At 38.8% G+C, this 144,179-nt stretch overlaps 1 protein-coding gene across 4 annotated transcripts; it reads right to left on the reverse strand.

Moving 5' to 3' along the window:
- Positions 1-2,994: 2,994 nt before the first annotated feature.
- Positions 2,995-118,138, reverse strand: Abi (tyrosine kinase Abl). 4 transcript variants are annotated; one of them, XM_067158772.2, is made up of 8 exons: positions 118,072-118,138; positions 117,526-117,692; positions 84,604-84,771; positions 81,888-82,035; positions 56,363-56,613; positions 25,659-25,944; positions 20,393-20,665; positions 2,995-4,610 (listed from the first exon to the last, which is right to left on the reverse strand). In XM_067158772.2, the coding sequence occupies exons 1-8, from the start codon at positions 118,094-118,096 to the stop codon at positions 4,447-4,449; spliced, it is 1,482 nt and encodes a 493-aa protein (XP_067014873.1). In that variant the 5' UTR covers positions 118,097-118,138; the 3' UTR covers positions 2,995-4,446. The 4 variants fall into 4 exon arrangements, with proteins under 4 accessions (XP_067014873.1, XP_067014887.1, XP_067014880.1 ...); XM_067158786.2 differs by lacking the exon at positions 118,072-118,138 and adding an exon at positions 118,000-118,052; XM_067158779.2 differs by lacking the exon at positions 118,072-118,138 and adding an exon at positions 117,947-118,042.
- Positions 118,139-144,179: the final 26,041 nt, after the last annotated feature.

The raw sequence follows: 144,179 nt of genomic DNA on the forward strand, positions 1-144,179 counted from the left end.
TAACCCAGGATAAAAATATGACAAAAATTTGAGCCCTATTAATAATAATAGTAATGATGAGCGTCAAAGATGAGGCCAAACACATCAGCCTATTAGTAGGCCGAAAATTGTCATAGCATTCAACAGCAGTGTCACATGACATGGTGAGACAGAAAAACACGATGAAATGACTTTTCGAAGACAAAAACAAACCTTGTGGTTTTCCAGTAATGTTGATATTGTGATCATAGCAATGGGACATTATCAGTTTTATGCAGAAACTGAACCAAAGGAATAAACGTGACATACCATTTCAAAAATTCCACATGTTCAGTACACATCGACGACAGAATTAGAGAGATTCTGATGTTGTCACTCTGATGGATGAAGAATCAGGACAAATGGAAATCCTATAAAGCAATGATGGAAGTGAAGTAGAGATTCAATAATATGAAATTCAGCCTAAGGGTATTGTTAATTATAAGTATGACTCCTTTGTTGAATGGTCAGCATAGCAGCCTTCAGTTCAGAAGGGCCCGGTTTAACTGGATACGGTTAAGTCCTCTTGCTTGCAGACTGGGTGTTTGTGAAAATATCCCTTCTCTTCATCTACACACATCAAAAACACACTACCCAACAACCACAGAAACACACTACAGTGAATGCATCTTTCCACATAGAGTTAGTATCAGAAAGGGCATCCAACCATAAAACGGGGCCAAATCTACATTGACTGCCGACCACTATAAATTGGGAAGGGGAAGAAGAATTGTTAGTTATGAATACATGCACTGTTTTGACAATACCAATCAATATTTAGCATTTTATTCATTGTTACTGAAAACAGTTGGGTGGCCCAAAATGAATTTCTTCTACAATACTTCAATCAGCATTATGTACCAATTTTTTCCTCTAAACAATAATGGTATTTTTGGCACGAATTTAAATTTCCTCACTACCATATCATTCAGGAAGTAGCAAAGGTTCTGACTGAAAAGGGGGTAAAAACAGTAAGCATCAATAATCATCACAGATATATATATACAGTACTTCACAATAACAAACAGTCTTTCAGATCAGATGCAAGAGGAAAGGCAGGACCTAACTGGAAAGTCCAATATTCAAGCAAGAGAAAATCTTGGAAGTCTAGGCTCAGAAGACTTATTTAACATTCACAACATTGTTCTCACATATGAATACCACCCAGGAATATCATAGAAGTGGCTTATTGGTAAGGGACAATGGTTTGACGAGATAGAAAGAACAGTACCAACTCAACCCACGTCATATAGCAAGGAAGTGAACTTATAGTGGAATATATCTCAATTCAAACAAGATGGAGAAGTAAGGGGAGGGGCTAGGCAGACTGTTTATCAAGCACAAAAATTCTAAGAACAGGAGTAAGAACTTAACTTGTCGGAACTTGCAATAGACACATCATTCCCATTAACTGATTTTCATAAAATTAACAGAAGAGTATTTTTAAGCTTCACTTTATCATGTAATTATATGCATTCAGTACTGAAAAAAAAGGATCATATGGAAAAGACGAGATCTATACAAGGAAAAAAAGGTTAAACACAATCATGAGCATTCGCAAGGGAGGAGGGCCTTCCCCCTGCAGGAAATTTTCCTTGATACAGAAATCTCTACACCAAGAGGCTTAAGTTTCCACATACCGAAAATGGTGTTGTATGGAAAGTAAATACAACTTGCACGGTGGAGAGGTCCTTCAGTTCCCTACACCATGTGTAAATGTGGTTGTGTGTAACAATGACCAATGAAATAGTCAACAGCCTCTTTATGACGAGCTTGCATTAAAATTTCATCTACGAAAAGAATGGATTTATTCAATAAGTTATTTCAACACTTGCCAGGGAGTTGTCAAGAAGGCTGCAGTTCCTCTTTGAAGTCTAATGTACAATTTCCTAGCAAGGCTGAGTTAAATTTTACATAGTAATTAAAGATTCTGTACTTCCTATTCTTGTACAAGTAATTCTATACCTTTGCTGGTTAATATTACAGGTACTGAAGATGTTAAATAATTCTGTAATTTTGAAATCTGGAAGGTATGTAATGAATTTTATCTATCCATAATCCTAGGTCCATGACAGCTACAGTAAATCAAATAGTATGGGCGATGATGATTATAATAGTAAAAGTGCTGGTGGTGACGGTAGTAGTCACTTGTACATTTGCCTCCCCCATCCCTTTGAGAAAATTCCTGCAGACACCCATGAACACAAGCATATATTTTCTTACCCTTTTTCTATAAATAAATAGTATCTTCAAAATGAGAAACATCCCCACAACAAACAAGTACCATTACTCTGCAACTTCATCAAGAAGGAAACAAAATATCCTCTGCTTGAGACTTTTAAGACATCATAATGATGTATTTAGGATATTATATTGTATGATATCCTAAAATAAGACACCAAGATATAAATACCTGTATCTCTGTGTTTATCTATTAAATACAGTGAAACCTCGTTAGTGCGTTCCTCATTAACACATTCTCCCGCTTAGCACGTCGTAAATTCGAAGTCCCGATTCTCATCATATTAAATCTACAAGAAAGTACCTCACTTATCACGTAATGAATTTTTGCTATTACCGCTTACTACAATCACATTTTTCCTAGCTCTGAAAATGTTATTTGTCATCCCCTGTGTAAGAAATGTGATTTCCAATTTGGGTGAGAGCTGTTGCGTGATTAAGGAAAAAGGCCTTAAATTCCTGAACTTCACAGGATAAGTTGCAGCTTCAGGGAGCAAATCGTTAGCCTCTCAGGGTTGCTTGTCGGTTAGCTGTGAGATTGCTGAATAACACAGTGAGCTTATTTGTGCTTGTATTTCGCATTCCATTCAGAAGTTAGAAATTTATTTTGTGTTGGCTGGTACAGTGAAGTTTTGTCGTGTGATACGGTAGCCTATATCTGGATCAGGAACATAATTGTGTGAAACTGACTAGCGTGGTGCTTATTTGTCTTAAGATAGCCTAGTTATGGATATGGAAAAATTTGTGAAATTCCTTACTTATTAAGACAAAATTAAAATCTGTAGAAAGTGGACTGGTGTTCGCATCTTAAAGCATGCAGAGCTTGCGAATGCTAAACTTGCACCTTCGAGTTTTGACTTGATCACTCGAGTTGGCCCAAGTTTATTCAAAATAGTGGCCAAAGTCATTCCTCCCGGTCGCACATGGTTGAGTGTAACCTCCAATTCATTGTCTTGAGAGTGTGACCAGAAAATAATGTTTAATAACCCACTGCTCTGAAATAAACATCTATTTTAGGAAGTGTGATCTGCAATAATACTTTGATATTTTTATTGGCCCCTGTGCACATTTTCATATTTATTGTTTGGTGTTTTTCCCCACCTTTCAATACACTTGTTATTTTATAAGCCCCATCGGAAAAGGTTTCCATATTTGTTCTCTCATGTTTTTCACACCTTTTAATACTTTCGTCTCATGTTTAGAAATGATATAGTTTTCACTGTACCCATGGGTACACGATGCAAAATGCCCTCATGTCAGAAAAAGCAGCACCTAGTGTTTCCATATCCCTTTTGGAGAGTTTTTATTCATATACTCAGTAGTACGTTTTCTCACATAACACATTCTGTTTTGTTGTCCCCTGCAGAAACCTCTTAACGAAGTTTAACTATACTCCTTTTTCCAAACATTTTCTTACATTAAAATTATTCCTATGCATCATAGCTCATTGCAGCTGGTTGCTCTTTCATTTTATTATAACAACACTCAACTGATATAAAAATTGCAACTCTCAAAGCAACATATCTGAAAAGGACAAACTGGCATTTATGTACATGAACTACAGGCAACTGACAATCACTTGCAAAACCTCATTCAGTTCAGACCTTCACACTTCCCATCGTCCAGGAAAGTAGAGTAAGGTATTAAAAAAAAATTGTAACAAGGCTGATTACAAAATGAATTGTTAATGGATATTAAATTCAGCTCTGTAAGCAGTCCAATGCTACAATAAGCCAGATATCAGACACCTATCATACCACTTACATAAAAAAAGAATAACATTTGTATTTTTAAAGGCAACATTTAGTTTTAGAACATATTCTTCAGCTTATCACAATTGCACACTAAATCCGTGTTCCCTTTCCTCTAGGACAACTCTACATTAATAAGTGGCAAGAATGTTCTCGGACAAATCAAAATAGAAATATTATTGGCATGCAATAGATCTAGTTACTATAAAAATGGTACCAATAATCCTAGTTTCATATAGTATTTGGTATAAATAACTTCCTATTCATAGTTTTACAGTATTTCATTCAGTATTCATCAGGCTACCTTGATTTTTCAGGCTTTGAGCAGCTTTATAACATAGCTTAGGAATTACTAATGAATTGGAAGCATATTGGGTACATAATACATGGAATGCCCAGAGTGAATGTTTAACATAAGCAAACAAAGCAGAATTACTCATACACATGGTTCAACATAATTGCCTGGAAACAACCCTGTGATGCCATCCATGACACCTTCCCACCAGCCATCATCGTTCTTCTTTAGAACATAAATTACAGAGCTTTCCTGGAAACTCAGTTCGTCTTCTTTGTCCGCATAGTAATCATATATTGCAACCACTGAAATGAAAGCACTTCATTAGCATGTAACGTACTTTTTAAAATGTAATTTTAGCATGAAAAATTACAAGTGACCATGGAACAGAGAACAATTAACAGACAGAAAGCTACGAGTCCTTTAAGAACACTAAGATACATTAGAAACACCCATAAAAAAAATAAAAAATAGGTCAGGACAAAAAAGACCACAAACTTGTTTTGTTAACCCAATCGCATCATTTGACGACCCTATCTCGCAAAAGTTATTCATGGTATATGAATCCAATGACGAGCTCAGCTCGCGACGATGCATTGCTGTATATCAATACATGTAGTTCAGTTACTAACTCACAGATGCCACTTGTATGCATTCTGAGCTGAAGCTTAGACATGTGGCTTCGGTTATTTCCCGCATTCCAGGTTATCACATACTTCTGGAACAAGAGATAAAAGAATCTTTTTTCATATTATTTCATTCACGTCAGTTGCAATCATGGCATCAAGCAGATGTGTTGGTGTTGATGAAGATGGACTATGAAAGCTAATAGTGTTTTAGAGAGCGATTATGAAGACAGTGATGTTTGTGACTACAAAATAGACCCTGAAGGTCTTAGTTTGAGTGATGCGTGTAGTAGTGCAGATGACACGGAAAGTGATACAAATGATGACGGTGTGCAAGTGTAAGGCGAGACCACGTGACCTCCCGAGGGGCCGTAGTTTTGTATAGGCTGTGGATATGTCATTGAAGTTCTACGTGCTTTTAAATCCTAAAAGTATAAGACCCCTCAGTGTGTTTTTGTGGTGCCGACTTCACCGTGGCCCACGTCCTCACAGTGTGTGCCGTAGTACGGGATATAAATCGGTTTTCTCAGTGAACTGCTAAGGTAATTAAATACGATGCGAATGGGTTAAGGTATTAGGATCAACACTATATTTGTGAATGTAAAATCTGCTCCCTTAAAAAGAAAATAGTGTAAATGCATTTTGTTAGGAAAATGAACAGAGTTTTTACCTGTTGAGAATATTCATCTACACCAATGAGACATTGCATTACGACCACAGCAACCTGGAAATATTTAGCATGCCAGGGGTGGGGAGAGTAACACGTGACATGTTGGTAACATGGTGTATTTTTTTTTTTTTTTTTTTGCTAGGGGCTTTACGTCGCACCGACACAGATAGGTCTTATGGCGACGATGGGATAGGAAAGGCCTAGGAGTTGGAAGGAAGCGGCCGTGGCCTTAATTAAGGTACAGCCCCAGCATTTGCCTGGTGTGAAAATGGGAAACCACGGAAAACCATCTTCAGGGCTGCCGATAGTGGGATTCGAACCTACTATCTCCCGGATGCAAGCTCACAGCCGCGCGCCTCTACGCGCACGGCCAACTCGCCCGGTGGTAACATGGTGTATATAGAGCAGGTCTACAGGCTTGTTTTTAGTAGTGTCTCCAGCATCAGAATGGGAAAAGTGGCTGCTCTCTCTGTGTCTGATAGAGGGAAAATGGTGATGGCATCGTGTCTTGTTACCAACATCTCTGAACAACTTGTGGGCTGTTCTCATGCTGCTAATGTGAGCGTGTATTGAAAGTGGTGCAACGATGGGCAAACAACAGCACGTCACCCAACCATGTGTGGCTCATTGATGTCAGAGGCAAGTGGAGGCTGTTTTGCATTATTCGGAGCGACTATGGAGCACAGTTCAATAAATTCCAAACAGGTACAATGGTGATGACCGGGCCAATATTTCTCAACATACATTTCATCAAACACTGCTGCACATGGGGCTGCGGAGTCGACGACCCAGTCACATCCCAAGGCTGACCCTCCACTGAAAGCAGCGCATGAGGTGGACACAAAATCATCGCTACCGTGCACCCCTTGGCATTGGAAAGACATCAAACTTTTTGACCTTTTCTCTGTTTTGTCGAAATATCCCCTAAACAGCTGGTCTAACAAAACAAATCCTTCATTCTACAGTTTGAGCCCAATTCAGCTCTGTAGTTTATTGTAGTAATAGAGATACAGGCTTTCAAACAATCATGTTTTTATCAAAAAGTTGTTAAAAGTTGTTATTTTTTTGTCAAATTTTCTTAAATACCTACTAAACTAAAGTGATTAGAGCAAACATCATATGGATCAACTTTAAAGGTGAGTAAATTTGCTGCACATGTAGCATAAAAATGCATTTCTATGACCAATATTTCAAGATATGCAGTTCTTTAATTAAGGCTATTAAAAATTATCCACGCAAACACAATTTTCATACTTACATGCCTCACTTCCATACAATGCCATGCTCCAGATGAAAGTCTTCAAAAAAATCTTTCTAATTCCTATATCAATGTTCGAGGTGAACACATTTCTTAAGAAAGGCCTTCCTTGCTTGTGCTAATCTGCATTTTATGTCCTCCTTACTTCTGCCACCATTAGTTATTTTGCTACCCAAGTAACAATAGTCATCTACTTCCTTTAAGACTTCATTTCCTAATCTCACTATGTTAAAACTAGGGCATTAGTAGCGAGACATAGATCAGAACATGTTGTTTACAGTTTTACCATTTTAAGGGGCTAGGTCAGACCTCTTCATGCTCCTCATCCTTATCATTCAGCTCAGTATCAACATTTTCCATATTATTGTTCATACATTCATTTATGGATGTTGGAGGGTCATCTTCATCTTCAATTCTGTCTTCAAATAGGGAGATGTCTGGCACATTTTCACAAGCTTCTTCCAGGGAACAGGTGCACAGGGAAGACACACCTGCTATCTGGCATTCACAAACATTCTTACATCCTTTCTTGCAGTCACATGAAGATATTCAAGAGCCGCATCTTTTTCCATTTTTCTTGGGAAGAGGCCAAATCAGATAGGTATGCAGTCCCACTCAAGAGGACTTATCATAACCACTTCTGTATCTGAGGGTAACGTCTCAAGGCATGAAATCATGCTGCATCCACAGTTGGGAGAAATGTGCTGGACTGGATTGTGCTCTTGTTGCTGACTGGGTAAACAGATGGTAGCATAATTCATTGAGATTTGATACAGAGTTTCTGAGGTTACCCCGTTATAAACGAATCAGAAAAGCTTCACCTACCTTAACCACTTGTTCAATGGTTGCTTCAGGGCTGAAAAATACATGCACATTTTTCCAGGTGTCAGTTTTTTCCTATAAGAGTGCAAAATTTAGTCTTCCCATGACCAAAGAGTGCACTTGTCGTGTCACACTCAGAACTGACAATTACATCAACTGTCACTGGACTTTTCCATTTCAAGAATCGCGCTTGAGAATTTGACGTCCGCTGTCATTATGAGAGAGTTCCCCACCACGTTTGTATTGAACATTTTTGAAGTTAACACCAACAATTCTGGGGATTCCATCCAAACCATTTCGTAAGACAAGTGGCAATTAATATCCACTGTTCCTACGATGCCACTACTTATTGATATCAGAACATCATTTGCAGAGAATGGTATGTGTTGAGAAAACCACTGCACAGACTTCTCAAAATCTTCATTATCTCAAGCAATGTGAGCCTCCGTGGCTCAGACGGCAGGGCGTCGGCCTCTCACCGCTATACCGTGGTTCAAATCCCGGTCGTTCCATGTGAGATTTGTGCTGGACAAAGAGGAGGCAGGACAGGTTTTTCTCCAGGTACTCCGGTTTTCCCTGTCATCTTTTATTCCAGCAACACTCTTCATTCTCATTTCATAGCATCTATCAGTCATTAATAAATCACTCTGGGAGTGGCGACCCCATCGTACTAAAAGCCTATATCTGCTTCATTCATTCCATCCCTGACCCGGTCAATGACTGGAAAACAGGTTGTAGGTTTTCATTTCATCTCAAGCAATGTGAGGAGGGCACATGTTCACATGTTGCCAATTTTGTATTATGAAAGAAAGGTAACTGTAAATGTATTTGTTACATAAAATTGATTTCAAATTTGATTCTGTATTGACGTCAACTATTCAAATAATCAATAGATGTAATAGTCCACCTTCTCAATACATAGAATCAGTGAAATTAAATCACTAAGACATAACGAGTAATACTGTACAAGTTTCATCCCATAATTTGGGACATCTTCAGCTACTTGATGTAGAATAATTTATACATAATTGAAACATTAATCTTAAACTATTAGCTGACAACGGGAATGTTTTTTAAATACTCTATGTTTTGACATGCAGAAAATACAGTGAATTAACGTTACTAAGTAAAGTGGTATCAACACACAACATTCCCTAAAGAAATTAAAATACCCAGGTAAACATTAATACTTGGGACATAAAGTGCATATATGTGAACAAATCATATTTAAAAAGCCCATAGGTTAAATGATGTGGTGATCCTTGAAGAAATGTTCAGCAAATCACTAATGTTACTCTATGTCATAAAAAGCTTTATAGCAGTTTCAATTAAAATAAGGGTCCCAATGTTCATCTAAAATGTCTTGAAGAAGTCAGTTGTTGAACAGGCTTGAGTGAAACAATTATAGCGATGTAAATTTCTGGTGGTGGGGAACTCGCTCATAATGACAGCAGACGTCAAATTCTCAAATGCGATTCTTGAAATTGAGAAGTCCAGTGACAGTTGATGTAATTGTCAGTTCTGAGTGAGGAGTCTAAAAGAAAGGAAACGTTAGAAAATTCCTTTTTAAGCCTCGAAAGTTAAAGAAGGAAAAAGATTAGAGAGACGCAAATGAACTACTTATTTCCTGCTCGCCCCGTTGGAAGGACTGTGGCCTGATGCTGTGCTTGTGTATGACTGCTCGGCAGAACGCCGTGTGAATTTGAAGGCCAAGAAGCAGCCTTGTTGAGGCGGATCGGAGGGGAAATAGAAGGAGGGACTGGAGTAGGCGGGGCAAGATTGGAGCTTGGAGAAGTAGGAGTGATGATGTTTCTTACATTATGGGAGGCATCTTGTTTCTTAATAATTCATCAAAAAGAATACAGTAAAACCTCGATGCATCATTTTCCAAGGGGGAGGGGAAAATGACGATGGATACGGAAAAATAATAAATGCAGGCGACATAAAATATAGGGCGGAAATAAAATACGGGTACCGTATTTGGACATTTTTCATCATGTAAAAATTATAATAATAAAACAAGAACAATAATAATGCCATGTGGACTCTGGAGATGGGTGCAGATTAGCCCCCGAACCATTGGAATTAACCAAGGAAAGTTAAAATCCCCGACCCGATCCCTTGAACAGAAGGCCAACATGTGCTAACCATTTAGCCACATAATGGTATCAAAATATTGCAACCATGATATACGCGATGAAAATAAAATTTATATGAAACATTTTTCCGCCTTGTCAATACCTTACATTTTATTATAATTATCTACCGTACATGTTACGAGAGCTACCACTCTCTTCTTCAGCGGTGCCAAAACATCAAACTAAATCCTTGGACTTGATATATTTGTCCAATACAGTCATCAACAAAACAAATTATACGTAACTCTTGAAAGCCTTAAAATATTTCTTTTTTTCTAAACTGTTCACTTACACTTACTATGCCATTTAGTAAAAACTTTAAAATTAGAATAATTTTCAAATCATAAAATGAGTAAAACCTATTTAGTCACTATACACAAATTTATAATCTGCTCTACTAAAATTACAAGAAGAAATATTTTATTTTATTTTTTAAGTATAAATAAGCACTTAAAGAAAGTAGAAGTTTCAAGAGCACAGCAATCTCATCCATACAAAATCATCGCTTTGAAGCTTGGCCTTCAAAACTATGTACTGTACATAAATCGGTGAACCAAGGAGGCGATTCATGTATATTAATGTAATGGAATGATGCGAGGGGTCAGCCCAACCTGTGTAAATAAATATTGGAAGCCGGGAGGACTTACGAAGTCAGTCTGAAGAGGAAGTGTTTGTGTAATTAAGGTTAGGGTTGACCCCAGCAAATAAGGGGCATCCACGTTGTCACATCCTTACTAGATAAAGAGGAATTTTAGTAGCATCAGGCAGTGGCAACCGGACTATTACCTTGAGATAATAGGAAAGCAACGGGAAACTACCTCACTCCTCATTTCCCTAGTACGTCTCTTCACTGACATCTGGGCCACCTATGACGGCTGATGGTGGAACTGTTGAGGTCCAAACCAGCTTCCAGGCTGAGCACTCAACATACATGCAATAAGTGTAAATACCATATGTAAAACAAGACTGAGTGCATCCAAATTATTGGTATACTGCACATCTGTGGTTTGTCAATTTTGGCAACATAATTTATGATGACTGTGGGTGTGGTTTTGTTCTGTTTTGTTTTGGGAATAATTCACATAGTTGAACTTATACTATATCTTCTTACTGATGGAGTGAAAACCTGGCATGCAACCCATATTCATTTTCAGGGGTTAAAAAGAAACAGGTAAGGTAATGAAGCAAATTTGGAGCCTTGTCAGACTGACTGTCGCGTTGGCAGAGGAGTTCTTTCATGCTCAACCGAGTTATTTATTTCTGCAAGTATTTTGCAGATGATGGCCATTTTGTCACCAATTTCGTTATTTATATTTTATTTAAATTATATGTTTAATGCAAGAGATTTTATTTTTTAAAACACTCTTAAAAAAGCAAATGAAGTCATTATGACAATTTTAAGTGCAGATTAAATTAACAGGAGGTCTAGCATAAGATCAGCCTGCATAAAACTGAAGGTGGAGCAGCTGATAGTTTATTATTAGATGAAACTTCCCCCATTATTGTCCATTATTTGTGAGCAAGTGGAGTCCATTCTTAACAAGTGCAACTGTGACGCTTTCTACAGAAATCGAACACATAACACAGGTTATGAACGGCGCGGTTTAGATAAAGCAAGTACGACACATAATATCTCTGAAATGTTGAAAATCGCACCTCACGAAGAATTAATGATGTCAGCTATTTCTCAGACTTCTGTTGCTAACTGAGCAAGTACTGATGTTGCAACCGAAACCAGTATCAACTACTTCTAAGAATCCACGAATGCAAGGAAAGGCCCAAATTAAATAAAGTGAAAAAGACTGAAGCAAAACTTGCCAAAGTATTTTAAAAAAGTAGTTATTTATTAATAAAATAAATACTGATAGTCTTTAAACATTGCTTTAATTTTCCTCTCGTCCCATACAAGGAGTCATTCTAAGTGCTAGAGAACAATTTGCTTCTTTGCATTATGTGGCAAAAGACATTTTTTTAAAAATATATCAGAAAACATCTCTTTTCAGTTTCAACTCAGTTGATTTGTAACAGGTTTTTCAGTCTGCTGAAACTAATTCTGAATAAATAAGTTTGTGAACTATCTCGAAAAGAAAACATGTTAACAGAATTATACCTGAAAAAGAGAATTTCATTAAAACAGAACTAGAGGTCAGATAACGTGTTTTGATATAACAATGCTCCATGTGCTGCTTTTTTGAATGTTCACTTTTAGGATGCATATTAACTGTTAATTATGTGTCCAGTGAATATTTGTAGATTTCTTTATTGTGAAGTTGATTGATATTTTACGAACTATTTTGTAGTTTTAGAGTTATTGTTGTGTGTTTAATTTAACCCTTAAAAGCACAATTTATTACTTCTTTTAAATATGATGGTTTTTCATTCCAAAAGTAATATACAGTAATTAGAAAAATAATTTTTAAAATTATTTATCAAAATATATATTTTCTATTTATTTGCATCATTGGTTCATGGTGTGGGTTACTGTAGTCACCTCCCAGTTCGTGAACCATGGGCAATGACTGAGTGGCCTAGTAAGTGGTCCTGAGAATTGGGATACCAGTTGCTATGGAATGGGAGTGGGCATCTCGAACATATTCTGAGTCATGACCCTCTTTGTGCTCAGGCGGGAAGGACTATAAAATCCACCGGTGGTCCATAACCCATTAGAGGAGAGATCCTCACTTGGACTATGTGTAAGTAGGGTAGCATCCTGCTTCATGAATTTACCGAGCTCAGAACATTTTAAGCAAGCCTCGGACCTATAGGAGTAACGGAGTCCCACTCCCATTTGACAGGCAAGGGACTCCTTGGAAACAACTTAGCAAACGAAATGGAATTTGATGGGGAGCTATCAATATTAACGGGGCTTATGGAAAAAAGAAAGTAGAACTGTCTGAATCAGCTAAGAGGATGCATCTGGATGGGCTAGGAGTAAGTGATATTCGGGTAAGGGGAGATAACTACGAAGAGATACAAGATTATAAAGTGTACTTGACGGGTGTTACAAGGGGAAGGGCAGAGTGTGGGGTAGGGCTGTTCATCAGGAATACCACTGTACACAACATAACTTCCGTCAGGCATATAAATGAGCGAATGATGCGGGTAGATTTGTCAGTTAGCGGAATTAGGAGAGAATTGAAGGGTTGGATGCAAGAACCAGGCAGCTCCATTTTTTCTAACTTTTCAGGAGCAAGAAAAAACTGTATAAAATAGGTATGAATGATGGTATAAATACTTATTTCTGTCAGTATGTTAATTATGACCTCCTTGATACATTTAGTCTGTATTGTAGCAGAATTTTCATTTTTTTGTCTTTTATAGCAATAAATTAATTTTGGAGCCACCTGGCTCTTGCATACAAAATGTTTAATTCAGTGATTTCTGTGGTTTTACTTACCAAAAACTGTATTTTTGCAAAATAAATTACAGTATTTCAATATGTAAACACTTCATAATAAGTCACAGAAATTTTAAGAACCTTAAATATTAAGTGTATCCACTATTACAGTATGACAGTTGATGTTATTCACTTCCAGATGAGGTGTTCACATTATTTTCTCTTGATTGGCTGGTTATGTTGTAATACCACTTGTCAGTGGGAAATACATGGCGTTTGGCCAGTACCATTACATCCTGAAATTTTGCTTCCTTGATATGCAGGGCTTCTGGATACAGTTTCTGACTCACGTGAGGAAACTTTAGAGTACTGTTCTTTTTCAAGAGAGGAAACTCTTGTAGAGAAAAACCTGATGCATTCATTGAACATTTAACAGTTCCAAAAAATTCTTCACTGTGAATAAACAACCGATATTTTGAAATGGAGAACTTCTCTTTACCTACACCACTAACATTCTTCTTGAAGGATTCTTCAAAAGTACTTTTATAGTCTAGAAAGCTGTCTCTCTCAATTTGTTTGACAACAAATTTTGAGCTTAACCCTCTTATGAGGTTCACATAATCATTAGGAACATACAGTCTTTCTCTCTTCCGTTTTTCTTTTTCTACTATTCCGAAGCTTCGGCACCAGTGACAATGCACTGAACTAAAATCGATAGAAGAACCAGGTGGCTCCTGGAGCTGCCTTGTTCTTGCATTAAAATTATGATGAATGCTATCTACATGTGGCTCCTTTTCCTCTGTATCGCCAATGGAAGTCATTGGAGTTGCATGGTTCTTGCATAGAAATGTGCGCCTATTTGTTTACATTCAATATATATGAAAATGTCCATTTTGACGAAAAGTGGAGCTGCATGGTTCTTGCATCCAACCCTTCAATTGTCTCCGTGTATTCATCATGTGAGGGTGCAGACGAGGATGAAGTTGACAAGTTTTATGAAGCATTGAGTGACATCATGGTCAGGGTCAACAGCAAGGATAGAATAGTGCTAATGGGCGATTTCAATTCGAGAGTTGGAAATAGAACTGAAGGATACGAAAGGGTGATTGGTAAATGTGGGAAAGATATGGAAGCTAATGGGAATGGGAAGCGTTTGCTGGACTTCTGTGCTAGTATGGGTTTAGAGTTATGAATACATTCTTCAAGCATAAGGCTATTCACCACTACACGTGGGATGCTAGGGGTACCAGATCCATACTAGACTACAGTATTACCCCGCATTTACGTTCTCGGCTTTTATGTTTTCCTGTCTTTAACAACATATTTTGTTGGTCCCCTGAGATTTCCTACGCTCACAATGTGTTAAAATCCTCAAATTTATGTTTGCGACATTTTACGAATGGCGTTACAAGTAACCTAAAACGCTTTGAGTAACCATGGCATGACGACCAAATCAAACAACCATGGTCTAATAATAACTCTTAGAACTCTCAGTATTGAACTTCTGCGTAACCAATGCAGCGCATTCTTTCATATCATGTGTTTTCCACTACATCCTAAACCTTATTTTCAAATCCGACAACGATAAAGTGCCCATTAATCTTTCAAGAAGAAGAAGAAATCCGACAATGAGTTGAATTTAAAAAAACGCAAAGGAGAAGGAGCAGAAGGAGAATTCAGACGTTTGCTCTATTGCTAAGTACAGTATAAGCCACAAGTAGGAGAGACTATCAAGTGATTCAGTGTTTGTCTTGCCCGAGTTCGTTATTTCACGGTTATTGTTTTACATTTGCATTTGTTGTTGGAGTTGTTAAAAAGTTATTGTCGCCGATTCGTCACATTTACTATAATTTTTTTTCTGTTACGTATTTTGTACTTGTTATACGAGTCAAGCGGTCAGAGTGAATTGCCGCAATCTTACTTTCCCGTCATGTGTATTTGTTAATCCTTCTTTGTTATCGCCTTATTGTTTTCCTGCTAATAATTGAAAAAAAGGAAAGAAAAACTTTCACTATGGATGAGAAAGTCTGAATATTAGAAAAGGTTGATTTGTACCGCGGAATACGTATTTCATTGGCACGCGAATTGCAGCTTCCTGTATCCACACTGAATACAATTGTGAAAAACAGAGGAAGTATTACATCAAGTGCTTCAGAATGCGGACTAAATTCCAAGAAAAGGAAGTGTGCGTCATACTGCAAATACGAGAAAATGGAAAAAATTGTAAAAAGTTGGTTTGAAGCTTCAAGAGCCGCAGGCATTCCAATTGATGGTGTATTCTTAAGGGAAAAGGCACTTAAAGTGGCAAACATTCTTGGCATTGAAAATTTCAGCGCATTGAATGGCTGGATCAACCTATAGAACTATTTGTGTGGAATGTAATGCAGTTAGTGATGAAACTGTGCAAGAATGGATCGACAGAAGATTGCAGGAGCTGACCAAGGATTACGAACCCCAGAACATTTTTAACCTAGATGAAACTGGACTGTTTTTCAGTGTGTTGCCCAGCAAGACTTTGGCATTCAAAGGAGATAAATGCCATGGTGGGAAACACAGCAAGATGAGGCTCACAGTGATTTTGGGAGCCAATGCTGATGGCTCTGAGAAGCCCCACCCCTATGTGATAGGGAAATCTAAAAAGCCTCGTTACTTCAAGGATGTTTAAACCTAGGAATTTCATTTTTGTCCGTATTGAACTGAGAAAGGATGATAGGAAAAACTTAAAACGGTCCACCTTTTCAATACAAAAATGTTATAGTTTATTTATAACATGTATTTGTACTTGGAACTAGTTTCAACGCTATTCTGCGTCATCATCAGCCAAAATGTGGGAATAGGCAAGCATGTAGGCATTTATATTACACAAGGCGTTACATTAAACAATATATATCTTACAAGGAGATAAAAACAGGGATGAATATAGAAACAAATGAATCGTTGAGAAAACAAAAGTTATACATATTAAAAATAACCTTAACCACACATCTTGCAGTGCGAAAGTGTTCTTCTTGAATGATTCCTGAATATAAGACACACGCGCACACATTTCTGAAGAGCCAGCAGGCAGGACAAAGTAAAGTGAAACCTTAAGAGTTCTCCTGAGAAGAGTTCATCATTTTTTCTATGTTCCGACTAACTAATGAAGTCTCCCTTGAGTTCCTGATAAACATACACAGCAGGAAATTCTCCTTCACTCTCAACAATAGCTATAAAGACCAACGGTAAAATTTCATTTTAAATATTGTGCAGAGACGTGAAAGCATGATTTTGAACATGATATCACTCCTTCATATAACCCAGTTTTTTACACAAGGTGTTACATTAAATAATACACATCTTACGAGGAGATAAAAACAGGGACGAATGTAGAAACACATGCATCGTTGAGAAAGCAAAGTTACACATATTAAAAATAAGCTTAACCACACAACTTGCAGTGCGAAAATATTTGCCTTGAATGATTCCTGAATACAAAACGCACGCGCACACACTTCTAAAGAGCCAGCAGGCAGGAAAAAGTAAGGTGAAACCTTAAGAGTTCTTCTGAGAAGAGTTCATCATTCTTTCTATGATTTGACTAACTAATGAAGTCTCCCTTGAGTTCCTGATAAACATACACAACAGGAAAGTAAACAATACACATCTTACAAGGAGATAAAAACAGGGAAAGTTATACATATTAAAAATAACCTTAACCACATATCTTGTAGTGCGAAAATATTCGTCTTGAATGATTCCTGAATACAAAACACACGCGCACACATTTCTGAAGAGCCAGCAGCAGGAAAAAGTAAAGTGAAACCTTAAGAGTTCTTCTGAGAAGAGTTCATAATTTTTTCTATGTTCCGACTAACTAATGAAGTCCCTTGAGTTCCTGATAAACATACACAACAGGAAATTCTCCTTCACTCTCACATTAAATAATACACATCTTACGAGGAGATAAAAACAGGGACGAATGTAGAAACACATGCATCGTTGAGAAAGCAAAGTTATACATATTAAAAATAAGCTTAACCACACAACTTGCAGTGCGAAAATATTTGCCTTGAATGATTCCTGTGATGTGTGGTTAAGGTTATTTTTAATATGTATAACTTTTGTTTTCTCAGCGATTCATTTGTTTCTATATTCGTCCCTGTTTTTATCTCCTTGTAAGATGTGTATTGTTTAATGTAACGCCTTGTGTAATATAAATGCCTACATGCTTGCCTATTCCCACATTTTGGCTGATGATGACGCAGAACAGCGTTGAAACTAGTTCCAAGTACAAATACATGTTATAAATAAACTATAACATTTTTGTATTGAAAAGGTGGACCGTTTTAAGTTTTTCCTATCATACTTCAAGGATGTACGATCATTACCTACTGCCTACGATGCCAACCATAAAGCTTGGATGACCTGAGATCTTTTCCGAAAGCAGTTAATTAATCTGGATTCAAAAATAGGTGCGCAAAATAGGAAGATCCTTCTTTTCAACGACCGTTGTCCTGCACATCCCATGGATGTTAATTTGAGGAATGTGCAGTTAGAATTTCTGCCCGCTAACTGCACAAGCAAGCTACAACCTATGGATTTAGGAGTTATTAAGTCACTTTATAGGAAGAACCTGGTGCAGCGAATTTTATTCCTTGTGGAAGGGAGGGTGCGATCAGTCGTTGAGAGGAAGTTGGATGAAAACCAGTGTGGTTTCAGACCACAGAGGGGCTGTGAGGATCAGATTTTCAGTATGTGCCAGGTTACTGAAGAATGCTACAAGAGGAATAAGCAGTTGTGTTTATGTTTTGTAGATCTAGAGAAAGCATATGACAGGGTACTGAGGGAAAAGATGTTCGCCATACTGGGAGACCATGGAATTAAATTAAACACAGATTATTAAAATCAATCAAAGGCATTTATGTTGACAACTGGGCTTCAGTGAGAATTGATGGTAGAATGAGTTCTTGGTTCAGGGTACTTACAGGGGTTAGAGAAGGCTGTAATCTTTCACCTTTGCTGTTCGTAGTTTACAAGGATCACCTGCTGAAAGGTATAAAATGGCAGGGAGGGATTCAGTTAGGTGGAAATGTAGTAAGCAGTCTGGCCTATGCTGACGACTTGGTCTTAATGGCAGATTATGCCGAAAGCCTGCAGTCTAATATCTTGGAACTTGAAAATAGGTGCAATGAGTATGGTATGAAATTTAGCCTTTTGAAGACTAAACTGATGTCAGTAGGTAAGAAATTCAACAGAATTGAATGTCAGATTGGTGATACAAAGCTAGAACAGGTAGATAATTTCAAGTACTTAGGTTGTGTGTTCTCCCAGGATGGTAATATAGTAAGTGAGATTGAATCAAGGTGTAGTAAAGCTAATGCAGTGAGCTCGTAGTTGCGATCAACAGTATTCTGTAAGAAGGAAGTTAGCTCCCAGACGAAACTATCTTTACATAGGTCTTTTCAGACCAACTTTGCTTTACGGGAGCGAAAGCTGGTTGGACTCAGGATATCTTATTCATAAGTTAGAAGTAACAGACATGAAAGTAGCGAGAATGATTGCTAGTACAAACAGGTGGGAACAATGGTAGGAGGATACTTGGAATGAGGAGAAAAAGGCTAATTTAGGAATGAACTCGATGGATGAAGATGTACGCATAAACCGGCTTTGGTGGTGGGGTCATGTGAAGCGAATGGAGGAGGATAGGTTACCTAGGAGAATAATGGACTCTGTTATGGAGGGTAAGAGAAGTAGAGGTAGACCAAGATGACGATGGCTAGACCCAGTTTCTAACAACTTAAAGACAAGAGGTATAGAACTAAATGAGGCCACAGCACTAGTTGCAAATAGAGGATTGTGGCAACATTTAGTAAATTCACAGAGGTTTGCAGACTGAACGCTAAAAGGCATAACAGTCTATAATGATGATGTATGTATGTATGTATGTATGTACGTATGTATGTATGTATGTATGTATGTATGTATGTATGTATGTATGTATGTATGTATGTACGTATGTATGTATATTTGGATCAGTCAATTATTAAGTTTTGAATATTTTACATACTGGCATATACAAAGCTGTACGTACGATTACTGTAGCTACTGCCGCAGTTCAATCTTAGGGATGTCCTTGCTCACGAATTCTCTGAGGCAAATATTTTACTTGCTTTACCTTGACAGTTTAAAGTTTACACTTCACTCCAGCTGAGTGGCAAGAAAAATCATTAAATAAAAGATTGTTCACTTTTTAATACACTAGCAATCCATAGCAATTTTCTCTGCAAGGAAGAAGTAAATGCACTTGTAAAATCATAAAGCAGATAGAATAAGGAAGTAAATTCTTCTCTGCACATATGCAATGCTGTGCATTTAAGGGTTAAAGTTTTAGTTTTAGATGATTTTCTTTTGCGTGGAATTTTGCCCTTGGGATATGATATGATGTACACAAATCCTACTGTTACTGGGACTATAATAATAATAATAATAATAATAATAATAATAATAATAATAATAATAATAATAGCACTAAAAATGAAACACCTTAAGTAAACTACAGCATGTCCAGCATTGCCAAATTGATGGAATTTCCATCAAAAGTGACGGGGAAAATATGGCTTTGACAGACGACGGATTTTCTGACTGAAATTTTTACGAATTACATCGCCTTCAGTATGCTCAATAGTAAGACAACCTCCCTCAGAAACAAGCTTAAAACTAAGAAAATTAATTCACTTGTCCTGTGCATGCCACTTTTAAGTGTATGAAAATATGCTATCATTATTATACATGACCATGAAATCTTTTCAACCAAATTTGCACGTTGGCAGCATAATCCACCATCTCAACTGCAGAACTAGATGCAGATGATCATCATAATGTGGATAGATTACAGTTTTAAACGATGTCTGTAAGATGTTTATATTTTCTTTTTATTTTGGCCTAGAAATACTGGGTAGGTAACCTTATTCTTAGTATTTTGAATGATTTTCGGGTGTTGGTATGAGGGAAACAAATTACTAATTGGCAACACTTAGCATGTCATTGACCTAGCCAGGGAGAGGTGGGCGTGGCATGGCAGGTCAACGAATTAGTATAGGTCAGTTAATTAGTCACTACAGGGTACAGTTTACAAATAAGGATATCATAGGTTCAATTTGCCAGTGAGATTAATGAAAACTCTTACGAGATATTTCAGAAGAGTAATAATAATATGAGTCATATAAAAATAATAATAATCCTCGAAATATAACCAACCTTTCTCAATGTAGTTCTTTGGAACCCATCCAGGAAGGTCTTCTTCATCTGGGACAATAGGCATCATATGGCTAGCCCGAGGACGACCAAAACCAGCATTTTCATCCTCAGGAGGAGGCGGAGGTGGCAATGGAGGTGATACATTACCTGGGCGGTGTTGTAAGTGGAGTGCTTGTCCACTCATGTGGTGATGAGGCAGTGTGTGTGAATGGTGTGAATGATGCATCGCATGATCACTCATTTCACTTGCACCACCTATACTCATCGGAGGAGCTGCAACAAATTTCAGAGGATTTTATACAAAATAGCCTGTAAAATTTTCCTATTGACAGAGATTTTATTATCTACAGAGAATAACACAAAAAAGAAAACCACACATTCACCACACAGATATTAATTGCTTAGACAACTGCTGTATGAAAATTCTGTGGAAAGAGGAAATGTATTTGGCATCAATGTTAACTCTTAGCAGGTAGAAACATGTGTGTATATATATATATATAATATACATGCTTAACGCTTTCTTCACTAAGGTGGAAATGTATCTATCTATCTGAATTCCAATGCTAAACTGGCCGAATATGTACACAAACATATTCATACAGTAGATGGCATGCATTGTTCCTTTTAACTCACCTGGTGAGGGAAATCCCCACACTACTTTGATATACTTTTTTCCTCCTGTTAGTGGGATTTTACATAATGCACATGTTGCATGACATATTTTTTCAAGTATTTTCACAGTTCTCTGGTAAAATGGCATCATGGAAAAAGGTTACTGATATCGATAGTGTCAATAATGGATAATGTAGATGAAGTATTAGCGATTTGGTAAACAAAAATTCTTCCTCCAATTTATCTGAATGCAACAACCACACACACAACACTGATGACGAGAGAGCAGATGACTAGGCAGACAAAAGGAATGATCATGAACCCATGACTATTTCCTATGGAAAATATTGATCAAATGCCAATATTGCTGTCAACCAGTAGAATATTTTTATTTTTTGATAATGAAATATTTGAAGATAATTTTAGTGAAATTAAACTATGGGGTGACAAAAGTAAAATCCAGTCAAAAAAATGGCAGAATTAGAAACTGGCATTATATCAAATTTCCTGACATCATCATCATTTGGAGCCGTTTCCAACCACAGGCTGGGCCTGCTTTGAACATAAGCCTCTCCATCATTTTCTGTCCATCCAACGCTTGTCTCCCGTCACTGTCGTCCAGTTCCCTCCCCTTGCCTCGATGATCTTTACTCCTTTCAGCCATCTGTCTCTCAGTCATCCTCTACGTCTCCTTCCCTTTAACTCCATTTCTAACATCTTTCTTGGTATCATCTCTTCTCCCATTCTCTTAACATGTCCATACTACTGTGGCCTTGATTTTTCTATCTTTTCCTGTAGGGGTACCTCATTTACCATTTCCCAAACTCTCTCATTTCTTATTACTCTGTCCATTCTTGTTAAACCTACTCAACACCTCTGAAACTTCATTACCACTGCTTGTACTTTACTTTCCCCCTCCTTCATCACCCACATTTCTGATCCATACATCAAAATTGGCACAAAATAAGTCTTGTAGGTAATTCCTTTACATCTCTGTGGTACATTCCTGTTCCATATCAATCCTCCCACACTCTTAAAGAATCCATTTGCACACCTTCCTCTTTCATTGATTTCCACCTAGACATCAAAGTGTTTATTGGTGTCATCAACACTTATGTGTGTGTGTCCCCCCTTTTTTTAAGGGGAGTTTGAAAGGCAAAAATGTGAATTTTTTGACATTTTTCAAAATAAGTCCTACACTATTATTTAGTGTTTCATGATTAAAATGGTATATTATTTATCTCTATGTGAGCACTAGAAGTATTTTATTTTTAATTTTATTACATTGCTTGCATATCCGTCAGGCTGGTTGATTTTGGACATCCATCTTTTTATTTACGAATATCTCTGAAACTACTGCACGTAGAAGGCTGTGGTATTCGCCTATCGATAGAGAATACTCGGCGCTCAATTTTTGTTACTCTTCTGTTTCAAATATATCTGCAGCTATGCTTGCTTTTGTGCAATGAATGTTGAATTTCGTGTAAATTAGTGTCACTGGAAGTGCTTCCATGTAGTTTGATTGCACTTATTTTGGTAAACAAAGTATAAATATGCCTAGAAGTGCTAGTCTATTTGGGAAACATAAGTTTTGTGACAACCAGCATACTAAAAACAGAAGACATATGGTTCACATGAGGTAGAATCCGCCGACAGTGTAGAAACAGATGGTCAAAATATGACACCAAACTATTATAGCAACAATGAATGGTAGAACAAAATGGAAGGTGAAGAATCGAGTGAGGGTAGCATTATCAACTGTGAACCCCCCTCAAACTCATTGCACTAAATCAATACCTAAATAAGGAACAGCTGACAGAAGATTTGTAATTACAGTTGCTCCTCAAAAAGATATTTGACCTCAAGGGAGAACATATCCTATAAAAGCTGTTCCTATAACTAAAAATAAGATTACGACACCTGTAGATCAAGTGTGTATATAATTGTATGAACCATAGTATATTCCACGTCCCACATGAAGGTAAAGACAGATGAAGAAAGAAGCACCATTAGCATGTAAGGTGCGTAATAGTCAACCGTAGTTGACATCACGACAGATGTGGGCTACACTAGAAAAAGCTAAATCTACATTAGCAGTGTAATGTATAGCTAAAAAAAGACCTGTGGCAATTTGGATTATTAAACAAAGACCGAGAAGTGACCCGAAGTTTCATCAAGCGGAGATATTTGAGGGGGCAGGCAGATCTACTAAAGCGTTATTAGCAATTTTAAAAAGAGGATGCGATACTACCAATGCAAGTGAATCTAAATTAGGTAAACATTTTGAAGAACTGGGATCTGGAAGGCTGAAGTTTCAGGAGAGTATTTTGAGCACAATAATTCTATACCTGTAGCAGTTACGGAAGCTATCAAGCCAATCTACAGAGACCTAGCTCATCCAGACCTTCACACTCAGAATCCCAACGAGTCGTTCAAGAATATTATCTGGACTCGAGTGCCCAAAAATGTATTAATTTGTGGGGTTAAGAACTTTGAAATGGTGAGTGAGTGATGCTGTATTAACATCAATGGTGGGAACATGGGAAGAGTAAGAGTGTTATTGCATCTCAACATCAACCCTGGCCGTCGTACTATGAAGAAACTGCAATATTTAGACAAATTAAGAATTGCCAAGGCACAGCGTGCAGCAGAGTTCAACACCAAAGCATCATGGTCAGCGCGAAGTAAAAGGTTTTTGGAGAAGGAGGGGTACCAGGAAGAGGATACTGACAATGCTGCGGGATGCTTTTGAGCCTTAATTTAAACATCTGAGCGAGTTCTTATAATTTCAAGTTTTAAACCTGATTTTCTCAAAATGACTTTTTTTTACAATTTTTTACATCTCTAAAAATGGCATTTTGTCAACCCAAGCTGTTGAAAAATGTCAACATCTGGCAGTGGGTGAAATGTATGCTCTTCAACCAACCAGGCCCTACAGTTTCTGTGGAAGACAGTAACCTACGTTCCAAATAAAGGGTTTCCTTCAAAATTTATAACCCACATACGCCTACAAAATTCAGTTTGAAAAATTTTGCCCTTTCTGATGGTTCCAATGGACATCTTTATAATTTTATGACTTATATGGGGAAAATTGATCATGTTGGCACATGTCTTCTGAAGACAACATAGGTCGTGAAAAGTCTGTGCTCATCCCATATAAGAAATGTAAGAAATGTAAGAAATATCAATATACCACCTTCAGATTATCATGTCTATACTGACTGTTCCTATACCTTACTAGAGCTAGTCAAAGAACTACAAGGAAAGGGTACAGTCACAACTGGTACTGTTATGCCCTCCCAAAAGGGGCATATCACATAACCTAAATTTTGGTGATGTAAAGAAAATGAAAAAAAGGCAGATATAATCAGCTACCAAAAGAAATGAAAGAATGGCCCTTAGATGAAAAGATAAAAGGATGGTGACCATGCTGAGTATCTATCACAAGAGTGACAAAACAGGAATCACAGATATTGCCTCAAAATATCCCAACCAGTCAACTGTACACAAGCCTGATATAGTACTAGACAGCACTAAAAACATGGATGGGGCAGATAGAACTGTTTATTATAGGGCACCCTAAAAATCTGAAACGTTTCTTTGTAGCTATTTGAAGTATGTATAATCAATTCAATTTTATTCTAGATGATGGTAAAACACAATGTTGGAAAAAAAGTTCATGAATTATAAGTTCGAAAAGGGTTTACTAGACACCCTGGTAGAAAAGAGGGCGAGTTCATGTAAGTCAGTTTCAGCAAGCATGAAGCATACTTCAGGTGGATCCTTTAATAAGACTAAATCTGATGCACATACCGTATCTTTCAACCACAGAAATGTCAAATTCCTCACTTGTGTTGTGTGTAGGGCTCAAGGTTCAAGAGCAGTTCACAATCGCAAGCCTTGTTGAATTCTGTGCATCACTCTAAATGACTCCCTTCTGATGAATATCACGGACTTAGAACTGTCTCTTACAGTTTACTTTCACTCACTTGAGACTAACTCCAGACTGATTAACTTTGTGCTCCCACAGTTTTGCTCTAATACAGGTGTACAGGAGGTTCTAGTACCTTCTACTTCCAGATCATTCTGGGCATCTGGTTATGAATACAAAAATACCCTTCACAAAATTAATTAAAAAGACTTTCGAATAGCAAACACACTTGTGAATCAATCTAAACTGTAAGGAACATCCAGTCAGGCAGTGGAAAATGTGGAACATTCTACGGGAGAAAAATCCACCCCCATCCCTCAATTTGGAGACAAATCAGGACAGGAAACACATGCTGTCTCAAAGGAATGCCAAATCCTTTTAAGCAAACTCATGATCCAATGCGTAACTAAACAATACTTTGGTAGTGCCTTTATTGAAGTCTACTCTAAAAGAAAGTTCAGAAGATGTTCTTTCTTTTTTCTGATTGCCCTGACTACCAATTTCATCACACTTTGACACTAAAATATAAGCCCTTTTTCTGAGGAAAGAGATGTTCATAACAAACAAGGCTACACAGAGATTAAACATTGCTTATGACAGCAAACAATTATAAGATGCAAAATACGATCACATTTTAATTTTATTTTTCAATCCAATGCATACCATAAAAATACTTCAATAATATAATTTTATAGGCAATACATCAATATGCTAACTTACGAGGCATGCTGGAATGGTGATCCACAGCATATGTCGTCGGTGGAGGAGGTGGAGGAGGAGTCTGGGGATGTGATGACTGTACACTACTTGGAACAGAATGCGGAATAGGATGAACCATTCCTACCTGAGGTGGTGACATAGGGGGAGAAGGATGAGGATGCTGATGAGGTAATGTGTGAGTATGGAGATGAGAGGAAGGGGGCATAGGAAGTGTGCTGTATCCTGCACCGCGCTCTCCACGCCGAGGATGACCCAGAGGATAGTTGGGAGCATAATGACTTGGGACCTAGAAAAACAGAGAAACAAGAATATGACAGAGATATGTTTATAACCTGCTAAGTATCCAACAGTCCAGGAACATGCACTTAATGAGCTGCAGTGGAATTTCCCTATAATGAACACCAATGGGGAACATAAAAATGTCCACTCTTCAAAAATTATTAGAATGCTATAAATAGTAGTTTAGCACAACAAAATGTTTTTACACGTTTTACAATAGCAATGACACACACTTACAGTACAATATTCACAAAACATATGGCTTAGCACTTTACGTTTATGAACATAAAAGTTTTTAATTTTTTCTATCTGTAACGAATATCATTTTACCACAGAACTTCATAATGTAAAATTTTATGAAATATTCTCTTATTTATTCTTGAATATATCCAGATGGTTTGAAAGAATAATGTTTCCCTTTGTCATACACATTGAAGATTCCAGCTTTATCAATATGTCAACAGATTGCATTTCTGTGCCATTTCAATACATTTCACAAACAATGAGCTGCGACACTTGGGCACCCTAGGATTGCAATAAATACATCTCACTGCCACCAAATCATAACTACTCTGCAACAATATCATCAGTACCCATCACAGCAGTATTGTTACATCTGAATTCCAAGAATTATGTTTCCTTTCACGTTGTCCATTATTTAGAAGTTTTAAATTAAAGCTGGGTTATAGCTTGTCGGTGTCCGTTTCTGTTATTTAGAAGTAGCAGTATTATTTAAAACCAGGTATTTCTGTTGGGGAATTAAAAAGTGTCCATTATGTAGAGGTATCTGCTACAAAAAGTTTCACTGTAATAAATATGAACTAGAAAATATAAATACAGTTGAACCTGACTTATACGTATATCAAGGGGAAGAGAAAAAACTACTTGTAACTCAGAATTACTTAGAAATCAGACTTACGCTTTACATCACATATTTACCGAAAAACCAATGGAATAGACCTACATGTGTAAATCCTTGCAAATAATAAATGCATTAAGACAGAAAATAGTATTTTGAACTTGGCCCGGCCTCAAAGAAATCAGATAGTTTGGCTTGTTTCACTTTTCTTGCATTAAGAATATAAACCTCCTTTAGCAAACTTGGTAATGCATTCAAGGCATTTTCACTACAACTTTTCGCACCGATGTAACGCCTACACACTTCGATTGCACTTAACACTTCACTCAGTTCAGGTGTCAAGATTCAAGTCGTTATCTCCATCTCCAATGTCACTATCGCTTGTAGCTGGTCCACCACCGCCGCGTTGTTGGCATACATCAGCAATAATCTCTTCATCCGGTAGTTCTCCACATACAGCCAGATTGTCATCGAAATGCACAAGAGTATCGAATTCTATTTTTTATACACCCACCAGTAGCGTTAGCTCATTACCAGACAAAACTTCGTCCCCATAATCATAATTAGAGGCAGCTTCTTCTCGTAAGACACCAGTTTTGCAGGAACAGTTGCTGATTGTGGAGGATGACACCTGCTTCCAGGCAGCCGAAATAAAGTTCATGGCTTGTAGCAAATTAATGGAGAGAGGTTCATTTCCTGCATCACTCAGTGTTATTAAATGTTGAACCAGCATTTTTCTATAATGCACTTTAAAATTTGCAATGATGCCCAAATCAAGTGGTTGTAGAACATTGGTACAGTTAGGAGGGAAAAATTCCATTCGGACATTCTCCAGAACGATTTGAGGTGGATTTACTGCACATCGATCCATACGATGAAGGATCTTCTTCTGTTTCTTTTTCATTTTAATGTCCAGTTTTTCAACCACTGTTCCATTGGATTCATCTTCCTTAGGTTTTGTTTTCGCACCCTTAAAACACCTCGGATTCTTCGATTTTCTTATCACAAGTGGAGGAAGTTTGTCAGATCCACCTGCATTGGTGGCGAGACACGAATTTTACTTTTCTTCCCTCCGTGGCATGAGTCACCTTTTTCAGCTAATGTCTTATTAGGAAGGAGATTGTAGAATAGGCCGGTCTCATCACAGTTGTAGATGTTTGGAGGCTGATAATCGCTTACGATACCCGACAGAACCTCCTCTTTCCAGTGTTGCACCGTGACGTCGTCTGCAGATTTTGAGTCACTGCAAATTGTTCTCCCTGTAATTCCATGACGATATTTAAATCCTTGCAACCATCCCGATGAAGCCTTGAAAGCAGCAGTGATACTCTTCACTTCAGCTAAATCTATCGCCTTTGCCTTCAGCATGTCTGCACTAATTGGTAGAGCTTCAGCCCGCTTTTGCTGGAACCATGTGAAAAGTGCTTTCTCCAAATCTACGTACCATCCTTCTTGCTGACGGCTGCGCTTTGCTGATTTCGAACCCAGTTTTAAGAACTCATCCAAAATAGCGTTTCTTTTACTGGTGACTGTACACAGCGTGGTATAAGCAATGCCTAAGTCTGAAGTGATTTCAGTTTTTGTTTTGTGTGGATTAGCGTCCACTTCTTGTATAACTTTTCCCTTTTCTGTTCTCCATGGCTAATCAAAAGCAACTGAATGACAAAACTACTGTTCAACAGTAAACATCAGATACCGGTATCGTGGACATTTTATTCTCCGTTGTTCCCACGAAAGAAATTCTCATATTCACACAAAATTTACTGTATTTTCTTTTGTTTACGCACCGAAACCGTCCATTTTGCTTACGATGTACCTTAATCTTTGGCAGCGTGTTAAAAACGACGAAGGTAGAGGAGGAGCGAAGGCGGCTCGTCTTTGTTAAGCCGCCAGTAAGAAAGGGTCAACAATGTCACTCGGCGAAACTCTCTGTTTCAGCACCGAAATCGGATCGCTCTATTTTCGCCTACGCCGACAAAGAGAAAACTTCGTAAATACAGTAGTTTATTTTTAAAAAGCACATTCTTATTACAATTACGCAAAATTCAGTTATATTTCACTGGCACTTAATACGTATAACAGCGAATTACGTATAAACGGATTACGTATAAATAAGATTTAATTAACACGCTTTTAAATTATATTTTGCCGGGACCTAAAGGAAATTATGTACAAATACGAATTACGTAGAACAGAGTTACGTATAAAGCAGGTTTAACTGTATATATATGGGTGAGAACAGTTCAGGGACCGTCCTGCTGAGTTTTCATACGAGGGTAATCCCAAAAATAAGGTCTCCTATTTTTTTTTATAGATAGAGAACTCTGTTCGTGTGGATGTTGGTCACAATTATGTGAAGAGAGTTTCCCTCGCACGCCGCACTGAGGCACTCAGTCTTGGTGGCTTGGCAGCCGTTGAGAATGGAGCTCCCGTTGCATGTTACCGCCAATTTTCAATTTTCCATGCCTTACACAGTTCCTACCCACGTTTTCTACCTCCAATAACCCACCGTCCTAACCCACCCTAAACTACCCCTCCTTTATTTCCCTATCTTATCCTTTCCCATCCTCTTTTAACTTCCAATCCTTTTAATCTTCTCTTATCTACTAATCCTCTTCCTTTATTAACTTATCCTATCTTTTCTTTTCACCTCTCCTCTCGAGAAAAAAAACCCCCTACTTTCCGATTTGAACTGTATACTAGTATACTATAGTGCCACCTGCATTTTGGGTCTTTACATTCACCTACCTCAATTACGACCTAAATTCTTATCTTCAAGAAGTAGCGCACTGTGTACATATGTTTTTCATTTGTTTCCGGTATTCCGCTTTTTACTACTTTTCTCTTCACAATAGTTTTTTTTTGTCAACTGTTCTAAAGAATCTACAAGATCCTAGCTACATACTTCAATTATATTAAATTTTATTATAATATACATTTTTGCAACCGAAACAATTACATACTGGATCATTAAGTTATTCACCGAGTTCCGTTGGCATTTGAATGCACAGTACCGGACATTGAGTATGTTGCGCTGATATTCAGGAGCTAGCAATTTGCTTCAATCAAGCGACTCATCTTCGACTTCTACACAATTTTGGGACTTCATATTTAGTAAATTGTGTTGTGACTTCGCGCCTGATAGTATATGCAGGATGGCTCACTTAACTGTTCACCTCTTCTCGTAAACATTTTGAGACACAGTGCTGAACTCTGAGTGTGTTGTGATACTATTCAGAAGATTGCACCTTACTTCACATAAATGACTGACCTACTTCTTCTAGATTTTACGTTTTAAAATCGCACAGTGCCATCCCCATTATCTTGTATTGCTTCTTCAACATTTTTTGTGATAGACTCATTCTTTAATTTCTTATTTACCTATGCATTGTTTTTTGCATTGTATTCAGCTGATGATGACCCAGATTGGGGTCGAAACCGGTACCGCTTCCGCATATAATTAAATAGGAATGTAACACTACATTTCTTATTTATTTTTATTGAATAGGTTGAACTACGTTACCTGTTATTTCAATTTAATTGTGATACAGTTCAATACGGAACATTATAAAAAAATTATCTTTAAGTGCGAAGTGCGCGCAGTTATTTGGTTTTTGAACGCAAAAGATACTGAACTGATTGAAATTCATCGCCAACTGACAGAAGTGTATGGCGAGTCGTGCATGGATGTCAAAAATTTTCGTAAGTGGTGTAGAGAGTTTGCAGCCTGCAGCCGATCGGACTGAAATTCGGAACGAGCAAAGGAGCGCGAGACTGTCAATTTCCGTCAAGACAGTCATGAAGGTTGAGCAAATCATGCGTGAAGATCGGCAGATCACCCTGGATGATCTCTGCACTTCGGTTCCTGAGGTTTCCCGAAGTGCCACTCAAAGAATTTTAATGGAAAAGTTGAAATACAGGAAGGTGTGCACAAGATGGGTGCCACGCATGCTGACTGAATACCACATGCGGCAACGAGTTGATTCTTCCCGCGCATTTCTTCAACGCTTTGCAGACGAACAGGACAACTTCTTGGACTCAACTGTCAAGGGTGAGGAAACCTGGGCGCTCCACTTTACACCTGAGACCAAGCAACAATCACGCCAGTGGCGGCATCCCTCTTCGCCAAAGCCGCGGAAATTCAAGCAAACACAGTCTGCCGGTAAAGTCATGACAACTGTGTTTTGGGATCGAATCTGCCGGTAAAGTCATGACAACTGTGTTTTGGGATCGAAAAGGGGTATTGTTGATCAACTTTATGCCGGCTGGGACTACAATTAATGCTGACAGGTACTGTGAGACCCTGAAAAAACTCAGACGGGCAATTCAGAACTGGAGAAGAGGAATGGTGAGCAAGGGCGTAAACATTCTTCATGACAACACTTGCATGTCGCCCGGCAAACCATTGCTCTCCTGCAACAGTTTCAGTGGAACATCATCACCCACCCACCCTATAGTCCCGACTTGGCGCCCAGTGACTATCACTTGTTTCCTAAGTTGAAAGAACATTTGGCTGGAAAGCGATTCAGCACCGGCAACGAGGTGTAAGATGAGGTTCACAACTTCTTGAACAGCATGGCGGCGAGCTGGTACGACATAGGCATACAAAAACTGTTACAGCATCTACAAAAATGTATCGACCAAAATGGTGATTAGCTAAACGTTCAAGCTGTAAAATGATGTACACCATTGTAGAAATAAACAGGTCTATTGTATTTATAAAAAATAGGAGACCTTATTTTTGGGATTACCTTTGTAGCAATGTAAGTTGGCTATGGAGGAAATGAGAACATGTTAGTCAAATCAGTGCAATCTGTACAAACTTATTCAGACAAACACTTTTCCATGAGGACAAAGTTTTTTTTTTTTTGCTAGTTGCTTTACGTCGCACCGACACAGATAGGTCTTATGGAGACGATGGGACAGGAAAGGCCTAGGAATGGGAAGGAAGCGGCCGTGGCCTTGATTAAGGATTAGCCCCAGCATTTGCCTGGTGTGAAAATGGGATACCACTGAAAACCATCTTCAGGGCTGCCGACAGGACAAAGTATACCGATTACATTAATTACTGAATAGACGATGCCTCATATCAACAGCAAACCTTTCAAGACTTTGAGTAACACATTCTGAGTCAACAATACTGGTAAGTTGAATCTTAAGTGGAATTTTTCAAACAACAACAACTTGGGTATCGTTTCTCTTGCAGAGATCATGAGGCCTATCACTTCGATGTTATCCAGTCCATATTCACATCGGTAGAAGGAAATAATTGACTCGTAAATTCTCAATTATATCACATGTCTTTACTGTAGATGCCTCTAACTACATTGTACGAATGCACAGTGGGATGGGAATTGAACTATTATGTCAATAACACGTCCTGTTTGATAACAGAGGGCTTCACTGTCATCCAGATGTTTGGGAGGTATCAGTGTTGGTTAAAAGGTACTAATGCCTCAATTAAAAGTGTGTGTCAAGTTCGGTCTGTGTGGACTGTAATGTATACAAGTCATGGTTGATAGTGCAGATTGAGGTAAGCAACAGGGGAAGCAGCTGACGCTGAATAAAGCCACTTATGCACTTATACGGCTTCAAGTAGGCTACACGCAGAGGTACATTTCCAGAATGCTATGGGTTGCTCAGAACATGACTTGGTATCCATAGAAATGTTTCCCGGAGAGTGGAAGTCATATCAGGCACCCTGGCATGGATGACCAAGTTCTTGCTTGCTTGCTTGCTTGCTTGCTCGCTGTTTGAAGGGGCCTAACATCGAAGGCCATCAGCCCGGATGACCAAATTCAGCACGACTCCCCTTCTCTATACGATTTTTCTTAATCCAGGGCAGGATAGTTTCTTTGCAACTACAAGCTTACCAAAATTACTTAATTACAGCATGAGCATACAGGTAGACCTACAGCAGGCTTCTGAAGTATGAGTCAGTGACCCAGTCAGAAACAGGCTTTGAGAAGACAATTTAAGATACCGATGACCCACTCAAGTACATGCACTGGACAGACTACATCGTAGCAGGAGACAGCAGTTTGCTAGATATCATCTGCACTGACAGTTGAGACACTGGCATCCTGCGCTGTTCTTGAATGAAACCATTTTGTGTTATATCATTTAGATACCGGTAGTTGTCTGTGAGCCATTTTATTTACAAAACATTGTGTAATGATGTGTACTGAGTGTCCAACAAACTCTTTTCATTTCAATTTTTAACTGTTGTAAAAGAAGGAGGTTTAATCTCATTGCATGTCAGTTTTCAATTTAATACGTATGCAAATCGTGGAAGTATGAACATTACAAAAGTGGCCAAATTTCCTTTTTTTTATTTCTTTTTTTTTTTCTTGAACAGTGTATAAAAGCAAAAATCCATTGACTGATAAACCCTTAATATAGGAAGTTCAAATCTCATCAATCATTTCCCTTATGTGTTAGGTCCTCATCAAGGAAGGCTTTTAAAAAAATCCACTCATAAGAGGATGAATAAACATATGTAAAAATAATTCACCGTACAACATTGATAGTTCTTTTATGTCCTCGATGTCAAATAACACAAGGCTTGAAAATATGTTATTCTTCAGGATTTTAAAGGGTGGGGTATTAAAACCCAAAAACAAAAATACAATTGAAATTTCACATGATGGTCACTTTTATATCCTAGATGTTAAATACGAAAGGGTAATAAAACACTCCAGTTCTATGGGGTTCAAACGAGGATTAGGTCCAGACACAAAAATAATCATTCCTCCAAAACTGTTGTACGTAGGAACAGAGAGTGTATTCTACAAGCTTCACTAACAGTCGGATCTTCAAAATTTAAAACTTTTTTGAAGGAGAATGTTCAGTTTAAAGCCACAGCATAGCATAGCCTAACAGAGCATGGGTATCTCGCTAATAAATAAAATGAAATATATAAAAACCAACTGAACAGCCATTTGTTAGAAGGGCCCAAGTACAAAATGCAATATTTTACAGGAAATGCAAACACTTTTCTGTTCACTCTATGGAGTATACTTACTTTCTCTTGCTTCGAATATTAAGATCTGTACTCAACTTATATTCTGGAAATTGGCAGTTGAAAATGCAATCAGTCATACTGGTGACAGGGGTACTTAAATGTCCTGAACATATGCCCATCTAACAAATAATTCATTTTTTCATAATTCAATAAATGATTTTTGTTTTAAACATAGTCAACATTTTTGTGTGAGTAAGTAAAACAGGGTCAGTTAATATACATTAACCCTATGTCGGACCTAGTCCGACACAACTTTGAGGTTATAAATTTCGTATGCTGGAGCAGAAATGGCGCCGAGCTTTACGCAGTATACAGCCTTGGCATTTATCTCTTGTCTACTGCCATCTGCTGTTCATTCCTTTAAGCTGAATTGTGTTTTCTTTGGAGATAATTCCTCACTGTCACTGCTGAGTTTACTTTCGTTATCAACATGGCGTCCACCAGCCGCGGCATGGAGCTTAATGATATTTACGAACAGTTATGTGACAGTGGCGATATTGACGATGATTTGTTGACAGATTCTGATGGTGACAACCGGAATGGGCAAGGAGAAGAAAGAATTTTGAAGCCTGGTGCCATTATAGATTACACAGGCAAAATGGGAGGGGTCAATCGTGCTGATCACTACTGCTCATCTTATGGTATTGTAGTGAAAAGCCTGAAGTGGTGGAGGAAATTGTACTGCTGGGTGTTGGAGGTAGCTTTGGTGAACAGTTTTCACCTATATAATTTGCAACAAAAGGCAGAAAATAAGCTCGAGGTGAATCACAAAACATTCAGGGACCGAGTTATTATGGGGCTTGTTGGGGACGTTAGGAACAAAAATGTCCGTAAGCGCGGCCGACGGAGCAGCTGTATCGAAGAATTTCGACTGAACTGGAAGCTACACATCATAGATGCTCGCCAGGATTTAAAAAAACCAAGGACTGTGCCATGTGTTCCGACAGGAAAGTGAAAGGAGGCAGAAAGGAGACATCATTTTTTGTGAGACCTGTCCAGGGAACCCAGGACTACACCCGAACAAATGCTTCCGGAAGTACCATACTTTGAAAAAATATCGCTGATAATGTGGTTAACTTGACTGATAATAAATAAATTTGCAGTTCGTATTATTAATGTAAAAATTCAGCTTTTTACTTATATAGTACTTCCTTCCCATATTTGCCTAATGTCAAATTGGACCTGTGCAGGATGCAGGTGGAAAATCAATTGGACCCCAAAGGGTTAATACACTGCCCTCTAAAAGAACCATAACACTTCGTATTTTGGCAGAAAGTTCAGTTAAATTCTACACTGAATACAATTACCATATTTTTTTCAATATTTATTGACTGGCTAGTTTTCTATGAACATTACTGAATAAGAAGCAGCAACAAATAACAACACAAAACTTTTTAATGCAATATTATAACTAGAGAAGAGAACAAGCTCAGCTCAAGCCGGGGAAATTGTCTGTATCTCCAGATGCCAGCCTGAACACGGTGTAATAGTGTTGCCTGATGGCCGGCGCAAGCTTCCTAATGTTCATGCTGGAAAGTCAACAAGCCCAGCAGTTCACAAGGTCAAGTCATGACAATCTCAAAGTACTTGGGCCAGATTAGCGACAAATCCAGCAAACCTGTCTTCAGTTCAATGTGGTTAGATGCTCGTTGAACATACATACTCTATCTGAAGTCGAGATGAAGATAAAAAAATAATTTGAATGCATTACAAGAAAGCTCAGTTAAATTATACACTGAATACGAAGGGTGAAGTACGGGAACGATCTTATGTTGTTATTGATGACGACAGACAGAAAACAGAATTTGTGCAATGCAAAATAGGACAGTACCTCTTACAAAGCTTAAATACCAGAACATTAGCCAGGCATAATTGCGCCCGTTCTCCTTAGTCAGATGAGTGTTTCATGCAGTCGAGTTATTCCTATCTCTATAGGATATAAAATAACAGCGGCTTGTGTTAAGTCATGCACAGGGCTTTAAATAGTAGAACAAGAACTGATCTAGGAAAAGACTTTGGTAAAATAAATGGGTATGAGGTGCTACCGCACTGGGCGATTGTTTCCCGGTGAAGTCATGAAATGGCCAATGACATTCGTTGCTCTACACTATTAGATGCTCGTGACACAATAAAGTGTTATTCTTGTGCTGCAACTACAAACATGTGGATGGATGATTGGATGATTACAAAAAAATCCCTTAAGGTTCACTACATTAATGAGTGGGCAATAAAAAACATTTCTTTTAACCTGCTTCTTCCCCAATATTCCCGAGTCTGGTGAAAACATCATGAAAGAATTTACCACTCATTGTACTGCGTTAGGAATTCAGCTGCCAGATTTACAAAGGGTTACGCTTGTAACAGATCAAGGTACGAATGGTATGAATGCCTTAACAGTTCATGAAGACTTTACGTTAATACCTTGTGTAGGGCATTGTTTAAATACAGTTTTGCTGCACACATTCCAAAATTATTTTCTTAATTTTCAGGGCCAGAACGTAGAATACATAATTAAGGAAACACAGAAAGCTGAGACCTATTTCAAACGTACAGGTTTAGTCAAGTGTGTCGAGCATACTCTATATCAGGATGTAGAAACAAGATGGAATAATAAACTGATCATGATAAAATCTGTACATAACCAGTACGATAAAATGATTGAGGTCCTATCAGCTTCAACAGCAGGCAAAGGAGAATAGAAAAAATTGTAAATAAATGGAAGCAATCAATAAAGAACTTTTGAGTGACTTGATTTATATCCTAGAACCTTTCAAAGCAGCTACGAACGGTTTAGAAGGAGACAGCAGTCAAACAATACAAAACGTGCTGCTTTGATTCAATCATCTAGTACAGGGAATCGCACCTGGACGCGGATGAAGAGCTAGAACGCTAACCTGGGGTTGCGGCAGTGGTCAATCTTTACTTATTACAACTACATTACTTGCAAAACAATACCAAATGTTTCTTTCATTTAACTCAGAAGGGAAAAGTGCAAACTGTCAGTGAACGCAGTGCGCTAGTAATCGCCGCTCAGCCAGCCTGGCTGGTATGCCAGCCCTAGCAAGTCCAGCATGCAAAGAAAACCAAGCCCTGTTAGCCAAGCTTCCTTGATGTGGCCCTCATGATGTAACAAGCCCAGCTTAACTCTCCAGTGTTGTCGCACGATCCAAGCCTAGCTTAGCTGGCAGACACATGTACAAGCCCAGCCGAGCCTGAGCCGTTTATTGCTTATCTCTAATTGTAACTTATTCAACCAATGGTGAGTGCTCCCACATATTTTATTCATTTCATGCCAATTATAAAAACCATTATTTCAGCATTATAGCTGTTCTTGTATCTTTGACGCTGATTGATTTGTGTCTGAGCATTACCTGAGGGGATTCTGAGCCATATAAAACTCATCAACATGCCTCTAAGTCCCATGAAATTGGTGGAAAGCAGTTGCATTGGTGAAAGATGGCTGGACACCTCCTACAAACAGTCACTGGGCTGTGGAAAGTTTTCAAAATAATCATACCTACCACAGAAAACCTGGTTCAGACTGTCCTAGGTTTATTTCAGCCTCGGTATACTGCTTTTCAAGGCTACAGGTGTTGAGGAACCAACATCTTACAGCGGTTGAGGCTCGAAGTAGTCTGATGGAGGTCTACAACATATCTCCAAGGGGGAACACAGTCAGAGGGAGGCTCCATGATGCAAATTTAGCCACTAGAAAATCAGAGGACCAGCACTTCTGTAACAACAGTGGAAAGACCATCTTCTTTTTGCGCAAGTACACGAACATTGAATTGAGCATCAATGGTGACACGTACTCTTCAGTGACAAGTCCAGATTCAACCTGAGGTGACCTAACAAAAGAGTTACGGTGTGAAGAAGGGCAGGAGAATGTCTTGCCCCCGTACCTTTGCCAAGATTACACTATTTGGAGGTGGTTCTGTGATGGTGTGGGGTGGCGTAACTTAAGATAACCGTACTGATCTTGTACTCAATGATAACGGCTCCTTCATGACACACAGAGAGATTGAGGAGATTCTCATTTTTCATGTAATGCCATTTGGATTCGCTTTCGGCAAAAACTTCGTGCTTGTACACAATAATGCAAGAACCCATGCAACTCAGCATCATGGAGTTTCTTCGGGTCGTCAATATTCCTTCTCTAGACTGGACTGTTGAGCATAATATTTCATTATAGGTGTACTATTAGAATATTTTAACTCTGTATATATCTTGCCTACAATGGTACCTTGATTCCAATTTTATCAATGACTGAACTTAAAGCTGATGATGTTCATTACAAAGAATGAAACATGTACTTGTAATATATAAAAAAAATATTGTGAACTTGTATTGTAATTTAACAAGCACAATAAAAGGAAATGTAAGAAATTGGTAAAAGAAAAGTTGGGAAGAATTTACACAAAAGATGGAAACGGATGGAGCTGGCAGTAAAAGAATGCTGTATGGAATTATACAAAGTAATAGGAAAGAAAGAGTTTATACAAAGCTGATGAAAGAGGAAGATACAGAGTTGATAACACATCCAGAAGAAATAAAGAGAAGATGGAAGGAGTACAGTAAAACCTTGTTAATTCGAAGTCGTTGGGACGCAAAATCAGACTTTGAATTAGATGATTTTGAATTACTTAGTTTTACAATATTTAAAATTCTTCCACCGTTTTGATACTTTTTTTGCCTTTTGGCAAATTTTTATTTGTCAACAGTACATGTTTCGTTCCTTATTTAGGAACATCCTCAGCTGTTATTGTAGCTTAGGTGAATTGCTAAGATTTTAAACACGTTAATTTGCAGGTACATTGATTCACTTAAAAACTACTAAAAATACCAATTAAATTAAATGATATTAAAAAACAATGTAGGGGTTAGTGTGTTAATGATGTGAGAACGGATGATTACATAATTGGTCAGCTTAAAAACTATGTCTATTCATTTGAATAGTTGTTAAAAATTTCATTTTGTTACATTAAAATGTCTGTTTGCGGTTAAAAGTTTTAAAAAATGTTTGACTTCGTAACCCTGTTCAAATTATTGAATGTTTTATCTTCTGTTCCTTCCAGGTAAGTTGTTATACATTATGAGTTTGCTTATGGTGCCTTTGATTGAGTCTAATGTGGAACTTTGAAGCTGATTGCTGATCAATTTTTGTGAAGGGAGCTTCGTTTCAATTTCTGAAATGAAATAAAATAAGGAAATGGGAATTTGTTTAATAAACATGTGTCTTTACGTAATAACTAAATGAATAAAAAAAGTTCTTTACCTTGCTGTTCTTAGACTCCAATTCTACTGTGACCCTGGAGGGACGTTTGTTGCTACTTTGCGTCTTGTATAGTAATGGTGTGTGCGTTCCGTTGTATGCTCCTCCTTACGGGGAGGCAAGGTTGCGGAGAGGGGAGGGGGCGTGTCGCTTACTGTCACAGCATCAACTTTAGAAGGGCTAGGGAGAGGGGATGTACAAAATGGCGGAGTTTCGGTCTTATTTATCCTTTTACTATTTGTATTGCGTCTTTTGCCTAAAATTTCAAGATTTGATAGTGTCCCTTCAAATATAGGGTTTCTAATGTCAATAGTTTCATTTAGGTTATTGTCCTGATTGCTTTTTTGTTCTAAATAAATGTATAGATTTTCTAATGTATTAAGGAGAGCTCCTTTGTTTATTTTATGTAATATAGTTAAATCCTGCTCTATGGTCGTGAATTGATGTCCGGTTGAACTCATGTGTTGGCCCATCGCGGAAAATTTTTTATGTCTTTCAGCGCTGACATGCTCCTGGTATCTTACAGTAAAACTGCACCCTGTTTGTCCGACATAACTTTTTTTACATTGGTGACACTTCAATTTATAAACTCCTGATTCAGAACGTTTGTTTTTTCCTAGGGAATTAACACTATTGTAATTAAATAATTTATGCTTTGTGTTATTGTTGGTTCGAGGGAAAGAGAGTGAGAGGGAGACCTAGAAAAAGGTGGATCAATTCAAAGAAAGAGGAGTGCAAGAAGAAACCTAGACTGAGACAAAACGATGGAAGAGGAATGGTGAAAGGAGAAAGGAAGGTGGAGATATGCCATAAATGCCCCAACCTGGCAGGAGCTGGATAAGGAGAGAGGAGGATGATTATGATTAAGGAATATCCATGGCCACAGTGAAAGTATCCATTTTCAAACTCCCTTCAATTAACACATTAAAAAGAGATGGGCATGATATTATACATGGGCTCACTTCTAAACTAAAGTCAATAAAGAAACACTTCAAACATTACTCAACCAAGTGACCTGTACAAGAAAAGAAGTCAGATCCCTCGGTAACAGTTTCATGTCTCCATGTGCAGTAACACAGATCTATCTTTGTCTTGAAACAAACCTGCTTGCCCGGAATTCCCTTAATCCCATCACTGTAACAACATGCATGACTGGCAGGATCAGGATTGGGATTGAACATGCATGGTGTAGAGGTGAGCAGGATGGGAAGGACAGCCTGTATTTTACAATGGGGTGGGATAAGAAGCCTGCAGAGCTAGAAGTAGCCAGGATGGGGCAGGAAAATGGGACGGATTTGCAGAGCTCCACCAGGAACAGGGCAAAATATGTAACTGGAAATTCTTTAGGTATGTAATTCAGATAAAGCACCTGTCCAACCATACCACCACGATGTGCTTGAATGAGTCCAACAAAGTTTCAGGGCAGGCGAATCACTTAAGAGATATTTACATAACCTGTCTGGGCACTATATCAAAGGCCTTTTCCAGATCGTAAAACACTAAAAGCATTTGGTCTCTGCACTTCTCCTGCAGTTGTCTGGCACAGATCATATCAATGTTGCCTCTGGAGGTGCAAAATCAACACCAAGATTCTGGAAGTATCTTCTCAGAGACTACTAAATGACAATTCAACAGAATTCTAGCAAAAACTTTTTCTGCTTATGGAGAGCAAAGAAATACCACGATAATTACCACTGATACTTTAATCACCTTTCTTTAAAGATAGTTACATCGAATTCCTCATGCCACCTGGTACCCTTTGGGTTTCCCATGTAAGAAGGATCAGAGAAAAGAGCCTGCCTCCCAGAGGTAGCTACCACTCTGAATGAGTTCTAAGGAAATTATGTCAGGAACGGGAGCCTTTCTTCCTTCCAGACTGTAAACAGCTTAACTGTATTCTTAACAAGTTAGCAGGGCAGCCATCGAAGGTTGTGAAGGATGTTGTTATACATGCCAAAGCAGTAAAGCTGTGATTTAAAAATAATGTCTTGACTGTCAATAAAAGATGGTGATACTGTTTTTAGCTTTCAGGGTGCCCGATGAGAAACAGAGAGGTCAAGGGAACTCTTTCGTACCAGCATCATTTTCTGATGAAATTGTGATTAAGAAAAAGGATAAGAGAAAATTCCAACAACAGCTTGGTGGAAGAACGCATGGGAAGAACAAAGAATGGCATGTGAATCAAAGTACAGAAAAGACAGACAATGGTGATATAAAGAAAAAGAAAATTGATCTACAGTAAAATAAAGAATCAATGAATCCGCAAAGAAAACACTCAGACAGGCTAGGAGGAAAAGAGAAATATGGTGGAATGAAGAGTGCGAGGAAGCTCTCAGGGAGAGGTCCGAGAAAAGCGCCAAGTTTGAGCTTCAGAAACGAACAGGGTAAAATCGGACTGAACAACCAAGAAAACTGTGAGATACTAGCCAGATATTTCCACACTCTCTTGGATTGTCCTTCCCCAACCTCCAAACTAGAATTTCCAGACATATCAGAGAACTCAGAACATGACGAACCACCAACAAAGGAAGAAGTCAAGGAAGCTCTTGAAAACTTCAAAAACAACAGGGCAAGTGGAGAGGACTCAATAACGGCAGAAATGTTGAAATGGGCAGAACCGGAAATCTTAGATGATCTTCACCAAATCATCAAGGAAATCTGGGAGAAGGAGACAATCCCAGAAGAATTCAAAACAGCACTTATCCATCCGCTGCATAAGAATGGGGACAAGCAGGATGTCAACAACTATAGGGGTGTGTCCCTCCTCCCGATCGCTTATAAAAATTCTCTCAAAACTTCTTCTTAATAGAATAGAAGCGAATCTGGACCAACAACTAGGGGAATACCAAGCAGGGTTTAGGAAAGGCCGCTCATGTATCGAACAAATATTCAACCTGAAGTCAATACTCCGCCACGGAATGTTGAGTGGTAAGAAAATTGTGGTGCCATTTATGGACTTCAAAAAAGCCTTCAATTCGGTGGACAGAGAGACTTTGGATAAGATCATTAGGGAATTTGGAACCAAAACCAAACTGGCAAATATAATCTAAGAGACCCTAACAGGCACAACCTCCAAGGTAAAATTCTTCGGGCATCTCTCGCAATCATTTGAAATCAAGACAGGCGTGAGGCACGGGGATGGCTATCCTCACTCTTATTCAATTGTGTGCTAGAAAAGATAGTGAGAATATGGAACTCAGAACTTGAACATCAAGGGATAATCCTGATCTGTCTAGGGAGAAAATCAGGTGGGGTTAAAGTCAACTGCTTGGCTTTTGCTGATGACTTTGGTATACTATCAGAAAGTCCAGAGGTCGCAACCATCCAGATTAACCTCCTGGAAAGAATCGCCAGCCGAACAGGACTGAGGATCTCAGAAAAAAAGACCAAATTCATGACGAACATCAAAGATGGACCAAAATTCCTGGAAAAAGAGATAGGATGGAAAGAAAGGGTCAAGAAGTTCAAGTACCTTGGTGAGACGATACAGGAGAATGGACTAGAAAAAGCTGCAGTGGAAGATCGGATCTCAAAAATGGAGAGAGCATACGGCTTGACAAAAAACATCTATAATAAGAAGTGCTTATCCTGGAATTCCAAATTAAAACATTGCAACACCGTGGTCAAAACAGAATGCCTGTATGCCAGTTAATGCCTGTCCATGAACTACAAGCTGGAGAAGCTAGAGGTCCTGGAAAAAAGAATCCTCAGAAAAATTATGGGAGCTGTCCAAACTGAAAGCGGATGGAAACTTCGGAGCAATAAAGAAATTTACCAGAAGGTGGAAAGAAACTCAGAGACCATGAAGAAAAGGAGGCTGGCGTTTCTTGGACATCTACACAGAATGAACGCAAACAGACTTACCAAACAGATATTAGATTACTTCTGGAGAAAAAAGACCACTATAGCATGGATTAAGGAAACAAAGAAGGATATGGAAAGGTTAAGCATCTTGGAAGACCATCTGTTAGAAAGGAATACGTTTAGGAACACACTGAAGAATTTGGAAGGTGTTCAAGCTGCAGGAAGAACTAGGAAGACCGGAAGAGCCTGGACAGATGAACAACAGAAGCAGCCAGCGAATGCATGGAGTATTGGACACAGAGAAAACTCCGCACAAAGAGAAAGAAATGATGTAGCATGATCCTTAGTGGTCCATTCGCTTGTAGGAATCAACATCTATATCATCTGATGGCCAAGCAGGCATCAATTTTTGGTAGTGAGACAAAGTCTCTCATATTGCATTGGCACTGCCGGTGGCTACAATTAGCCTACGCAGTGGCCTTCACGGTATGCACTAGCCATGCGTCCTGGTAGGTGTGCTAGGTACCAACTGATAAGCCCAGCCTAGCACACGGGGGTGAAACGCTGGCAACCAGCAATGAATTAGCTGGAAAATTTATAATGTCCAATAATGGACCATTTATATTGGTATTTAGGTCCCTTTCCGCGCAATGTTTCACATATGCTGCTGAGGTGTGACCAGTGACAAAGAAGAATGAAAATCTAAATGTTGGCAGCTGTTATTCATGCCCAAATATACAATCTTATCTAACTAACATTCCAGTTCATACATACAAAGTATTTTATGTACTAACTTCTAGTGACTAAACAGGCCAATACCTGCATAAAACATATGTCCACACAAATTGCATTTAATGGATAGAACAAAGCATGGTTGTATTTGATAAATCTTGCATGCTAGTAATTTTATAACATGTATCCAATAAAAGCAGCAGGAATGAAATGTTTAAGAAGTATGTCATAGAAAACAAGGAAAGATGGAATAAATATTTGGAAAAAATTAAAAAATTGATAAAGCTGAGTGATTAAACTGGATAAAGATAGACCGAGAATGAATGTGATGTACGTAGAACATCCATCTGTTCTGGCAGATGACTTCTCCGTGACATGTCATGCATGTCAGAGAATGAATGAATGACTAAATGAATGACTTAATTGATTAATGAGAGAAAGAATCAAATAATGCAAAAACAAATTGTAGAATTGCAAACCAAAGAAAAGACAGGTCCAGACAGACCTGTATTACAACGTTGCAAACAGCTTAAAACAAGCAGACTTAGACCAGAGTACAATGATGGATGACGAGGGATAGAAAATGGAGATGAACCATATTTGCCCCAAACTTGACTGCATCTGGATAAGAGAAAATGATGAGTGATCACTTTGAAAGACAGACCAGATTAGAATTTCTCAAAACCTTTCAATGGAGTGTAATGATATACAAATGTGAGAGAAAAATAAAGGAAGCTGAACTTCAGGCTGCAGTAATATTTGAGGGAAGAATGACAAGGTGTATAAAAGTCTTAAGAGGCCTAATGGAGAAAGAATGCTTAATAAAGACAATTAAGAAAAGGAAAATAAGTTCCTTGGACCCATGATCTCTTTGACATAATTATTATAAAGGTTTAAGGTAAATGAATTAGAAAATGACCAAGAATACCCTGAGTACTAAATTAGGTTAATGAAATGACATGCAGTTCATACATTGGCATGAAGAGGACTCCTGAAGATTGTTGGTTGTAGCTGCAGTGACAAGGTCTGGCCTTTAGGAGCTGCTCCTGCTGCTGCTGACCATTTCTGGTGAAATAATTATAACTTTGACACATTTCAACAAGCACTCTTAGAACTGGTAGGTAGGACAAGGGAAGTTGCCCAGACAGCACAGAATGACATGCATGACATGTCACAGAGAAGTCATCTGCTTGAACAGATGGATGTTCTATGCACATCACACGCTCAGCCCCCCTTCCAGAACTTCCATAATATTGAAAGAACATAAAAAATCTTTTCTCAGTAAGTTATATGAGATTTCTTTCTTTCTTTCATTTTGTGTGTTGACTGACATATGTTAATAACTTTGCATTGTTACCCTTATTCTGTGGGTACATATTGATAAACAGTGTCTGTGAATAACATGTTATGAAGTGATACTAAACATCCATAATTAAATTGGTGGAGGGCCTATGAGCAGAAGTTGTGTCCAGAGTAGAAAGAAGGGTTCCAGGAACATGTTCTTCAGATACATTATGCCACGGTCTGACAGGATGAGACTTCATGGAATGGAGCACTCTCAACAGAGAAGGCAAGGTCATGAAGTAGCGTATAATGTATGCACAAACAAGTGGTGCCAGCCAGCCCTTTGTCTGGAGGAATGTTTTGAAGTGTACAACAAATATTTAGTTTTTAGAAACTATGTAATGTTACTGGCTGCAGTCATGATTTGTTTATACAGGTGCTTTTTTTCTTTCTTTTTTGTACAAATGAGTAAAAGTACAACTATGAAAATAAGATAACCAGGCGAGTTGGCCATGCGGTTAGGGGCGCACAGCTGTGAGCTTGCATCCGGGAGATAGTGGGTTTGAGCCCACCTGTCTGCAGCCCAGAAGATGGTTTTCTGTGATTTCCCATGTTCAAGTACCTTACTTAAGGCCACGGCCACTTCCTTCCCAGTCCTAGCCATTTCCTGTCCCATTCTCACCATAAGACCTATCTGTGTCAGTGCAATGTAAAGCAAATTGTAAAAAACTTTTAAAAATAAGATAACAAGAACCATAGTAACTTAAAAAGCTGCACAGCATATCAAATTAACTGTAATTCCGATTTATACTAATGTATTTCATTGCATGTTAATCTGGTTATACAAAATTCCATCATCAGGAGGGCAGACACTGACATTCATTGACATGCCATTTTGGGATCTTCAGTCTTGATGTAGGAAGTGTGAGGAAGACAACAGCCAGTTACAAACAGGAAAAGGACAGAGACAAAAAAGAAAATGGGAAGGAACAAACAAATCACAAATCAAATATATGTAGAAAGATAGGAACATGAATACGACTATACCACAGGATCAATACAATGTCAAGTCACTGATTGATGATTGATTGATGTTTGTTGTTTAAAGGGGCCTAACATTGAGGTCATCGGCCCCTAATGGTACGAAATGAAATTACAATTTAAAAGTAGAAAATCCTCCAATGACCAGAATTCAAAGCGTGAGGACGAAGAACGAAGGAATGAATGAATGAATGGACGGATATGAATTTAAAACGATCAGTGGATCCGACTCACAGTGCCTCACATGCACAGAAGCTGGCACAAAACAATAGTATTACTGACCAAGGGACTGCTTCTATAGCAAGATGGCGAATCGATTATGCTTATAGCCTAAACGGGTCCAAAATCCAGGTCATCGGCCCCTCATAATGGTATTTATCGCTAGGAAAGTAGAACCATGCTATGTGTAATGTTGCGGTACTAATCAAAAGTAGCGGAGACTCACGGTACTCCACACATTATGGTACTATTCACAGGCAGTGCAATGCGCACATGTAACACAGACCTATGGTGTTTCGCTCAATGCGGCACTATTTGCAGGCAACGCAAACCTATAAAGGCAGCGCAATCCTATGGCGTTCCTCAAATAAGTGGACTAACCACAGGGACTCTTACTATCCCATGGAATTCCTCACACAGTGGGAACTGTGCATAGTTAAGGCAGAATCATGGTGTCGCTATACAGGGGTACGAATCACAGGTACTGTAGGACCCACCTCCTGATTCACATGCAGTCGCTACTAATCACAAACCTATTGCGTTCCTAACATAGTGGTACTACGCGCAAGTAAATGCAACCAATAGTGTTCCCTGCATGATGGTACTAATTACAAGTAGTCTCGTGGTTCTAACTGGATCATCCCTTGGTCGCCCCTTTTAGTCGCCTCTTATGACAGGCAGGGGATACTGTGGGTGAATTCTTCATCTGCGCCCCCCACCTACAGGGGTGTGTGTGTTAGGTCCGCGAGAGGTATTTTATTTCCCTCAAGTCCGCCGGCAAGCTGGTTAGGACCCCCCTATCCACCACCTGGGATGCGCCACGTGGGAGTATCACCTCTCCCCCTGCTACGCCAGCGTAGTAGGTTCGTGGTGTCAAGTCACTGTGGGAAAAGATGTCCTTATGGTTATCCTGGTATGTACATGTATGTATGTTGAGGACTCAGCCTGAAGGCTGCCATCAGCTGTCGCAGATGGTTTAGGCATCACAGAAAAGGTGTATACAGGAAGTGAGGAGTGAGGATGTTTACTGTTGCTTTCCTCACTCAGCCACTGTTGCTATACATCTGTCCGCCAAGCCTTCTGAAATGCACACACTAACCAACCCTATGTGCGACATTTTCACATCATTCATAATCAGGACTGGCTGCATAAAGAATGGTGTTGCTGGCATTGCTCATAAACTATGTGGCCAAAAGTCGCCAGACACCCTTTGCCGTTTGTTCTGAAGTCGCAAGCCATTTAACTAAACAGTGTACATGCTATTTGCTACTATTACAGCATTTAATCTTCACAAAGGTTTTCCATTAAGTTTTGATACACTAAAGATGGAGTTTATTTGCATTCTTCCTGAAGCAGGGTGAATAGTTGTTGCCAGGTTGTTTGGTTAATTAATGCAATGCAACTGATGCTCTACAGTTCAGATTGTATAACTTTGTGCGTTCCCCGTGATTAGGTTTAAACTACCAGCATGCTGCACTGCTAGCTTGGCCGACTGTAAGAGAGAATGAGCGAATATGGTAAAGAGAAAGAGAGAGAGAGAGAGAGCATGATTATATTTCAGTATAACATAGCATAATTATATAGAATGATAAAACAATTCAACGAACCACTCCTATTTCAACAATGCAAGGTACGTTAACATATATCACGGGTCAATAAAAGGTTAAATGCACAACACTGAATGTACCTTGTTATTCTAGCACCCTAATTCCATCTAGTTCATCTTCTTCTGATGAAGAGCACAATGGTTCATTTAGGCCTATGTCTTCACTTTCATCAGATTCTGATATCTTATTATAAAATCTTTGATAATATCGTCCATTAACCACTTAAATGGGTATATCGTCTGAAGAAGTTTTCATGCAGAGCTTCTATGCTGGGTATGATGGCATAAGTTGATTGCAAAATTGATTGCGTATTTCTGAAAAGAGAACGAGATATAGAACCACACACATTAGAGTTTGCTGATAAAGCAGCCATCTGGTGAGAGACAGAGGTAGAGGTACAAACTAGGCTGGATGAATGCATAGCAAAGTTAAAACAGTATCATATGAAAGCACAACAAAACCTGTTGCAATGAAAATGAGTAGGAAAGATACTGGCTGCCACATAAAGCTTGAAGGTGAAAATATGCAATGTGTACAGGTATTCAAATACCGCTGAAATATGATTTCCAGCAGGGATACTGCAGATAAAGAAATAGTACAGAATGGCTAGCAGTTCCAACTTTTACAACCTCGTAAGGCATCTGCTTTGGGATAACAAAGTGCCCACGAGAAACTTCATGACTTTCTATAAGTCATACTTTGTGCCTATCCTCACACATGAGAGAGAGAGGGGGGGGGGGGGGGGGGGGGGGCGATAAATTGAAAGCAAGTGAAATAAGTTTCTACAAACTACCCTCCAAAAAACACTGTAAGGAACGATGACATCAGAATGGACTGGAAGTGGACTTGACTGAAGAGAAGCTAAGGACTTGGGGACTAACAGGGTATGGACATGTAAAGTGAATATCTGGCACAAGAACACCACGTGCATGCCTAGAAAGAAGGGTTGAATGAAGAAGGTCAGTGGGAAAACCAAGGAGAGACAGCTGCACCAGCTGAGAAAGGATGTGGAGAGAAGAGGAGGGAATTGGGAGTCAGTGGTGATAGAGAAGTTATTTCTGGACTGAAGACAGCAAAGACTCGTTCAAACCACACTCTCGGCACACTGAAGGGGTTCTATGATGATGATGATTTCTTTATCTTTTTTTCTTTTTTTTTACTAGTCTAACGCCACACTAACACCTTACAGGTTTTCAGTGACACATGGATGGGAAAGGACTAGAATTGGGAAGGAAGTGGCCATACCCTTAATTAAGGTACAGCTCCAGCATTTACCTGGTGTGAAAATGGGAAGTCACAGAAAACGATCTTCAGGGACTGCCAACGTGGGGACTGGAACCCACCATCTACCAATTGCAAGCTCACAGCTATATGACCCTAATCGCATGGCCAACTCGTTCGGTGATCGCGTATTTCTCTCGGCGGTAACAGCCCACGATGTCACCATGTCTGATATTTTCCCCAAGAGATAACGCTGTGTATTATTTTGTACAGCTGTTACAGCTGCTCAAAATGTATTTATTTTGGCACCTTGCATGAAGGTCTAGCGCCGTTTATGTCAAGGGGTATGGACTCCTAACAAAGTAGATCAGCTTAACTGTGCACGTATTTCGACAGTTATAGAAGTGGAGAGTGTGACGAGTCATTTTCTTTATCAGATGACCATGATGAGTGGATACCCATTGAAGAATAGATAGTGAAAGCAATCCTGAAAGTGAAATGGTTTCAGTCCCACTAAGTGACGAGGACGATGTTCAGAATGTGACTCAGCCACCTCAGTACGTTGTGAATGGTGCCCCAAACCATGATTTGCTTTTACAGGGGTAAATACAAATAATGTAGACTTTAATGGTGTATATAGTGTCGTAGATGACCTTGTTTCTGCCTATATCACACAGATAACAATCTAAAAAACTAATCATGTGGATACAATACAATGTAAATAATGTTAGTAACCCATTAATGAAGTTCAATAATCATTAACATATTGCATTACACTAATTGTGTACTCATTATTGGAGGGAATATTTAAATATAAAAAATTGGAAAAATGTACCCAGGGCAGGTTACACATGTCCAGAATTTAGTACCCAGTTAAGGGATTAATGCACCACTTTTCCAATAGATTCCTTCCACTTCAAAGGCACGACGACAAGCATTTCTCCAGTTTTCTATTTGTAACTAGCTTTGCAGCTTTGTTTAGTTCCATACCTCTTAGCTTTAAATCATTAGAAACTGAGTCTAACCACTGTCATCTTTGTCTCCTTCTACTTCTTTTACCTTCCATGACTAAGTCATTATTCTTGTAGGTAACGTATTCTCCTCACGCAATGTCACCACTGAAGCTGGTTTATGCATACCAATTCATCCATCAAGTTCATTCCTAACGTATCCTATATCTCCTCATTCTGAGTACCCTCCTGTTCTCACCTGTTTGTGTCTGATCATTCTTGCCACTTTCACCCCCATATCGTTGGGCCAGAAAATAGACCAGTTTAAAGATAATTTTCTTCCAAGAGCTGACTTCTTTCTTACCGAACACTGCTGATCACAACTGTGGGCTCACAGCATTAGTTTTGCTGCATCTTGATTCAATTTAACGTTAAGAATTTCATATTTAGGTTCCGTATTGAAACAAGATTTACATCAAAGAAAGGACAATAAGGTGGAACTTATTGTCCTTTCTTTGATGTAAATCTTGATTCAATCTCACTTACTATGCTACCATCCTGGGAGAATACACATCCTAGATAATTGAAACACCTTTTCCAGTTTTGCATTCCCATCGCAGAGTGGGCAGAAGAAAATAAAATGGACCTTAATGTGAACAAAACCGAATTGGTTGTTTTCAGGAGGGGAGGAAAATTATTGAAGGATGATTAGATTACAACAGATACATCAGAGTTACATGTTAGCAACCTTTACTGTCCTTCAATGTAGTCACCAGCATTGTGTATAACCCACTGCCAGCGATGTGGAAGTCGTAGTATACCGTTAGCAGAGCCTGTTCTGTTGATGGTGCGAATGGAGCGGTCTACTGCCTGTCGAATCTCTGCAACAGTTCTGAAGCAAATCGGAGTCGCAAGGACTTAAGTCCGGGAAGTATGGTGGATGGTACAGTATTTCCCAGTCCGATCAACCGAACAAAACAGCCACAGCTTGCGCTGTATGCGCCTGAGCACTGTCGTACAAAATGATGTGTGGATTCTGCAGAAAGTGTTGCCGCTTCTTTCTCAAAGCTGGTTGCAGCTGGTGCTCCAAAAACAAACAGTAACACTGTGCATTGTGTAGTGCGTTAGGATAAAACCATCACAGTCGTACACGAGGATCACCATAACTTTCACCGTACAGGGGCTTTGACGAACTTTCGACTTTCATTGTGACCGATAATGACACCATTCGTTCGATTGTCGTGCTGTACGACCTCTGGCACATTCAATCTTGATCCAACTCGGTTGTTCCTGTTTGGAAAACATAGTGACGTTACATTACGTTAGACCGCTAGCTCACAAGTGACTGTTTCTCTCGCTTGTGCGCACGCAGCTGATGTGGGAAGGGCAAGTCCATTTGCTCTGAGGTAAGGTAGGTATGTAACCAACGTGTAATATCAGCGACAATATTAGATTCCATTGCATAGTGTTTTCACAGCAGTGTTGCCACTATTTAAGTTCCAACCCTCGTATATCCTATGTAAAGGACAAAAGTTACGAATTAATAACCAATACAAATATCTGGGGATTACAATACAGGTAACAGGAACATTCACAATACACCTAAAGGAGAGAGTCATCGCAACTATACAAAGCATTAGTGATATGAAACACCTTCCACAGCTATCTTTGGGGACAGCCATGGCTCTGTTTAAAACAAAAGTTGGTCAAACAGCCATATATGGTCTAGAGCTAATATGGGAACATCTCTCAACAAGACAACTACAAGAGCTGGAAAGGCTGAAGGCTAGATTCTTGAAGAGAGAGCTATGTGTTTCTAAACATACATCATGGCCCCGGGTTTGATTCCCAGCCGGGTCAGGGGTTTTAAATTGTAATTGATTAATATCCCTGGCCTGGGGACTGGATATTTGTGTCATCCTTAACATTCCTTGCCTCACATTCAACATTCTACACTTCCGCAATTCCACTTACACACAGGTTCCTCTCAAATAGTGAAAGTAGTGGCAAAAGATCTTCATAGGTCGACGCCATGAACAAATATCATTTAAAAAATATAAATATACACATCATCAAGACTAGTACACATTCTTGCAAAGGAGGCGTACTTCATTGAAGACATAAGATTTAGACTGTTACTTTCAACGATAAGGAGTTACAGGGAGTTGCTACAAGAACTCCAGTCAAAGAGGGCTATGATATGGGATGAGTTTTACTCAACTGATGCCATGATAAACAGGGATTGGACACGCGGTGGATATGATCTGAGGCATACAGTGACCAGGTTTGCCGTACACGGGTTCCACCATAAGGTATGCAGAACCTGGAATTTCACAACCCAGGACCAGGCTGCGTATGTGTCTTCTGCGACCAACAATGTGATATATAGTGTAATGGTTACCGTGTCCGCCATGTTGGAATTTGAGAGAGAGTGGCGACGTCACCATCTGGTCCGCCCGTTTACTCTTAGACTCTGATCAGAAAAACAGAGAGAAGAAAAAAAAGAACAGGAAAAAGTGTCGCGTAGTCGGGAATCCTGACTGTGTACCAAGGTGTAAGTGATTTATTAGCATTAGTTAATAAATTTTAGTATAGAAGCTACCAGTCTAGTGTTAATTTATCTTACTACCCCGCCAACTCATCACAATACCATGCCATCGAATATGTCCATAGAAAAGGAAGCTTGACACAACTGTGTCAATACTGCACGCATTGATTGTATATTATTATTATTGATGTATATCTCAGTGTATTTATGACCATTTGGTTGCAATTTATTATATTATTATTATTCCCACCAAATATTTCCTTCCTCCCTCATTCTTAGCTTTTACAACCATCATAAAAGCCCACAGAGATCCCTGGAAATTTATAATGGGTTTCACCTTATGGTACATATCTTTCATGTTTGGTATACAGCCAGACTTATACATACCCAGAACTGTCCTGTGAATTAATTCCCTGTCAAAACTACCAACATTTGTTTTTGTAACAGGATTCTTTCTTATTTTACTACGTGTTTTTAATTGGCAAACCACGTTAGACATTTTAATTGGCAAATCATGTTCATCTGATAACTTCTTCAGCTTCAGAATATTCAAAACACTTTGCTTTGAAAGATCAGTAACTGCACATATTCTAGCCATTACATGAAAAGTTTTGTTAAAATAATTGTTAAATCTTCCCGATAATTAGCCCCACATTGGAATGTAAGTGTCGTGTCCCCCCCAATCCACCTACTCCAGCAAAAATATTAATGCTTACTAAACATAAAATAATCAATACAACAAGAAATTCCATGTCAAACACTGTACCTAGACTACTCACAACTCCTATATGCTCTATTCTATGCAACCTTAAGTCTGTAAAATTTCACTTTTAGTTGCACTTCATGACAACACATGGAACATAACGGAGTAAGGTAAGGAAGTGGGAAAATGTTGAGAGTGTGCAGGATCTGCAGCTGTGATTGGAAGCCTTAAGGCCTTACGTTCAAACCAGTGTAACGATGGTAAGTGCTCAAAGTTACACCTTTTCACTACAGTTGATCCGAAAGATGTTCGATGGGGTTTAGGTCATAATGTCCAATAACAGACCATTTATAATGGTATTATAAATTTACTCATTTGGAACAAATGTTTCAGGTTCCCTATGGGAATAAACATCTATATCATCTGATGGCCAAGCAGGCATCAATCTTTGGTAATGAGACAAAGTCTGTCATAGTGCATTGGCACTGCCGGTGGCTACAATTAGCCTACGCAGTGGCCTCCACGGTATGAACTAGCCATGCGTCTTGGTAGGTGTGCTAGGTACCAACTGATGAGCCCAGCCTAGCACACGGGGGCGAAACGCTGGCAACCAGGAATGAGTTAGCTGGAAAATTTATAATGTCCAATAATGGACCATTTATACTGGTATTGTAAAATTTTGATCAGTCTACAACAAACCCTCATGAAAAAAAAGAAAGGAAAAAAAAAATAGTAGACCAATAGCCACATGACCCTATTAGTCACCTACGACAGGCAGGATTTACCTGTGGATGTATTCACACCCTCTCATCCACAAAGGTACAATTCATGGGATCAAAGCTGCAATCCATTTCTGCACCAAGATTGCCCCTTTTAGTCACCTCTTATGACAAGCAGGGGTACCGTGGGTATATTCTTCGTCTACATTCCCCATCCACAGGAGGTGGATACACACATGATGGCAGACTACTGTTGGAGAATCCATCGAGAATGTCCAGAAAAATCACAGTGCAGAAAAGCACAGAAATGTGGATTCAGTAATATGTCAATTTGAAGGTGCCCGCCCATATGCGTGTTGTTCTCTTTCTGCTAGGCACTAACTATGCCATAGTGAACAATAATTTGATAAAAAATAATTAAGAAACTTTGTCCCAATAATACTTATCTTAATGAAGTACTGGTGTTTCTTAGTCTAATTTAATAATAAATAAACTTAAGATGCCATTCGTTACATGAGAAGGAGAGCTGATATGCAACAACTAATACCATTTTCAGAATCTAAGATACAAGAACACCCCAAAAGGGAGTAATATCTTAGACACCAAGAATTGCATTCTCCAGTAAGTTTCACAGTACAATTCCAGATAATTTGATCAAGTCCTTCTATCGCCTTGCCCCAAAGAATTTAAACGTTAGAATTAAGCAACTTCCCCATTAGTGTCCAAGTAAACAACAATCTGAAGAGCCTCTCCATTTCACTCTAAAAAGCAGAGACATTTTTGAACTATATGATGTAATTCTTTTGTGTGTGGTATTAACCATATTCCTACCTACTAAGACACTATTTTCCATTTGTTAACTAATCTACTTTGTACGAGCCTTATGTCGTCTAATTATTCATGCTTCTATACATTTTCTAATTCATATATTTATTAATTAACAATTAAACATTTATGATAAACTAATCTGACACATCAAATCAGTGTGACCACTTGCTACTTGCAAGTCTGATTCCTTTGTTACAGACTGAGTGTATCTCTTACACACAACCGTGAATGTTTACCAAAAATATGCAAATAATCCTGCATCCTAATTTTAGGAAGGGAAATTTTGAAAGAAGTTTCTTGAATTTGTATAGATTTGTTAAATATTTGTATTGAAATCTGATTATTACAGTATAAATTATAAAATAATGAAACAAGTCATCGTGTCATAACCTTCAAAATGTACTGACGTCTAGACTGCACTATCAAATCGCGAGAGTCAGTATGAATATCTCTGGTGCAAATTTGCAGAACTTCACTACCTTTTCTTCAAAAGTGGCTCGGAGCCATTGAGTAATGCTAGTTTTCCTTAAAAAAAAAACTGAAGCAATTTAGTTCAAAAATGTGTGAGTAATCCACAGCTAGCCTTAAAACCTGTGATTTTTAACTCTCCTGCTATTGCTATAGCTTTCAACCAGTGCATTTTGCTTGTGACCACACATCAAAACTCTCTCTTTTCAGGCACAAATTCTGTTTTCAATTTCTGGAAAATTGCTTTTTGTCTGTGAAATGCCAATCGGTTACAGTTTGTGTTTAAATATTTTTCCCCCCTCTAATTATGTACCTCAAATGTACCTCTACAGCACGATTACCAGCTTCCTTTGCCTCTTCAATAGTGTGAAGCTTTTCTTTAGCTGTGAAGGACTTGTAATGAGATTTCACACCAGCCATCCTGAGCACTTGCTACTACTTAAAAATGACACAACATGCACACAGCAAGCTTCTCGCCTGTGACAGGAACAGAGTTGCCAACAGAGTGGATGGAAAAATACCAACTTCCAGATTTTTGTCAACCAGGAGCACTGTACCAACCCTGATCCAAATAACACACACTCTCCATCTTTTCACTGCCAATTTTGAAAAAATACCTGTGGGTATTATCTGCGAATATATGGTAATCACCTGAATAAGAAAATACAGAGGAACCATGGCCTGCTAGATTAGAATGCAAAAAACCTGTACTGATTAGATTTGGTAACAGGTGCAAAACAGAGACTTTCTATGTAAAAAATGTGACTATTGATTTAGCATCTCACTTTTATAGTTTTGCAGACGCCAACGTGCCAGAATTATGTCCTGCAGGAGTTTCTTTGTATGCTGGTAAATCTACCAATAAAAGACTGATGTATCTGAGCACCTTCAAATACCAGCAGACTGAGCCTGGCATTTCGATGGGGTCCGCTCTGTCTGAACATCGGTAGTGGACTGAAGTTGTGGCTGTAAACTCCCAATTATACATGGCAGTTGTGTGCTGTTTCCAGCGACACGTACGGAGATACAAACTCAAATGGACTATGGCCAACAGACCACAAAAATTTCTTCTATATTCATAGAGATGTCGGCCGTGAAAGCTTAAGCTGATATGTTAGGAAATGTTTCATTACTAACAGTCCTTACCTGAGGGGGTGCAACAGCAGGTGGAGTACGGTATTCACGTGAACCTTTACTTAAGCTTCCTCCAGTTCGAACAGCCTGTGGAGGGGTGGGTGGTTTTGTAGTTGGTGCTGGGCCTACTGTAGTACCAACAATGCCTGCCGTAGAAGCAGAACCTAATGACTGGATGCTGCCCTGGCTAGAACCACGCTGTTTAGTGCGTGGGGTACCTCCAGTTGATGTGGTTCGAACTCCATGGCCAATATCATCCAAAGCTATCGATCAAATCAATGTATAATTAACAGAGATCGAAGAGAATATTTTTCAAATGATATTAGTCTTAATCAAAGCTTACCTGAAATTATTCATTAGAGAGAAAATTCATAAAACAAGACCTAAAATCCTCTGAGATTCACACACAATTATCTGTTCATTTTGCAGGATTGGGATACCTCAGTCATCAGCACATTATACTTCTTGACCATGATCATCCTTGACAATGCAAATTACTGGAGTGTTTTAAGTATTGCGAGCCTTGGAGCTAAAATTCAGAATTATTATTATATGCTCATTAAAACAACTTTTTAAAAAATGTGGCGATGGAGATCAAGTCCTGTTGGTCGAAAAAAAGCTTCACCATCAGAATGTTGGTCGGCAAGCCATGGGAGGTGGTGGTATACAATTTGTAATCACTAGTGTGCCATTACACTATTCCAGAAGTGAAAATTCAATCGAAACATGATTACCCACAGCGAAATTAAGCAGAATGATTAACTTCATAGTATATCATAGAAGTTCAGATTGACGCAATATCGAAATGTATATAATAATGATGGCAGTGAAAAAGACAAAAACAGGGGATTCGTATTGTTAAAAGACCCAACACTGTAGAAAAACGACAAAATGACTGACATGCTTAGCGAGCTGAAGTGTCGCAGATAAGAAGCGAATTTAATCATAAAAAATATAAACAAAAGAAGAGAATTTGATAAGCACATAATTATTAGCTACAATAATACAATGATATAACGCAATATATAGCATTATATAATCATAAAACGCATTATTTCCATCCTAAATGCTTAAGAAGACTTGGAAACCAGCCAGCCTACAGACGCCAAGAAAATTGTATCAATCAAAGAAGCAATAAGCTGAAATAACGCAACATCATCCCTAGAAATTTTATAAAACAAACCCATACAACATATAATTTGAGATTATTGCAGACATTTTGGAGGTGTGATAAGAAAGAGAGATCAAGCAAAGAAGTTTTAAAGAAAAAAAGGAAAAAAATTGTTAAATTAGAAGACTTTGCTATTATCCACATGTATCAGCTGGTCTCATATATGTTCTTAATTTCTGTAACTGAGCAAGACAAGATGATGGCTCTCTAAGAAGATGGGCAACAAACTACCTCCTTGATCGGAAATCCATCTCAGAAAGACCGATGACAGCTCGATTCAAGACCCGGGTTCGCAATGTGACCATGATCCAGTGTTATGCTCCCACAGAAATGTCAGAGATTGAAAAAAAAAAAAGGAAGAATTCTTCTGCCAGCTAAATGAGACTATTAAGAGAGTGGGAAAGAGGGATATTATGATGGGGGATTTAAATGCAAAGGTTGGTTCTAACAATGAGGGGCTGGAACAAATTACAGGAGTGCATGGAGTTGGTGACTGTAACGAAAATGGGGAGCTATTCATTGATTGATTTGGTAGTGGGTGGCACTTTATTCCCTCATAAACGATGCCATAAGATTACGTGGGTGTCGCTAGATCAGGTTACAGAAAACCAGATAGACCATATCGCCATAAGTAGAAAGTTTAGAAGATCAATGACTGATGTTAGAAATAAAAGAGAGGCAGATATTGGAAATGATCATCACCTGGTAGTCGCAGAGTTTAGAATTAAAATTGTGGCAAGTGGAAGGAAATTTGAAAGGTGAAACAAATTTGATTTAGGTAAACTGCATGATGAAAGTAAAAGGAAAGAATTCCAGATAAATTAAGAAACCACTTTGAAGCTCTTGCTGTTAAACCAGAACTTATGATGGATGTTGAACTATCATGGAAGAAAGTCAAGGACACATATTTAGAAGTTAGTGAGAAGGTGCTTGGATTTCACAATTATCTCAGAAGGAATGGATGTCTGATGATACTTGGAAAAAAATACAGGCTAGGAAGCTAGTTAGGGCAAAGATTAATATGTGTAAAACAAGACAACAGAAAGCCACAGTACAAAAGGAATATGTGTGTGAAGAAAAGCGTAAGAAAAGATCATATACAGTGGGTAGATGAACAAGCACGAATGGCAGAAGAGGCATCAGCAAGGGGAGATGCTAGGAATTGTATCGTATCACAAAGAAAGTGTCAAGGAGAGGATTTATCAGGAATAAACCAGTTAAAACAAGAGAAGTGAACTACTGACCACCCGGGAAGAACAGCTACAGAGATGGAAGGAACATTTCTCAGAGTTGCTCAATAGAGATACAGAACAGAATGGTAACCAACAAACAGAACCAGTATATAGTGACCCAAGAATAAATTTACATCCTCCAACCTGTTCAGAAATAGAGAAGGCCTTGAAACAGATAAGAACTGGAAAAGCACCAGGTATGGATAATATCGCGTCAGAAATACTTAAAGCAGACATTGAGACCTCGGCAAAATTATTGCACCCCCTGTTGGAAAGGATCTGGAATGAAGAAAAGCTACCAGCTGAATGGAAGAAAGGCCTGATTGTTAAGATACCAAAGAAAGGGGATATTGCTAGGCGTGATAACTGGAGGGGAGTTACATTGTTGTCGGTACCAAGTAAGGTGCTTTCAAGGATCATTTTAGAGCGGGTGAAGGATGTTGTGGAATTGCGCCTTAAAAGGCTGGTTTTCGTAAACACCGTAGCTGTGTCAATCGCATAAACACTCTGAGAATCATCTTGGAACAAAGGCCTTCGATTCTGTAAATAGAAGAGTTATGTGGTAAACACTTGAAGAATATGGTATACCACAAAAGATTCTGAATATTATGAAGGATATGTACGAGGGTTATAAATGTCAGGTTCTGCATATGGGAGATTTTACTGAACCAATAGATGTGACCTCAGGAGTTCGACAGGGCTGTATTCTTTCTCCGACGTTTTTTCTACTTGTGTTGGATAGTGTGCTGAGGAGAGTGTATCGAGGTCGGAAAACGGGGATCCAGTGGGGCTTGTTTTTTCAGATGACATCTGCCTACTGGCTCAATGGTTCAGAGATATGGAAGAAAAGATTAAGCGGTTGAAGGTGGAGGCAGAGGATGCTGGACTTAAAATAAATACATTAATAAGACCAAGGAGATGAGGGTCATTCCAAGATTGATGATAAATTGTCTATAAATGATAAAGAGATTGAACAGATACACTCCTTCATATATCTTGGGAGTATGGTAACTACGACTGGAGAAGCAGAAGAAGACATTAAGAGTCTTATCAGGAAAGCTAATGGTGCTTTTGTTCAATTGTATCCTATATGGAGAATCAAGAACATTTCTAGAAAAACTAAGCTACGACTTTTTAACACAAATCTATTTACTAATTTATTTATTTGGGAAAACAAAACTGCGAGAAGCCGAATTACAGAGTTCCGCAAATTGAAAAATATATTTACAGTGGAGTAGCATAAGGCAAACATTAAAAAAATAAGTGGAAGAACAATGAGGAAAAAACATCTAATGATAAAAATAGAGGGGAAAATTAAAAACTAACAAAATGACAAAATAACTGTAGACACACAACAATTAACAACAAAACATAAAGGCAAAAGAAACAAAGAAAATTGAAGATTGAACGTAAAACGAAGAGAAGAACTTATAGCTAGGCACAGTAAGATAAATACAGATATAACACATAAGTAATGGTATAGTACAGTAAAAAATAAATAAATTAATATTACATTATATACAAAAGAGAGGACAGCAATGAGTCCGTTCTGCTTTACAGCTGTGAAACGTGGAAAGTTACCGAGAAGATGACTAAACAACTGCAAGTCTTCGTGAATCGCTGTCTAAGACAAAAGATGGCCGGATGTTATTTCAAATGAAGATCTATGGGAAGAAACTAATCAGCAACCAATTGAAATGCAGATAAGGGGGAGAAAATGGCGTTGGATAGGACATACTTTAAGGAAGCCCGCTGGAGCCATTGAAAAGACAGCGCTCAACTGGAACCCCCAAGGCGCTAGAAAGCGCAGACGTCTGAAGAAGACCTGGAAAAAGACAATTGAAGAGGAATGTCTAGCAGTGGGGAAAACTTGGAACGAAGTGAAGAGGTTAGCCAACAATAGGAACAGATGAAAGTATTTCACGGAAACCCTATGCTCCAGGAGGAGCAAAAGGAAATAAGTCAAGTCAAAATCGTCACTTGCCACATACGGGAATCGCTTTCGACAAAAAAGGTCCATATTACTGTCTAAATCATCTGATAATTCAAGGAAACTGAATCATTCGCCTTGAACATGGTCCAGCCATTACGACAAAAATATGATCTTGATTTACTAGTTCCATTTCCGAATTGATAGTTCACGTATGTATAGGCAAGAAAAGGTTCCACCTTATCAATACAATTTTATTATTGTAAGAATTAACTTACAGGACCGGTTTCGACTTTTAAATAGTGATCATCAGCTGTACATGAATACCTTTACATTTGTGTCAAGCATTAGTTAACATGCCCTTTCCTAAAGGGAGATGCCATAGGGGAGCATTATGTCTAAGTGTCCAAATTGGGCATGTTGAATGTAAAATGGTTATATATTATAATTCAGGTACTTAGGTATAGAGCTATCTTTTTCGGGACTAGAATTTGTTTGTAAAACCTAACTTAAGCTTAAATCTAAATTACAAATACATTAAACACATTAAAATACACAGTACATGTTAAAATTCTTTAAAATAATGAATATAAAACATTTCATAGAAATTAATGTATGCATCTTGCATATCTATCTTCTCGTTTGAGTTCAATGTTGTAAATAATTCCGTGCTTGCATTCATAGGCAATGCTGTAGCTCTCTTAGGAAGTCTTATTGTATATTTAAATGTCTACATTTGTGTGTATGGTGAAAAGCTTCTACTGTTAACAAAATCCAGTTATATAGACGGAGGTAGGTATATGCAGCTGTGAGTGGAATATTGTCTTTAACACATTAATGACGGCTACGTTAATTAACGTAGTTTCGTATTGGTGCGCGGGCAACCGGCTACGTAAATTAACGTTTTCTCACATTGCTTCATTGTTGTGTGATTTTTTCCTCTCCGCTATTTATTAATCAAATTATTTTGTGTTGTTTACAAACTGAAGTCTTTGTTGATCGGAATTTACATATATTCTTTCCTTGGCAATGCTTTTGGCACAGGAAGTGTAGTTTCATAACACTCAGTACTGCGTGACCGAGTGTTTTGTCAGGTGTCAGCATGCGCGCCGTAGCAAAGACACCTTGAACGATGATGAAATGTTTCTAGAATTGCATGCTGATAGTTTATCTGATGTCCCCAGTGATTGTGAAAGTGTAAATACTAGTGATTTTGAAGATGTGTGTCCGTCAACATCAAAATATACGCACGGAAGCGACAGTACGACATTCAGTTCAGACGAGTCTGTTGCCGGCGACAATAATATGAGTGAAGATACCAGTGATAGTAGTGATAGCGAGGTTGATGGATGGACAAATAAGGATGAAAACAGAGTCCTAGAATCATTTATATATTTTACAGGCCTCACTTATACGGCCAGTAATTCCGCGAGTATCCCGAAGGTAGTAGATCGTTCCCTAGGCGATGACTTGCTTCAGCTTCTTGTGGAACAATGAAATCTCTATTATGAACAAAATTCCGGGAGGTATAAAACCTCCCCAAAATCCCAGAAATGGAAAAATATAAATGTGATGGAAGGAAAAAGTACTCTCAGAAGCCCTACAGAGTATGCACTGCACACAAGAAACGCAAGGACACAAGGTACATCTGTTCGGCTTGTCAAGTTCCCTTGCACAAGGGCAGCTGCTTCAGGCAATACCACACTAAAATCAAGTACTAGAATCACTGGTGAGTGCTCTCACCAGGTTTCAATAATTTATTCCATGTCATTTAAAAGTTACATGTATTTATATTTCATCCTTTCTTAAGCTAGGTGTGCTTTGGTTGCCGGTCCACAGGAAAGAATGGAGTAATGCATGCCCGAACAACGTGTTAAGTATTGGAGGAAGTTGTGGTCTAGGTTGTGCGTAAGTATTTCTTGATGCAGAGTGGTGGCTCCTTCCTCGTCTATAACTGTATGCTGATAAATGTTATCTGTGGAAGACGAAAATGAAGTATAAGTAGGGTTATAAGCTGAAGGAATGCCTATATGTGTGTGTGTGTGTTAAGTGGATGTGTACTTACTATAGCTGTCGTAGTTAGGTTGCATTGGAATTGAGAGCTTGGCGTGTACTGTATCGCGTTCTCCTTAGGTTTTCGTCTGCTGCTGCGAGGGGAGCGGATAGAGGGGTAGGCATAGTTGCTGTTATGGGGGTAGGGGTGGAGCTGGGCGTGTCGTTCGACGGTACTATGGCGCGTGTTATGTTCTGTTTTTTTATTGCTCTGAGATAGTCATTTTTTAACAATAATAGCCATCAGTTGTGGAGAGCTTGACCGTATAGAATAGGACTTGCCGTCCCATATACACAACTGTAGGCAGCCATATGTGGTGGGGGACAGAGGAGAACTGAAGGAGTGGAGAGGGAAGGCGAGGCAAGACAGCCGCTGGCTGTGAGCGCTGAAGTGTGCCAGCATGTACTGTACAATTTAGGGCACGCACCGCCAACTTTAAGCTCCTAAATGCCCCCTTAGAAAGGACCAGCGAAAAATTAGACTTCAACGACCTGTTTCAGCTTATAAAGACCTTAACAAATATGTAACAATCATATCAAAATTTGCCATCCGACTTCGTACCGTTCCCTCGTAAGTGATAAACGCTGTAACTTTTCTGTGGAAAACCTAGAAAAAGTGTTTGACATTAATTGTGAAGTAAACTACAGGAAAAATGATTAATAAAACCACTACAAAGAAAACAAAGTATTCAATTTTAATTTGTGTATGTACACGTTCAAAGTGTGAAAAATATGTTACTTTCCTTTTAATGTTCATTAAAGAGATGTGGTATCTTGTTATATCAGTGTCATTCTTTTGAAAATTATATTTGCCCGATTTACATTTTATAGAACTTAAATAGAGCTGAATAATAACCTATTTTAGGAACCTAAAATAAAACATTTTAGATCCGTAAGTTCTGCTGTATAGCCATAATAATTGCTTTGTAAAGACCTCTGGAGGAACACTGTAGCCTGACCTCAAAAAAATTAAGCCCTGGAAGGCATGATAGATGAGTGGCATTCGATTTGTGCATTTTATGTTTCAACTTGACGTGTGCTTGTTCCAGACTTGTGGAGAAAATGCAAATTAACAGCTGGCCAATCAGAGATAGCCATTCGCGTGTGCAGGGGAGTTTCTCTACCCAGTGTTGCCATCAATCAATCAATCAATCAATCAATCAATCAATCAATCAATCAATCAATCAATCAATCAATCACTCCTGATCTGCACTTATGGCAGTCGCCCATGTGGCAGATTGCCTAGCTGTTATCAACTGTTATTTTCCGTCACCATGTGCTACTAGCTGTGTTTATTGTCCTCTGTTCTTTTGGTGGTCTTTGTGGTATGTTTTGTTTTTATTGTTTAGTGATAATTAAGGTTCCATTATTAAGGAAAAGTCATTTCATTCCTGAGGTCATTTTACCCGAAACTTGAAAAATAACTGAACAATCGGTTCCTGACCCCATTTAAAGCAATTTTATTTTGAATATAAATGCACATATTAGTCATTTTTATTGCTTTGGTCATATTTGGTTATATGTTGAGCATTTTTGTTTAAATTGAGGTGTCATTTATAACAAGGCACATTATCCACGTTGATATTCAAACACGGGATTTCATAATACTGTAGTAGATGTATTTTTCTTTATTTTCCCAAAACAGATAGGTAGCAGGTTTACAAGACATGATTCTGAGAAAGGAAACGCTGTATGAACGTACACCGACAATTATGAAAAAACATGCAAAAATAGAATAAGAAATGTGCCTCAGGGCTATGATACTGAATGACTGTTTTAAGTTTTAATGTAGACCTACCTATTGTAGCTCTGTCAGTTTACATGATTAAATGTGTCTGCTGTGTTATCGCTTATCACTTTTTGACACATTTAATATTTAATATTCCTACCTATTCCTATAATGTATGTTGTCATATTTTACCTTTTTTTCAGGTCATATTTAGCTAGTTCTTAGAGCATATTTGCTTGCATATTTTGTACTTGTTTAGGTCATAAACTTCCAAACCCTAGTGATAATATACAATATATATCATTTTAGTGTAACGTAATATATATTAGTGCTCAATTTAAATATGTAATACATAGCTTTAAATGAGTAATTATTTCATTGTCTTAAGGCTATCTTTAGGGCTCATCATGTATAAATATTTTATCATGTACACACCCGATGCTAAGAGTGTATTTTCCAAGAAACGAATGTAATTTCAGGTATTCATATGTTAGGTTAATGCATTAGCTTAGCATCGTTTAGAATATGAATAACACAACACTGACATAACGAAACATGTAAGTAAATATGACATGAAATAGATACATTTTATCTAACAAATAGCTGGTTTCACTTAATATACTAATAAAGGATGATACCGTTCCTTGGTTGTGGCATCATACACAACCATTAATCTGGCTCAAGGGAGATAGGGTCACCTCCCCTATCCTTCACTTGAGTAATTCTTGTCTGCGCACGCATGTTGTGCGGGGGGTTATCCTCCACATCAGTAGGCCGGTGTGAAGGAAAGCTAAGTTCAGGCAGGGACCCAGTCTCATGGGGTATAACGTGGAACCCATGCCCAGGGTTACAGGTGAAGACCTTAACAGCATCTTAGACAGAGAAGGAGACCTTCGGAATGGCGAAGATGGTGGATGAAGCAACCCATCCTCGCTGGGGAAAATTAGGAGAGGAAACCACTGCCTTGTGGAGAAGAGGGATCTTTAAAGGATACAGGAGTAAACCCTGAATGAAAATCCTCCTCAGATGCGCATGGCTTAGCAGGTCAGCAGATGAGTAAATTTGTACTTACTTTCAACTATAATATAAGCCTCGGACGGATGTTTAAAAACAGAAATGGAACTGACAAGTCTCTGACTACAGTTGCGCAGTATGATGGTAATGCTGATGTTTGTGCACATGTTAGATCAGAGAACAAAACCTGATTTGGAACAATAAATATTTTAACAATGAATGGGAAGGAAAATGAATTGATGAAGCTAATGGCGAGATGAAAACTCGACATCCTGGGATTAAGTGAAGTAAAATGGAAAGGGAAAGGAATGTAGAAAGGGGTACACCTTGTTCTGGATGGGTAACAATAAAGAGAAAAAAAATGGAGTGGGATTTATAGTGAATCAGAATGTTGAACCAATAGATGAAGTTGAGTATGTAAATGAAAGAATTATAATAATGCACATACATGTAAACAAGGAACTATTGAAGATAGTACAGGTGTATGCTCCACAGACAGGATGTAGCATGGAAGAAAAAGATGATTTCCTCAATGAACTGGAAACACATATTGTTGGAGATAGGATCATGATAATGGGAGATCTGAATGCTCATGAGGGAACTGATAGAATGGGACATGAAAATGTTCTGGGCCCACATGGGTATAGCGATAGAAATGAAGATGGAGAGAAACTGTTGGACTTTTGTATCAGAAATAACCTGATAATAAAGAAAAGATGGTTTATGAAGAGGAATAGCCATAAGATCAGCCGATATAGTTGGGATGGACAGTATGGAACACTCATCGATTTTATAACAACAGACCGAGAATTGGGAAGATACGTCATGAATGTGAAAATAATCCCCAGTGAAAGTATGGAAGGTGATCATAGATTATTCACTGTGGAATTACAACAAGTAAAAATCCCTAAAATTGTACTGAAGAAGAAACCAAAGTTCAGGATTTGTGAACTGGAGGAGGAGGAGGATGATAAAAGAATGGCACTCCAAGATTGGATGAAAAGGAAGTAGCCTAACACGGAAATAGAAAGTGGAGAAGAAGAGTGGGACAATTTAAGATAGACATTTGTGGAAGCAGCAACTGAGGTATGCGGAAAAACAAAAGCAAAGGTTAAGGGAAAGGAGACACGGTGGTGGACAGACAAAATAAAAAAAAAGGAATAAAAGAAAGGAACAAGATGAAGAAAGAAATGGATAAGGAAAAGCATAAAACGTATCTGCTTGTTGTTTTAAGGGGCCTAACATCGAAGGTCATCAGCCCATAAAACGTATCAGAGGGATAAGAATAAGATAGAAATGTTACATGTGGAATACAAAAGATTGAAACTACAAGTAAAGAGGAGTATCAAGGAAGAAAAGGAGAAATGTTGGGAGAGTTTACCAACAAAATTGAGCAAGATAGTCAAGGAAATCAGAAACTATTATACAGAGTAATAAAATCGAAAAGAATAAATCAAGTAAAAATTAAGGCATTAGAGAGAGAAGATGGATCCGTAGTACATGACGAAAAGGGTCTTCAGGGAAGGTGATGGCAAAGTACTTGGAAAAAATTTATAATGAGGATGACTACTCGGATGAAGAAGGAGATACGAAAATGGAAATAACAGATGGTGAAAGAGAAGAGAACCCAATAATATGGTTGGAACTTGAAAGGGCAGTGAAAGCAATGACCAAAGGTAAAGCAAGTGGAAAAGACAAATTCAATGCTGATATGATTAAGACAGCAGGAATCATTGGACTACAGTGACTATACTGAGTCCTCAATGCCATATGGAAGGATGAAAGGATAGAATTCAGAAGAAGAGAGTCAAAATGTATGACATCCGAATATTGAAAGAACCTTCCATAAGAGAAAATGCAGGAGTCCATCTCAATAATAAACTTAAGTCTCTGTGAACTGAAGAGAAAATTTAAAAAATAATCTCTATAGTGGAATCAGTTAAAGAGGAACATTTGAAACCCAACGTCACCAAAAAGAAGTCGTGGATGACTGAAGAAATACAGTAGAACCTCGATTATACGTTCCAGGAAACTACGTTTTCCCATATAATCCGTTCAAATTATGTGGTCCCGCGAGCATCCTAAATAAATCACATTGTAAAAATCCTGCATTATCCGTTCCTCGATGAAACTATTTCCCGTATCAACCGTTCAGAAATTTCAGTCCCATCAACGCTAAATCCTCGATCACACGTTTTTCAAGAAACTGTATCTCACGAAAGGACGGCTACGGCATACTTGCGGATCTCGGTGTTACGGTCCAGTCATTGCGGTAATTTGAGGAAGCGGAAAAGCGATCGGCGGTGAACTTGCATAAGGGACCAGCTTAGCATCGCATTCGGGTGGTATTGTTTAGAGAATCAAAATCACAAAGCAGCGAGTGTCCACAACAATTGGAGGGAGACAGAGCACATTTCGAAAGCTCTACTTGAAGACTGAACGAGTTTCGTCAAATATTCATACTTGCAAAGCGTCTACATTATGTCCAGGGTTAGATTTTTTTTTGCATTTTCCGAGTGTATCGCCAAACAGGTTTTCGGCACTTCCCTCAGGGCACTGTATAGTCACTGAGCTTTCAGGCAGGAATCTAAACTGCTCCTTCTTAAGTAACACAAATTTAGTATTTTAATATTATCGTATACGATTACGTTATCGAGACCAGACCAGATGTTGCACCTTACATACATAAAGCCAATAGAGGTTTTGGGATTGCCTATTACTGTTTTGGTCCTAATGTAAGACTAGGAATTTCGCGTTATTGTGTTAAAATGTTAAAACCGCAGTCATTTTTTTTGCGCACGTTACATTTAAAAACCTTTGCATCATTTCGCACTCGTACTGACTAGGACAGCGAGCACGTTTTTCAGCTGAGCCCAAGGTCGCGAATAAACTTAAATTCGGAAGTTTTTTCTCTTTCTAATTTAATCGTGATTAGTGACGGACATAATTGAATATAATGCATCGAAAACTTGAGAATCGATACTTACATTCAAAACAATATTCTCGAGATTATCGTTCTGCGATGCGATTTTATTTCAATAATAATATAAGAGAATTTATTGGACTCCAACCTATTCAATACATTACAGGATGTTAACATTTTTAGTTAAACATCGTTAAAATGGAGACATGTTTCGCCCTCCATGTGGGGCATCATCAGTTATATCAAAGCACCTCAAAATTAAACCAGACGTCTGGTTGGAAATTATGAACATAATATGTAAGAAAGAATACATTAAAAAACACGTACAAAGTCCTATCCTAAACGAAATAACAATAGACTAGTTACACATAGTAAAATACGCTAGTGGTTTCTTAATATTAAAATGAGGTCATCATATGCACAGTATAAAAATGAAAGTAATCAAAGCCTATATGATATTGAGTTCGATGGTAGTTCTACGTAGTATATACAAATGTTGGCAAAATAAAACACAATTTATAATTACTGTACACTTATTTATAATTGTTAAAATTGATGAGGTAAAACATTCCAATTTGTCTATTTGTAATTTGGCTCCAACCAAAATAATTCGCCCTAGGATTCATGAGGTAGTCAACTCCGTTGGTCACTCTCTATTTGAATGGAGTGCACAGTGCAAGTGAACAGCTTTTGTTGATTATAAAATGAGGCTGTGCTAAGACAGAGTTAAAACAACACCGGCTTCAAATGAAGATAGTTAAAAACATCATTAGGTTCTTCCTAGTTGACTAAAGGTTTGCGTATATATTGTTGTTGAAGTGTGGGAAAGTCAGTTGTTGGTTGAATGGGCAACGGTCGAAAATGTTGTGCAGTGCAATCGGTGTTTGAGCTGTCCTACATGTGAGGGAAATCTGAAAATGGAGGATTTGTCTTAATTAGTTAAGTGAAATGACGGAAAAAGAGAAGAAAAGGGGAAATCATTGAGAAATGAAAGATGTGAAAGTTAAAACTTACCTTGAAAGCTGTTGAGCTGTTACCTAATTGTTAGGAGTTTTGTGGAGCACTGGCTGTCGCTAATGTCCTGCTCCTCATGTTGTACGTGTGACGTCTTAGAGGAGGGGAGTGGATTTGAGAAGGCGGGGCTGCGGGTATGTGATTGGCGCTTGGGGAGGAGTTGTGTGTATTGGAGGGAGAATAGGGGCGTGATGAGTTGAGCCGCTTAGTGAGGGTGCTTGGAGAGCTTGTTTTGAGGACGTTAACAAGTCTTTTGTCTTTCAGATTTAAACTATTGAGCGAAAATATCAATTGTTCGTAAAGAGGGCTTCGGTTGTCTATTGGATCATTTAAATTTTTGTTCTTATTATATTTTTGGTCCAAAAAATGTACAAATTTTCGAACTCTGTCATGAGCCTGCCTTTATCTAGTCTTTTTAAAATTTGGAGATCCTGTTCGATTGTGGTAAAGCTATGTCCGGTGTCTTTCATATGGATGCTCATGGCTGAGTGTTTATTGTGCTTTTGGGCATTGAAATGTTCTGCATATCTAATTGCAAAGCTTCTACCAGTTTGACCGATATATGAACTGTTACATTCAGCACATTTCAGTCTATAAATGCCAGTGCCCGAAAATTTATTATTGTCCGAGTTTATCTTATTGTGGTTGAAAAATAGCTTTTGATTAGAATTATGGGTCTTATAGGCTACCCTAATATCATGTTTTTTTTAAAGGGGTAGCGATTTGTTGTATAATGGGGTTAATGTAGGTGAATGATGCATATTTAGGCTTATTAATTTTTATTGGGGAGAGGTTTGTGGCCAATTTCAATTTCACTTTATTGATTATTTTCTGTATGATTGAGGGATTGTATCCATTGAAAACAGCTATCTCTTTTATGGTACTTATTTCTTTTCTTAAATTGACGGTTGACATGGGAATTTTTAACGCTCTGTACACTAAACTGTAAAATGAGGCTTGTTTGTGCGATTGTGGGTGAAGAGAATTTTGTTTTATGGTTGTGGGAGTGAATGAAGGTTTTCTGTGAATCTGGAAATCGAAATTGTTTAAGGTCCTGGTGATTGTAATGTCTAAAAAATTGATGAAATTATTGTCCTCATCTTCTTTAGTAAACTTGATGCAATTATCAAGGCTGTTTAAGTAAGTTAGTATGTCTTCACTATTGTTGCAGCTTTTGTCTATTATTGCTAGTGTGTCATCAACATAGCGTAGCCAAAGACACAAACCATTAATGCTGTTTGTTATTTTACTATTTTCGAGGTTGTCCATATAAATTTCAGCGAGTATTCCCAAAATGGGATCACCCATGGCTAGACCTTCTTATTTGTATATCTTATTATTGAACGTAAAATAATTGTTATGAAGGACGAAAGTTAGTAATTGTAAGCATTCTTCTATTTCTAACTGACTTAAGGTGCTGTGTTTAGAAAGATTAGTTCGTATGATTTCCATAGTTTTTTTAGCGGGAATGTTCGAGAACATATTGGTAATGTCAAATGAGCACATTATGTGGTTAGGCTGCAAATTAAATTTATTTAAAGTTTTGCATAATTCTATTGAGTTTTTAATAGGGTGTTTATTGTGAAATGTGAAGTGTTTCTTAAGGAATTTTTGGAGGAACTGAGAAGTTTTGTACGTTGGGCTATTTCGGCTATTTATGATGGGTCGAATGGGAACGTCATTTTAATGTATTTTTGGCAGATTTCCCTCACATGTAGGACAGCTCAAACACTGATTGCACTGCACAACATTTTCGACCGTTGCCCATTCAACCAACAACTGACTTTCCCACACTTCAACAACAATATATACGCAAACCTTTAGTCAACTAGGAAGAGCCTAATGATGTTTTTAACTATCTTCATCTGAAGCCGGTGTTGTTTTAACTCTGTCTTAGCACAGCCTCATTTTATAATCAACAAAAGCTGTTCACTTGCACTGTGCACTCCATTCAAATAGAGAGTGACCAACGGAGTTGACTACCTCATGAATCCTAGGGCGAATTATTTTGGTTGGAGCCAAATTACAAATAGACAAATTGGAATGTTTTACCTCATCAATTTTAACAATTATAAATAAGTGTACAGTAATTATAAATTGTGTTTTATTTTGTCAACATTTGTATATACTACGTAGAACTACCATCGAACTCAATATCATATAGGCTTTTATTACTTTCATTTTTATACTGTGCATATGATGACCTCATTTTAATATTAAGAAACCACTAGCGTATTTTACTATGTGTAACTAGTCTATTGTTATTTTGTTTAGGATAGGACTTTGTACGTGTTTTTTAATGTATTCTTTCTTACATATCATGTTCGTAATTTCCAAACAGACGTCTGGTTTAATTTTGAGGTGCTTTGATATGACTGATGATGCCCCACATGGAGGGCGAAACATGTCTCCATTTTAACGATGTTTAACTAAAAATGTTAACATCCTGTAATGTATTGAATAGGTTGGAGTCCAATAAATTCTCTTATATTATTATTGAGATTCTTTCAATACGGAAAATAAAATGATTTTCATTACTTGTAATAATAGCGATTTTATTTGGCGTAAATAAATATCACACGAGAACACGTTCACTTCCTTGCATAAATTACTTTATTACACTGTACGTCACAACACACAACTATACACAGTAGCAAATGACACTATATACAACACTCAATAGTGGAGTACCATGAAGTCGATTCTGACAAGTACAGATATCAACAACACTGACACGCGCACTATAACATACACTCTCTTGAATTCCCCGCCTCACTCACTCACTCACTCACTCACTCACTCGAGTCCAATGATCTGACTGGCTCACTGACTTGACAGCTCGATATTTATACTATTCGATTAACCATCTAGAATGATCGACTTCTGGAAGAGTTCTTACAACACTCTAATGAAACACACTCAAAACATCGATGGACCAGCTAGTCGAATGGGTACTCGAATGTTCTTTCGATATTTAAAAATGTACATGGATATATCTACAACATTTGTAATGTCTCTACATGTATCTGGATAATAAAACCTTACAGTAATTTCCAGAACCCTTCATATGCACCAAATATAGTACAATAAGTCTAACGAACATTATGGACTTTTCTACCGCTATCGACTCTATAGATTTTGAGGTTAAACAATACGTATTTGAGGTTATACAATTTTATACTACATATTTACAGGAAAATCATATATTAATCATATTTAACATTTAATTGATTAATAAAAGATAATTTAGCCTTCTATAAACTATAATTAAAATATATTAAACATAAAAATTGAAGGTTTTACACCAATTACGATGTCGTACCTACGACAAGATAACCTTTAAAAGTTGATGTTGGCCGTACGCCTAATTTGCACTGTACAAGATTTCCACAAACTGACTATGAATAGTATACCGGTGACCAAATTACAATGGAAGATTTAAAGAAAAAGGGATTTCGCCATCACGTTGGGCGCTTTAGTATCCAATGTGCTTTATTTTATTAGATGAGAGAATAAAAAAATACTTGTGGTCGATTGTTTGGCTTGATGTTATTAGGTTTTCGAACAATTTGACCGATCAAAGTTGCTGCACTGAAAGAAGTTTTCAGAGGAAACCGACAAAGTTTCCCCGGTAAAACAGAATGTAAAATTTCGAGACGTTAAAGTTGCGTACCGGTAATTAAACACTAAGAAACTAACAGATACTAACGAGACTGCCAGACTAACAAACACGCGTGGCAAGCGGTTGAATCATAGGCCCACCTGTGTCCATGTCCTTGGGAAAAAATTATACCCCTGCTACCCTTCCTCACAGCACATGCAAAGTGTCAACTACTTGCTGCAGCACTATACAAATCATTTAATTGCAATAATTTTGTTAATATTTAAAGAAAATAAAGGAAAGAATTAGCTGAGAAGACAACAGGGCTAGTACAAATTGCTTTCTTTTAAATAATTCCTATAATTCCTAGTTTCAGACGGCTAAAATGAAATAAAAATGTAATGTTTTCTCCACAAAGTGAGGGGGCGACTGCCCCCCCCTCGCTCCCCCTAAACGCCGCTACTGCCTGCATTTTTACTGGTTGTCATGGCAACGGGCATAGTTTCTGGTGGTTTCGCAAGTACCGGATGGACAAGCCGGCACTAAGTTTATTTTCCTGCTTTAATCGTCTTTGTGCTATAGGTAATGAAGAAAAGAAACGCAGGTTCGAAGTTGCAGAAATGAGTGGATGGGAAAGTATTGGGGTATTACGTGCGAGTGATAAATGCGCAGTAGCAACACTAGCACATCTAAACATAAACAGTTTATTTCCCTGGGAGAATTTTATTTCATGTGTCCTTGTCCCTGTGCTACATTCTAATAATGCGATGTAATAATTACGAGTGACATGATAATACAATGTTTAGCTTGTATAAAGGTAAAAATACGAATAACTTTCAATTTTATGCCAATACGTGGTATTGCAATGCCTCTGTGTGTGCGTCAGGCAACATTCGTTCAACTTCGTAGACGATCGGGATCTTTCAGCCAGCTTTTTGGCAGCATAATATGTATCAGCTGGCAAGTCGGCTGTTTCCTGCATAGAGTCGGGAAGTTTCTTTGCTTCGTAATAGTTTATTCACCTAATAATGGACATGGAAAATCTTATCAGTTTAGTTCCAAAACTAATTTCCTCTACAACAAGACCCATAAGTATTATTGCAACAACAACGCAAGAGAGAATGCCTGGAAGGAAATAAGCAAGGGAATGAAAACAGGTTAGAATATTCAATTTTGTGGTACACTAGGCCTATACAGTACTTAGTTTATTTCACAATTATTGTTGACCTTATTTCAGAATCATATTATCATGTTGGAGTCCATATACAGTATGGTATGTCAGTACGGTAATTGACATGGCTTGGAATGTACAGTATTTACCGTGAACAATTTTATAAGTGGCAATCCCTACGGTTGTCGCACATGTTTTCCTAACAAACAGTACGGTAATGCATAAGAAGCTGCTGTGTTGTGGACAAATACATTTTTCAGTTTTTAATTAATGCTGAGGCCACCTCGATTAAATACTTCACCCTGTCGTGGCATGCAACTTACTGCATTAATGTTTTATCAAACCATCCATTGTGTGCTTTGTGTTTCCTGCGTAGAATCCCATTTGATTCTATTTCACTTGATGTGAACGGTGGAGTGGAAATTTCGACTGATGGGTTCGACTTGATTCCTATCTCCCTATCTTACATCGATTCCATAAGGTGAGAGTGAGCATCTGGTGTTCGTGTTATCATAGTGTAACATCATATGGCCTTGGCAAGTCCGGAGGGGCTCCACAACAGATGCAAACAGTCTAACACAGGGTTCAACTTGCGCGGAGACTGGAGGGTTCTAACCACGAGCTGCTTTGAGCGGACGTTTTCTATCTCAAGGGGCTCTAAAATTTGAACTGTTTAACCGGGAAATATATTTACAACAGAACACTTTAAATGGGAAAAAAATACATATATCTTAATGCAACCTATTAAAGGACCAAGAATATCACACTTCTTAGGCGGGAACACAGAGTTTCACTGTATATGGAAATAAAGAACAATTATGCAGCCACAAGGAAACATGGCATAACTACAGCCAATGTTCGGCATTGGCATGAAGTCAAAGATAGTCTAAAGAAAGGCATTCAGAGGCCCGCAACAAGGATGCTTTAAAGAACTCTGATATGAAATTGTGGGGTATATGCGCGAAAAATGCAAGCTCGGAATCACCATAACACAAGATGTGATACAAATGTGGGCTCGCGAAGAGGAATTCCCTGAACTTTCAAAGGCAGTACCTCTAATTAAAATGATTAGGGAATAGGAATTACATGATACTTGTGTGTGTACTTTTTCTGAACTTACATTTGAAATTTGTTATAAATAAAATTATGATTTCACAGAGCACTTTTTAAGTCTTGGATTTGGAGAAATACGGTACGAATGTCCATGACAGTTACCTTCATCTTGTACCATTATTTAAAATGAATGGAGGAGATCTGGTTCGGTTGCCCATTGTATAGACTTTCTATTGTCTTGCCATAGCAGCCTATTGTCCAGGGTGCACTGCCACGGAATGACTTTACACATCACACAACCATGGTATCCTACAGCCTGATACCAAGTTGCTTGGATAAGACTGAACCAGTTATTAACAGAATATGTCAGATGTAATGTCACAAAGCACAAGGGGGGTCTTTGCAACTCTCTAGCCTGTGACAGCAGAGGTTGTGAACAGAATAGGGAATACACTGAACTAGAATGCCGTAAGGAAGTACTGTGGACGATACCCTCTGCTCTAGACTGGCTGTAATCCTTGCGTATGTGTTCAACAATTTTGAAGGCTGTTCAGTGGTTTTCTCTCTCTCTCTCTCTCTCTCTCTCTCTCTCTCTCTCTCTCTTTTTCATTTTCTGGAGTGATTTTCCTTTAAAACTACTAGTTTGTAACTATACAAAAGTACAGTAAAATACCAGTATAACAAATTTTTGGGACCTCTAAAATTAATTTGTTATACTGAAATAAGTCAATTCTTAAGAACTCACCTAGTATTATATCCTTTAGTTATTGTTGTTTTTAGGGGCGGAACTACGAGGTCATCTGTCCTGTTATATCAGTTGCAGGATCTATATAAATTCAAAATACCATTATAATAATAAGAGTTACAGCACTGACAGATATTTTCAGAAAATCTATTTTTACATTGTACCAGCAAGTCTACACATTGTTCCAGAACCTCATTTTTTGAAAAAGTCTGTGATTTTCTTCTGAACAGATCCAGACACAAAAGCTTGTTCCAAATAGTCACCAACCACTGCACATGAATTTAAAACAGATTCTGGCACATCAATTCGTGACACAAGAAAATCTTGAAGGCTACGTGCCATGTTCGTTGCCTGCTGAAGAGTCAAGCTCTGTTGATCACAATCATTTTGGGGGTTGTCTTCCTCTTCCTCCTCATCACAAGGATCTCTATCATTCATAATGTCCTCCACAATTTCCTCATTGGTGATTTCTTTGTGGACTATTACATCACTATCTACATTGATGTAGTCGGTAAGACTTACTGTAGATGGCACATCCAACGTTGTACACAAACGCTTCCAATTCTCCTCGGTTTCCACATCATCCAACACTTCACTTTCTGCGATGTCTTCTGTAAAAACCACTCCAGCTTTTCTAAAGCAGTTTGTGATGATGTCTGCATTCAGGGATTTCCATGCAGCTAAACATCTGCATTGCTTCCAATATGTTGATGTTAATGTCTCTATTCGTGGCAATGTTGCACAGCATTCGACGGACCACACAAGCTCGGTAATGCCGCTTTACTGCATGAATTATACCCTGATCCAGCGGCTGCAGAATTGAAGTTGTATTTGGAGGCAAAAATAAAACTTTTACATGCTCCAAATGGTAAGGCACACAATTATGAGAAGAGCAATTGTCCAATAATAAAAGAATTCTCCTCTTTTCGGCCTTCATCCGATGTTCCAAGTCCAACAACCACTCTTTGAATAGCACAGATGTCATCCATGCCTTAGAATTGTGCCTATATTCACAGGGCAGATGTTGCACCCCCTTGAAGCACCTTGGCTTCCCAAACTTCCCAATTATGAGAGGCTTCAGTTTGTCTGTCCCTGTGGAATTGGTGCACAAAGGAGCCATGATGCGTTCTTTTGAACGTTTGCCCCCAAAACACTTATTTCCCTTAAAATCAAGGGTTTTGTTCGGCATTAATTTATAAAATAATGCAGTTTCGTCTGCATTATAAATGTCTGCCGGCGAATATTCCTTCAGGGCATCCTTTAGAGTCTCCAGCCGCCATGAAGACGCAACTTCCTTCGAGGCATCGTTAGCTTCACCGTTTTTTTTTTATAATTTTGTGGGATATGCCATATCTCTCCCGGAACCTATGAAGCCAAGCAGCACTACCCATAAACTCAGGTGACCCAAGCGAACGTGCGAAAGATCGCGCACGCTTACATAACAGTGGGCCATTTATTGGAATGTTTTTACTCCACATTTCCACAAACCGCGTATAGATGGCTTGGTCCACCTCCTTGTAGTCGGCTGTCTGATCTTCTTACGCTGTTGACCTCGGGCATCAGCATCAATGTTTTCCTCTTACTTTTCTGTTTTAAAAAAGTAGAAAGTGTTAACAGGCTAATGCCATACATCTTTGCTATTATCTGCGCTTTTTTTAGGGATAGATTTACACCCTAGTGCTGAATCGGTCGACTTCGGTTATTTTCGAGATTCGTATTGGCAACTTTTGAAACACAAACTAAGAATCGCTTATCATCGCTGTGCGACATCTGGCGTACACTTCAAGTACTCGTACTGTTGTTGTTTACACAGCAATGCGAAAACAGGTTTGTATCTTTAAGGGTGGTAAGGAATGGTAAAGACCCACCTTATTATAATAGAGAAATAAAGAGACTAAGAAGGAGGTGCAGACTGGAAAGAAATAGAGTTAGAAATGGCTGTGGAAGTAAGGAGAAATTGAAGGAACTTACTAGAAAATTGAATCTAGCAAAGAAGGCAGCTAAGGATAACATGATGGCAAGCATAATTGGCAGTCATACAAATTTTAGTGAAAAATGGAAGGGTATGTATAGGTATTTTAAGGCAGAAACAGGTTCCAAGAAGGACATTCCAGGAATAATTAATGAACAAGGGGAGTGTGTATGTGAGGATCTTCAAAAGGCAGAAGTATTCAGTCAGCAGTATGTAGAGGAGACTAAGGCCAAAGAAGTAATAAAATTTACATATGATAACAATGACATTTACAATACGATACAAAAGTTGAAGACTAGAAAAGAGGCTAGAATTGATCAAATTTCTGGGGATATACTAAAGACAATGGGTTGGGATATAGTACCATATCTGAAGTACTTATTTGAATATTGTTTGGTCGGAGGAGCTATACCAGATGAATGGAGAGTTGCTATAGTAGCCCCTGTGTATAAAGGAAAGGGTGATAGACATAAAGCTGAAAATTACAGGCCAGTAAGTTTGACATGCATTGTATGTAAGCTTTGGGAAGGCATTCTTTCAGATTATATCAGACATGTTTGTGAAATTAATAACTGGTTCGATAGAAGGCAATTCGGTTTTAGGAAAGGTTATTCCACTGAAGCTCAACTTGTAGGATTCCAGCAAGATATAGCAGATATCTTGGATTCTGGAGGTCAAATGGACTGTATCGCGATTGACCTGTCTAAAGCATTTGATAGGGTGGATCATCGGAGACTACTGGCAAAAATGACTGCAATTGGACTAGACAAAAGAGTGACTGAATGGGTTGCTATATTTCTAGAAAATAGATCTCAGAGAATTAGAGTAGGTGAAGCTTTATCTGACCCTATAATAATTAAGAGGGGAATTCCTCAAGGCAGTATTATCGGACCTTTATGTTTTCTTATATATATAAATGATATGAGTAAAGGAGTGGAATCGGAGGTAAGGCTTTTTTGGATGATGTTATTCTCTATAGAGTGATAAACAAGTTACAAGATTGTGAGCAACTGCAACGTGACCTCGAAAATGTTGTGAAATGGACAGCAGGCTATGGTATGTTGATAAACGGGGTTAAAAGTCAGGTTGTGAGTTTCACAAATAGGAAAAGTCCTCTCAGTTTTAATTACTGTGTTGATGAGGTGAAAGTTCCTTTTGGGGATCATTGTATCTAGGTGTTAATATAAGGAAAGATCTTCATTGGGGTAATCACATAAATGGGATTGTAAATAAAGGGTACAGATCTCTGCATATGGTTATGAGGGTGTTTAGGGGTTGTAGTAAGGATGTAAAGGAGAGTGCATATAAGTCTCTGATAAGACCCCAACTAGAGTATGGTTCCAGTGTATGGGACCCTCACCAGGATTACCTGATTCAAGAACTGGAAAAAATCCAAAGAAAAGCAGCTCGATTTGTTCTGGGTGATTTCCGACAAAAGAGTAGCGTTACAAAAATGTTACAATGTTTGGGTTGGGAAGAATTGAGAGAAAGAAGAAGAGGCGCTCGACTAGGTGGTATGTATAATACCAATATAATGGTCTGTTACTGGACATTATAAATTTTCCAGCTAACTCATTCTTGGTTGCCTGCGTCTTGGGTGGTGTGCTAAGTCCCAACTGACGAGCCTAACTTAGCACACGAGGGCGGAACGCAGGCAACCAAGAATGAGTTAGCTGGAAAATTTATAATGTCCAATAACAGACCATTATATTGGTATTATAAATTTACTCATTCGGGACAAATATTTTAGGTTCCCTATGGGAATCAACATCTACATCATAAGTGGTATGTTCCGAGCTGTCAGCGGAGAGATGGCGTGGAATGACATTAGCAGACGAATAAGTTTGAATGGCATTTATAAAAGTAGGAAAGATCACAATATGAAGATAAAGTTGGAATTCAAGAGGACAAACTGGGGCAAATATTAATTTACAGGAAGGGGAGTTAGGGATTGGAATAACTTACCAAGGGAGATGTTCAATAAATTTCCAATTTCTTTGAAATCATTTAGGAAAAGGCTAGGAAAGCAACAGATAGGGAATCTGCCACCTGGGCGACTGCCCTAAATGCAGATCAGTATTGATTGATTGATAGCAAAGCCAAACTATAGAATTCATGCTAGGAACACGTTTCGCATCGGGAACTGTTATATAGTATTATATATTGTGTGTGTGAGACACAGTTGTTAGCGTAAGATAATGAAGGTTTAGAAAATTCATATCGATCGATCATATTATCGATTCAATTCAGATTTCATTTCCATTCAGTTGGCAGTACTACCGAAATCGGCAGTGCACCCTTCTTACCCCTTAACCCAGTACAAAAATCTATCACTAAAAAGTGCGCGTACAATACATCTCCTTTCTTTCCGCCTTTCTCTACTTCCGCAAGTATTTTACGTTTTTCAATCAATGAAAACTGCTGTCGCTTCTGCTTATCCATTTGCAATGACATGAACTTATTTATTTAACAAAATGCACATGAACTTTGTAAGTTTAATGGTATAACCTCAACAGAGACATGTTGCTTTGCGAATTAAATACGAAGAAGGAACATGCAATGCATGATACGACGAAACCGCCGCATTCATTGGTGGATTACAAACATCGCGATCCTACTCAGCCAATAGTATGACGCCTTACATTGGTTGATGGGCGAAGCCTATTGGTTGCGCAAAGCGCAGCGTTCATTGGTGGATTGTAAACTTGGCGCTCCTACTCAGCTAACAGAGTGATGTCTTACATTGGATGACGGGCGAAGCATATTTATTTATTTAATAGTGCACGAATGTGCAATTAAAGAAAAATACATTAATCTTTTGCATATTCTAGTGAAGACTTTGTTCTCTTGTGCACTTGCTGAAATGATAGCGATCGCAATGTTTATCACACAACATACACACACAATGTAGAGACGGTTCATGAAAGCTTGATCGCCGGCATAGACGATGGTAAATCCCATGTACCGCCAGCCTATTCAAAGCACTTCTCATGTCATTATTTGGACCGGTCCAGCTGCAGTCAATCATAGCATCAGTTGAGTAAAAATCCAGGCTGATTTCTGCTTGTTTTCTCTTTCTCTCTTGGAGAACTTCTTCTTGCTCTGTATGTGAAAGCTGCATTCTTATTTTCAAATCTTCCAGTAAAAAAGTTTCTTTGGATAATTCATACGCAAGTCGTGATGGTGACATCTTGGAGATGCCTAGTGTTCGTTTCAGATATCTGGCCTTAACATTTTCAATAGTTCGAAGGTCGGACACCGTTAGTCTTTCCCAAATAAGTTCCATACCATATGTTAGAACTGGGCGAAGCATATTGGTTACACAAAAGCGATTGCCTTCTCCATCGCGTACGGTGCATATATGAAAAATGGCGATCACATCCTCTGAATAATGAAATAATGTAACAAGAAAAATGTTGGTCTAAAACAGGATGAATTTTGGTTTTAATTTGAGAAAATATGGTCAAACTTGTAATGAAAAGAGCTCAATTTTAATTCGTTAAACTGAAACTACGAAATTCATTAAAATGAAATATTTTAACATACAACAAATAGGGAAAAAAGAAGGGACCAAAAAAAAAAAAAAAAAATTCGTTATTCTGAAAATTTCGTTATACTGGTGTTTGTTACAGCGGAATTCTACTGTATTGCTATTATTTATTTATATATAGAACTTACTGGTTTCATTCCACCATTCTATAAATAATAAATATTAAAATGATTTTAATACCTAGGTTCAGTTTTTGCTAATAATATAAATATGAAAATAAGCAATTAAATTTGTTTATAGTAACTCTTGATAGTTCCCATATAGAATTACTATCATTAAAAAATGGAAGTAATCTCCATAATTGCACCAATCCCTGTTAACAAAAGCAGTAACAGGAAATTAGAATTAAGAAAAAAATACTGGAATATATTTTTTCTCACCTGTGTAATCTATAGGCTTGCGAACATACTTTATTGGCTTCTCTGGGTTCGCAGGGGCTATTATCTTGTACTGTCGAGAAGTAGTCTTATTTGCTGTAAGAACACCTATTTCTCTTCGAGCAACCTTCTCCTTATGAATCATCACAGTCTATAAAATATGTAAAAATATTTGTTTAAAAAGTAATTTATTATCATTTAATGCAAAATATTGTAACACACAAAGTCTAATATTGCTTGTCTAAAAAGGTTTGACCTAATGAACATAATACAGGCAATGTAACTGTTGTTGTGGATGGATCCAAGCAATTTCAGTAGTATTGGACATAACTTCTACAGATGAGGAATAGGAGGGAAAAACTCAACTTGATTTAGTCATAAAACATAGAAAAATGGCCTAAAGACTTGAAAAACAACAGTCATACAAGAAAGAAAAATATTGGACGATGGTTCAAAGCTTATATTTTAAATTTCATCATACAGATCTGTCAAGAAACTTTAACAAATGTGGCTGCAAAGAGATTTCTGGGAGAACATGATCCTTGTTAAAAAGTGGGTGCTATACAAAGTAAGAGAACACATGAAAAATATAGCATAATAAATTGTACAAAATTAAGAAAAAATAGAACAGAAGTGCTTTTCTAGGTGATATGTTGGTCTTCACACAGGAATATGCCAGTCCAGTCATGATAAATATGATAAAAGAACACAGTAAAATGAGTGCACAATCAGAAATTAGTGAAATAAGTGCACACAAGGAACATGTAATCGTGGGGAGTTGAGTTCGGCCAGGTTGATATGTACCTACGAAGTTAAGTCATTAATGCACCAGGAAATTCCAATGTTCATCATCCCTACCCTCCACCCCATAGTGTCCAGTAATTTCTATTGTGAATCATCCAGTATAGATTGTACAGTGTGTCAATATGGAGGTACTGACAACTAATAAGGTAAGGCTGCAGTACATTACAATGGCTATGCTTACTGAGAATTTAGAAAACCTAACTGTAGTATACATAGACTGGTGGCGCACACTACATCCTCCTGATACCCTAGAATCATCAGGTCCTACATTAATCACCAAAAAGGTTCCAGAGTTCCACTTTATTCCCTATAATCCGAATTTCACTTTATTCCCTAAGGAACAGTGCAACAAGCACCAACATATAACAGATGATGACGACGCTTGTTGTTTAACCCATTTATGCCCAGGTGGGTCGTTTTCGACCCTTAAAATTATGCTTTCTTTCTTTAAGCTAGCACATTGACACTTGTAAGATTGATTAAGTTAACCATTATATATTGCTTCATACGTTTGGGTGGGAATTTGATTCATTGTTGACGTCATTCTTCATCTGGAGTCAACAGAAGAAAGATGGATTGTCAGCCCTCTGCATGCGGGTGAAGAATGTAAGTAGAATTGACAACTATTCGCACTGGCAAGTTATTCATTGCAGTATTTACTATTTAAAACTTCAATAATATGCATAGGGCCTACATAATTTGATATCCGCATAAGTTGCTTAGAATTTCCAGTATTTTCAATAGAACCTAGTGTGGGTCGCTAACAACCCGCTGGGCAGTTACCTGAGAGCTATCAGCGACTTCCACATTCGCTCAATAACGACCATATATTTAGCTTAAACCTTACGTAATTAGTCTTAGGATCCCTAATTGCTCTGTAATATATTGCAGAGTATTGCAATTAACAGTTGCAGAAATTCAGGATGAGCTCGAAGCGGTCAATCCTTCAGATATCCCTGACTCAGGTGTTGATATCTTCACTGGGCTGCATGAAGACAGAGTAGAAGAAACAGATGGTGACTCTGGTGATGAAGATTGTTCAGATCCTGACAGACTAAATTGTGCTCAGCTTCAAGCTCCAGCAGAGTTAGTGATGCAGGTACCAATAAACAGTAACTTCAATTCATAAAATCCTCCCGAATTCAGTGATGAACCTGAACCGCTTCCGGAAAATGAACAAGACGGTAGTGACTTAGACAGTTGATATGATATTCCCACCCTCTTTTTCGTCCAATATTTGTCATCCAGGTAAAAGAAATTTTACGATCCGATCATACCCAATAGATTTTTTGGGTGCATTTCTTGAAGCAGATACAGTTCTTCAAATATTGAAATAGACCGTTGGTTATGCCTCTTTCCTCGGCATAATTTTTCTGAGTGGATATGTACCCCTACCATGAAGAAGAATGTCTCAGTTCCACTGACAGTTATGGAATCTGAAGTTATGTGTTTTGGGTACTAAATATTATTATAACTAAACAGAACAATGACAATTATTGCTTTTTGTGTCATTATGAAACTCGTTTCTAAAGGTACGTAAATTGTAAGTCTGTAGAAAGAAATTATTGCTAAGGTTGATGTTCAGAATATCGGCTCTCCCTGTTTCCCGAGCAAGTGCTCAGCAGGTCGTTAACGACCCATGTGTTTATATGGGTTCTAAACAAGTAAATATGGTTTTGTTCATTTCTACATGAATAATGGGTCATACTAAGTGTTTATATATACAAGTTATCAATATCGCAAGAAAAAAATAATTTGGGCATAAATGGGTCAAAGGCGCCTAACATCTAGGTCATCGGCCCCTAATGGTACGAAATGAGACCCACCATCTCCCAAATGCAAGTTCACAGCTATGTAACCCTAACCGCATGGCCAAACTCTATTTTCTCTGATGTGAGGAAGGAAAAGCCCATACCTGTGCAATATGATTCATTTGACTCTCCATTTCAGCCAATTGTGCAGCTTGTAGATCAAGTAGTTGCAGAAAATTGTATGCCAATGTATTAATCTGATAGGCCACACTAGCTAATGACTGGGTTGTATAGTTCTTGGTCTCTTCTAGAGCAGCTCGCTTATTTTCAGACTGTGAAAAGAAGAACCAATTAGGATACACCATCATTAGGAGAGACAATATTTGACATACAATGTCTTCTAAGCCTGAAAAAGAAAACCAAAGTGTGATTTAATTTGTAACAACATATAGCAAACATGGTGATGGATCCCAGCAGTTGAAGTCTGGATTACTATTTTCACAAGACTATTGTTTGATTTAAACAAGATGTCAACTCTTCTATTTCTCATTGTACCATTCATGATCTAGTCTGGCTGAAAACAGTATAAGGTAGGTCAACATTGGGAACTTTATGTATCGAATGGTACGCGACTTTTTTTGCCATACAGATTTGCTCCATACAAAACGAGTGAAGAGTGTTTACATTTGGAACATTTGTATATGCAACATCCTCTAGAATGATATCAATCTTACCCTCCAGCTGAACACTCTTATTCCGAATTACCGAACTTACTTATAAGCCATAAAATTCTTCGAATTGGCAACATGCAGACAGACTGCGAGTAATGTCAAAAAGGGTGACCACATGATAAATGCTTACATAAAAGTAATGTTTAATGGAATTTGACTGTACCTAAAATCAAGTTTTACAGATTGTTTTGGTACTCATGAAATCCTGCATAATTTAGTAGGATTTGCTGAAAGCTGTAAGAATAAGCAGCTTAATTAATTTCTCAATTAAGATTTCCATACGCCTTGGAATTGTCGTATGTCAGGCTGTAAGCCAAACTGTGACAACAGTGTGAAGTTGGAGTAGAACAGTGTCCACATTTTCGTTCCCTAAGAAGAGGAAAGAGAGAACAGAAAAGGATTAATTTCACCCACCACCATCATCAGTCATTGAGGAAAAGGATATTATCACTGATGAGATGAGAATTGAAATACCCAAAGGATACTGTTATAAAACTGGCTCAGAGATTTCCAGAAATGACTGAAAATGTTGAGCCCTCTCAGTTGCCAAATTTGCCACTATACCTGAGCAGTGCCGCAGTACATCAGATGAAAGACAAGATCCAAAATTGTGGAGTGAGGATATTCAGCCATGTGAAGAAATATTGGATCTCCAAATCTGAAATTTTACAAGGGATTTTGATGCCATAGTGCACAATTTCTTAACTAAACTAACATTGGAGGTATAAAATGGGTGATGCATCAAGCAGTGGGAAAGTAAAATGCAGACGATGGGATATTGTAAACTTACTTTTTTGTATGTAAAAAAAAAAGTAAAAAAATAACATCTACAATGATTGCATCTGTGTTCGTCATCAGTCAGCAGTAAAGATAAAAATTTCATTGTTCCGTATTGAAATTATTAACATTAATGTCAATGAGGAAACTTTGCTGTTCTGTGCAATGATTGTGTTTCTTATTGTGAAGAAAATGGGAGGGAATAAAAAAAAGCCAGACCCAAGATGTTTTCTGCTCAAAAGGAATTCATATGGGGCATACCATTCAATATTAAAAGAATTAGTGACTAACGTCAGTCACGTTTAGAAATTTTCATTAATTCCCTGTTGTACTGGGATTTTAGGTTATGAATTCTTTTTCACTTCTCCAAACTCACCTTTCGGAACAGAAGCAATTTCATGCGTTTCTGTCTCTGAAATTCTTATTTTGAGAACCCCATAGACATTTTCTTCCTTCCATTTCTGGTATTAAGCATAACGTTTTTGTAGCTATCCACTCCATGTTCGCTGTTTACGAACACAAAAAATGCTGTCAATGGAAACAGTAGAGTGCACATGATCAGATTGCAAAACATGAATTGTTAACATTGATGCTTTCACGGCCCGTACTTATAGCAAATACAGTAGAGATAATACACGACACTGAGCGAGATATCGAAGGACAGCTACTGGAGCTCACTCTAGTGGATAGACCCGAACAGTACTGATTCTCTCATAAGAGCACGTGTATTTTTGTGTGAAGTTTTTGGTGTTATTTATGCGTTTTCAGTGAGTTGACAAATAAATAGTAGTGTGTGTCATTCCTTGATATCTCCTCTCAACATGAGGGGAAAGGTATGTGCTGTGTTTGGCTGCAGTAATTACGAAGTAGAGAAAAATGCGCGGTCGTTCTTCAGGTTCCCTCGTGACAAGAACTTGTAAGTAATATTGTGTTTGCATATATATTCTTCCAGTGACAGAGATTTTTATAGTACTTCATAATCTTCTGACCTGCTCGACCCATATTTTAACTGGCATAAAATGTAACCCGCATATTTTATTCTATAGTGCAGCGGTTAACCTTCAATACCGATGTGGTGTTGTAGGTGTGATATGTGGGTTTTGAAATGTCACAGAAGCGATTTGGATAAGGTGTACAAGAAAGAAGGGACGTTACGCTTATATAAGAATTATAAGATCTGTTCAGATCATTTCCAGGCCAGCGACTTTAGAAATCCTCGACAATACAGCCAAGGGTATGTTACATTTTTGCTCTAATTATACGTGAATATTCCTTAAAGCATCACCATCGACAACATTTTCATACTTTTCTTTCTTTATCCCTCTTCTCAGATTAAAGCCGGGATTTTATAGATTACCTTTCTGTTAGTAGGCTTCATGTTAGGAGGAAAACTGTCCAACTATTAAATGTTAATTCGCCGGGCTGAGTGGCTCAGACGGTTAAGGCGCTGGCCTTCTGACCCCAACTTGGCAGGTTCGATCTTGGCTCAGTCCGGTGGTATTTGAAGGTGCTCAAATACGTCAGCCTCGTGTCGGTAGATTTATTGGCACGTAAAAGAACTTCTGCGGGACTAAATTCTGGCACCTCGGCATCTCCGAAAACCGTAAAAGAGTAGTTAGCGGGACGTAAAACAAAAAACATTATTATTATTATTATTATTATTATTATTATTATTATTATTATTATTATTAAATGTTAATTCATTGCATCATATGTGTAAGGAATATCTTTCTGTTAGTAGGCTTCATGTTAAGAGGAAAATTGTCCAGCTATTAAATGTTAATTCACTGCATCATATATGTAAGGAATGTGCCGATATTTTTATTGACAAGTGTCTTAATGTGATGATACAATGTTTTTAAATGAGAAAAAAGACAAATCCAACCGCAAGAGTTCAGGCAGGAATGCTAAAGCTAAAAAAGTAATGCATAAATGAAAGATCAAGCCATTTCACACCAGTCCATTTCACTTCTTGTTTATATGTCTAATTTCAGTCTTTGAATAATAACCTTTTAAATAATTCTTCATTCATTTATCCAGAATTGCTTTAGCAACTTCGAAGTTAATATCTCAATAACACTTTCTTTCTAGACGTAATTTATTTATCCATTTCCGTATATACGTTTCCATTGATATTTGAATTTAGCGCGATTTGTTCAGATCAAGTCACTAGGAGCGCCACCGTCGAATTGTCTCCCATTTTAGCAAGGCGAAATCCGTAAGTGTCGCGTATTGTCTCTACTGTATTTGCTTATAGACATGTGGGCTTTTGGGCTTATGCCGTGTCAAGAAAACAAGGTGAAATTCTTCACATTTCACAGAGAACTTTGCTCTGAGTCTTCAGATGGAAGATCACGTAATATCACTATTTTAAAAAATGCATTAACAACTAATTACAGTATAATAATTGAACTTATTCAAGCCACAATGAACTACTGGCCACACAGCATTTAATTAAGAGATGCACATTCACCCACTCATGGTGACCACTAATAGAAGGACTTTCAGCATTCGCAGCGACCAATAAGAAAAGACTTTCAGACAGTGAAGCAACATCCTGAAACAGCGAGAGTTTCAAAACCTATTTTAAGTTCTGCAATCACCAACTTCTAATCGGGAGCCTTCCAGCTAAATCAGGAGAATTGACAGGTAAGCACAAAGCATCTAAGTTATATAGTGGCAGCCACGTAAAATCATCATCCATCACAGACAACAGTGAGGAGAGAGCGAGAGAAAGGATGGTGCGACATCAATGTTGTTACAACTACCAAAGGGGATGGCAATGGAGAGAAATAAGTCAGCTGTGTTGTATGCTAGAAGATAAATACCTAAATGTTCAGATCACTGAAAGTAAAATGGTTGATTTTCACACAATTATTCACAATTATTATTTTTCCTTAAAATCAAGAAATTAAATATTACTATATCCAACTGACAAAGAACTAGAGCTCTTCCTATATATAGTATAAGTTCCAACAGGGTTTTCCTTTCAGACTGATGAAGACTATATTTATATTTGTGCTGTTATACTCGACTCCTCCCATGCAGACCATGTGACCTTGGCGCAATGCGGAGGCTTGTGCCTCCCAGTGAAGCAGATAGCCGAGCCATAGGTGCAACCATATTGTCGAGAGACCAGACAAACGAATGGTTCATCGAAAGGGTAGCAGCGTTACATGTTATAATTCTCATGTTTTTTTTTTTTTTTTTTTTTTTTTTTTTGCTAAGGGCTTTACGTCGCACCGACACAGATAGGTCTTATGGCGACGATGGGATAGGAAAGGCCTAGGAGTTGGAAGGAAGCGGCCGTGGCCTTAATTAAGGTACAGCCCCAGCATTTGCCTGGTGTGAAAATGGGAAACCACGGAAAACCATCTTCAGGGCTGCCGATAGTGGGATTCGAACCTACTATCTCCCGGATGCAAGCTCACAGCCGCGCGCCTCTACGCGCACGGCCAACTCGCCCGGTAATTCTCATGTTTAGGTCCGTATTGAAATGTACAATGAAGTCAAATAAATATTAAAGTTTATTTATTCCACCTGTTCAATACATAAAAAAGATAATGAATTAAATAAAATTATAGGGGCAAGTTTCGCCCTTTAATTATGGCCATTCCTTCCTGCTAACATTCAACACAGCAACTTACCTTCAAGCACTCTTTCTCTCTCATGCTTCTAGAAAACTACAGTTTTATCACTTCATTTTTATTATAAACCCCTCTTGATGTGATTATTATAGTGACATTCAATCTGTTTAAGACCCAAAACTTTACTGTAGTGTATAAACTCATGACTACTTGTATTTTTTAAACTTCATTAAGGCCTCATTTCAAGAATTTCTTAACTACATTCAAGAAAGTGTATAATTTTACGAACATTTGTATTCTAGACTTTATTAAGGCCTGATATTAAGAATTTCATAACTATTGTCAACAATTTTGCACATTTCCAACATTTCCTTCACATTCATATTCTCAGTTCTGTACTTAATGGAAGTATCCAGAAAGTTACATGAATTTTTGAACAGGGTGTGTTGCCTTTTGTTGGTTATGTGTTCTAGAAGGCATTTCCTAACTATTCTGGAAATGGAAGATTCGCAAACATGCGTATTAGAGAAATTTAGTTAAAGTTCGCGACTGAAAGTAGGAATTGTGATTGGTGAAACCAGGTGGGGATGGGCGGACTCATGCATTCTGACTGGCTACTCCAAGGCCAGGGTTTACCTATATAGAGCGAAGCTCCGTTCATGATAATTTGGACTTGTCTCGGTCTTGCCTTGGCCTGGTCTGCCCTAGTCTGTTTTGGTCTGTCGAGAGTTTTACGTCGTGTGCGACGCTTCCCTACCGGGATGGGCCACCTTCGGGTAACCACTCTTGAATTCCGTTCCGGCTAAAATTTCCATAATGTTCAGTTGCTATTTCGTATAGGAGTCTGCCCTAGCCTAACCTAGATTCGCCAAATTAATTATTTATGACGCCTTAGCTTTTCAGCTGGGCTTGCCTGTTTGTTTTCGAGGCATTCCCATTTCTTATTTCACTAAATATGTAGATTGTAATTTAATATATTTACCTTGGGGTTTGCCTCTGGTAGTTCAGTGTCACTTGATGTACGCTAGAGTTTAGGGGAGTACGTTCACTTCACTGTAAATTGTGATTGCTTTTTACGTTGCTTTTAACATACTAAACTGCATTGTACAACTGGATCTGTAACTAGATGTATAGTTGGTTTGAAGTTTGAAACTTGTAGTGAAGCCATTATCAAAGAACCTCTAAGATATGTGTATCACGGAGCTTATAGTTCGTAAGTTGTAAGTTGGTGGATTTTGTTTCGGAATGTATTTGTAAAATTTCACTTGTAAATAATATTTTTCAAATTTAAGGATCACGGCGAATTATTTCGGAAACCGCAACCTAAGCCATGTCCATGCCCTCAGTGGGTTGTAGTTCCTTCCACCTTCCTGGTTTATTGTCCACTAGTTGGCCCTACTGATATTTACGTATTATGTTGTTGGCGGAGATCCGCGTAGTCCAGCTGATGTTTTGCTGAGTGTGTAGTGTTTTCTGACATTGTGTAGTTGTTCTTACTTTCCCCCCCTTATTGTGTTTAGTGCTCTGTTTTTGTGTAACCACTGTAGTAAAGGTTACAATATGTAAGTTAATTACAATCAGGTACCTGATTAATCAACTTTCAGTTTGAGATTAAGGCTGAAGATGCCCATAATTAAAGGGCGAAACATGTCCCTATAATTTTATTTAATTCATTATCATTTTTATGTATTGAACAGGTGGAATAAATAAATAATATTTATTTGACTTCATGGTAGCGGTCTTTCGAAAGTTGCAAGGGCAGTAGTCTAGAAGATTGACTGATATGGCCTTGCAATAATAGTTAACATGTCTTAGCTATGTTAACACTGCTACACGACTGAAAGCAACAGAAAACTACAGCTGTAACTAACTCCTGAGGACCAGCAGCTCCCTCTGTTATGATGTACAGATGATGGCGTCCTCCCATGTAAAATATTATGGAGGTAAAATAGTACCACATTCGGATCTCCAGGTGGGGACTACAAGAAAGGGGCAATCATTAGGAAGGTGGATACTGACATTCTGTGAGTCAATCAATCAATCAATCAATCAATCAATCAATCAATCAATCAATCAATCAATCAATCAATCAATCAATCAATCAGCATTGATCTGCATTTAGGGCAGTCGCCCAGGTGACAGATTCCCTATCTGACGTTTTTCTAGCTTTTTCTTAAATGATAGCAAATTATTTGTGGAATGTTAGAAGTTTGAACCCTCATGGTAGGTTAGAGAATCTGAAAAGAAAATGGATAAACTATAAAGTTAGATGTAATTGGTATAAGTGAAGTACGTTGGCAGGAAGAGCAGGATTTTTCTTCAGGTGACTACAGAATTATTAATACAAAATCAAACAGGGGAAATGCAGGAGTTGGTTAAATGATGAATAAGAAAACAGAGCAGTGGGTAAGCTATTACGGACAGCATAGTGGAAGGATTATTGTCGTCAAGATAGATGCCAAGCCAATGCCCACCATAATAGAGCAGCAAGGTCTATATACCTACTGGTTCAGCAGATGAAGAAATCAAAAGAATATATGGAGAGAAGATTTAATACAACACCAGCTGATGTACCCGTGCTTCGCTATGGAATTCTACACTGTATACAGAATTCTAGGTTAGATAGTGCACACGTAAGATTGAATTAAATCCCATAGCTCTTAACGTTACCCTAGAAATGCGAAGGGGAAGTCACCAAACGTCTTTTCTTATGTGAAAACTGTGTTACGGAATTTTCATTGTAATGGTAGGCCCTCTTGCCTACCATCAGTCACAATCAAGTTGGAGAATTTTCATTATAATGGCAGATACTCACTCTCCACCTGCCTTTTTATATCCTCAGAAAGACTGTCTAAGTGGTTTTCCCAACTGAAATCAACATAGGTCATTACAATGACTCCAGTAGGAATGTTGTGATTAAAAGCAATGCTATCATTTGAAATACTTGATCAAATGAAAAACCACACGTTTCCTCACTTTCAACAAACCGTACTACGCTGCCGATCTAACAGTCCAAAGTTTCAGAACTGGAATGACCAGGCCGCAGGCAGCCGTGAGCTGTGAACACTCCTCTGCTATTATACCGTTAAGTGTAGACGCTGCTCATTCCAATTAGTGCCTCAGAGTAGGGATCAAATAGCTGGAATACTATGATGAACCAGTGTGTTACGTACCAGCAGTATCAGAAAATGTATGAACCAGAGGAATGGCATGCTAAGAAGAAAGTTATGTTACTCCCCAGCTATTTCCCACCAATATTCAGGCAGGCTGTTATACTCGGTACGCAGCAGTAATCCCATCTATCAGAGGCAGCATAAGAGACAAAGAACATCACAATGTAATGTTATTGTTGATCAATTTTATGAGCTTTCAATACTGTAGGCCTTCATATTTAGTTTTTTTTCAGACTCTGAAATACCACTCTTATCACAGTCGGTATGGTAAAACTGAATAAAACATAAATGATCAGAAATGGTATTCTCTATTTTGAGAAAATAGTGAATGTTTTGAAGTCTTATAGGTCGAGCTATTTCTGCAATTAATGATGGGACGCATGGGTGTGTCTTTCTTGTGTAATTTAGGTAAGGCTCTGTCCATGGGAATATTAGGGTTCATGTGGATTAGTTTTTGTATTAATGCTTATGAATGAACAGTAGAACACTAGAAGTTCAAAATACTCTGTAATGTCTTTTTCGTTATAATAACACTAAAATAGTTCAAATTTGCAGTTAATGTGTATTTGTCAGATATTATTAATGTCCTGAGGGAAATGAATTGAAGTTCTATCATATTCCTTTTTATGTGGTATTTCCCACCTGGCTGATGAAAAGTTCTGGGGAGATCACTGACTTCCCTCAAAAACCAACTAAACAAGTCCTGGGTGTCTTAAAATGTGTCCTATCCTATCTCTTCTTCTCATCAACTTCAGCCAAATTGATCACTTACCAATTCGATTCAGTATCTCTTCATTCATAATTTGATCTACGCATCTCTCCTTCAGCATTTTTCTGTAACACAACATTTGAAAAGCTTCTATTCTCTTTCTTTCTGAGGTAGTTATCGTCCATGTTTCACTTCCATACAATGCCACACTGCAGTCAAAAGTCTTCAAAAATATCTTTCTAATTCCTATATCGATGTTCAAAGTGAGCAAATTTCTTTACTAAAGAAAGGCCTTCCTTGCTTCTGCTAGTCTGCATTTTATGTTCTCACTTCTACCATCATTAGTTATTTTACTACGCAAGTATCAATATTCATCTACTTCTTTTAAGACTTCATTTCCTAATCTTTTCCTGCATCACTTGACTTTGTTTGACTACACTTTATTACTTTTGTTTTGGACTTATTTATTTTCATCTTAAACTCCTTCCCCAAGACTGTCCATACCATTCAGCAATTTCTTCAAATCTTATGCAGACTCAGATAAAATAACAATATCACTGGCAAATCTCAGGGTTTTGATTTCTTCTCCTTGGATTGTGATTCCCTTTCCAAATTTCTCTTTGATTTCTTTTACCTCCTATTCTATATAAACATTAAAAAGGAAGGGGGACAATCTGCAGCCTTGCCTCGCTCCTTTCTGGACTGCTGCTTCTTTTTCAAAGTCCTCGATTCTTATCACTGCAGACTGTTTCTTGTAGACTGCAGGTAATTCATCTTTCTTGGTATCTGATCCTGATCACCTTCAGAGTCTCAAATAACTTGGTCCAATCAACATTATTGAATGTCTTTTTCTAGATCTATGAACGCCATGCATATGGGCTTATCGGTCTTCATTTGGTCTTCTAAGATCAGACATAAATCAGGATTGCTTCACGTGTTCCTACATTTCTTCTGAAGCCAAATTGATCTTCTCCCAACTCGGTTTCAACGGTTTCCTTGATTTTCCTGTATGCAGCATCTACCTTTTCTAGGACCATACAACCTTCAACATCCTTGCACTTCTGTTTCAGCCATTCTTCCTTAACTGTCCTATGCTTTCTATCTACTTCATTCTTTATTCATCTGTATTCTTTTCTGTCCTAATTTTTTGCATTCTTGTACTTTGGTCATTTGTCAGTCTGGTCCGGTATTTCCTGAGTTATTCATTGATTCTTAGTTGATCTTTCGTTTTTGCCACTCTTGCTCATTGAGTAAGAAAGTTGAACTCTTTATTAGTGTTTTTAAATTTTGTTGAATTCCAGTAGTAGGGTCCTTGTTGACTATTGAAAATGTTCCATCCGCAGAAAAGTTTTCTGTTTTTGTAATATATTCATTCCTGTCTAATAAAACTGTAGTACCTCCTTTGCCCGCTTTAGTTACTATGATGTTATTGTCATTAATTTTGGTTTTTAATCTTTGAATTAGATTTGTGTGGATGGAATAATAAGTTTTATTAAATTCCTCGGTTACTGTCGGTAATTTTTTAAATTTATTTTTCACCTGGTATCATTCTGTAATTCTAAGGGGAGTTTGGAAATATTGGACTCAACCTCTGCTACAGTGTTGATCACGTCGCTGGAGCTTACCACTCTGTTGCTGTGGAGTCCCATACAGGTTTACGACATCATGTGGAATCAAGTGCTTACATGCTAATCCAGGCACAGCTCACGCACACTACGTTATTCAAGCTAAACATTTGAACTCCGATGTACCTGATGAAATTATGCTGACAATAAAGATTTTTCATTTAAATAAACAGATTGACAGTATTTATATTTCAATTTGGAACACCCAATGACTCAAATATGTATTAATATTACGTAACTAGTACATATCTTGGTTATGTTAGCTTGTCAGTCTGTAAAAACGGCAGGATAGTGCACCCATTAAAAAAGTCCTAGGGAGAACACTGAAAGTGTACGTGGTAAGAATTGTAGGGGCATGAATATGACACCCAGATTAGAACAGATGTAGGATGTAGTAGTTACGTAGAAATGAAAAGGTTAGCATAGGATAGGGTGGCATGGAGCTCTGCATCAAACCGGTCAATGGATTGACTCAAACAACATAATTCAACAATGACACAAAAGTTTATTGAGATCCACCTATGCAATACACATTGGGTTCTTGAAAATTAAGATTTACATCAAGTCGTACTAATTTAACGCAACATGTTTCGCCCATTGTATGGGCATCATCAGCCATAATCTCATGCCTGAAAGATAAAGATCAGGATCCTGATTGCTCTAGTCAAAATGTTACATAGAGAAACATGTGTTGTAAAAATGAGGAAAACTTGATGCGAATCCCTAAATGACAATTTACACAATTAAAACATGTTTAAAAATATGTATGAGTAAAATGAGTAATGTTGGTGCAATCTTACATTAAAATCCTTAAAACATTTTTAAAATAGCCAAACTGTCCTTATTTACATGAATTTACACGAAAATATCTTATTGGATAAACTTAACACAATAGACCCCTACATAAAATTTACCAAAGAAAATAAAAACAATCACACCTTAAATTATCTGGATATAACAATAACTAGACCTGAAAACCACTTATCATACGAAATATACCAAAACCCCACACATACTTCGAAGCAAAAAATGTGTGTTCTTTAGTAAGGTTTTGAGATTTCTTTGTATGTTGTTAGTTGGGTCTTTACATATGATAGAAAAAGTGTTGTCTTGGAAACATTCCTTAGTCTTCGTTATGTATTCATCCTTATCGATGATAACAGTGGTGTTGCCTTTGTCGGCTTTCGTTATGAGTAAGTTATTGTTTTATTTTGTTTTTAAGTTTATTTATATGTACTCTATTAGCAATATTATTGTTTGGGTTATTGTTTCAAATTTTGTTGATGAATTGTAGAAGCCTTTTTATGATTTCGTGTCCGACTTCTTCACGTAAATCGTGTGGAATTTTCTGTATAGAGTTTTCAGTTACTGTAACGGTGGTTGTAATGTTCTGGAAGGCTGACATGTTGCCCCAGTTATATTTGGATCCCTTGCTCAATATATCAGTTTCTGTTTTGTTGAATGTGGTTTCTGTTAGATTTTTTACTGGTGGATGAAATCTGTGTTCAATAACTTTATTGGGGTAGGTTGGAGGATTCATGTTCGTGATTTTGGTCGTTGGTTTCAGTTTAGATGGTTGTTTTAGAGCTTCTAGTTTCTTGTTTAGTGTACTGTTTATTAATGGTTAAGTCTTCTATTCTTTCCTTAGAGATACGTTAAAAATAATTCCAGTAGCTATGTGGAAGCTCTTGGGATGCCATCAAATGTGTTTGGTATAATTTGTTGTTAAGGTGTTGCTTTTTACGATATAGAAATTTAATTTCTTCTTTTAACCAAATTTTGTTGGTTCTCTTTTGTGTGTTGCGTGTCTGATTGGTGGATCTGTGTTTATTGTACTTCTTAAGAAATTTGGGTGTTAAATCATTTGAAAGACATTACTTCAGAAAGGCAATGCTTTTAGTTGCGTTCATTAATTTGATCTTTATGTTTTGATATTTATGTGTGTCTCGTTTTGCCTGGTTGGCTGTTATATCTTTTAACCACACATACGTCCGGCTCCATGGCTAAATGGTTAGCGTGCTGGCCTTTGGTCGCAGGGGTCCCGGGTTCGATTCCCGGCAGGGTCGGGAATTTTAACCTGATTTGGTTAATTTCGCTGGCACGGGGACTGGGTGTATGTGTTGTCTTCATCATCATTTCATCCTCATCAAGATGTGCAGGTCACCTACGGGTGTCAAATCAAAAGACCTGCATCTGGCGAGCCGAACTTGTCCTCGGACACTCCCGGCACTAAAAGCCATACACCATTTCATTTTTTTTTTACCACACACACAAGTGAAGACATCGAGTATATAATAAGACTTCTTAAGAAAACTACAGCATTGCCTACAAACGCAAGTACTGAAATATTTACAATACTGGACTCAAAAACGAAAATGAAGATATACGCAAGACACACACATTCAATTCCATGAAATGTTTTATACTCATTATTTTAAAAGATTTTAACATGCACTGTGCATTTTAATGTGTTTAATGTATTTGTAACTTAGATTTAAGCTTAGGTTAAGTTTCACAGATAAATTCTAGTCCTGAAGAAGATAGCCTTATACTCGAGTACCTGAATGCTAAAATTATAATATATAATCATTTTACACTTATGCCCAATTTGAACACTCAGACAAGATGCTTTCTTACGACATCTCCCTTTAGAAAGGGCAATACCAACTAATGCTTGACACATTTGTAAAGGTATTAATGTTCAGCTGATGATGACTATTTAAAGTCGAAACTGATCCTGTAAGCTAATTTTTACAATAAAAAACTGTATTGATAAGATGGAACCCTTTCTTGTCTATACATATGCAAACTATCAATACTGAAATGAAACTAGTAAATCAAGACATCATGAATATTCCAGTACACAACACCGGAGCTATAAAAAGAGGCTAAAGCACAACAAGTTTAGTAAGACCTTGGAATCCAAGCGATGTGAGCGCTAGTTCCGTAAGCTGGAGTGACAGAGAGAGGATGGCGAGTACGAGAGAGAAGACTGTGAATATGCTGTGCCGACGTAGCAAAGCAACACAGCCGTAGTCAGCTCTTAAACAAGACGAGAACAACTTACTGTACAAATACACTTATTATCACTCAGCGTACCATTCTCTTGTAAAGTTCTCAGGTACCGTACATTGATCTCTTAAACACAATATTGTTTCTTTCCTTCAGCATTTTTGTTTTATTTTGATACTTCTTAAATTTAAAGACTATCGAATGCAACACTTGCCTCTGATGTTTGCAACTCCCATTGTAATCCAAGTTATCACGGAGCGGAGATCGTAACTTCCATAATCTTGGTATTTCCCTCTTCATTTCATAATACTCCTGTACCTTCTGCTTGATGATGCACTTATTCATATCATCCAGTATGATTTTATTATTCACTTTTCTGTTGTTACCTAAAGTGGATAATTTTGTCCTAATACGCTTTGCCAATATCACCTCCCTTCCGATTTTCTTTTAACACTTTCAACACCATGCCCGTACGGGATACGGGCGCACTGCTTTCCTGGTTGTAGACAGCGCCCGTATGCTATACAGGTGTGATTTTCGCACGTATTCCATGCGGTTCCTGTCCCTTGCTTGGGGGTAGTAGTTTATCAAGTGTCCACTAGAATGCAGCAGTTACCAGGAAGTTCAAACTGAAACGATAAAAAAGGGTAGTTTCTCCTTGCTGTGACCTCTACCGAAGCACCTGATGTGCCGGGTGCTGAGCGCACCAAATCTGTCATGTTGTCAGCTTTGTTACTGTACAAACATATTCTCACGCCAGCTCAATGATAGTGATATCTTGTATATTTCATCAGGAGAAGCGGGTTCAGAAATAGATGACATTAATGAACACTCTGCTTACGAACCAGATCACATATCAAGTGATAGTTCGGGCAAGATTTTTATTTGTTACATTACTTTTGAATGCAGTGTTCTCCCCACAAATTGTTGTCAACCCAGTAGCAGGAATAAGTAGCCAAGCTGGGAAAATTGAATAAGAAAAAATTTCAATTTAATCACCTCAGGGCATTGACAACAATATCAGACAGGTAAATATTAACAGCAAAAGTGAACTATTTTAGTGTTATTATCACGAACAAGACATAAACAGAGTATTTTGAATTTCTTGTGTTCCACTGCTCCCTCATAATAATTTAACAGCGGGCTTAGGCCTGGAGTGCCATACAGGTTTGCTATGTTATGCGGAATAGAGTACTCGGATGCGATTCCATGCTAATCCAGACACCACTCGCACACAACACTATATGATTTATTATTTAAGCAAACAGTTTCACAGTAATTATGTTTTAATTTGGAGCAGCCAATAATTCAAATATGTATTATTATGTAACTAGCACATATCTAGGTTATGTTAGCCGGGCGATCTGTAAAAACGGCAGGGCAATCCATCCATCAAAAAGGTCCTAGGGAGAACACTGGAATGCAAGTTTTTACTTGCATTATTTCACTCCGAATACAAATGACAGAAATACTTCACCTCTCAAGAAATTTGGGTTAAGTCCAGGATTCGCCGGCATGGGCGAGCACGGGCTCCGCGGCTGCTGTTCGTGCGCTGATATTAAGTCATGTGTGACGTGTTTAGCGTGTTGATGTTTGCAAAGATGGCGGATAATTTGAAGGGACATGTAGCGGCCGCTAAATGTACGAATTAAGGGTCTGGCATATTTGGCTTTTTGATACTGTGTAATACAATTCACGGGCACTAGATTGGGTTACAACTGCACTGGTTGGTTCGTGAAATAGATATTGACGGTGCGATATGATAGGGTTGACTTGAAGTCGCAAAAACTTTACGAGTGGCTAGTGGCAAAACCATTGGTCTGGGGACAAGCAATGGGGGTCTGGAGGCGCAAGCCACTAGGTTAGGGCCGTGAAGCAGCCAACAGGCCTCTAGCATCCCTTACAAAAGCAATTGTGATCCACCAAAAACCACCGATAGTGACAGGTTAGGTTAGGTTTCGTTACGTGCGACAGCATTGCTAATTGAGCGGGGTGATCCACTGAAAACCACTGACAGTGACAGGATAGGTTGTGATCCACCCAAAACAACTGATAATGACAGGTGAGGTTGTGATCCACAAAAAACCACTGATAGTGGCAGGTTAGGTTGTGATCCACCGAAAACCACTGGAAGTGACAGGTTAGGTTAGGTTTGGTTAGGTGCGACAGCATTGCTAATTCAGCGGGGTGATCCACCAAAAACCACTGATAGTGACAGGTTAGATTAGGGGCGACCACATTGCTAATTGAGCGGGGTGATCCACCGAAAACCACTGATAGTGACAGGTTAGGTTTGATCCACCAAAAACCACTGGTAGTGACAGGTTAGGTTAGGTTTGGTTAGGTGCGACAGCATTGGTAATTGAGCGACTGTTGTTGAAAGTACACTTTTGGTCATCACGTCACGAATTGGAAAATAACACTATACATTGGGAGTATATGGCAATCACTAACACAGGATATGAATTTATGAATACTCACCATAAGTGCAGGATCCGTTGCGACAGGAGTGGACAGAAGATGGAATTATTGTGCTTGCATAGTAGTACTCTCTCTTAAAACAATAAGTGCGAATACAGGTGGAGTACCGAACAGGAGATTGAATTATTTTCGGCAGTTGTACTTCCTCTTCGAAACAATAATCGGTGCGATGGGCCAGGACTGGGTAGAATATTGAGTTGTTGGTTTCTAGTTGTACTTCATCTTAAAACAATAATGACTACCACCACAGAGCTGGACACACGACAGGACTGTTTGTTTCTAGTCGTACTTCCTCTTAAAACAATAATAACCACCATCACAGAGCTGAACACACGACAGGAGTGTTTGTTTCTAGTTGTATTTCCTCTTAAAGCAATAATCACCACCATCACAGAGCTGGACACACGACAGGAGTGTTTGTTTCTAGTTGTACTTCGTCTTAAAACAATAATGACAACCACCACAGAGCTAGAGACACGACAGGAGTGTTTGTTTCTAGTCGTACCTCCTCTTAAAACAATAATCACCACCGTCACAGAGCTGGACACACGACAGGAGTGTTTGTTTCTAGTTGTATTTCCTCTTAAAGCAATAATCACCACCATCACAGAGCTGGACACATGGCAGGAGTGTTTGTTTCTAGTTAGACTTTGTCTTAAAACAATAATGACAACCATCACAGAGCTAGAGACACGACAGGAGTGTTTGTTTCTAGTTGTATTTCCTCTTACAACAATAATGAACACCATCACAGAGCTGGACACACAACTGGATTGTTTTCGCCTAGTTGTTGTTCCTCTTAAAACAATAATCACCACTATCACAGAGCTGGACACACGACTGGAATATTTTCGTCTAGTTGTACTTCTTAAAACAATAAACACGAATGGCAGAGTACTGGGGAGAATATTGAATTGTCATTGGCTAGTTGTACTTCCTCTTAAAACATTAATCGACACTACAGCGATGGTACCAAGCCTGTGACGAAGCGAGGACCAACGAGGATGCCCTTCGTGTTGCACAGACCTGCATTGAGAGATCAGGGTCATGGAAGACATATTGAAGGGAGTGGTGAATGTTGGAGGGCCTGTTCAGGCTCACCAGTCAATCTCCCGGACGATTTCCAAAAATCTGTTAAATTTATCTTCGGCTGCTATTTTGCACTGTTTGTTAAACATGTACGTGGCGAGGTAGCCGGTGTAGAGGGTTTTTCTTCGGTTGTATTCTGGAATGGATGCTTTTACATGGCGCCATGTAAATTCTATGGTGTTTGTGTGTGCTCCAGTTACTTTTTCGAGGAACTCTATTGAATGATTCACTGTCAGGTGCTCATAGCCATGTTTCTTCAGAGTGCTGTAAGATTTCCAGCAGTCTGTGATGATTGTGGTCCCGGGTTTTATCCAATGTTTTATTGTGGATATGAGGGATTGGACCATTCTATCTTCTACGGTGGTGAAGAAACACTTACCCGAACCCCTCTCTACTCCTCCAAAAACCCACTGGCCTTCCACGAAGTGCCCCCTATAATATTTTCTGCAGCCGAATTTGCTTTCATCGACCTCGACAACTGTATTCGGGCCACCGATTGATTCCGAGGTCATTTCGATGTAGTTAATCAGTACTTCTCGGTAGAAATTAGTCCAGTCCGTGATGGTGGTTTTCGAGAAGCCGTATTCACAGATTATAATACCAATATAAATGGTCCGTTATTGGACATTATAAATTTTCCAGCTAGCTCATTCTTGGTTGCCAGCGTTTCGCCCTCATGTGCTAGGGTGGGCTCATCAGTTGGTACCTAGCACACTTACCAATACGCTGGCTAGTGCATACCGTGGAGGCCACTGCGTAGGCTAACTGGAGCCACCGGCAGTGCCAATGCACTAAGAGACTTTGTCTCATCACTAAAAATTTATGCCTGCTTGGCCATCAGATGATATAGATGTTGATTCCCATAGGGAATCTGAAATATTTGTCCTGAATGAGCAAATTTATAATACCAATATAAATGGTCCGTTATTGGACATTATAAATTTTCCAGCTAGCTCATTCTTGGTTGCCAGCGTTTCGCCCTCATGTGCTAAGGTGGGCTCATCAGTTGGTACCTAGCACACTTACCAATACGCTGGCTAGTGCATACCGTGGAGGCCACTGCGTAGGCTAACTGGAGCCACCGGCAGTGCCAATGCACTAAGAGACTTTGTCTCATCACTAAAAATTTATGCCTGCTTGGCCAACTGATGAGCCCACCCTAGCACATGAGGGCGAAACGCTGGCAACCAAGAATGAGCTAGCTGGAAAATTTATAATGTCCAATAACGGACCATTTATATTGGTATTATAAATTTGCTCATTCAGGACAAATATTTCAGATTCCCTATGGGAATCAACATCTATATCATTCACAGATTATGTCGGTGGAGTGGGTATTATGGGCTATTTCGTATGTCAGTTGTATGATTTCCGGTATTGTAAGGTTGCTTTTTGAAAACCAAGAGTTGTGACGTATAGTCTTTGTGGTTTTGCATCTCGATTCCCTTGGTCTTTTATTACAGGCCCATCGTATGCCGTCGCCCGTTTGCTTGGTGTCCTCCAAGGTCATGGTGGACTGACACTTGGGGCACTTCATGGTATCTTTAATTAGTCCGGCTTCCCGTAGGAATGCCATGACCATATCTTTCTTGAAGACCAGCTGTTGGAGAAATCTCCTATTTGGTACTCCCGGCTTCCCTATTACGACTTTGGAATAAGAGGAACGCGGAATGAATGTACATTTTCGCAGTTCCTCTTGATATTTGTTTACTATTATGGCCACTCCCGACATATTGTTCGAACTGAACCTCCACAATGTAAGACTATACTGCACCGAATGACTGGAAGGAACGTGGATAAATGGTCTTTTATAGGAGGAACGTGTAGTGGTAATGAAACTCGTTATTTGACTTTGATGTATTTTCTTTTCTGTTGGAATTTAAGCTGGCAACAATTTAGAGAGAGAGAGAGACGAGAGTGTCATCATTTGGGGTAAATATGAATTACTTTGCAATGCCATCTGTTTTACTTCCGGTGTACTATGTGCATCTATACGTATATACATACATGTATCCCGTTCACACCTACGACTATCAAGTAACTTGTTAGCCGAGTGGAAAAGCTGATGGACTACGGAGTTGATCGCTGGTTCGAGACGGCCTGATGCCAGGAATTTATAAGAGGTAAGTTAAATGAGTATAATATGCAAATGTGTAGGTAATAGAATAAGTATAATATGTGATACGTGGATACCGGTGAAGTAAGACAGGAAGAGAACGAGCGTGAATAAACGGACAGTGAAAAGGGAAAATTCTTCAATAACCTTTAACTTGTCCCCACCCGAAAGCTCCTACTACCCCGGGGGTCCCATAAGTCTGTCGTCACAGCTGTGCCGGCGAATTCTGACCTTGTTCCAAAATTTGGGCTTATTTTTTTGGTCAGACAAAGAGACGCGGGCTGATGATTCACCTGCACCGTGAAAAGAAAGTAGATGGTGGTGCAACGAGTGCCAGGTAGGATTGTGGATAGACCAATGTTTTCAAGAAACTATTCCTAAATAGGTAAGTTTTGTATTACAAATGTAATTGTGTATATTTGTGGTTTAAGTAGCCATGTGATTAATTTTTATATGCTGAGTAGGCTTATTCGTATAACTTGAATGTAAAAGTCTTTTCCCGTACATTTTTTTATGTTTTTCATAATTAAATTACGTCAGATATGTATTCCTGATTAACATCTTCATTTTGGATGGCTGACACCTTCATATGATACAAAAATCAGGTACGCTATGTACTATGATTTGCTCTTGTGTAATAATGTATTAAAGTTCAGGGAAAAGACCCAGTTCACTGCCAGAGTTCATGTTAAAATACGGTAGGGTTGAAAGTGTTAATATATGTCTCGGATTTTCCTACTGCCACTGTAGCTCGTTTAGTTGCTTGACATAAAGGCAAGCTAAAGAAATTTGCAGCCTTTTCTAAATCACAGAAAGCAATTACACTGTGAACAATCTCTTTTCCTTCACTATGAACAACTTTGTTTTTAGCACTTGCCATCACTTAACACACTCTACCGATAGGGTAAAATATCACATTCCAAGAAATATGTTGGGAATATCTCTCACTTTCAGTAGAAGTCCGCTATAGCGAGTACGGCATATAACGAGAAATCCGTTATAGCGACTATTTTTGTCCCTTCAAAATTCCTATATTATTCTGTGTATCGTCCTTCGGTTACAGCGAGAACCCTATCACTGACGTATCCGTTATTACGAGCGATTAAGCGCGCGCGATTTCTTCCGTTACCGATATTTATGCACCCCAGCGATGATATTGCATGCAATCGATTACCTTCAGCAGCGTTTCCTCGCTATGCGCACTAGCGATTTCTCTCGTCGACATTCGAAGGCGATGTCGGAGTCGATTAGTAATACCCGTCAGCAGCATTCTGTAAAGTAAATTCGAAATGAAAGAGAACATATTTTCATAATAAATGCGTAAATAACGTGTCAGATAACGGTTGTTAACTCGTTAAAAGTTAAGACTGACTAAAAGATCGCTTAATTCTGAGGCAAAATAATGCAATTAAGTAAGAATGGGATACACGTAGCGATATGGCAGAATGCTTAATTGATTTCAGAGGTTAGTTTATATTTTGTTGCGTCTGGTTAAATCACGGAAAGGCTATTATGAAAATTTATAGCGAGGTTATAATTTTTCTACTGGCGGTTGAAGTGTGTTTTCATCATACGTATAGTACGGTTAAGTTAGGATACGTGGCACTGTTTGAATAAGAAAACTGAAACGTTTGCAACAAAATGCGATCGATCATCTTCGGTACGGTATAGTTTTTTCACTTTGCGCATTTGCGAGCTCTCTCGCTGACATTCAAAGGCGATGTTGGAGTTGATTAATAATACCCGTCGACTGCTGTTCTCGAAAGTAAATTTGAAATGAAAGAGGATAACACGTTTTCGTAATAAATGCGTAAATAACGTGGCCGATAGCAGTTGTTAACTCGTTAAAAATAAAGACTGAGGTAAAACGATATCTTAATTTTATGTTATATACGGAAATTAAGTAAGAATGTGATACACCTCAAGATATGGCAGAGTAAATCACTGATTTCAGAGGATATTTCATATCTTCTCGCATCTAGTTAAGGCTATTTACATGTAATTTTTTCGTGAGGAGGCTACTTCTCTACATGCGTTTCAAATATGTTTTCATGATACATATAAGGTTAGGTTAGGTGACGCTGTTTGAAGAAGAAAGCTGAGGTGCTTGCCGCAGACATCTCTGGAGTGATACCGTATTTCTCCGAATCCAAGACTTTTTTTCTCTGAATCTCACGCGAAAACTCAAGGGTTGTTGCATTCGCGGCCTAACAGTAAGTTAATGGATACCACTGGCAACTACCGCGGTAACAACGCTGCTTCTTTTCACACACGCACAGAACTCGTTGACAATAAACGACCGCCTCTTTACTATAAGTTACATCGCTAGTCGCGACAACCGGTTGTACAGTGCCTGTGTGTTTCTCAAATCTGCAGAATGGCATCAAAACACACGACCCTTCGAATTCTTAGAAAAGCCATGGCTACTCAGTGGCAGAGTTATAACGCGTCTATTGTAGTTGACGCTTAGTAAAATTAAGTTTTATAGACAGCAGGAATATTTTCGTGATGGATAGCCGTATTGTTAAGATACGTGGAAAAAGTATTGCCGGCAAATTTTCAACAGTCTCTAGTCGATATTATGATGCCAATTTTAAGTTAATGGTTATTAAACACTCTGAAATGTAGAATAATTGTGCAGCCGCAAGAAAATACGGCATAGGCCTGCCAGTTTTAAGTTAATGGTTATTAAACACTCTGAAATGTAGAATAATTGTGTAGCCGCAAGAAAATACGGCATAGGCCTAACTAAAGCCAATATTTGGCGTTTGAGTGAAGACAAAGAGCTAAAAAATGCGTACTGTACAAAAATTGCATGTATGTGCATGAAAAACGCAAGGGCGGAATGGCCATACCGTGGCGCAATAAACTTGTTCGTCGACTTTCAACGTCCGCGATAGCCGGTTACATCTGACGCTGCATAAAGTTACCGTAACAGTTTTACAGACAGCAAGAATAACTTCCTGATGGATCATTGTATTGTACAGACGCATGGAATAGGTATTGCCGGTAAATTTTCAACGGGTTCTCTTCGATATTATGATGTCAATGTTAAGTTAATGATCCTTAAACCTGCGGAAATAAAGAATAATTTTGCAGCTGCAAATATATATATACATACGGCATGACGAAAGTCAATGTTTGGCGTCTAAAAATGCGTAGGCCTACTGTACAACAAGGCATTCATATGATTTTACGAAGTTCTTTTTGAGCCTGATTAAATTTTTTTCAAGGAAAAGGTGGGGTTCATCTTTGATTGGGAGAAATACGGTACTATATTTTTTTCAGAATGAAATTAAACATACACTTTCACATAGTATTGGATTACGAAAAATAACAAACAAGTAAGCCGTAGTGTGGATATCATCTGCGTAAACGCAAGTTTTGAACAAACTGATTGCCGTATCATACCAATGTTAATGCGCATGGGGGTTTTCCGACTTCTATACAAAAATCGGATATAACAGTAATCGGTTATAGCGAGTAAATTTTTCGCTGTTATGAATTCTCGCTATAACGGACTTCTACTGTATATAGTGCAACACTCAGCATATGAAAGCCAGCAGCGCTGGCTATTTAGGCCTGGTTCCTGCTCAATGTTGCCAAGCCATGCGCAGTGACAGACAAAGCATGGAGCTAGAGCACTTCAATGTTGGCTTAACAGAACAGTCTCCCATGAGAGCTGGGTGAGCACTGACCTGTGGTCACCATTCAGCAACACTGGGTGATCTTCACTTCTACTGGCTTGTGATCAGACACTCCTTTGTACAACTCAGAAGACTATTGGTCTTGCATGACTAGGGACAGAAGGGAAAGAGGGAGTTATTCCAAGTTCGCATTTATTGCGGGATTTTACCTGGAGTTGCCGAGCTCAAGCCGCGAACAGTTAGTCAGTGTGGGACTCGGGTTGGAGTCAGTGCTAGAGTCGGAGTTGGACATGGTGTGTTGGGGTTCGGTGGCTGGGCTGAGGGTGACAGAGTTGTTGGCTGTCATTAGTGTACCATTGGAGTGTGAACAAGGAGTGGTTGTTGCGTCAGAGTGTTGAGTGAGTAGCTGGACTGAAAATGGCTGTTGGTTGCCATCATTGTCCTCCTGGAATCAGAGTACTGTCATGTATGGGACGGAGTTCTGTGCGCGTGCGTGTGTACTTCTGCGGAATGAGGAGCAGCAATCGTGAGTGTAAATGGATCAGTGTTAATGGCTGTTTCGAAGTACTGTACTGCTGTTTCGCATTGTTGAACTGTTGCTGTTTAATTGTTCATTGCATGCAAATATGAAATTTCTCTGGAGTCGAACCGAGGAACAGTCATCGTGTGGCCAGCAGTCCTGTGTTGAAACTTAGCTGTCGGCATGCACGGGGGTTGTGGGGTGACTGGAATCGTGAGCACAAGTGGAGGGCCTCAATCAGAATTATAGCTTCCTTCAGGTAAAAACTGTCCAGCTGGAGTCCTGCTGTGACACTTTTAAATAAATAGGCAGCAATTAGTAAGTATGGTCAGTCATGGTTGAATACAATTGTGTGTGTGTATTTATTGGTCATCCTGAAATAAATTAAAGTAATAAAATGAACAGTGTTTTATTTGTAACAGTATTTTCATCCAGACCTGTCCACGCTATGCATGCGATAGAAAATGGAGTGTGAGTATGTCCCTGCTGTGCCTAGTATTCTAATTAAAAAAAATCATTTCTACACTAAGTATACAATTTCCCTAAGCATAAATTACACACTTTAGCAATGTAAATCTTATGAAGCTTACGAGAGAGAGAACGAGTGTGGGGTATGTTCAGGGCCAATTCTAGGAGTGCACCCAACTGTCCCTGAAGGAAATTTACAGCAAAATATCTTCACACATTTTCAAGAGCCACTGCCACTGGCTGAAATTCATTACATATCATGTCACTCCCATAATTCAACAGAGATTTCATTACCAACTACTGGCCAGTGATCCGACACAAAACAGTATCACAACTGGGCAGGGATAAACTCTTTTCGAGACACTGTTTGCTAAGCACCCCTGATGTGTTACATCAATGGTTTTGTCACTATCCAGGAAGTGTGCGGCTCGATAATATACTCACACCTTGGAGTTTATTGGAGTCAGCAGTTGGCATTTGTGTAAGGAAGTAAGTTAAATCACTAAAAAGGAAGAGAAAAAACACTACAAGTCCGCTTTAGCGAGTACGGCATATAACAAGATCCCCGTTATAACATCAGGTTTTGTCTGTCCCTTCAAAATTTCTATATTAAACTGTGTACAGTAAAACCTCGTTAATTCGAAGTCGTTGGGACTAAAAAATCGGACTTCGAATTACGTGATTTCGAATTAACCGCCAATCTGCAATTCAGAAGTACCAACCCTTGCCGCGTTATAAAATATTCTAAGGCCCGTTACTGCATGCATTTAACCTTGATTCACAGTTTATACCTTTCAAATGCCAAGAAAAAAGAACTATTTCCAAAATGTATCCAAGAAGGTGCATTTACAGTATTCAAATAATACACTCGGATATCTCACGGGTAAACATAACCTCACGCAACGAAAGAAAGAAAAAAAAAACACGATTCAAAGACGAGGAGAAATCTATGCTCGCTCCCATGTGCAAGTGCTTTATTAATTGGATTACTATAGTGTATGCATTTTAGATGCCTTGTATTTACACAGAAAGTACCCGATGCCCTTAAAATCGACTTTCCTATGACTCTATCCTTGTACGATTTCCCGCCGTGGCACTTCTCTCGTACTTCAGAAATGTAAACACTTGCCGCGAATACATGCAATCACCTCGATTCACAGTTTAAACCTTTCTAATGCCATGGAAAAAAACTATTTCCGAAATGTATCCAACAAGGTGCATTTACAATGTTCAAATAATGCACTTGGATAAATCACTGACAAACATAACCTCACGCAACGAAAGAAAAAATCGCACAATTCAAAGACAATAAATTATGCCGGTTCCCCTGTGCAAATGCATTATTTTTTTGATTTCATTACTGTTTGCGTTTTTATTATACATGCTTTGTACTGGCATGGAAAGTGCCCGACGCTCTTAAAACATTGTGGCTTATCGAAGTTTCCTATGACGAGGGGATAAAGTATCTGGCTTCCATGTGCATTGCAACGCACTACTATGACCCCCATCGCTCACACTGTACGATTTCCCGGCTGGCAATTTCTCCTTAGACCGTTTAGACTCTCATTAAAATAAAACAGTGCAGTTTCACCGGCAATGTCAATATTGTTCGGTGCCTACGAATTTATATTTGCCACGTTTTTTCGCCAACTGTCGGCATCGCCAGTGTTCGCGGATTCTGTTTTCCCGCACACTGCATGTTGCGTGATATTACGGCGTTCCTTAAAAGGTTGAACTCAAAATAATTCCGATTTCATTCAACTTAGCTATCGTGAAGCGCACTGTAGACCCACCGAAGTGAGTGTAAGTGCGGAAAGCTACCCCTCCACGATCCGGAACGCGCGTTCTATTATGACGCGGAACGGATACATTTCGAGTTGAAATTACTCTGTAACATACTATTGTTTTAAAATGTAAAGGCAGTTTCGAATTAAAAGTCTGAATTTCGGTAATGGGGCCGACATTGTACTTCGAATTACGAATTATCCGTATTTCGAATTAAACAATTGAAATAACATGCAAAACTGTATCTCATGTTTCCGGGAACGAGAGCTTCTTCGAATTATGCCGGATTTTGAATTAACCGATTTCGAATTATCGAGGTTCTACTGTATTGTCCTTTGGTTACAGCGAGTACCGTATCACTGACGCATCCGTTAATATGAGCAATAAAGCGTGAGCGATTTTTTCCGTTACTGTTATTTATGCACCCAACCATAATATTGCATGCGATCGAGCATCTTCGGTATCGTTTCCTCACTATGTCTAATAGCAAGCTCTCTTGCAGACATTCACAGGCGATGTCGGAGTGGAGTAGTAACACCGTAGAAATGAATGTGGAGAACATGTTTTCGTAACAAATCGTGGTCAATGCCAGTTGTTAACTCGTTAGAAATAAAGGCTAAGTAAACGATTGTTTAATTTTAATACTCTACACTTAAATTAAGTAAGAATGTGATACACCTCAAGACATGGCAGAGCGCATTCACTGATTTCAGAGGTTAATTTATATTTTCTCGCGTCTGGTTAAATTTCAGAAAGGCTATTCCCATGTAAATTTATAGCAAGAATGTTTTTTTCTTTACTGGTGCTATCAATATCAATGGGGCTTATGGAAGAAAGAAAGTAAAACTAGCTGAGTCAGCAAAGAGGATGCATTTGGATGTGCTAGGAGTAAGTGAAATTCGGGTAAGGGGAGATAACGAGGAAGAGATAGGAGATTATAAAGTGTACTTGATGGGTGTTAGAAAGGGAAGGGCAGAGTATGGGGTAGGCCTGTTTATCAGGAATACCACTACACGCAACATAATTTCTGTTAAGCATGTAAATGAACGAATTATGTGGGTGGATTTGGCAGTTGGAGGAATTAGGACGGGAATTGTCTCAGTGTATTCACCATGTGAGGGTGCAGATGAGGATGAAGTTGCCAAGTTTTATGAAGCATTGAGTGACATCGTGGTCAGGGTCAACAGCAAGCATAGGATAGTGCTAATGGGCTATTTCAATGCAGGAGTTGGAAATAGAACTGAGAGATATGAAAGGGTGATTGTTAATGTGGGGAAGATATGGAAGCTAATGCGAATGGGAAGCGTTTGCTGGACTTCTGTGCTAGTATGGGTTTAGCAGTTATGAATACATTCTTCAAGCATAAGGCTATTCACCGCTACACATGGGATGCTAGGGGTACCAGATCCATAATAGACTATATCTTAACAGACTTCGAATTCAGGAAATCTGTTAGGAATGTACGAGTTTTCCAGGAATTTTTCGATGATACTGATCACTATGTGATCTGTAGTGAACTAAGTATCTCGAGGCCTAGGATAAAGAAAGTGAAATCTGTCTGCAAACGAATAAGGGTAGAAAATCTCCAGGATGAGAAAATTAGACAGAAGTACATGGATATGATTAGTGAGAAGTTTCGAACAATAGACAATAAGCAGGTTCTGGATGTAGAAAGAGAATGGGTGGCATACAGGGATGCTGTAGTAGAAACAGCAAGGGAATGCCTAGGAACAACTGTGTGTAAAGATGGGAAAAGGTGAACATCTTGGTGGAATGATGAAGTGAGAGCAGCTTGTATACGTAAAAAGAAGGCTTATCAGAAATGGATCCAAACAAGGGCCGAGGCAGACAGGGACGTGTACGTAGATGAAAGAAACAGAGCAAAACAAATAGTTGTTGAATCCAAAAAGAAGTCGTGGGAAGATTTTGGTAATAACCTGGAAAGGCTAGGTCAAGCAGCAGGGAAACTTTTCTGGACACTAATAAAGAATCTTAGGAAGGGAGAGGAAAAAGGAAATGAACAGTGTTCTGAGTAATTCAGGTGAACTCATAATAGAACCCAGGGAATCACTGGACAGGTGGAGGAATATTTTGAACATCTTTTCAACGTAAAAGGAGATCTTCCTGATGGTGTTGCGAACATCCAAGCTCATGGGGAGGAGAAAAATGATGTTGGTGAAATTACGCTTGAGGAAGTGGAAAGGATGGTAAATAAACTCCATTGTCATAAAGCAGCCGGAATAGAAGAAATTCAACCTGAACTGGTGAAGCATAGTGGGAAGGCAGGCATGAAATGGCTTCATTGAGTAGTAAGATTAGCAAATAGTCTTGGTAAGGTACTTCAGATTGGACAAAGGCAGTAATTGCACCTATCTACAAGCAAGGGAACAGGAAAGATTGCAACAACTATCGAGGTATCTCACTGATTAGTATACCAGGCAAAGTATTAACTGGCATCTTGGAAGGGAGGGTGCAATCAGTGGTTGAGAGGAAATTGGTGGGTGCGATCAGTAGTTGAGAGGAAATTGGTGAAAACCAATGTGGTTTTAGACCACAGAGGGGCTGTCAGGAAAAGATTTTCAGTATGCGCCAGGTAATTGAAAAATGCTACGAGAGGAATAGACAGTTGTGTTTTTGTTTCGTAGATCTAGAAAAAGCATATGACAGGGTACCGAGGGAAAAGATGTTTGCCATACTGGTGAACTATGGAATTAAAGGTAGATTATTAAAATCAATCAAAGGCATTTATGTTGACAATTGGGCTTCAATGAGAATTGATAGAAGAATGAGTTCTTGGTTCAGGCGTTGCCTATGAGATACACAAGGCCAGGAAATACAGCACACTAGACTCGTCCTCGAGATACTTCCGGCAAGTGCCGCTAGAGTTCTCTTCACTGATCTGTCTCGCCCGCTCATTGCAACACGTTCGAATATGAAAAACTACAAAAATTCATTAAAACTAGTAATTTCAGAAGGCAGCAAACAGATATAAGATAAAAGACAGACCACGAGCAATTGTTTGACTTATTTTCTACAACGTATTTCTTACAATAGGCTTAAACGAAATAAGTAATTCACGAAAGAAGGTGAGAAATCTGATAGCGAGTTTGTCACTTCTTACCGACTACTTTAATTGTGCCTGAGAGTATCCGATAAGCGGATCGAGATTGCGGTCATAAATAACTTTGGGCTTAATCGTCCTTTCACCAATTAACAGCGATCCAATCTTTTCCTCCACACATCTGATATTTTGACATTCGTATTGAAGCCGCTGTTTGGTAAGCGATGCTATGCTCGTTACGCAAATATTTAACGCTGTTTCACCGTATTTCTCTTTTTTCTTCCTGTAAAATTAAATTTGTCTTCGCCTCTGTGGTGTAGTGGTTAGTGTGATTAGCTGTCACCCCCAGAGGTCCGGGTTCGATTCCCGGCCCTGCCACGAAATTTGAAAAGTGGTACGAGGGCATGAACGGGGTCCTCTGAGCCTCGGAAGGTCAACTGAGTAGAGGTGGATTCGATTCCCACCTCAGCCATCCTGGAAGTTGTTTTCCGTGGTTTCCCACTTCTCCTCCAGGCAAACGCCAAGATAGTACCTAACTTAAGGCCACGGCCGCTTCCTTCCCTCTTCCCTGCCTGTCCTTTCCAATCTTCCCATCCCTCCACAAGGCCCCTGCTCAGCATAGCAGGTGAGGCTGCCTGGGCGAGGTACTGGTCATCCTCCCCAGCTGTATCCCCCGACCCAAAGTCTGGTGCTCCAGGACACTACCCTTGAGGCGGTAGAAGTGGAATTCCTCGCTGAGTCCGAGGGAAAACCGACCCTGGAGGGTAAACAGATGAAGAAAGAAGAAGGAAATTAAATCCGTTCTAACAGGAATAAAGCTCCTAAATGACCAATTTCAGCATGCTTTTCAATTTGGTTTGTCTTTTGGTCAAGTTCAGATACCGTAAAACGTTTGTTTCTGATTTCATTACCCGTATCCTACTTCTCAATTTACAGATTATTTTCTGTAATCTGGTATTTAATTTTCTCATCCGTATATTTTTTAGATTTAACAGAGATACTCGTAGACTTTCCTTGATATAGAAATGAGACTTTTACTCCTTTTTCATTTGTGGCTGACATATGAAGATAAGGTATGTTCATCGCTATCTGAATCGGAACTTTTACTAAATTTTGATGGCAATACATCATTTTTGGGAGCTGGACGCTTCCTGCATTTGACATTTTCCTGTTTGTGAACAGGATACACAATGAAAACAGAAGGGAGTGTGATTGATGTGCTTACACTGAAATCTTGATTATAAATAGTTTGCTTCCATTTCTCCCTTAAACCGCACTCTGAAGGGAAACTAAGGAACGTCAATTTTCATGCTTTATTAGTGTCGTCCAAAATACAGAGAGGTACACAACAGTGCACCTTCTTCTCAACCTCACAGACACTCACCGACAGAAACAATACTGCAAGTTATGAATCACATTCCGTATTGACGGTTATCACTTTACAAGAAAATATTTATAAAATCCTCCTATCAATACAAGTCATCTGTTAGATGAAGCAAAGTCTATACATGTTTCAGCCTAATCTCAAGGCCATCTTCAGTAGTAAAACAGTGATTACATAATATACAAACAAATTAAAAATCGTAATGATGTGAAGTGACAGTGATCATGATTAGTGAGTTAAAAACACATTGAGGTACAAAGTCCTCTCGTCTAATAGATCTTGCTGACTGTTAAAATGAAAACCCTATGCTGAGGAGTGTAGTGAGACCGTCAATACTACAAATAAAACGTGTATAACATCTGTAATGAGAAAAAAGGAATATATGAGTGGACGAAAAACAAGTTCAAAATGATGTACGAAAAGAAAACTCATATGACTTACTTGTAACTAAAAGTTGTCGTCTCGAATGGAGATGACCTTGTCGGTCTCAAATCACATTGACAACTAAGCCTGTGTGTGGCTTACTGTGTATCTGTGTCGATGTGGTTGGAAGGGGTAATCTAACAGATGACTTGACTTGTATTGATAGGAGGATTTTATAAATATTTTCTTGTAAAGTGACAAACAATATTCACAATAAATTGCACAAAATCAACACAGTATCACAATTACTCAGCATATCCCAATGTTAAAGTCCGCCAAGAACAGAACGGAAACATGACACCTAGCGGCCAAACCGTGAACATGATCGGGCCGCTTTTTCAGCGACAAATTAGTAGCTATGTGCCGGCCTTGTATATCTCGTAGGCAACGGTTCAGGGTACTTACAGGGATTAGAGAAGGCTGTAATATTTCACCCTTGCTGTTCGTAGTTGACATGGATCATCTGCTGACAGGTATGAATTGGCAGGGAGGGATTCAGTAAGGTGAAAATATAGTAAGCAGTCTGGCCTATGCTGATGACTTGGTCTTAATGGCAGATTGTACCAAAAGCCTGCAGTCTAATATCACGCAACTTGAAAATAGGTGCAATGAGTATGGTATGAAAATTAGCCTTTCGAAGACTAAATTGATGTCAGCAGGTAAGAAATTCAACAGAATTGAATGTCAGATTGGTGATACAAAGCTAGAACAGGTCGATAATTTCAAGTATTTAGGTTGTGTGTTCTCCCAGGATGGTGAATCAAGGTGTAGTAAAGCTAATGCAGTGAGCTCGCAGTTGCGATCAACAGTATTCTGTAAGAAGGAAGTCAGCTCCCAGACGAAACTCTTTACATCGGACTGATTTCAGACCAACTTTGCTTTATGGGAGCGAAAGCTGGGTGGACTCAGGATATCTTATTCATAAGTTAGAAGTAACAGACATGAAAGTAGTAAGAATGATTGCTGGTACAAACAGGTGGAACCAATGGCAGGAGGGTACTCGGAATGAGGAGATAAAGGCTAATTTAGGAATGAATTCGATGGATGAAACTGTACGCATAAACTGGCTTCGGTACTGGGGTCACGTGAGGCGAATGGAGGAAGATAGGTTACCTAGGAGTATAATAGACTCTACTATGGAGGGTAAGAGAAGTAGAGGGAGACCAAGTCGACGATGGTAAGATTCAGTTTCTAATGATCTCTAAAGAGGTATTGAACTAAATGAAGCCACAGCACTAGTTGCAAATAGAGGATTGGCGATGTTTAGTAAATTCACAGAGGCTTGCAGACTGAATGCTGAAAAGCATAACAGTCTATAATGGTAATGAATGTTTGTATGTATGTATGGTGCTTAGAAAATGTTTTCATTATACATATAGGCCTAGTACAGTTAGGTTAGGTGACTCTGTTTGAATAAGAAAACTGAAACGTTTGCCATAGAGGCCTCCGGAGTGATGCTATAACTTTTCAGAATGAAATTAAACACCCACTTCACGTAGTATCAGATTTCAAAACATAACAAAAGAGTAAGCCGCAGTGTAGATGTCATCCACAAAAACGCAAGTTTTGAATTAACTAATTGCGGTTTCATACCAGTTTTAATGTGTATGGGGTTTTCTCGACGTTAACAAAAAATTGGATACGACAACATTATGCTATGGCAAGAAATTTTTTCACCATTATGAATTCTCGCTATAAAGGGCTTCTACTGTAGTCATGCGCAGTGCAGTCTGACAGTCTTTCATATGGCTTTGCCCCCTTGAGTTACATATAATTTTTTTTTTTAATTTCTTATAAATCTAAGATAAATTTTTGTTAAACTTCCTTTGACCCTTGGCAAAAGATAGGTTAGAGATCCAACGTGACATGTCTCAGACTCCATCACAGCGCACTAAACACGGCTGGCAACTTAGGAACATAAGTCTAACAAGACTTTGATTGGTTTGGTTAGGTCCAGCTTGTGGCAAGACCATTGGGATGGACTGGTTAGGTCCAGCTAATGACAAGACCACTGGGCTGGGTAAAAGCAAAGGTGGTCTAGGGGAGCAAGCCGCAGTTTAGGGCCGCAAAACGGCTGATAGGCCTTTAGCATCCTCTGAAATCCAGCAAAAATATGACAAAAAGTAAGGTTACGCTACGGCAACTCAAAACTGCACAGTTTTGACCCAAACATGATGCAAACTGTAACAGAGATGATAGAAAACGGTAGTGCCCTACCCTAGGCACTCCAGTATATAACACACAACTTCACGAAGAAATATATATGAATTGTTCCTTAAAATCCTTTTAGAAGAGAGATGTGTTCATTACCAATGCCAGAGATCCATCAACCAAAGCTTCCGTGTACAGAAAGCGGAGTGAGTGGAGTGCCTACACTAGGGCTATGCCCAATAACGGTAACTACTAAGTTTAAAGGCATGTTGTTTGCTACTGAGCACAAAACATCAGTCAAATGTCAAGTGTTCATTTAAGATAATGCAACCAGTTGATTGAGATACCTGAAAGTAGTTGCCTTCACAATATTCTGCTACTCTCTCTAGATTAGTATGACTGTCAGCTAAGCTGCTACGCCCATCAGGAATTTCAGTTTGAAGTAAAGCTGCCAACTCTGCCATGTTGTCCGAATCACTCCCTAGACCAGATTCACGGTTTGGATCCATTACTCCTAAATGGTAAAAAAGGCTTACAATTATTATATAGAAATAAAAAATACCAACTAACATGCGTCAAATATTTATTATTATTTTTGCATTTTGGTATTAGGCCTATAATGTAAGGTTATCTCAATAAACATATCCCTAAGGATAAAATATTATACAATTTCAACATTTATAAGAACTTTTCATGGATTGTGAATTTTCCCAAAAGTAATTAATTAACTAGACAATAAAGATGGCCAGTAAAAATATACTACCCCACCCCAGCACTACTAATAGCGGCTTCCTGAGATCAAATTAGACAGCTACAATTACCAGCAGGAAATGGCTAAACCAGTGACTCATTCTGATACGTCTTATCAAGCCACAAATGTAAACTGCACAAACCTCCAGTGAGAAACGTAGTCCACATAGTTACGTCCGTTTTATATCACGATGCAACTTTACACTTATGTTTACACTAATTCGATACGCGTATATCGATCTGTAGAATACACTCGATTAGTAAGTATCTATGACCTGGGGAACGACTCCAATTCCAATACTCTTCTCCTTCCTTGTACGTTTTTGGACTATATTTATACTTCGCCCAGTCACCATATTATGTTATTAAATTATGTGTCCCTTCCATAGTGTTGTTTCCTAACATAGAATAGTTTCATACTAATTTTCTAAAATAGAGAGATACGCGGTTGTTGGGCCAACGAGAGTTTAAGTCTGACGTTTGGCGCCACCGGTGAAAAAAGTTGACTAACGCTGCTCGAAAATAGTCTGTTGCTATTAAAGCTGTATTTGCTATTGACGTCCGAAACGGGGGAGGAGCCTACGTTCAGCTGTTTCCAATATGGCGGCGAGATAGTGACGGGAAATAAACACGACAGTGATCGGGTGTGCGTCTGTAGGATTTATTAAATGTTCAAAATGTCTTTGGTGTCGTATGCGCAACTGTTGAGAGTTGTCGGAGATTTCACGCGTCCATTAGTGGAAGGGGAAGAAATATTCAAGCGTAATTACTTGATATGTGTAGGTAAAAAGTTTGAAACAGAAGATGAAACTGGTGTTGTAGCGCTGTGTTTACAATCATCCCACATCGATTCAAAACCCCACAAAGTTAATGTTGTCTTGAACAAAGGGAGTGAAAATGTGAAGTGCAACTGTACATGTAAAGCGGGTTTGTTAGAGAAATGTTACCGTTGACACGCTAACGCACCTTAACAGTTAAGCTACTGTAATTTTCCACTATTAGAAGTTATGGAGTAATTTCTTGTTGATTTGGTCCATGCCAAAGCTTTAGCCAGGTGACGGGGAGTTACCTGTCTTGTAAACTGTAATCTTGGGGAAGAAATAAAATAATAATTCTACTAAGTAAATGTTGTAAAGCAAATAAATCCTAGGCTTTATACAGGCTTTTGTTGGAACAGCCCACATCCTAATCTTAACATTCTTCCATTTTTACCATCAGCACAAAAGTTAGAACTTAGAACCGACAATAGTAAGTATAAAATGTATAACTACCTACAGAATATGCTGAGCAAAGTTTGAGAATTATAATTCAAGAGTAGTATAACCTCTACAGTCACAGCTGTTTGGGGTTGAAGAATACTTGGTTTGTCCAATTCTACCAAATAATTAGGTTATGGCTTCTAATTTATGATGACCGGGCGAGCTGGCCGTGCGGTTAGGAGCGTGCAGCTGTGAGCTCGCATCCGGGAGATAGTGGGTTCGAACCCCACTGTCGGCAGCCCTGAAGATGGGTTTCCGTGGTTTCCCAAATGCTGGGGCTGTACCTTAATTAAGGCCACGGCCGTTTCCTTCCCGTTTCTAGACCTTTCCTGTCCCATCGTCGCCATAAGACCTATCTGTGTCGGTGTGACGTAAAACAAATAGCAAAAAAAGCTAATTTATGATGGCAAAATACTACATATTTTCTTTCATTGAAAGAAGTATTTTATAGGCAATTTAAATGCAGTGCTTAATTACTACCAGTTAAAGATATTACACGTAGATAGTTAATTTACTGCCTGCTGTTACACATATGAAGAAGTTTACAAAGAGCGGATTACATTCTATGTGCGGCACAGAAGTATTAGGCTACAAGTTAACAGTATTTTTGATGTAGCTAAATCGTTGTGAATACAAATTAGAGACAATAACTATCAATGAGTACAATAAACAGTACCGGTACCTACGCTGTGTAAAGAAGTCGTCTTCACGAGAATGCAGACTGCACACTGTTATGTATCGCGTAACGCGTTTTCCAATTGACAGCGCGGAAGCCCATCTTTCTCTCTGAACTTTTTGTACAGGAAAGTAGTGAAGAGATTTCGCATCCGTTTTATACGATTTGCAACCGTATACAGAGCAGTACCTCCTCAAATTTGACAATTTTCTTTCTGTTTCCATCACGACGTCAATGCTTCGCCATGTAAATAAAGCTCACCAGTCACTATGTTGCAGCTTCAACATTCTACCGCGTGGCTGCGCCATACAACTTTTCTGACGTCAATAAGGGAGTAAATACTCCCTGGTTGCTATGGCAACGATAACAGAGATGCCGCCATTCTCTTTGGATGCCGCGTTTAAAGTTATACCGCCACGTGGGATGGCTTTCTTCTGTCTCTTTTGTGATATTATTCGGAGTAGTTCTGTGTTAGCTGTGTTAGTTGTTGCTCGTTTATGTAATAATTTAAGTGTTTGTTTCCTGAATATTATTTTCGTTGTTAGTTTATTTTTTGTAGATTAATCAGTGGCTAGTTAGACAGTCTCTATTAACATGTGCTTTTGTTGAGGCTATTTTCATTTTAGTGAATATGAATTCTCATATTTACGGCAGTGACGTGTTCTGTCTTATTTTATAAATGCCGGGATTTATAGCATAAGGTTAGGAACGGGTCAAAGATTATTGAATTGCATTAGGCCAAATAGTTGATTAAATATTATTCAGCCTGTATGAAAGGATTAGAATCCGCAACTTGAGGTAACTATGACAACGCGTAGTGATGGGTAGCTCGTGAATGAGTCGTTCATGATGAATGCTTCACTCTTATGAAGTGCGAACTAACCACTCAATTTCAATGAACTGGTAGTTCAAACACTTCACAGTTCTCACACTTCACATCATTCACAGTTCAAAAACTTCATATCATTCACAACTAATTCGATTTGTCTGTCGCTCGCTCACTCTCTCTCTTCCCTCCTCTGACTAGCTACGTCATTCATTTCCTCCTTAAATACTCCCAGTCCCATCCTACCTGTCAATTGTGTTATTACACCATTAAAGATATATAGCCTATAAAGACACTGACAATCCGACAGAGTGAGCACAGCAGGCATACAAATAAAATGCTTGCCTTGAGAATCGAAGTAAAAAGTGCGCTGAATCCACAGCCGAAAGAGTATCTTCCTTGCAGGAGTGTTCATCTCATACACAACATTTAATTAATTAAACAAAACTGCATTCGAGGAATAGATAATTAAATAATAAATCAAAATGAACGGACTTTACATCATTTTTAAAGACCTGAAGCTGGAATCGTCTCTCCTAGAGTGCTTTAAGAACGACGATTTAACCCTTCCACTAGCTTCTCGGCCATCTGTTTCACATCACCACGAATTTCAGACTTATTGTCAAATCTGCAACACCATCTTTTCAATAACCGAATGAGGAGTATAACTTTTGACGCAGTGACCAGTCCTTCACTGCTCATTTTCTCAGTACAATATTTGAAAACGTTCAACACCTAGCAGGCTTGTGTTATGCTTGCAATGTCGTCTGCAGAAGCGGTTGTATTGACAATGGATGGGTGGACTTCAATTAAAAATGCGAGCTACTTGTTAGTGACAGCACACTATATGAAAGGTGGTGGTGGTGGTGATTATTGTTTTAAGAGGAAGTACAACTAGGTAACCATCCTCTATTAAAATATATAAGGATCTACTCAAACAAAAGAAGGCGCAATACCTAGAAAAAAAGGCTAAATTGCAAGCCCAAGATGCTATGAAAGACCCTTACATTGCTCTCAAACAACGACCTACGTGCCCTTCTCCCGAATTCCCAATGGCTACATGGGAGAAACATTTCTCGGAGATCCTTAATCAGCAAAATCTTGACATAGCTCTCCCACTTCGAGAAAATCTATATTGTACAACAAGACCTATAGATCAGGAGGAAGTCAAAACTGCTATCCAGTCCATGAAAAATAAGAAGGCAGTTGGCCCAGATGTAGTTTTCAATGAAAATCTGAAAGATACCTGTGACATTCTGCTTCATACATGGATCACTCTGTTCATCGCGTGTTTGACGACAGGAAAAATACCTGAAGGTTGGAGACAGTCGCATATCAAAATGCTCTTCAAAGGCAAAGGAGACAGGGATGACCCTGATTCGTATAGAGGTATTGCCCTCGAAAATAACATTTATAAGGCCTATGTCAAGATCCTAGAGAACAGACTAATTGCAGAAACAGGAACTATGATCCCCGAAATCCAATTTGGTTTCAAGAAAGGAAGAGGGACATTACATGCAGTCAAGAATCTCTTGGACAATATACGTGAATCAATGAGATGGTCAAAGGGGAAATTTTATGTAATCTTTGTGGATTTTAAGAAGGCTTTTGACCCCTTAAACAGAGAAATACTCCTTAGAAAACTAGCGAATATGATTGGAGCAGACAACCCACTAACCATAGCCATAAATAACATACTTGCTTACAACAGGGTCACGATACAAGATGGCAAAGCTTCCTCAGCAGCCATTATACAAAGCAACGGGGTATTGCAAGGGGACCCCCTTAGTCCGATACTATTTAACATAGCCTTAGCAGATATTACAAATATCAACCACAACACATCGGTTGTGATGTACCAGTATGCAGATGACATAGCAATAGGATCGAACAACAGACATGACCTACAAGCTGTAATGGATAAGCTCGATGAGTATGCCGACATGAACAGTCTCATAATCAACAGAAAGAAAACAGTCCAAATGATTTTCCGGAAAGGAGGGAGAATGGCAGCAAATGACAGGATAACAAGTAGTGAAATAGCCCTGGAAGTTGTGAATTCATTCAAATACTTGGGGATTACGCTCCAGCCCTCTTCTACTTCTTTTAGAATTCATGTAAGAGAAAGGTCATTGGCAGCCATCAGAAATATGTATGATATGAAGGAACCCACTAAAGTGTCTCTAAATACAGCCATGACGCTGTTCTATGCAAAGGTTCTACCTGCCCTGACATACGGTTTGGAGCTAATTTGGGAACATCTAACTCTATCTGACCTTAGAGTTATTGAGAATGTCAAGGCTAGATTCTTGAAAAGAATTTTAGGTATTTCCAAAATGTCACAATCAAGACTTGCTTATGAGCTAGCCAGAGAAACCTTCCTTATGGAAGACATAAGAATGAGACTACAATTACCCTCCACACGACAAGAACAAGAACTACTTCATATTAGACTAAGAAAACGAACGGAAATTGACTTAGAATTCTACCGGACGGACGCAATGATTAATCGAAGCTGGACTGGGCCGAACAACGAACTGAGGAGTGCTCTGAACAGATTGGCCATACATGCTTTCCATCACAAACTGTGCGTACGACCTGGTTTTCATGACCCATCTGTGCATTGCGTGTGCGTGTTATGTAACAAACATTGTGATCGATACCATGGGGTCCGACACTTCGAAAAATGAAGGTATCGGCCAAACGAAGACAAAGGCCACGAAGGGCGTGAAATGAAGAACTCCCTAGGCCTCGAGTGCTCTAATAACGTCGGGGTCGGAAAAGAACACTAGTTGACCAAGGGAGGTTGGATAGGGTAGATGAAAGTTAGGAGCCTGGCACAAGTAAGTGGAAGCAATGCCAGGACTCAGCTAAGGGCCCCATAGTCGCCAACCCACGCTACAAAATTCAAAGCCCCTGGGGCCCCTTATAGTCGCCTCTTACGACAGGCGGGCGGATACCGTGGGTGTTACTCTACCTCCCCCGCTCACAGGAGGATAACTATATGAAAGATTCATCAAGGTAGATAAATAGATATTGTGGCAGTGGTAGTCATATTAATTCTATTTCGGATTGAATTTTAAGAGGAAAAAATATGATGATATGATGAATAGCGTTGGTAACCCTGGTGTTTTCTGCCGGAGTACAGCTAAATTGGTATCACGTGGCAGATAAAGACATTATTGAGTGCATCATGCGAAAAAGATGACCCCAGATGAAATGTATTTCCTTCGTTATATTTTTATATCCTTATCTTTTCCCTGTCCCTATCAACCATCATCTAGATGCTGTAAGCAAGTAAGCTATTTGGTCCATAATTACATAGCTCTGCCATCTGTTGGTAATATTATTAAGTATTACGAAGCTTTATTGAGTGAGTGAACGAAGTCGCTGCTGAACGACATACTCAGCAGCTTCATCAGGCTTGATTACTTCATGAACTACTTCATTTAAACGGTTCACAGTAAAGAGTGTGAATGAGTGAAGTAGGTCATAAGAATGAACTGGTTCGACCCATCGCTACAACGCAGTGTACTTCGTAGTAAATGCTTTCCCCGCTAAAATGTCAAACTTCAACCACAGTCTTCTTCTGTGAATTTCGTCCAGTCACTATATTTGTGGTGTAAACTTAAGTGTCTTGGATACGGAATTTTATTATATGCGTTTTATTTTGAATGTGAGATATATAATATGTTATGGGACCAATTATTGTAAAAAAAAATCACACGCTTTGTTATGATTCGCTTGTATTTATCTGTAGAGGTTGGAATAAATTTTACAGTGGAAACAAGAAGCATATTTTGACTATATGAAGGAGGGAATATCTCATCTTTTACAAATGCAATTTGGACTCATCAATAAATTTATTTAATGTATCAATTAAAGTGGGAGTGAGGCTTGACAACAAACAGGAAACACTTGTAGGAAGGGGAATGGATACATTTAGAAGGCGTTGCATAAATTGACGACGGGGAGAATCAAATTGTGGACACTGAAATAAAATGTGATTACTGTCAACATGTGGGTGGCCACACATGCAGGTAGAGAGGTTAGAAAGGTGGAAATGGTACTTGCATTGCGGTGTAAGTGCGTGGTTGAAACGAAGACGTATGATTTTTGTGATATGCCTACGAGTGTATGATCCATAAAAAACCAAGGTTTATGAGGAATATGCGGCTGAATTTAATAACAATTTTGCCTTTTGTATGAGTGGAATATTGCCAATTCTCTTGCCACGTACGATATGCTACATCGTAAAGTTCAGGAAGGAAGTCAAGGGGAGGAAGGGCTACAAGAATTGGTGCTGTATTTTGAGTACTAGCTGCCTTAGCTGCAGAATCAGCTCGCTCATTTCCAAAAATACCGGAATGCCCTGGGATCCACACTACTGTTATGTACACACCTGATTGTTCCAGTTGATACAATAAATATTTCACATTGTATAAATACCAATTATAAGAGAGCTTGGGAGAGGTTAACCCATAAAGTATATTTTGAGCATCCGTATTTAGAGTTGTTCGTTTATAGTGCTGTTGCTGAACGTGAATAAGTGCTTGTCTAGTTGCAAATAACTCTGCAGAAAATATAGAAAAAATATTTGGTAAATGGAAAGTTTCAATTATATTGAAATTGGGAATAAAGAATGCTACTCCTACGTCTTTTTCGGTCTTAGAACCGTCAGTGTATATACTGAGCTCATTCTCAGATAAAGAAATTCTAATTTTTTTTATTCGGAAGGCCTATGAAAAACATTGTGTTATAAATAAGAAAGATGAGTTGTAGAGGATATTATGATCTTAGGTTGGAAAAGTAGGCTATTATAAGGGATAGAATACATGGGAAGTTTTGGCAAACGTAGAAATTTATCGCTCTGCGTGCACAACAGTTTGTATGCCTGATAGATAGCAGGGGTCCGTTCGCCTCTTGGGGGGTGTTTCGTATAATATTCATGTAGAAGCTGTAATTTTGGAATTAATGGTGACCGGGCCAAAGGAAATTTCTTTAGAAGGTATTTACCTGCTGGAGTCTTTCTACGAATCCACAAAGGATACTCACCTGTTCTACAAGTAAGGCATTCGTAGGAGTAGTTTTTAATGCACCTATACATATTCGAAGCGCTTTGTATTGTATGGTATTGAGATGTGAAACTATAGAAGGTGCGGCCATATCTATAAAAATGCACAGTAATCTAATACGGAGCGAATTGTAGCACGATAAAGCGATAAAGCTACTAATGGACCTGCTCCCCAAATTCTACGTGTTACTGTTTTAAGGATTTGGATATACCCGTCCGTTTTTGTCGAATTGCATTAATATGATGTTTCCACGAGAGCTTGTGATCAAATATGATACCAAGGTATGTGTGTTGAAGTGAGAACGGAACTAGAAATTCATCAAGTATTAAGGGGAAGTGGTCATACGACCTCCTGTGCGTAAAAAAGCATTGCTGTGCATTTAGGAATTGATAGAGTTAGACCATGGGTATCCAACACTTAATTACGTCACGCATTACACTAGCTAAGATCCTCCTGCATTCAGGGATGCTCTCATGGGAGATACATATAGTAAAATCATCAGCGTAAGACAAAACTCTAGCTTATAGTGAAATTATCCGTTCTAATTCACGCATATAAAAAGCAAATAGAACACCGCTTAAAACATCCCCCTGTGGTAAGCCGGTCTAAGTCTGTCTACCCGCAAGTGGAGTATGTGGTGTTTTAACGATAAGAGTGCAGTATGTAATTGGTATAAAAGTAATATGAACTTATACGGAAATCCATCTGATCCAAGTTTTTCCCATAGTAAATGTAAGAGGACTGAATCATATGCACCTTTGATACGGTATCTAAAAATAGAGCAATTGTACTATGTTTGCGATATCTAGCTAACAAAAGATCAACGATGAAAATATTAAGGGGGTCTTGTGTACACCTTCCTTTAAGGAAAGCATATTGTGATTTGGGTATGAGGAGATAATATTCCAAAATCCAGACCGAACGATTTAACAGTATTTTTAGGAATGTTTTTTTACACATGAACCCAACACGATCCCTCTATAATGCGCCGGGTCGGTTGGCGTTTTTCCAGGTTTAAGTATTGGTATAAGATGAAAGATGTTCCATTCTGTAGGAATATTTCCAGCAGCTAAGATATTATTCAAATATTAGAGTATTATCTTATGGGTTGAAGATGGCATCAGTTGAAGCATAGTATAGGTTATTGAATCTGAACCGGGAGCAGAACTTGTCGGAGATACAAGTGTTTGAGTTAATTCACGAAGTTGAATAGGTTGTAATAAAGTTGAATATAGAGTAGATTGGGAAACAGTTTGAGGAAAAGGGAAGGGAACGGTATAATCTGGAGTAAGAGAAATGAGAAACGGGGTAAGAATCTCTCGCGGAATGGGAGAATGTGGGCGTTGCTGGGCAACACGCGTAAGAGTTCTAATTGCATTCCACAAACAGGCAGTGGACATTTGTGAAGTCAAAGATGATATAAAGGTTTTCCAGGCTGTCCGTCACTTTTCATGACATACTTGTTTCATTCTTGCATTATGATGCTTTAAACATAAATAATGTTGTAACATCATATCATTTCGGTACGTCTATATATATAAAATAAGAGTTTTGTCTGTACATTGCTCAGAATTTGAAAATAATGGTATGTCTGTATCGGTCATGTCCATAGTAACAAGAAAATGCACTTTTTACTTTTCCGTAATTTCTGTCTGTCTGTCTGTCTGTCTGTCTGTCTGTCTGTCTGTCTGTCTGTCTGTCTGTCTGTCTGTCTGTCTGTCTGTCTGTCTGTCTGTCTGTCTGTCTGTCTGTCTGTCTGTCTGTCTGTATGTATGTATGTATGTATGTATGTATGTATGTACACGAATCATGAGAAAACGGTTGAAGAGAATTTAATGAAAATCGGTATGTGAAGTCGGGGGATGAGCCTCTACAATCTAGGCTATAAATCATATTGCTCACGCTGAGTGAAATGGTAGTTTAGGGGAAGGCCTAAAATTGAATTCTCAACTATTTATGTTATTAGTGGTCTAATGAAAGTCGGTATGTGAAGTCGGGGGATGAGCCTCTACAATCTAGGCTATAAATCATTTTACTCACGCTGAGTGAAATGGTAGTTTAGGGGAAGGCCTAAAATTGAACTCCCAACTATTTATGTTATTAGTGGTCGTATTTTAAAGAAAATGGGTATGAAAATTGGGGAATAAGTTGCTTCAATCTAGGCTATTAATAATTGTATTCACGCTGAGAAAAATGGTAGTTTAGGGAAGGCCTAAAATTTAATTCTCAAATTTTGTTGTTATTAGTAGTCCTATCTTGATGAAAATCTGTATGCAAAGTCAGGAAATAAGTCGCTATAGTCTAGGCTGTAAATTATTTTATTCACGCTGAGTGAAATGGTAGTTTAGGGGAAGGCCTAAAATGTAATTCTCAAATATTTCTTATTAGAGGTGTAATCGATTAATGCTACATACCTAAGATTATATGGTATTAAATTTCCTATTATTCATGTCTAATACATTGTTACCGTACTGGCTTTAATCACAAAGATATTCATGAATTTAGATTTTAGTTGCTAAGTCCATATCAGCGCCGAGTAACGAGAAAATGGGTAAACAGTATTTAATGAAAATCGGTATGTAAAGTCGGAGAATAAGAAACTACAGTTTATGGTATAAAATATTTTACAAATCACAGAGTCGAAAGAAAACTAAATGTGAAGGCCTACAATATAGAAAGCTCATAACATTGATCAACAATAACATTACATTGACGATTGTTTGTCGTGATGTGCTTTGTGTCTTCTATTGCCCCTCATCTCCGGTAGATAGGATTACTGCTCCGTACAGAGTACTTTTTATTTGATTTACGTTGCACCGACATAGATAGGTTTTATGGCGACGATGGGATAGGAAAGGGCTAGGAGTGCCTTAGGCCAATATTAAGGTACAGGCCCAGCAATTTGACTGGTGTGAAAGTGGGGAACCACGGAATACCATCTTCAGCGCTGCCGACAATGGGGTTCGAATCCACTATCTCTCGGATGCAAGCTCACAGCTGCTCACCGCTAACCACACGGTCAACTCGCCCAGTCGTACCGAGTGTAACAGCCTGTCTGAATATTGATGGGAAATAGCTGGGGAGTTAGATAACTTTCTTCTTTAGCATGCCATTCCCTTGGTTTATAAATTTTCTGATACTACTGGTACGTAACACACTGGATCATCATAGCATTCGGGCTATTCAATCCCTACTCTGAGGCATTGATTGGAATGAACAGTGCGCATATTTAGCGGAATAATGGCAGATGAGTGTTCATGGCAATCTGCGGCCTGGTCATCCCAGCTCTGGAACTTTGGACTATTAGATTGGCACCGCAATCTAACCGCAGCACTGTTCGTTAAAAGTGATAAAACGTGCGGCTTTCCATTTGATCGAGTATTTTATATGATAGCATTGCTTTTAATCGCTACATTCATACTTACGTTTTTGTAATAACCTATGTTGATTTCAGGTTAGGAAAACCACACAGTCAGTCTTTCTGAGAATCCCGTAGCGAAGCACGGGTACATCAGCTAGTCTTAAATAAACGTTTTCGTTTTAATACTAATTGGTGGCACTCACTATCCCACCAGTGCACATACTGATAGGGTCGTAAATACGTGGACACACAAGGTTTGTAAGGATGAAATGTATCAATGTAGGTATTAATAATAGAATGAAGTGTATTATACGAGAGAGGAGTTTGCTGAAGGTTTCTAAGTTGATTGTGTATAAATGTGCAGTAAGTTTGCTTATCGAAAGTGTGAAATGAGCTGGCATTGCTACGGATTTGAGTTGCTCTCTGCGTTAAGCATTGTTTAATACCATGCGTGATAAACATAGGATAATGATCACTAGGATATGTGTCTGATAGTGTTTGCCATGTGATTATGGGAGCCATGTGGGATCTACAAAGAGTTAGATCTACAGCACTAGGAGGTGCGTCAGGGGGGATATTCTCGTGGGAGATCCATCATTTAATAATGTGAAATCATATTGCTGTAACTCAGATAGGAGATGAATTCCCTTTGGTGTATCATGTTGACTTCCCCATAACGTATGGTGGCAGTTGAAGTCTCCGAATATAATGACGTGATCTAAAGTATGAAATTGACAAAAAAATTGTGCCCATTGATTTGCAGAAATGTAAACATCAGGAGGGCAGTATACATTAATGAAATGGATATTATTGTGCGTAACACCTATGGCGAAAGTATAATTTGGTAAGTGAGAGGTAAAATATGATAGGAGCGATTTTGTTGAATAAAAATCGCTACACCAGCACTGCCTGGTCCATCTAGTCATTCAAGATTGAAACCCGGTAAACGAAATGTGGAAGAGCTAGAAAACCATGTTTCCTGAATGATAATGATATTAGAAGAGGTTTCGCGGTTTAATAATTGTAACTCATCTTATGGGTTGAAGATGGCATCAATTGAAGCATAGTATAGGTTATTGAATCTGAACCGGGAGTGGAACTTTGCATTCCACTGCAAAATGCGAATCATATAATGCCATCATATTAGTTATTTGATCCCTTAAATGATATATAGCATGTGAGAGTTGTCCCCCCCCCCTTCTCCGGCACTTTGTAATAGGAGTCCTATGATTTTTAGAATTTCTTGTTGAAGTTGACTTTTTTCTGATGTAGAATAGTTGCCTATTGTGATTGTGAATTGCTGATACTCTTAGAATGGGGAGAGGTAGAAGAAGAAGTGGAGGGTTCAGTAGGGGTTACCTGGTGGGACAGATAGATTGGCCCCTGTGAAGAGGATCGTTCATTACGTAAAATTGCCATATATTGATTTTTATCAAACCCGGGTGTTGGAGTGGGTCTTGGAGATTGCATTACCACTTGGGTGAATTTTCTTTTCTAGGATTTTCTGGAGGGTGGGGTGTAGAGGGGTCATTTCGTGGAAAGGGAGGGGGGAGTGATTTGGATGCTGTTGTGGATAGTAAATGGGTAGCGCAACTTTCGCTTTAGCCTCTTCAAACGAAAGGTAATCCGTACTCATAACTTTTCTTATTTCTTGTTGGTATTTATGCTATGGACATCCGTTGGATTTGGTTGAATGACTATCCTTACAGTATGCACATTTTTGAAACTCTTCGGGACATTGATTGGTAGGATGTGCAAGAGAACATTTTCTGCATCTGACAAATTGAGCTTTGCACTGTTTTTCGGTGTGACCATACCGTTGGCATTTTCGACATAATATGTGTGAGAAAATGAACTGTTCAATTTGTAAATATACGCTAAAAAGAGAAAAGTATTGAGGCAAAGCCTGGGTTGGAAAATAATTTTAACAGACCCTGTAGGTAGATACTCAGTATTCTCATTATTGACCACCCGTCTGTTGAGTCTTTGTACTGACTTAATGGGAACGGTAGATTGTATGTATTTAAGTATTTCATCATCCGTGAGGTTTTTATAAACGTCTCGGATCAGGCCAACTCTTAGTATATTTGAGGACGGAATGTATGATTTTAACTTTAATGTGTCGAGAATGGAACGGCACAAAAAATCGTTAGTTTGTAAGGCAGTAGTAAATGACACTTGTAAACGATTCCTCCCCTTTCGGGCAATGGATTTAACATTTAAAGCATTTTCGTGAAAATATCGCCCAAGTGCCATAGGGTGTAATTGTCCAAGATGCTGGTTATTATTGGATTCTACGAATACGTTAAATGGGCCATAATGATTTGAAGGGTAAAATTCTTTTTCTATTTGAACACTAGCACCGTTATCTACTTGATTATTCTTTTGAGCAGGTGATTGTTCAGAGCTTTGAAGTGATTCATTTTCCATTGGATCTTCTACTTCCTGATTCATTTTCATTTGATCACTCAAATTATGTCCGCCTCCTCCGCTGAAGGCGGCCATCGTACCCACAAATAACTAACAATTAATATTGATTAAGTGATACACACAGTAGGCTATATCAAATGTATAGGAAGCACACGTGGTACACTCAGTGCACTAGTGAACTGAAGCGAACAGCTTGAATATTCCGAACTCGTAAAAAATCACTAACGCAATCGCAAAACGTTATGCAGATCTCAGAAATCCTCAATATACCACGCGGATACTAATACATACTAATAAACTTTCTAACTATTTTCCGAAGTTCAAAACACCACCTCTTTACGGTTGCTAAGTTTCACAATAGATCCACCGCTTGATATATAGAGTCGCGAAGCTCTGATGATATTCATCCGAGGGGACTACAGCGCTCCAAGCGGCGAGCTAGAGGAAACGCTGTACTTTCACTACACCGCCGTCTTGATCCTCCTATACTGCCTGCTCTATGCGAGCCTTTTTTGCGAATACGCTGCGACAAAATTTCTCCGCTAAATGGCAGACATAGACGCACAAGGTTCTAAATTTATTCTAATGACGACAGCCTACAAAACACCATGCAGTATGGTCATATGTTCACTGAAGCTCGTAAATTACATCAGTGATAATAAATATCAGCAATATTACCTGTATGAAGTCGCAGTTTCCAGGGCGAAGACTTGGAGTGGTACCGTACTTTTTGTGTTCCTGCCAACGCAAGAGGTCTTACGAACTTAGTTAGGGTAATGTCACTAACAGTTTGCTGATGTGGCCTTAATTAAGGTACGGCCCCAGAATTTGCCTGGTGTGAAAATGGGAAAAAACGGAAAATCATCTTCAGGACTGCCGACAGTGGGGTTCGAATCCACTATCCCTCGGATGCAAGCTCATAGCTGCTCGCTCCTAATCGCACGGCCAACTCGCCCGATATTCTGAAAGGGAAGACGTCGCAAGTCAAATCAAATCAAAATCTCTTTATTTGCAAATGAGGTGACTACCTCGTATTACGGTCGTACGTTTGAAGGACTTCGACAATAGGGCACAGCAGCTTAATCGAACTCCTGCAGATGCTTCACCAGAGCAACAAAACTAGTTTTTGGGTATTGAACTCCTCCTCTGTCCTGACGCATAATCAGTTCCATTTAGCGGTGTCGAAGCTCTAGGCAGTGAGATGTTGCTGACACAAATGTCACACTCCATCCTCTCTTCAACAACACGAACCTAGTACCCGCAAATTAGGATTGATTTCCTGTTTCTAGTTTGATTGGAATATGATCGTCTGGATACCCGAGGTTGTCAAAAATGTCTATACATGAGGACGTTTTGTAATTGTCCGCCACAGTTCTTATCACAAGGTATCCACTATCCTCCACGGCTTTAAACACCTTCTGGGACAAATCCGCAGCCTGTTTCCAGTCATTCGACCGGGTCAGGAATTGAATAAATGAAGCCGAAATTAGCAGCGAGGATAGGAATAGTGCCGGCTGCCGAAGCCTGTCACACCCCTCCGGGGCAATGATTAATGAATGACAGATGAAATGAAATGATATTCAAGAGTGTAGTTGGAATGAACTATGACAGGGAAAACCGGAGTATCCGGAGAAAAACCTGTCCCGCTCTGCTTTGTCCAGCACAAATCTCACATGGAGTGACCGGGATTTGAACCACAGAATTCAGCGGTGAGAGGCCGGCGTGCTGCCGCCTGAACCGCGGAGGCGCCATCGCCTTCTGAAATAAGGTGTAAAAGCACAGATGCGAGAGTAATCTGGGGATAGTCAATTACTCCCCTTATTACGTCCTTGCCTAGATAAAGCCGACAGCCGTTTTTCTCTTAATTCCCTTCTACACGGTATTTCATTGAGTCGTATCTTTTCTGGCTGCGAACAACCTTGCTGAGATTGGCAAAATGGTACATAACAGTTGAATATTTCAGGGAAAGAATCTGAAGTTTCAGTTCTATGAAATATATACCTTGCACGAACGTAAAGAAATAAGTACCAACACCTTAAAATCACTTTTGAAATATCTATAAGCATAACATGATTAATTCATTTCACAGTTCTATACAAAATATATCTTGTACGAGCGGAAGTGACCAGACATATTTATTCATTGTACGAAATAACTCAGGTTTTCACACACATTCATGCACCAATAACGCAGTGCTACACCCACACTGACAGCGAAGATTGTGTGTCTACTGCTGCACTCTCATGACGAATTGGAGAAATATTGGCAGTCGCGCCTTTCTGTGTTAAACTAGTGGCATAGAGCAGGCAGTATAAGAGGATCGAGACGGCGGTGGTTCACTTAATACCACTCTTTGCCTACGAGATATACAAGGCCGGGAAGTGTGCGCTAGTTCTCAGCATAAAAACCGTCCACAACCAGGTTCGTAGTACCGCCGCCAGATGTCTCGACATCTTGCTATAGTTTTCATGTGCTGTAGTGGTATTAACATATGGAGAAAAGTGTTTTTAATACGTTTACTTATAGATTTCATTTACCGTTAGTGTCCAAATGAACTCGAAGTAAATTTCATATACTCTATAAAATATGGTATATCGTACTGTAAGTCCAATTCGTAAAAAAAAGGGAGAATAATTGGAGTTTTCAATCATTTCCAGCCGATCCAGTTTTAAAGAAGTGGATAATTGCTACATCCGGACGGGGGTAAGGGGGCAAATTAGGTTCGCTTTGGTCGCCTGGGACGTCATCCAGAGTCTGTAATTTACATTTTAAATATTGAGACTTCAGATTAAGGGTTACAGATTCATTAGATCACTTCACTGCTTCCGACTACCGCATCAAAAGACACCAATTAGGCCTATGTTGGCTTTTCGAATCGAAGAAAACTAGAATAACACTCCTCACTAAAGATCCCCCTGTGGGTGGGGGCGGTAGAATAACACCACGCTATCCACAGCCTATCGTAAGAGGTGACTAAAAGGGGCCCCAGAGGCTCTGAACTTTGGAGCGTGGGTTAGCGACCACGGGAACCTTAGCTGAATCCTGGCATTACTTCCACTTACGTGTGCTAGGCTCCTCACTTTCATCTATCCTATCCGACTCCTCTTGGTCAACTCTTGTTTTTTTCAACCCCCACGGTATTAGGTTCCCCAGGCCTAGGGATCCTTTCATTTTCACGTGGTCCTTGTCTTCCTTTGGCCGATATCTTCACTTTTTGAAGTGTCGGATCCGTTCATTTTTTCTCTCGCATTAGTGTTATATAGGATGGTTGCCCAGTTGTACTTCCCCTTAACACAATAATCACCACCACCACCACCACCAGCAGCACCACCTCATTGAAGGAAACCTCCATTACGAAACCATGAATTCGACATGCGTGGAGGAAACGTTAGGATCCCTTATCATAGATGAAATGGCTATCAAGCCCAGAGTACACTATGATCGTAATCCTGATCAGCAACAGTTCTGGAAATAGGCCTACTTGATGAGACGCTCGAAGGTAAGCTAACTAATCAATTCGCGATTATTCTATTTTCTTTCAGATGTACTATTTTTAATAGGCCTAAAATATCTGGAAGTTTGTTTGCTATTGGTTTTACGTCTCACCGACACAGATAAGTCTTATGGCGACGATGGGATAGGAAAGGGCTAGGAATGTGAAGGAATCGGCCGTGGCCTTAATTAAGGTACAGCCTCAGAATTTGCCTGGTGTGAAAATGGAAAACCACGGAAAACCATCTTCAGGGCTGCGGACAGTAGGATTCGAACCCACTTTCTCCCCAATGCAAGCTCACAGCTGCGCGCTCCTAACAGCATCTTAGATGCTATTGATATTAAGAATGACACCATACCTTTTCAGAAAAACCTGTCACTCTGGAGTTGTCTTCCTTGGCCATGATATGTGGTTATCTCGTTCGAGTTGCGGAAGAAAATTCCAACTGTGAATCATGCTTGGGACAGATATCCTCGACCACTACTGACAGTCCATTGATGTGCCTCATTAGGATGAAAGATCGTGGAATATTACGCTACCCCCTCAAAAGAATTTGTTTACTTCCTGGAAAATATGTTGAATTCTACGCGTCACTCATTACGTTATCTGGGAAATACGAATTTAGTTTAAAAACTTCACGTTTTTTTGGTTCCAAAGTTCATTGAAGTATTCAAATGTGACGAGTGTGATCAGAGAGTACTGACTGCAACTCTCATTACAAAACTTTTAAAACCAATACTCGACAATGAAGCTCATACAATTAATTACAGATGCTCATGATTTGCAAAAGAACTTCAGGACAAAGCCTTTAAGTTGGAAGATCTTAAAAATGTGAGTGATACGAGCAGTGGTCATGGTAAGTCATTTTTAATGTATTACTTTTATTAATTATCACACTTGACTTCGCCTAAAATAATTCCAAATACCACTTAAGTTTGCCTTACTTTACATCCAACCACTCGAAATCACATTTAGGTGGTCCTAACTTCATTATTTGTAGATTTTTACGTCTTTAGAAACCAACATGTACTATTAATTGAATGTATTTCGCGCAAGCAGCATAGCAAGATGTCGAGACCTCTAGCGGACGTTCGTAAAACTACTTGCGACCCGCATTTCTATCGGTCCACTTCCCGGCCTTGTATATCTCGTAGGCAACGTACCACTACAGTCTAAAATGGTCATAACTTCTGAACCATTCATGTAAATAATGTCCCGACAAAGTTGTTGTAATCCTTATAAAATACTGGAGGAGGTCAAACAATTTATTTCGATAAGGAGTTCGAGGATAATATTGCAATATTTATTTAATTTTAAGGAGTTATTTTTTTTACCACGGACTATAACATAAAATCGCTTCTAGAGGGCAACCGTTTGGAAATAGGTATATACCATCGCGGACTTTTTTCTAGAGGTTTCTGTGCTCTACAATTCGTACGCTTACACTTGGGGTCTGTCGTTGACGGTTCACGCAGCGTAAGCCAAGAAGCAAGTGACTGACCGACATTTTTGTCTCTTTCTTCGTACTGAACCCGTGTGATAGGGGTCATAATATAATCATGATTTGATATATGAAAGAGAATATGATACATTTATTGAAGTACAGAATTTTAGTTGAAAATATTTCGTCTGAGCGATGGTGAAACGCGAACTGGTCAGAGTGGAGCCGAGGGGATTAGTTTGTCACAACACTAGGGAATTGCTTCTTAGTAGGAGGCTCATTAATTTACCAACGCAAAGATGCACAAGTACAGAAATAAGTTTCGTACGGAAAGAGAAAGGCCAGTCAAGAACAATGGGGATGTTGCACGTCAGCGCTGCAGAGGTACATTTGTGGCCAGCACAAACTTTCCACTACCGTCACGGATTCTCAGAATCGGAGAGTGGAAAAGTACAGAGCTCCAAGGCATATATTTGTCCGGTTACTACAGGTGAAGATTCAAATAGGCCGCTCGTTCTAGCCCAATCACAAAATTTAGTTGGCGACCCCAGGAATACCATCTTGACAGATACGAATGAAATGTAAATTTAATTTCGAAAGTAATCATTAATAAATAATTGCAGTTATATGGATCAACTTAAGGAACTTTTTAGATGTCATGTATGGAAAAATAATCAAGAATGAGTTGCAAATTAAATAAATTGAAGACCAAATTTCTTGGAATCAGAGCAGTTTGATGCTATTGGCTGAAAGGTACGGTAACCACGCCGTAAGAGATGCTATGTGACCCGCGAAAAATCAGGGGGCGATATCTGGCTATATCTCCGAAATCTATGATCGTTAGGAGATCATATTCAATCCAGTGTATGCTCCAGAGGAGGGGATTAATATGATATCAGTTATAATTTCCAGTTCGGAATGCAAGTGCCGATTTGAGAAATCCACCCCCCTCTCTCCAAGACATGACGTCAGCTAAGCCACCAGGAAGGCCTTCACCAATAAATATGAGCGCAAGGAATACTCACTAACTTCTTCTGAAATCTTGACGCTGTGTCGAAAATGCGAACCGCGTCGGGCGTTTATATTGACACTCTGCCGTTTGTGTCAAGTCCTTTTTTGTGAGAAAGGGACGAAGAGAGAATAGTGTAAATAAATTAATTTGGGTCTAGTGTATTTTAGTGTTACCATATTATTCAAGTAAATATCAATGTATCAGTGTTAAATATTTGAAATAGTAATTCAGTGTGATAATTTAATCAGTGTAAAAATGGCGGAAAGCCAGGAAATCAACTGTAAAATGAAACCAGCCGGTATGAAGGAGTAAGCAGACGGGCCATTTGGGTCCCTCATCTGCGAAGGATTTCAACTACAAGATGAGTACCAATATGTGAATAATTTGGGGAATATTTCCATGAATAAAGGGGAGTAGTTTGATTTTTGTATTGATTACGTTATGTAACAAAATGGATCGCTTCCCGATGCCATTCAAAATTTGTATAACGGACGGGATTAAATGATAACGTAAATGTCGGGTCGAATAATGGATTCATTTTGTTGTACATATAATTCTGTAGGTATAGGGTAGTGAGTTGTCATGCATGTATTATCATATTTGATAGTCGAGATCTTTCGACATTTTATTTTGTGTAATGTTCAATTTGAACCGGAGTTTGCTTTTAGGTCAGTCATTTGACGACAAGTTATATATAATAAGGTTTGTGGAAATCCAGCCATGTGTCATGCCAGCTGTGGTAATGTTGTTGTGTTAATATTCTCTGGTTGACGTTGTCAAAATTTGTAGCAAATGTCACAAACTAATAATAATACTAATAATAATTCATGGGATATCGTTTTTCTATGTGAACAGTGAGTAATATTAAAATTTGAAGGAATAAAATAATGTTGAGATTATCGGGAATTGTTAATGACGGTATACTTCTCTAATTCGGACTTAAAAGGGATGATAATTTAAATTGGTGAATTAATAATCATGAGTGATAATATCGGTGCTAATAAACCTCATATGTTAATAAACGTATTGTTTAAATTACGGTCCAATATTTTATAAATGTCAGATATTTAATTTGCAAGGATTAGCCGGAACACGTAGAACTAATATTTACGTGATCATAATGTTAAATTTTGGCGAACTTTACGTCAGGGCTGTTGCGGTCATTTGTGGAGAATGAACTCAGAAGTAAATTAGAGGTGAAGAGAGAGGTTATAAAGATCATGCAGTCAGAATGTAAAATGTCGTACGAGAAAATAAGTCAGTTGAAAACTCTGTGATAAATATATTAATAAAATAATGTTGAGATAGAACGAGATATAAATTCCGTATGGGAAGACCGCGTAATGAAGCTGTGTTGAAATATAATATGATACGAGGAAATGTATGAAACTAACGATGAACAAAGAGAAATGAGTGTACAAGTACGGGCAATGTAACAGAGTAAAATTGAATTACGTAGACGGCAGGAGTCGAACCCGTGACAGCATGTACGAAATAGATATACTGCGCAGATATTCGTTGAAATACACTGACTGACAGTGACAATGCAACACCAAGGAGGAGTGGTTCGAAAGGGATGAAAGTTGGGGAAAAAACAGAGACGGCACGGATGAATAATTGATGTTTATTTCAAACCGATATGCAGGTTACACAATGCGCACGGCATCGACTCAGTAGGATGTAGCACCACCGCGAGCGGCGATGCACGCAGAAACACGTCGAAGTACAGAGTCAATAAGAGTGCGGATGGTGTCCTGAGGGATGGTTCTCCATTCTCTGTCAACCATTTGCCACAATTGGTCGTCCGTACGAGGCTGGGGCAGAGTTTGCAAACGGCGTCCAATGAGATCCCACACGTGTTCGATTGGTGAGAGATCCGGAGAGTACGCTGGCCACGGAAGCATCTGTACACCTCGTAGAGCCTGTTTGGAGATGCGAGCAGTGTGTGGGCGGGCATTATCCTGCTGAAACAGAGCATTGGGCAGCCCCTGAAGGTACGGGAGTGCCACCGGCCGCAGCACATGCTGCTTGTAGCGGTGGGCATTTAACGTGCCTTGAGTACGCACTAGAGGTGACGTGGAATCATACGCAATAGCGCCCCAAACCATGATGCCGCGTTATCTAGCGGTAGGGCGCTCCACAGTTACTGCCGGATTTGACCTTTCTCCACGCCGACGCCACACTCGTCTGCGGTGACTATCACTGACAGAACAGAAGCGTGACTCATCGGAGAACACGACGTTCCGAAATTCCCTCATCCAAGTCGCTGTAGCGCGGCACCATGCCAGGCGTGCACGTCTATGCTGTGGAGTCAATGGTAGTCTTCTGAGCGGACGCCGGGAGTGCAGGCCTCCTTCAACCAATCGACGGGAAATTGTTCTGGTCGATATTGGAACAGCCAGGGTGTCTTGCACATACTGAAGAATGGCGGTTGACGTGGCGTGCGGGGCTGCCACCGCTTGGCGACGGATGCGCCGATCCTCGCGTGCTGACGTCACTCGGGCTGCGCCTGGACCCCTCGCACGTGCCACATGTCCCTGCGCCAACCATCTTCGCCACAGGCGCTGCACCGTGGACACATCCCTATGGGTATCGGCTGCAATTTGACGAAGCGACCAACCTGCCCTTCTCAGCCTGATCACCATACCCCTCGTAAAGTCGTCTGTCTGCTGGAAATGCCTCCGTTGACGGCGGCCTGGCATTCTTAGCTATACACGTGTCCTGTGGCACACGACAACACGTTCTACAATGACTGTCGGCTGAGAAATCACGGTACGAAGTGAGCCATTCGCCAACGCCGTGTCCCATTTATCGTTCGCTACGTGCGCGGCACAGCGGCGCATTTCACATCATGAGCATACCTCAGTGACGTCAGTCTACCCTGCAATTGGCATAAAGTTCTGACCACTCCTTCTTGGTGTTGCATTTGCTCTGTCAGTCAGTGTACTACGGACCTAAAGATAACGAGAGGTTCAGATTCCGCATAAATGATCGTATGTTGTGATAGTTAAGAATGACGAGTGATGATAATCATCATACCGTAATAATAATTATAATAATAAATATTGCAGATCAAAGGTTGGACCGTGTTAAATAAATGGACAATGATAAATGTGATAAAGGGAATATAACTGATGATGTGAAACCGATAATAATTGTTCCGGAGTATCTGTGGAACAGCAGAGGTGAAAGAAGGTGCCGGGGCTAATGGGTCTAACTACCAAATCAAAGTTAATATAAAACTTTAACAAGGTTATATTTTCTAAGTTTTAACAAACAAGAATAACAAAACTTTAACAACAATACTAACGGTATCGGAATTTAGAACCAAGACTTATAAGGATCCAAGATTTCAACCTTTAATCATTCTTGGGGTAGCAAGCCCTAATTATACAATTCTGAGCTCCTAGTTCGATTTTAACCAAGCAACAATTTGTTCAAAAGGGGAGAAAACCCCTAATACATGGAGCACTTGCTCCCGATTACCACATCAGGCCTCCCAGAGGGACTTTTACAACAGGAAAAGAGCTGACACGCTCTCAGTCTTTCACGCCTATTCAAGGCAATAACAGACTATCCAATTACTTGCCATCAAGGCACACTTACAAAAAAATGAAACGGGGGTATCTTGTACCCAACCTACTGGGCTAAGCAGAGAAGAAACAGGTTAAGTAAATGGCCCGAAATACAACAGGAATGGAAGCGTGGGCTTGCCCTCCTAAATACTCATTCTAAAACCTAAAAGGCACTAGGCCGAAGACAAAGGGGCTATTCCCAAACTATGAAGGTGACCCGTATAAGAAAGATATTTAAACATTAGGAACGAAAAGAAAATCAGTTACCAAAACGTAGTCACCTCAAACCAAAATGAAGGGGAGCTCGAGAGGGTAAAGCACTCTCTATTCCCGACTTACAATTAAAGATATTTACATAAGCCGGTAGAAATTTACATTACAGAAAGGTAGGTTACATGGCAAAAGTTTCGGACGTATCCCGCGGGTTAAACTGCTGAGCTAGCAAGAAATAAGTATGTTAAATGGCCATTACCTTACAGAAGACCTGCTGCCTGATGAAAGAGGCCCCTCCCGCCCACTGCTTTACAACCGCACACTTAGTTAGACGTAGATTAATTGGCCCAGAGATGTGAAAATTCAGCAGTTTATAAACCCTCGGGGAAGATTCGAGACCTTTCAAGAATAATTAAGCCACACCGTCTCAATTTTATTGGATACCTTACAGATAAACACCAAATCGAAAAAGAAGCCGATGATTGGCTGAAAATTAATTACAGAAATTCTGGATTGGCTAAATTCGAAACTGGCGGAAAGAAAGATAAATATTGCTAACCCACAAATGAATGAACGAAATTTAGTAAAGAATAAACTTATGAATACAAAATTTCTTCAAATTAGGTTCCTTCGCTTCGCACCAGGATGCATGATCATAATTTTTCGGCAGTGACATCTATGAGAGAATGTACAAACTCAGGGCCGGATTAAGAGGGGGGCTAAAGAGGCTGCAGCCCCGGGCCCCGCGTGCCAAGGGGCCCCGACTCTTGGCCGAACCTAAAATTGTATAACAAGGCCTGCTGCTGCACATCCGTGCATGCATATGAATATTTACGCTCGCAAAATATCAAACACGCACTCTTCCTTCCTTCTTATCAGATGACCGCGTCAGTATTTCATCAGTGCTAGAATCAATTACCGTCCGGAGACACGAATCCTCGCTACTTACGCACTGTAATTATTGTAAAGGTTATTGTTGACGAAAATTTAAATCTGGCAGCTTGCGAGTACGGGCAGAGGGGGAAGGGGGTGAAGAGGTCTAGGAAGTGAGCGGGAGGGGAGAGGGGAAGCACGGTGGAATGCGCATGCTATACTATATCCTTGCATCAGGAAGAGAACTTCCAGTTCACCTCTGATTATTGAACCATTCTTAAGTTACAACTGTAATGGTTTTGTAAAATGGATAGAAAATAGCCTAGTGGTGCCAAAAAACGTAAGTTCTGTTTTGTATGTCGATTTGATAGTGATGATGAGACAAATGTAAAATATGTTTTGGCATTATGAAATATTAACATGAAAAATAGAGAAAAAATTGTAGTCTATTTCAATACTTCCCTATTCATTAATTTAAGTGCAAGTAGTTCTATAACGACTTCAGTATGCTAGTCTTACGTGATGTTACGAAGAAGGGGCCCCACATTTTTAAATAGCCCAGGACCCCCAAACACCTTCATCCACCACTGTACAAACTTCTAGATAAATAGTAAACAAAAACAAGTCGGAATTCACACATTGACATCTTCAGAGGAAAGGTTTAAGTAGGTCCCTTTTAAGTTCAGTGTTTCTCCAGTAGAGGAGTTCCAATTGGCGCAAGATTTAAACGTGCGGCGTAGAGGTGTACCTCCTGGTACAATAATAATAATAATAATAATAATAATAATAATAATAATAATAATAATAATAATAATAATAATAATAATAATAATAATAATAATAATAATAATAATAATGTTAGGACAGTGATAAATCGTCGTGGTCAGGATAGTAATAATTATTATCATAATAATAATGGTAATGACATTCTTTTGTTGATCATTGAACATTTGTAAACGTGACCGGTATATTGCGACGTATGCGGTCGTTACCAACTCATAATAATAATAATAATAATAATGATAATAATAATAATAATAATAATAATAATAATAATAATAATAATAATAATGGCAGTTGTATTTTGCGTCCAGTAATAATAATGATCATAATAAAAGTGTGGCAGAGTCAGGAAATGTAGATAATAATAATAGACGCAATAATAATAATCATCATGTTTGACCGGAAAAGTTAAAAGTTAAGCTGACGTCGTTCGCATGAGTACGATAAATGGACGCAAGTGATAATTTCGTGAATGAAGGATTATTCTAATAATAATGAATTAAATTAGTGATGACGACATCCCTTAGCTTGAGATTTTGAGTGGAATATAATCATATGTTGTCTCGTAACTAACCGGCTCATCCCGAGTCAGGTAACCGTAACACCCCATTTTGTTTATTTTCCTTGCGGGGTGGGACGAGGTTATCGGCCGGGATTTCCGTTACATCATTTGTTGTGTGTTCTGTGGTTGTGGCAGAGTAACAGTAACCTACACTGAGGCCATGTGGTCGAGTTTGGCTGTAATTTAGATTATGTGTAAATAATTTGTAGATGCTAGTTCCAGTGGCATGGTATCAGCTGGATGTATAACATAGGACCCGTTCGTGAATTAAAACTTTCCTCAAATTCGTAATAATACCCATCCGAAGTGCCGACCTTGGGAAAATATAAATAGTCGGAGGTATTCAATCTAATTTGAATCGAGAAGCCGACGATAAACCTAGTTTATGCTCGGGTTCTCGACATGAAGAAGGCTCGTCCTGGTGGACCATCAGGTCATATGAACACGGGTTCGATCCTTACGTGATCGATCAGTGAATTATATCCCACAGATGTATTTCTTTTCCAGGATGAACATTATCAGCGTATTGTCACCACTTGCGGTGAAGCAAGTGACCTGTTGAATTAATGTGTTATCAAACCAAGTGTTTTATTAAGTGTATGGAAATTCAGCGCGGTGGATGGCGCAATAAACTGCTCCTTCCGGCAATTATTTCAAAGGAAACCATTCTCA

The sequence above is a fragment of the Anabrus simplex genome, chromosome 1, assembly GCF_040414725.1.
Source record: "Anabrus simplex isolate iqAnaSimp1 chromosome 1, ASM4041472v1, whole genome shotgun sequence".
Classification (NCBI taxonomy): Eukaryota; Metazoa; Arthropoda; class Insecta; order Orthoptera; family Tettigoniidae; genus Anabrus; species Anabrus simplex.

Coding starts and splice junctions, on each gene's coding strand:
- Abi (XM_067158772.2), bottom strand. CDS start 118,096: ATGTGGACTACGTTTCTCACTGGAG. Junction 117,693..118,071: donor GACTACGTTTCTCACTGGAG/GTTTGTGCAGTT, acceptor TTTACCATTTAG/GAGTAATGGATCCAAACCGT. Junction 25,945..56,362: donor CTGCTGTTGCACCCCCTCAG/GTAAGGACTGTT, acceptor CTGTTTTTCTAG/GTCCCAAGTCATTATGCTCC.